Genomic DNA, 126,907 nt, shown 5'->3' with positions numbered 1-126,907 from the left:
TTATTGTTATCTTTTATATTTCGTTTTTAGTTAGTTAATGTAATTTCAACAAATAAGGTTGTTAGTAAATGAGATTTGTTAGGAATTTTAAATTGATTATAAGTCTATGCATAGGCATTATCTTCTATAAATTTTAATGATAATTTTTCATCTTAGTTTTAATTTCAGTTTGTCTGCAAGTCCAATTTCTCGATATTTTTCACAGTATATCTCCAACATAGGTACTTGTATATATTAACATGTAGCATCATAATTAGAATCAGAATATTGACACATGCTATACAGAAAATTTTCATGAGTGCTTTAGAAACATTTTTTGAGAATGGATTAGTGTCATGGCTCCAGAACTAAGCAAATTAATAGTTGCTTGAAGATAATAGTCCAAGAAAAACCTTGTACTGCAGTTAAGTGTATATTTTTTTACTTTTGGACTAAAGACAAGCCAAGGCCAATGGTCTGGATAGAGTTACACTGACAATAAGATCATGCTTGCTTCAAAAAATAAATTGGAAGACAGGCAATGTGCAAATGTAATGAGATAATGTTTTACATGATTTTCTTTTTGTTAATCTGCAGTTGGGGAAGGAAATAACTTGACTTGGAGGCTGTACTAACTTAAAAAGGCTGTACTAACTTAACCTGTGGATCAATTCTCCTGCTAAAGCAATTGTGTAAGTATCAACATTTCACTTCAGGGATCCAACCATAGTAACAATTAGTAAAAGTGACTAACTATATATTAAGAGGGATTGGAACATTCCATTGTGTGATCAAAAGTTTTCCAGGGAATTTCTTGCTGAAGCAAGCAACTGCCTAGAAATAAGTCAGATGACAGAAAGATTCACTTCAAAATCAACAATTACAAAAAGGAGGGGATAGGGGGATAAAACAAAGCCTGAATCCACAATAATGGAACATGTACACTGAACTGCTAAATTGATTGCACTGCAACTTGTCTAGTGTTTATGGAATGTTTCTATAATATTCACAAATGCAGATAGGCCAAACAAAATTATAATTCGATCTGTCATCGGCATTACCGTAGAAGAAAGCATGCTTAACGAGATTATATTGTTAGGCAAAGCAACGAATAAGAGCATTAAAAAATGCTAAAACTGAACACTTTTGGTTCATGTAAACCTGCAAGGCAAGTAACCTCGTCACTATCTTCAAAAGCACACAATTTTTATAGAGAAAACCAATAGAGCACAACGTAGCATAGTCCCGGAGTGGACCCCAATCGTTCCAAATAACACAAAGCCATGTGCCTGTGTCATCACACAACAATCAAATGTATTTTTTTTTAAAGAAAAGATAGAAAACCCCAAAATATAACATTCGGCGATGACGCCATCGATTGCAAAATGGCAGGGAATCTACGCTGCGAGTAACTGTCAATGAAATTCGATGTATCCTGACACGAAGCATCAAAAAAATTGAAAGAAAAAACGCAATGTTTGTTTTTAATCGAAAGGGAATCAATGAGTAAAAGGTGAAAAAAAGAAGAAAAAAGACTAACCCTGCTTTATTCTTGTTCCCATTCTTGACTTGCTTGGGTTTATCTTCCTCTTCGTCCTCGGCGTTGTCGTCTTCTTCGGTTTCTTCCTTGGAATCGGAGGGGTTGACGGCGTCGTCGTCGTTTTGGTTGTGTTCGGTCTGGAGGAAGAGGTCGACCTGTTCCCTGATGAATGACTTTCGGTCGGACAAATCGATTCCGAAATCGTGCTCCAACTGGCGGCGGACGGTGGCGGTGGTGGTGGTGTTGAGGTCGGAGCTCCGGAGGAACTCGCGGAGGCGGAGGATGAGTTCAGATTCGGAGACCATGTGGGTGGGTAGTTAACCAAACCAATGGACGAGTTGGGTTCCAGCGGTGACTCACCCTCTGACTCAGTCACTGCGCAAGAGAAAAAGGAATACCTCGGCTGGGGACACAAGTGGAAATAAATTAGCCTTAGCACACATAAAAAACTTCTCTCTCTCTTTCTCTCTATCTGCTTCCCTTGCCCGTTTCTCGTTACTCGTTAAGTTAAGGAATAAGGTGGAGCAGTTGCCACATGCCAGCGCCACACGTGCCCCTTCTTCCTTCTTCTTCTTTTTTTTATTTATCCATCAATTACTATATTACTTATGTCAATTAATCTCCCTATATTTTTCTTCCTAACTCTATTAAAACACATTTTTTCAACAGTCAATTTTTTTATTAAATGAAAATTATTCAATTTTTTTATGGTATACTTTTTTTTTAAGAGAGAAAATATAGTATACTTTAAAAGACAAAAAAAAATTATGTACTATCATATATTAAATTATCATAAATGAATCTTTACCTAATAGCGGGTCTAATCCTAAGTGTATCCTCATTAGATGGATTATCAAAATAAAGCTTTAAGTAAAAACACCCTGAAAACTTGTATTTAAGTTTTGACTAACAATGAAGTATTTGTTTATTTTTATAAGTTAGTAAGTAACATAAGAATATATGTTAAAAAAATCATAATTAATATAATTTTAGAGGTATAAATATCTTATCAAATCTCTTAATTCAATAGTTATAAAATTCATTGACATGGAGAATTAATTTAGTATTCTTAAATTTTATTCTTTCTTATATTAAAATTTTAAAATAATATTTGATTACAGAAGTCACGGTTATAAAATATAAATTAATTTTTAATTATTAATTTTGAGCTATTATGTCTATAAAAAATACGAATATTTTTTTATTAATTCCTTTATGAAATAAATAATAAAATTGAAATTGAGTCTATTTGGATGAATTAATAAAGGGAGAATTATAAAAATGAACCACTTGAATCCGACTCACTACGTAAAGTTGCACATATTTTTGGATCCGAGTGAGTCAAAGTCTCGCATGTTTAAAAATCAATTTAAATTTAAAATTATAATTAAGAAAAAAAACTACATATTTTGATGTATATAAAAAAGAATCTGTAAATATAACTTTTTTTTCAACCATAATTAAATTCAACTAAACTGGACACACATAAAATCCTTATTGTAATGCGTCTTTTTCCATTGCAACTTGCTGCAGGCTATGATGAACAAAATTTTCAATCTATAAAAAGCACAACGTGACCAGAAAAAAGAAAAGAAATATTGGGGGAAAAAAAAGAGAGGTGAAGATGCAGAAGAAAAAAGACAAGACAAATCCATTCTTTATTTTGTAGATTGACTCTTTTAAAGTGAAGAAAAAAATACTTTTAATGTAACGACCCACCGTAGTTGTTACACTATAAAATAACACTACACACTACTGAAAAATATATACTAGAATAATATAATAAAATATTTACAACACAAGTTGTTAATCAAGCAACCAACAACAACTAGTTATATATAACCAAAATATGCTACTATAAGGTAGCCTACAAAAAAAAATTCATCTCCAAGCACTTCCTGTGGCCTCTAGCAACTATCTCCCAGTCTATCTCTGCCATGCTCCCATACAACGTATGATCATCGCAGTCCAAACCACATGGAAACATGCAAGGGTAAACTAGAGACAATAAACAACTCATAATAATTTAATATGCAATACAACAACTATATAATCAACTTCGCATCTGACACATAAGACAAACAACGTATATATTATACATCTTAACATCATTTCAACTTGATTCCACATATCAACGTTGTATCAACACTTCAACGCAACTATTGTATAAACCATTGGAATAGTTATCATATTCATCGTAACAACAACCAACACATGTATTACACATCTCTCAACAACACATGTTTAAAAGCAACTTTCAACATAACAACACTATCATCATCCTCAACAAGATCAACATACAATACAATCATAACTTAACAACACAACAACATATATACGACTTATATCAACAACAAATCAACTCATCAATAATTTATGCGTTGTCACGCATTTTAACTCGGAGATCTCCAACAACTGAGATTGAGCAATCTAGGTGGCATAAACCCTACCGAATCTAGCGTTTGACCTATCTCAACCAGGTCAGGTATAGGACATCGTTAGGAACTCCGAAGAGAACCAGGTATAGACAACAATAGGCGATTGCTTAGGTGTGTCACTTAGACTCGGAGGTCCAGTACTACTTTGAAGACAAAAGGGTTTGGGTATAAGCCTACTATTGTACACGTGTGCCTCGACCTTGCCCACACACGGGATCAACTAAGTCCTAGAGGAGAACAACACAACGTCCACTCTAAGGGACAACTTTCCAAGGAGGGTTTTTCAACAAATTGGGTTCTTAGAACACCACAACTATCTCAATCCACACAATGGGATGAGCAACTTTGAAAACATCTCCCCTAATCTTAGTGATCAACAACTCATCATCACAGCTTAATCAACTTACAACTCAACAGCACAGCTTAACTCAACAACTTAAACAACGTACAACTTTTCAACTCATCATCTCAATCAACTTTCAACTTAAACAACATGGTATATCAGCACAACAACTCATCAACGCTATTTAACAACACATTTTAACAACACAACATCTCATTTCAACTTTAAACAGCACAATCAACTCAACAGCTTATTAGCTCAACTCATAATTTACAACTCAATCATCATAAAATAATATTTTTCAACACATGGCACAACATACAACTTTATAGCAACATACAGCTCTTTTCTAACAACTTAACAACATAGTCTACTAATAACATCTATATAAATCACACACATCTACACACTTCACACCATGCTTCTCACAACTCACAATATTATCACATGCACTTCACAACTTTCAACTATATCATCTCATCATATTTCACAACATAAACATGTCAACACATAACATATAGCAACTTTATCAACTTAATTTCAATATGCTTCAACAATATCATAGATCAACACACAACTTGTAAACAACTTCACTATACTCAACATGCATCTCTTCATTTCACTTTCTACTCACCATACATCTCAATGTAATTATATAACTCCATATGAGTTCCTAAACTCCCATACAACCAAACAACATACAATCTAACTTTCCTTACCTGAAGATTGACTCAGAATAGCCAAGAACTTGAGAAGAAGTAGAATTTCCTTTCCGAAACTCAACCCGAAACTTCAATCCACCCAAAGCAAGCATCTTAGTCCAGAGTCATTCTCTCTAAAACATCTATAAAAATCTCTCATTCTCCTCAACTGCACAACCACTATTTATAGAAGTCTGAAGTGGCCAGAACGACTCGTTCTAAATCTGGAACGGCCCGTTATGGGCTCCTTCATCATATGTAAAATTCACATGCAGAACGACCCGTTCTAAAACCATAACGACCCGTTCTGGCACGTCTAGAACGACCCGTTCTGGAGTTGGATTTAACTCACAATGACCATTTTGGAACGCCCCGTTCCAATCCAAGATTCATAGGCCTATTTAGTAGTTTAGAACGGCTCGTTCCAGTTTGAGAACGCCCGTTCCGAGCTAATAAATCACCCATGGCCTTCTAAAATACTTACTACGTTACATTTAAAGTTTAATAATTATTAATTAAAAATTTAACGATAAATAAATATAATAAAAATAAATATATATTTATATAATATAATTTAAAAATAATTATAATATTTTTTAAATTTTTTAATTAATAATTATTATCACACTTTATTTTTTAAAATGAAATCTCTTCCCATTATTTATTTTAGAGGAGTAAAATCCTCATTTTATATGTGTATTAAAGGGTTGTTAATATAACTGTACGGCCATGGATTCATATAACCGTGGAATTTAGCTAGTATATGCTTTTTTTTTTTACAAGGAGTTTAGCGAATTTGTTTTTAGGTTAATTGGTTAGTAGGCATGGCAACGGGGGGCGGGGCGGGTTTTACGTTCCCCGCCTCCGTTCTCGCAAATTTAAACTGTCCCCGCCCCGTCTCGATACCCGTTGAGGATAAAATTTGGGTTTCTATCCCAGTCTTTGGTGGGGTTCGGGTTTCCCCGCCCTCGCTCCTATTTTTTTTTCTCTTTTAAATAAATATGAACAATTTAAAAAAAAAGTAAAATAATATAAATTTTTACATATAAATATTTATAATTTTAATTTATATATATATAAATAATTTTTTAATTATATTATTAAGCGAGGCGGGGTAGGTATGGGGGCGGGGTGGGTATGGGGGCGGGGTGAGTATTAACATCTACACCCCCGATTTCATCAATCGGGAAAAACCCGAACCCGATAAACATGAATTTTCCCCATCTAAATCGGAACGGGTTCGGGCGGGTGCCCACGAGGACAGGTTAGATTGCCATGCCTACTGATTAGTGGATAATTGTGCTTAATAGAATTTATTTTTAACTAGTTGTTCAGTATGTGAACGTTGATGTTAAAATTTTATTATATATAATTAAAACTTAATAATAAATTATATATAAATAAATACTATGTATAAATATAAAATTATATTTAAAATTTGAAAAATAAATATTTTTAATTTTTAAATACGTAAATTGTATTTTAAATTTATGATAAGTAATTTATATTATAATATAAGATTATTTTATTTATTAACAAATTATTTTAAAATATTAAAATTTACTTTATAAATAATTATGATAAATAAAAATTAAATTAGATATATAATTAAAATAATTTATAATTGTTTTTGAAAATATCATTAAGAATATTCACACACAAAATAATATTGTGTATTTAATATATAAAAATTGATATTTAATTTATTTATTGATATCTTAAATACTTAATTAATTGATTAGAGATTTTTGATAGACAATTATCATGGAAAGATAATCATTCAGTTTTTTTATTGTCTTGTTTTAAGTATTTTCACTTTTTATCAATTTTTGTACTTTATTAATATATTTATTATATTGTTAAATTTTATCAACTATTAACAAATAATATATCACAATTTTAAAAAAATATCATAATTTAGTTTTTAAGTTTTATTGTCATTTTATAAATATAAATTTAATTTTTGGTTTGAAGGATTGCCTATTAAATTGTGAATTGTGGAAACTTATATGAATCAACAGATTATATATTCTATTTGTCTTTCAATAATAATCATTAATATATTTATTATATTGATAAATTTTATCAACTATTAACAAATAATATATCACAATTTTAAAAAAAATCATAATTTAGTTTTTAAGTTTTATTGTCGTTTTATAAATATAAATTTAATTTTTGGTTTGAAGGATTGCCTATTAAATTGTGAATTGTGGAAACTTATATGAATCAACAGATTATATATTATATTTGTCTTTCAATAATAATCATTAAAACTAACAAGAATAACAAGAATAAGTATATCCAACTCATTTACCCACCTCTAGTTTTTAGTAGGGTCCAAAATCTTGCTTTTCTATATATTAAGCATTTTATTGTTAAGTTAATATAAATATGTATATATATAATATAATATAATATAAACAATTTAAAACTAGCAAATGATTAGACAACACACAAGTATACTACAAATTTTTTCCTTTGATTTAGTCTTTGCCCTAATCAGCAACAATCTTTTACAAACCTACTACTCTAAGTCATCAACTAGCTAATAAGCAAAACTTACTATAGGCAATCGATGTCATCAACCAAGAGAAAAGAAAGAGAGAACTCATAAAAAGTAGAACAAATAGGATAAAAAGTCCTTGTTAGGTCTAAGGCAATCCATCTCTTAAATTTAATGATAACAAACAAATAATATATGAACAAGACAAGTTTTGGTAAGTTAATCCCTATATGTTGTAACTATATATTATATAAGATGTTTTGGTAGACTTTAAAGACCAAATATTTATTTTATCTAGCTTTGATGTATGAAAAAGAAATCTGTCTTTAACATATAACTTGAGTATTCTAAGCACAATTGTTTATTTTTATTGCACTAAAGTATATTTTGTGATCAAGATCACAAAAAATTGAAAACTTCAACTTCCAATTGGAGAAGTATTATTGTAGTATTGCTAACACAAAAATAGGTTAAAATAAAATATAAATTTAAGAATATTAATGCATCTCAAGAATAAAAGTCAATATATTCTTAAAGATTATTTATTCACTTAATTATGCAACTAAATTGAAGAATCTCTTTATTTATTCGCTTGATTTTGTGATAACAGATAATAAACAATTTAAAAAGTATGATAATCAATTAGTTTAACTCCAATTTGTTAAAACAATACAAATTTTGAAGAAATAATCTGTTGTAATGGAAAGTTGTCAATTATCACTAATAATAATTTGCTTGTGTTTTTTTTTATTATTATTATTTATTTTTAATTTCATTATCCTCTATTTCTTTAAAAATCAAAATTCATTTTTCCTTGTTACCAAGTTTATTTAAGTACTACTCTCCTCACTTTTCGTGTTTTTATTAATGTACCCTACTTTCTTTATCTCTCCTCAAACATAATAAGAGAAAACAAGACAAAAAAAGAGAAGCTCAAGTTCATTCATAATATCAAATTACCCACATAACAAACTCAAAGAAAATAAAAACTTTAAAATTAAGAGACAAAAATTACAAATTAAATACTATAAGAGACTAAAATTATAATTTAATTGATATTTAAATGTATTAACTCCAATAACTAAAAATGAAATAGACAAAAAAAAAAGATTTTAATTATTTTTCTTTTACATCACTTCATTTATCACATATTTATGAATACAAGAATTAAGAAAATGATTGATATTTTAATTTTTAAAATATTTATTACCTATTTTCCTGTTATACCTTTTAAGTGGTCAGAGAATAAATAGATACATTGAAAAATGAATAGAGACATTGTTCATTAAACATATATTAATTATCAAAGATAAAAATAAAAAAAATTAATAAATTATTAATTTAGGAAAAATGACAATTAAAAAAAAAATACTAACAAAAGGACTATAAAAAAATGGAGAGTATTTAAAAAATTGAATACATGAAAAGGCTATGGTTGAGAATCAGCTTGCATTGAGCAGAGCAAAGGAAGGGAAAGAGAATGGACCTGGTCCAACGAGGGAGCCTAGTGTGAGTTTTGTGTTACAGCACCCTCTCAAGACTCAAGTCAAGTGGTCGTGGCCTGATAACAACACTCAACCAGCCCAACCACTGATCTCAGCCCATCCATGAACAAACAATTTCAATTTCAGTGCCAAAATTAAATTAAATATAATAAATGGACACAGTGAGGAAATTGTTGCCGCACCATCTCAGCAATAAATAATAGAAAGGGGCAAAATGCGGCTTACGAGGCAACCACCTTAACCGGCGTCATCCACAAACGACGTCGTTCCCACTTGCTCTCGCCGAATCTCTCTCGCATCCGCAACCACCGATGGATCAGCCGCCCACCGGAGCTTCCATGGATATGCCGATCATGCACGATAGCGACCGCTACGATTTCGTCCGCGATATCGGCTCTGGAAATTTCGGCGTCGCTAGGCTTATGAGGGATAAGCAAACGCAAGAGCTGGTTGCTGTCAAGTATATAGAACGCGGAGATAAGGTTGGTCAAAACTCAATCATTATTTCTCATTTCTCAAGAAAGAAAAAAAAATAAAAAAGACGCTGACGTATGATGCTACTTCGTAGTACCGTGTTTGGGTTTCTATTTTTGTATCGGTGTTCGTGGAAGGTTTTATACCGTTAATTTCTTTCGGTTTGTTTGGTTAGTTTTGGTGACGTATATGGTTGCTGAATATGGAAATTTTGCGTAGCTCAGCTGGCCAATTTTCGGTTAATGATGCGTAGGGAAAACGGAAAGAGGGAATGGTAGTTAATTAATCATGCACTTTTTTCGGTTTTCTTGTCTTCCGTTGGCGATTCAGCTTATTTTCCAGCTTATTTTTTTTTTTTTTGTAACAGGCTTCTGCTGTTGTCATTATTTTTCGAATAAATAAAATAAAATCTTGTACTCGTGTTGCTACATAAGTATAAGTACGTTTGGAACTTACTTAATTGCTGGTGGTTGAGTTTGATTGATGAGGAGGGGCCGTTGAAAGAAATAAAGTGACTTAATTGTTTTAATGGTGAAATGATGCTGTAAAGTTTAAGTGGGGATCTGGTGTGGTGCATATTGTGTGTCTGGCTTGTTTTTGGTTGTTCTGAATTCTGATTAGTGCACTAGATTAAGAGTGGGGTTTATGCAGTGAGACATAAGATGATAAAATCATTTGTGTGAGCTTAAGCTGTTGAGGTAATATTAGATTAAGACATTCACGTGCTTTCACCTAATAGCTTGAACTCTTGGAATAGTTGGTTCAATGACATGGCGGTGAAGCTTCTATAATCACGTTGTCTATTGTTCAGTCCTTAATTACCCCATTCTTCTAAATAAAAAATAAATTTCAGTACAATGTAAAGTGGGCCTTTGCCTTGTCTATGCTTTTAGCCAAGAAGGGATTTTGCATGAGGTGTGTGGTGAAATGGACTGCTTCAGGTGGCGAATCCAGATTGTGTGGTTTAAGTAAATTTTAGGCTTACAGATTCACTAAAGAAATAGGGAAGCAAAGAATTTTTTTTATTTTTTTTTTGCTGTTCTAATCTAAATCACACTTTTGATTCAAGTATGAATTTTTAGATTGACTTTTATTGCATAATGTTTGTTTCCACTTTCTTTCTAATTCTTGTTGATGAAGCACTGGACTAATCTTTTTGCTATAATCTGTCGCAGATTGATGCAAATGTTAAAAGAGAAATCATTAATCACAGGTCTCTAAGACATCCTAACATTATCAGGTTTAAGGAGGTCGGTATATTTTATATTTCTGTATTTTTATATTCAGAGGAGGAATAATAATTTTTATGGAAAATGTTCCATGACATTTCACTCAGGTCATATTAACACCTACTCATCTGGCCATTGTAATGGAATATGCATCTGGAGGAGAACTATTTGCGCGAATCTGCAATGCAGGGCGATTTAATGAGGATGAGGTTCTTACACAATTTGTTTCTTTTGCTACACCTGTTGTTCAATCAGAACAAATTTGTTCTAGTTATCTATTTCCTGTAATCCTGTGTAATCTATTAACTCATTGTTATGCCACAGGCTCGTTTCTTCTTTCAACAACTCATATCTGGGGTCAACTATTGTCATGCAATGGTAACTCATCAATTTCTCCCTCACCATCTGATATATATTGTATCTAACCTACGCCAGAATGTCGGATAGGCAAAGTTTCATTCTTCTGAGTATTATGTCTGATGTATCAATCTTATGTGTCATAATATGTCTCCTCCTGAAGGAAGTGTGTCACCGGGACTTGAAGTTGGAAAACACTTTGTTAGATGGAACGCCTGCAGTCCATCTGAAGATATGTGATTTTGGTTACTCCAAGGTAACTGTTTCTTTATCACAAGCTTTTCATGGTGTGAGTTCCATGCTTATATATTGTACTGGGATGTGTATGTGCTGTTTCAGTAAGTTTACCTAACCTTTAAGTGATGCTTTTGTCATAAATTTAATTTTACCTTTGTAATAGCAATTCAGGCTCCTTTGAAAACTAGCATATCTGCAAATACTTCCTCCATCGGGTTGTTATCTAGTTTTATTATGAAGCTATTTTGCTCTACAAACATAGACTACTGTATTGGACTTGGGTAACTAATTCCTTAAGCTACTTAAAGATGCTTTTAGTAATTTTTTTTATGGAAAAGGACCATTGTACATGACTATTAATTGCAAATTTTGATGATTTGAACTATTTAAAGTTGTGCTTGACCCATTCATTAGAATTTGGCTCGTCCGAAGTCTAAGTGATAGAGTGCCAGTGGTAGACCAGAAGGAGGGCTTGAATTCTGAAAGGCTCAGGATTTGGAAAATACTTGTTCATACGAACAGCAAAACCAGTGAAAGAGAAAATTAAGAGAATGATGAGTTGACATTTGACAGGTTGGTTAGGGGTGTAGGGTAAATATAGGGAAAGGGAGGAATAGTGGAAGTTAGTTTTGCATGTTTGTTTTGTTTGAGAGAGAATAATTCTTATTCTCTTAGGATTTGATGCTCTGCCGGTTGTTAATAATAAAATTCTTAATAAAATTCTCTTATTTTGATGCTCTGGTTTTTAATAAAATTCTCTTATTTTGAACCTCGAAATAAGTCTCCACCCTGGTAAATGATATTCACCGATGAGGAAAAGGAGGGAAACTAGTGAGGGAGAGAATTAGGAGAATGATAAGTTTGCAGGTTGTTTTGTTTTAGAGAGAGGAAAAAGAAAAACTTTCAGGTTGTAAAGAGATCAGGCTCCTCTTGTGGTTCTCAATAAAATTCTCTTACCAGTTCTTATTTCTGGAATCATATCATTGAGCATGTTAGGTTGTCTGACATGTTTTTCCCTTGATGAAAAACTTTCATGATAAGGTCATAATCCATCTTAGAGGAGTCAAATTTTAATTTCAGTTGATCATTGTCATTTGCATTGGTCTGTTTTGATTGGTTAACTTTCTTGTATTTATGTTTCAATGTTTCGCATACAGGGGAACAACGAAAAACTATGAAATGTTTCCTGGTGCTATTGAGGCATATGATCATTTAGTTGTTGCACACCTTTGTGGTGTTGTTAAGACAATTCAACTAGTAATTTTTGTGTATTTTAGGGTAGTTTGTAATTAAAATAGACCTTCCTGTTTACATGCAATGACACCTCAAATAGTTGGATATTTATTACATTCTTTTTATTTGTTAATTCAATTTCTTTCTGGCTTATAAGACTTATATATTCATTTTTCAATCTAGTTCAGGACTTCGCAAGTATAGATCACCATTGTATTCTATTTTATTTTAAATAATTTGAGTTGTTTTGGTCAACTGCTATATCTTACTCATCTAATTGATTTTGTTATTGGCAGTCTTCAGTGCTTCATTCACAACCTAACTCAACTGTGGGAACTCCAGCATATATTGCTCCAGAAGTATTGCTGAAGCAAGAGTATGATGGCAAGGTAGCATTATATTAATCTCAGTCTTGCTCTTTTTCTTTATTAATCTCATAATTTGATAGCAAATATTTGTTTATATTGACTTATCCTGGAATAAGGAGCTAAAGCATTTTTTTTTTTTACAATGATCAATCTGTCATCACTGACTCCAATGTGAATTTTTGCCTCGTCTCTAAAAAATGATGGTTTATTTTCTGGTTGTCATCTACACGTAGTTCATGTCTTCTTGGCACTAATTGAACTTCTTAACTTACTTTACCATATATATTTAAAACTACTTTTATGAATTATAGAAGAGCAGGAGATAATTTTCGGTCCTGCATCTTTTTGTTCTAAAAACTTGAAAAGGTCCATAGCTTATTAAGATTTTTGTTGATAGATTAATAAAAAAATGAACTTCTTAATTTAATTTAGTAGTAAAATTAGGCCTCTTTTGATAAAGTTCTTAATAAACACTTACAACAGAAGAAATAAAATACATTTCTTCCATAAGCCATAAACTAAAATTAACTTATATATAAGATAATTTGTAGAAACTCTTTTACTTTAACTTCTTCAAAAAATAATTTTAATTTATACATAAACTAATGTTGGCTTATGAGAGAAAACTAATTCATGTTTCTCTTCAAATTTTGTTCTCCTATAGATAAGTGTGTAATCTTGAGTGATGAGTCCCCACCTGTGTGCAATTGGATTGCACTGATTTGACTTTTTAATTTTGCTAGTAGCATGTTTGTTGGTTATCTTAATGGATTTTTTTTGGGTGTCATGCACATGCACATAATATCAGATTGCAGATGTCTGGTCATGTGGAGTAACCTTATATGTGATGCTAGTGGGCTCATATCCTTTTGAAGATCCTAATGATCCAAGGGATTTCCGGAAGACAATTCAGGTTGATCTGATATTTAAGATATTTGCATCTTTTCTTTACAAGCCTCTGGTTGCGTGAGCACAACCTGTTTTGGTTGGTTCCTTGCAGAGGGTTTTCAGTGTCCAGTATTCCATTCCCGACTTTGTTCAGATATCTCCCGAGTGTCGCCACCTTATCTCAAGGATCTTTGTTTTTGACCCAGCAGAGGTAATTTCTATTTTATAATAAATCACCTGCTTCTGCGTATATACAATTTGAAACACACTACAATTCGTGAGGAGTTTGTTCTATAGAGGCATTTTTGTATACTTCCACTATCAGCCTCCCACTTGGAAGTGTTGTTAAATATTTTCCTTTTTTTTTATTCGCAGCTCAAGCACTATATGAGCTGGATTGTTGAAGGAGAACCTTCATGTTTGGCATCTGCCTTGATGCAAATATATACATATAAAATAGCCTTTCACATTTTCTAGGTCCTGAGGCACTTAGGTTTTATATCTAGCATCACATAGGAATATCTACTGTTTTGACATATCTTAATATTATCCTTTCATAGGTCCTACGCTGCTTAGATTGTAGATCTAGCATTGATAAGAATATTGTAGGCACAGCTGCATTCGATACTATAAAATAACAAATTTTGATTATAGAAAGCAGGAAAAATTGTTGCTTGGATATTATGAACCAAACCTCTTGATTGTATAAGGTTGGGATTAACTTCCACTCTTGCTACTTTCTGGATTTATTTGAACCTTATGCCTTTGGACATTAATTTGACAGAGAATCACTATTCCTGAAATATTGAGAAACAAATGGTTTCTGAAGAATCTTCCTCCGCACTTGATGGATGAAAAGATCATGGGAAACCAATTTGAAGAGTCAGATCAACCAATACAGAGCAATGATACGATCATGCAGATAATTTCAGAAGCTACCTTACCAGCCCCGGGAGCCTATTCTTTAGATCAGTTTATGGCTGATAACATGATAGATGATGACATGGATGAATTAGACTCTGACTTTGAACTTGATGTAGATAGCAGTGGGGAGATAGTGTATGCCATATAATTTAATCACCGTCTGCATTTTAGAGACAGCATATTGAAACTTGAAAGGACAGCATCTTAATATTCAACATTATGGCCTCCTCAGCATCAAAGAAAGAGAAATGTGTGGAGACTATATTTTCTGTAAATTGGATGATACACAAAGTTCATCATGTATTGATGTTGTATGTTTCTTGAAACTGCCTAGGGGAGGAAAACGCGTCTCAAGGGTTGGGGGCTGAGAATTGGTAATGACCCTTCCCTCATTTCCTGTTGAATACTTGGTTTATATCATATATATACATTAGCCTTTTGTTGTCTTATGTCAGTTAAATTGGTGTCGGGATTCTTGTTTGAATATACCTGCCTATGTACTCTAGGAGTTCTTGTGTTTATCCTGTGATCTAGCACATCTCGTCCCTGTTCACCATTTCAGTTTTTTGCTTATTTCCGTTGGAGCATTGTTGTACCTCTTGTCCTCATATGCTGCAATGCAACAATGCAATTAACGAAGCTGTGAATACAACTAGAAAGGATGTGACAAATACAATTCCCAGACGAGTCTACAATATTGTACTAGAATGGGGTGGACGGCCTTAGAATTTTGTTTTCTGAAGCAGTACTTCTGTTATTCGTCTCGTTGTATTTGGCGTATATATTTCGATTCCTTTTATTCTTGCCTTCTTCCAAATGGTATTTTTATGAGTATGCAAAAATATGTCATTCTACCTCTTGTTCACGTGTAGAATATTTTCGGGTACAGTCGCACAACCAATTTACTTGAGTTTTTATTCTACATTTTTTTATCAAATGAAAATTTATTCAAATATGTTAATTAGATCTTATAAATAATCATATATTACTTTTATAAATTTAAATAAACTATTTCAAATGCTTCCATGGTTTATTTTCGTTAAGTTTAGAGCGCAGCTACAGGAAATAAGTGGTGTATCATGGTCAAAATAGTAAGAACCATTGGATTTAAACAAAAGCTATGGTGGACGATCTTGACAAATGATCTAATGTGAAAAAATTTTAATAGCCATTATATTTATTTCAATAACATATTTATACATTATACCCATCGTACTAAATTGTTTCCCCCTTCCTCCACTGTTGTTGCAAACCCACCAACCTCTCCACCTCATTTGTTTCATTTCCGTAGTTCCCTTGAACCTGCTTCTCCTATCTCTTTCTCTTCGTCTCTCTCTCTCCCTACTCCTTTCCCTTTCTCCTGTTAAGGTCACCGGTTAGTTCTTCAGCCACTCAGCTGTACATAGCACATAGGGAGATAGGTTGGGTCTGAATGTTTCCTAATTCCTACCCATATTTTCCCCTTTATTTTTAATTATTTTTTTTAATCATAATCCTTTTTCTTCAAAAGGCATCGTTTTGAGTCTCCTGTTTTTGTTTTGGGTTATAGGTTCACTTTTTTTTTTTTTTTTTTTACGTTCGTTAAAGTTTGCAGCCTTTAAATATTGTATATTCATTTGTTTTCTTACTTCACACCTTTATGTTTTCTGTTTGAGATTATATTTAATTTGACTTCTTGATGTTGATTGATAATGATCCCTATTGTTCAACATGTATCACAAAAAGGAATCTATGCATGTTGGAATAGAAGAAAATGGCGAGTGCTCCTCATGAGCTAGCGAAGCTGAAATGTTAGAATTGATCTTGGTAACTCCTGCCAAAGCAACAAAACACACAAGATACCATTAATAACCCTAAGCTAGATGATCACATAAACATAAGCGAGCATGCTAATATTACATATGAAATGTTCTTTCAAGCCACATTGATGTCTTACATTTACAGAATCACCCAACACAAATTCTTGCTTTCTTTTTATTCTATGTACATTAACATCGTTGTCCAATATCAACATGATTCCGAGTCGCTATCAATTTCAGGAATGAACTCCAGAAAGCCAATTTAAATTAATCTCCACTTGGGATATCTCTATCTTCAACTTGGGAATGGGGGGGAAATTTTCCCAAAGGGCAGCCGTTTCTTCGTCACAGATCACACATATTGAATGCTTTAAATTTCCAAAATTAACGACACAGTATGGCAATTCATTCAGTTTTGAGCAACCCTTCAAGTAGAGCTTCTCAAGCTTGGTCAACTCACCAATGTCAGCTGGTAATTTGGTAAGACTAACACAGTCTGAGATGTCAAGACAGCTTAGCTTGTTAAGCCCTTCAACAGAATCTGGCATCTCTATCAAAGCAGAGCAGGAGCATAACCTTAACACTTCCAAATTCTCCAGCTTTGCAATATCTTGTGGCAGTGCAGAAAGCTTGTGACAGTTAGTGATACTAAGCTTCTTTAATGGGGTAATGCTACACAGCCCATCAGGCAATTTAACCAGATCATTGCAATAGTCCATGCTTATCTCCACTAGATTTGGCATTGCATCTGAGATTTGGATAGAACCGCTTTCAAAAGCCTGCCTTGTGTTGCACATACGAAGGGACAATTTTCGCAGATTCTTCAGCATGCACAGGGAAGGGACTGAAACCTTTTCCAATCTGATTCTTTTCAAGTTAGATAAAGAGCCAAGTAGCTCAAACTTATTTATTTCAGAACGATGGAAACCATAGTTTGTGACTATCAGAGCTTTAAGTTTACTCATCTTCTCTGTGAAATCAGGTAATGAGTACCGGTTAGAGTGAAGATTTAAAATCAGAACCTCAGCTTCGTCAGGTTGCATGTCACACCAATCTGAAGTAAACGTTTCATCTGCAAAAGCATCATGTTTGACATCAACAATGGAAGATGAAATAGGATAGTACAGGAGTATTTCTTATTAATCCCTCCGTTTTCAAAATAGTATTTCCTTTTTCTAAAATATTTTTATACATCTAAGAATGCAATAATTACTATTCTTATCTCTTGACATCTCAATCCTCGTTTGAGTAGAATGAAAGCACTTTAATGGAGCAAAAGGATAATGCAGTCAAACTAATTTATATTCATTCGAAATAAAGAATACTTGATGACTTCTTTTAATCATATTCCTTTTGAAGGAGAAAGAAAAGGAGGGTAAATTTTTTATTTCTAATAAATATGGGCAAATAGTCTATCCATTGATAATGTGAAAGATTTTTTACACTATGATCCAATCACAAAAAGAAAGATGTTGACTTGTACAATAAGTACTTTAATAATCAAATACTAATGATGAATTCTGATTGATTGATGGTGTAAATTTTTACAACCAAAGTATAAAAATTAAACTCAAATAAATATTCCTTGATTTTTTTTTTATGGTTAAAATCCTTTTTTGGTCTCTACGGTTTCACTTACTTTACTTTTTAATCCCTATAATTTAAAATAATTTTTTTTAGTTTTTATACTTATTTTTTTCAATCATTTTTTAGCCTCTATAATTTAATATAGATCTTTGTTAACGTTATCTATTTTGTGTTGACGTGATAGAAATTTTCAATTTTGTCAAGTTGGAGTAACTTTAGCAAAATAAATTAGATATTAGACATACAAAGTTGAATTGATACTTCTGTTACATCAATACAAAAGAGAAAATGATACAAAAAAATTAACTACAAAAACTAAAAAGATTACAAAACTACAAGTATAGGAAATAAAAATATCTACATTAAATTATAAGGATTGAAAAAGATAAGCATAGGGACTAAAGATTTATTTTAAATCATAGAGAATAAAAGATAAAGTATGTGAAATTACAGGGACCAAAAAAGTATTTTAACTTTTTTTAAATGAAGAAATAAAATGATAGGTCATATAAACTTGATTTCCTTAAGTTTTGCTTATTTTATTAAACATTATTTGACTCAACTTGAGAAAAAAAATTCCTTTCCTACTCAAAACCTGAGAAACATACCCAAATAAAAGACAATTATTTTGAAACTGGGAGTAGCATTTCTCATTAGTTTATGATAATTTAGATTTTAGAAAGAGAAACATACCAGTTGAAATCGACAATATGCGGGCAGCGACTCTGAGCTGTTTCTGTCCTACCAACATTCCGAGGAAGAATGAGAACATACGGCCAATGCTTCCTTGCTGATTCTTTCCTACCCACCATTCAGGACGATTATCTCCATTTAAGTCAATAATCAGTCTTTCTCTCTGTTCAAATGGTTCCTCTTTGCTTTGATGGATTGCTAGCTCTCTAAGGAGATCATGCAGCATAACGAAGTGGTTATTGTAATACATGTCTGCATCATTTGCAACTTTCCTGGACAAGGAGGGTAGAACAAAACCCCAATAAGATGAACAATTTTATTTCCTTGCTTCATAATGACAAGCAAAAAGATACATAACAATATAATATACATAACAATTTATGATAGGATGACATTATACAATCTCTCTATATTGTTAGTGCATGTATTATTAAATCTAAAATGGAATGATTTGAGTTGCCTCACGTTTTCCACTAGTGAAACCTAAGTTATTAACTTCATTAATTCATATACGTAACCCTATTTCAAGCCATAATATCGTAAGAAATTATTTTGGGTGCCTATAATCAAGTGAAACATTAGATGATCAACAGGGAGAAAGGGTGGAATGCCATGTACCTTCTAACTATGACATTAATCAAATTCCTGGTGGTTAAATCATGGACGATGGTCATTGCATTCTTGCCATCTTCATCAAGGTTATACAGTTCTGTCCACATATCAATGAGGACAGCAACAGGGATCCTTTGGTCTTCAGGAAATAGCCCTAGATCCATGAAGCACACCTTTTCTTCGATGGAAAACTTTTTCTCCAATATATCTAAACTTTGTTGAAGACGACAAAGCAAAGGTGCCAGAATGGGTTGACTTTGTAGACGCTCCTTCATGTTTTGCCACACCTCGAAAGGCTGCCCACAGAGTGATCCAGCTGTGACCTTAAGCGCCAAAGGTGAACCCCTACAACCTCTCACAATCTGCATTATTTTCAGTGCAACATGGCAAAATCAGTGAATAAGATAAAAAAGACATGGTAACTAGGTTGTCCATATTCTAATGCAGAACGAAGAACATGACAAACAAACGTAAACTTTGAGAAATAGAAGAGGAAGCACCTCGTCTACAAGATTTTGATCAGGCTTGTATGATCCCCCGTCATTCGGCTGTGCAAAGTGACAGAAAAGGGCTACTGCATGATCATGATCAAGTCTATCCAACTGGCATGGGGTCCCAAATCTTGGAAATGCAACCCTTGAAGTCACCAAAATCTTATAATCAGGTATTTGGATTTTGAACTTCTCAATAAGGGCTTCTGAGCTAGGCCAAACATCATCCAAGACCAACAATATTGGATTTTTCCCCACACGCCTCAGCAGAATTCCCAATCGGTTAATTGCATCTTCATCGCTTTGAAAGTCAGGCACCCGACATCCACAGTATTCAATCAGTGTCTCTACAATGGTCTTCAAGTTGGGCGTTCTTGAGACGGTGACAAAGAAGATGTTTCCCCCAAACTTGTCTGGTCAAAGCAAAATAGATTTCTAAACCAAAGAGAATCTCAGATAATATTCCACAATGCATGCCACACATCACTATACTAGCTAGTGGTTTCACTAGACTTGGAAAGTAATAATTTAGATTAATGATATAGCATATGATGAATAATAAGATGTACACAAAAAGAGTGCGTTTTAATCTCCAAAAAAAACAGGGTTGACCAAGAAACAATGAATGCAATGGAAGGGAAGAAGAATCACTCTGCCTAAGGTCTCTCTAAACTCAATACTGTACAACTACTACAAGCAAAAATAAAACAAATCAAACACGGACTCCATGATTAAATTGATGAAAATAAATGGAATGAAATGAAATGTATTAAAATGGAGTCAAGTGAAATGCAACATAACGTGATAAAACGTCCATTGTTTACATATATTTTAAGTTAAAACAAAACAAAATTTTCATTTCATCTCCTTCCTCTAAAATTGGAAGAAAACAAAAAATGCGGGTAAACAATGGAATAGGACGGAACAGGTTCCATCCAAGGTTTTAAAAAACAGTTCAAAAATAAAACATCCAAGGATTTTGAATCTGCAAGCGTGACTGCAATTCAAAACCTCGGATCAATGAGTACAAAACCAAGATTTCGAAAAAAGTCCGCAACCACAACAACTGCCGCAACATCAAGGTTTTTCGGTTCTTTGCGACCGTAACACGATTCCAATTGTAGCTACATTGCCCATATTTATCTGAAATTTCTCACAATATCAAGTATTACAACTAAAACACGACCTCAACAGTAGTTTAAAAAGTTGATGGAACATTATATTGATCTCCAACATAAACCCTCTACTCTCTAGCGCTGAGGACTGGTTCAACAACAATGGCAGACTTAAGACTTTGCGTCAATAGGGGCCAATTATTTAAAAAATAACTATTATTATATATGAAAATAAAATCATAAATATTACATAAAAAAAGAGAGAAACACTCATTACTCATTAAGTCAAGAAGAGACCATAGTATAGAAAATAAACTAACCAATAAAAGACAAAAATTCAGAAATTTAGAGCATTGGGTACAAATTATAAATTTAGGGAGGAAAAGAAAAAAATAAGAGTCGTACTGTATTATCCTTAAAATCAATGAGTTACTGATTGGTTCTGATATCATACCAGGAAAGTAAATTATAAACCTAACTCAACCCTACAAAAACAAAACTTGACTTATAAGTTGAAGATTACTCCTGCCTCGAATACTCAATTTTCGCCATATTACTGACCCAACACATCTTTCTTCACCAATTCAAACAGTCTTAACATAGGGGCATGACAAAAAAAGAGAAAAGAGAGTTAGCTAGTTAGTTACCTCTGACCTGAGCGTCCCAACATATCTTCTTAGCCAGAGTGCTTTTCCCGGATCCACCCAAACCAGTCAACACCATCACGGACACACCATCCTTGAGCAGGTCACTCCTCAGCTTGCTCAAAGGCTCGTCCATTCCCATACACTCGGGCTCTTCCGGAGCCCCTCTCAGCCCCCTCAACTCATACCCACCAGGATAGTCCCCGATACCCTCCTTGTTCAGCAGAATCTCCAGAATCTTCCTGACGCTGAAAACCACCTCCATCAAGTCCCTCTTGTTCTCCGCCGTCGCTTGTATCGACAAGTGCCTCTTCAGAGCCTCGTCCTTGCTCCGAAGCTTCCCCTGGTAGTACGGAAAAGAGAGCGCTCTCCAGAGGCTGAATTTTGAACACTTGTTGACCAACTGTTGACCGTCGCGTATGCGACTCTCCAACCTGCCTATCTCTGCTATTGGCCGATCCAACATCTCGTTGTAACGTTTCATCTCTTCCACGAGTGGAGCAAGAGAGTTTAGGGTTTCTATGTTGCTCTCGAGAGTGGGATGGAATTCGCGACCCTTGTTTATGGTGGCGATGGCGCCTTTTAGCAACTCGCCCATGACTGCGCCCACTGCGCCTCCGCTGAACAGATCCGCCATGGCTAGATGGAATCCAAGTTGAAGTATGCAAGGATTGTGATGAAGAGAAGGAAGATGGATGGCTTCTTGTTTCTCTGTTTATTTATATTTGCTTTTTTCCACTTTCCTCGTCTTTGCGCAGCAACTTACACAAACTGTTTGAACTTGGAAGGATCCAAGTTAAGTACAAACCAAAATAACATTTTTGTGTTTTAGATAAACTTTCATTAAAATGTATAAAACATTGGTAAATAATTTGTCTTCTAATATAATCTTTTTTTCTTTTTTAAATAAGGAAAACTGAAAAATAAATAAAACCTTACATTTTTTTTTAGTTCGTCACTTTGAGGCACCTCAAACAGTGGGATAGCTGATCCCAATATTTAACGCGACTACATACACAATGCAGGATTTAAACTTCTAACTTTACTTAAGCGTGGATCAACCCCTACTGTTAAACTTACTACACGGTTGAGGTTATAAATAAAAGCTTACATGAAAACAGAGAGAAATAATTTGATTGTAAAAAAGAAAAAAAAAATTAAGTAATTTGAATTCACATTTTCTCTGATAAAAACAACGATAGAAAAGATAGGAGTTAAATTACTAAAGTTACTTGTTATGTTGCGTGTATGACAAGTTTGTCGTAAATTCTTCTCGCAATAATTTCTTTTTCTTATAATATTTGTATTTAATAATAATTTTTTATATAATATTTACATGCAATATTAAAGCGAAAAATTTTGTCATTAATAATTTTTATTATGTAATATAAATAAGAAAAATTATGTTAAAATTTCTTTCATAAAATTCACGTGAAAAATATTTTCTATATAATAAATTATAATGAAAATTTATATAAAAAAGCTAATTATTGAAAATTTAAATTATAACAACATAATAATTTTTTTTAATAAGTTATAGGCAGTTTCAAAATAAATATAAATAATAAAAAACAAATAACTTTTGAAGAATTATTTCTTTTTAATCAACTTCTGAAACATTATTTCTCTCTGAGATTTTAAAAAAATAATTATAAAAAATTAAAACTGTAAAGGCATAATAAATAAAATATTAATTTCATTAGTCATTAATTATTGACATTTTTCAAAATAAATTAACAAAATTTAAAGGGAAAAACTTAAAAGTATTGTTTACCTACGAGAATTCCCACAAAAAAATAAACGTTAATTATATAAAACTAAAACTGTATAAAATTACACTAAATTTCTTTTAAAAAAATCCAAATAAATAAAATTTCATGTATAGGACATTGTAACCGAAGTTTACGTAAAAAAAAAATAATAATTGTTGCATAAATATTTCTCCAAAATTTCTCATTCAAAATACTAATTTCAATATAATCTGAAAATATATTTTTATAATATTTTTTTTCTTAAGCGTGAATCAACCCCTACCGCTAAACCACACACTTAGAGTTTATCTGAAACTATATTAATTACAAGTGATGCTACGATAAATATAAAAAAAATAAGTTTAATTATGGTTTTAATCCTTTAAATTTTGAAATAATTACTTTTTATAAAAATTTAAAATTTATATTTTTTATCTTTATAATTTTAAAATATTATTTTAATTTATATATATATATATATATATATATATATATATATATTGTCTCTCAAATTTAAAACATGTTTTTTTTCCTCAAAAACATAAAAATTAATATTTTAGTTTTGAAAATGTAAAATGTGTTATTTCACTTTATGTAATTTCAAAAAATATTATTTTAATTTCTCATTATCACTTGATAGTATAATTGATAGAAACGAATAAAAAAATTATAATATTAATTAGACTAATATTATATTTTTATAATGATTACATTAGTAAAATAGTTATATTTGATAAATTGATTTATAACATTTGAACATATGGACAAAAATAATAAAATTTTATATCTTGAGAAAAAAACATACATGTTTTAAATTTAAGGGATAAAAAAATATATGCAATAACTAAAACAATATTTCTTAAAAGTTATGAAAATTATAGAAAGATAAACTTTAAATTTGAGGGATCAAAATAATAAAAAAAAATTATATTCTAGAGACAAAGAAATACATACCTCAAATTTAAAAAACTAAAAACATAATTAAGTTTTAAAAATTAATATAATATAAAAAATCGTAAAGGCATAATAAAATATTAGTTATACTAATTATTAATTTTGTTTTTAAAATAAATATAGATAAAAAAATGTCAATCTCTTATTCTTTTATTTTCATCTCAAAAGTGTCTTTTCACTTATTTTCTTCGTAGTTTCACTTTTAAAAAATATATCTGATTAAAATACTATTCTATAATATTATAAAAAAAACATGGTTAATTTAAGAAATCTTTTTGTTCAAAAAATGTTTTTAATATTTTTCATTTTATAATATTATTTTGTAATATTTGATATTATAATTATAATGAAAATTTTATAAAAACTTGTTTGTTAATAAAAATAAAAATATGTAAATAAAAGAAACCATTTTGTTCAAGAAATATTTTAAAATTTTTCATTTTTATAATATTATTTTGTAATATTTGATATTATAATTACAACAAAAATTTTATAAAAACTTATTTTCTAATAAAAATAAAATATGTAAATGAAAAATTCTGGATAAATTTTAAAATATTACCATAATACTATTTTGTAATATTTTTTTAAGGAAATTTTAAACTCTTGTTTGCTAATTGTGGTTAAATTGCACTTTTGACTCTTCTAATTTTATCAATATGTAATTTTTGTCGTTTTATTTTAAAATAATAGTATTTAGTCTCTCTAATTTTAAAAATAACAAAATTTAGTCCTCTCATTAATTTGATATCTATGAATAATTAAGTTTTAATATTTAATGATAATTAAGTAATAAAAATAAGAATTTTAAAATAAAAATATTTTTCATATTTTTAAAATTCTTATTTTTATATATTGCATCATTAAATATCTTGTCATTTAAAGTAGTAACAAATCATCGGACAATCTCAAAATTTAATCATCAATGAACATCAAATTAACGACAAAACAAAAATTCCACATTTTTTAAAATAAAGAAACCAATAAAATTACATTTTTTCACTTCCACTTCCAATAACTTTGTATTAAATCATAGAAAATATTCAAAATAATTTTTTATAAAATTATAAATATTATAAAAAAGAATAAAATTTTATTTATAATATAGTTGTAAAATAATTAAATACATTCATTATTTCACATTTTTAAAATTATTAAATATTTAAATTTAAAATAAATTAAATTCTTTTAAATTTTAAAATAAATTCTCATGTTGCAAAAAGCAAATTTAAATTTTATTTATATTTTAAGTAAAATATGATATATATATATATATATATATATATATATATATAATACCACTTGAATACTTCTATTCTTTTTGTATTTTTAAAGAAACTCAAAACATTAATTATGTTATCTCAATATAAAAAATAATTTTATAAATAAGTATATTTTCAATATACATAAAAAAATGAAAATAATCTATACAAATGTACGAATATCATTCTAACTTACTAATAAATTACTAAAATGGGAGGTAGTAAATGCAAACAGCAAAGGTTAAAGTCTGATTGAAAATCAATTGTTCGCCTATCAATATATTACTATAATTAAGATGTAATTTTTTTTGAATAATTTAAATATTTTTAATCAGTGTAAAATAAATAAGTTTTAATTTTAGTCTCTTATTTATTTTTGAACTCTCTAAAATTTAAAAGTATTATATTATGTAATAAATTTTAACTATTTATTTCTTAATTAAAAAGTCAAGACTATTAGTGATATCATATAGTTTGTAATATATTTAAAAAAAATTATAAGTTTTTAAAATAAATTTGATTTATTTATCTTAAATATAAAAAAATAGTAATTTTAGAGACATTAAAAATAAAAAATTTATAAGGATTAAAATAAAAATTACTTATTTTACTATATTATAAATATATTTAATATTTTTTATTAGCAGAACATTATTTAAATACATGATTAAAACAAATGAAAAATTGAACCTGACGTGAATCGAACACGCAACCTTCTGATCTGGAGTCAGACGCGCTACCATTGCGCCACAGATCCACATTTGTCAGGTTTATCAAAATAATATTGGTATTTATACTTTTCTATATAATGTCCATTGTGAAATAATTAATATTACTTATAAAATAATTCAGAATATTTTTATTTAATATTTTAAATGTCCCGAAATAAATTTTCAATACGAAATAATTAATATTACTTATAAAATCATATATTCAATTTTGAATAGTTTTATTTAATATTTATTAAAAATATATTTGAAAAAGAGGAAGTAGAAGAGAAGATAAGGATGAGTGAAAAAGTATGAGAAAATTGAAAAAATAGTTGTGTTTGGTAAAAGAAAATTAAGGAGAAATATAAAAATGTTTTTGGTGAGACTCACAATAAAAAAAAAAAAAACTTCCATTTTTTCTGCCTCTAAAAGGAAGGGAAGTGTGTGAAAATTATTGTTTCAAATTATTATAATGCACATTGAATTGCAACAAGTTGTAAGCTTGCAATATATGATGTTCTACTTGTGATTTGTAATATATATATACTCAAATGAGAATATTTATTAATATAAAAACATAAAAACTAATAACAATTTTTAAATTAAAATAAAAAATTTAAATTTAAAAATTACAAATAAAATTATTATATATCGTTATTACGGTAGTTTTCTTTATTATTATTCTTATCATTATTATTGCAATATTTATTACAATCACTTTCATGATATTACTGGCACATACCACTGTTCTCTTACTACTACCATATTATTTTAAAAATAAAATAATAAATAATCTAATTTTATAATAACAATGATAAATAAATAAATCCAATAATAAATTATTTATTATTTTTAAATAAATTTATTTATAAAAATTCATTTTTCATTCAATTATATTTCTTTTTACTGAATAACCTTCATGTGGACTCTATTTTTTTTTATATATCTATTTCCCTATATTTTTCCTGTTTTATTTTAATTTATTTTCTCCTTATCAAACACAATATATAAGACTAATTGTAGAGTAATATATGATTATTAATGTATAAAAAATTATGACTATTAAATAAAATTATATTTTTTTATTCATAGAAATTACAATGTTAATAACCGAGTTTGAACACATGAACATGTGCATTCCTCAAATAAATATCTAAACTAGAATAAATATTTAATATTTAAGGTAAAATATTTTAATTTAATATATGTTATAAGAGTAATTATAGAGTAAGACCAAGATATGATTATTAAATATATAGAAGTATAGTAGACAAAATAATTAATGAGACTTAAATTTATAAAATATCAATAATCTTAAAACATAAAGAACAATTAAGATTAAAAATCAATTATGGGAAATAACATTTTAGATCTTCAAACATAAATTACTGTTGAGTCCCGATTGTTCCATTGATAACATATTAACATTACAAAACACAGGTGTCAAAAAAAATGAAAACCATTACAAAACACATTTCTCAAAAAATAAAATTGCAAAACACAATAAATAGGAATATTTTAACATTAGTTTATTAATCAATATTGTATTGTAGCGCACATAATTTATATCCTAAAAGTAACAACTACAAATGCAAATTACTCTATTTTTTCTCCTTCGCTATTATGCTTTTAGTCTTCTCATCAATAATAATTTCGTGTTTCTTCTTCAACCACTCCCCAAGCCTAGTGTGTGAGACCCGTGAACCCCTTACTCATTTTCTTCTTCTCAACTCACTCTCACTCTCACCCTCTCCTTTTTCTTGTTGCTGGTTTTCTTCTTTGGGGTGACCTTGGACTGAAGGTGTTGACCAAGCTTAGGCAGACCTAGCTGAAGATTGTCTCTCTTCTCCGTTCGTTTTCAAGTTTCCTCTTCTTCTCCGATCTCCGTGGTCCCAAAGCTCGGATTTTCGCATCAAGGTAAGGGAAGCTAGTAATTTTCTTTCTTTTGTCGCTGTTTTTGGCTGTGGATGAGTTCTAGAAACTCATTAGATGCTTATGGATGGTTGATTCGTGGCTGTGTTGAATGAGAACCTGTTTTTGGGGGTTTCGGGGTTTTTGAGAAAATTTGGGGAAATCCGTGATTTGTTGTTGCATGTTGAAAAAGGTAGTATTTTTGGGTTCTTGGATAGAAATGTGATGCTTTGGACCGATTGCATGTGCCTGGGAAGTTGATTTTGCAGGTTTTTGGGTGAAATTTTCGAACTGGGGAGAGTTGCTGTTTGAATTCGCGCTGAGCGCAGTTCTTCGTGCTGAGCGCGAATCGAAATGGGGACTCATTGGGTGAATCGCGCTGAGCGCGGGGAGAACCGCGCTGGGCGCAATAGACCTCTGTAGGTCTCTGGTTGAGACGCGCTGAGCACGAACTTGAACGCGCTGAGCGCGCATTTGAAGTTCCGAAATTGACTTCATAGTCTTCATGAAAGTTGTAGCCTTGGATGTTAGCTTTCCAATGGCGCTGGAATCACCAAAAAAGGAGTTTTAGAACTCCAGTTATGGCTGTTTTAGTGAAGAGAGGTCAAGCTGCCAGCATTACGTATAGCTGTTGCGGTTTTTAGAATTTTTAACAAGGTAGATGAAAGAATTAGGACTTGGTGTCTTCATGAGAGTTGTAGGAAATTTGATTATCTTTCATATGAGATAAGGATGAGCATGATAGGAATAGTATAACTCATGATGTGTTATTTTCTGTAAAGGTTGCCATTTTCCATTTAGTGATTTGGTTAAGTTTAAAGTTGTTTTAGGTGCTTAGGTTGATTGGTGTTGTTTGGGTGGGTAATTTTGACAAGATAGATGAGTTGTAAATAAGAGGATTGGGTCGGAGTATGTGTTGAACATGTCGTACGTTGTGAAATTGTTGATCATGCTATTTTATGTTGTTGATGATGAAATGTCACGCTATAATGGATATATATGTATATGCTGATATTGATGCATTGCGCTGAGCGCGGCCCTTGTCACGCTGGGCGTGAGACTCCTTGGGAGTACCTGCCCTGTGGGCGCTGGGCGCAATTTGAATTGCGTTGGGCGCGAGACCAAGGGGAGGTCTCTGCCTTCCCCGCGCTGGGCGCGGGTATGGGCACGCCGGTCGCGCGAGACTCCTGGGAGTCTCTGCCTGGCATGCGCTGGGCGCGTGTGAGCCTTGGGCTCTCTGGCTGAGTCCCGCCAGGTGCAGGCATACCTGCGCTGGGCGCACTAGCCCCTGGTGCTCTCTGGTTGTACCGCGCTGGGCGCGACCATGAGTGCGCCGGGCGCGGAGATGAGAAATTTATATATGTTGGTTAATGTTGTTTTATGCTTAGTTGAGTTGTAGACGAATATAATGTAATGACTAATGGATGATGTTGGTTGATTGATGTTGAGTTGTCCAGTTGTGTTGTGTTGCAAGTTGATATGTTGAGTTGCAAAAGTTGTGTTGTGTTGAATGCTGATATGAATTGTTGTAGGCCATAATGGCTGAGTTGTTGTAGGCCATAATGACTGAGTTGTTGTAGGCCGAAAGGCTGAGTTGTTGTAGGCCATAATGGCTGAGTTGTTGTAGGCCGAAAGGCTGAGTTGCTGTAGGCCATAATGGCTGAGTTGTTGTAGGCCATAATGGCTGAGTTGTTGTAGGCCATAATGGCTGAGTTGCTGTAGGAGATCTCCGAGTTGATATGCGTGACGACGCATTGTGTGCTGATTGCTGATTATGCTGTAAGATTGATGAGGTGTATGCTGAAGATGTGTGTTGTTATGGCTAAATAATGTGGTACTTTAAATAAATTTTGTTAAGTTGATTGATGTGTTGAAGTGCTGTGTTGTGCTGTGCTGGGCTGTGCTGAGTTGGGGGATATTATAGCCGCTAAGTCGGTGCTGTTGTTAGCCACATATGGGTGCTGATTCTAACCGCTAAGGCAGTGCTGATATTGCCGCATTGCGGTGCTGATATTGTTGAGTGGTATAAGCTGTATAAGTGTGCTGATAATTGTATCTGTTGTTTATTTATATTGATATATATATATATATATATATATATATATATATATATATATTTGTATGTTGAATTTTAGTTACACTAGCTTACCCTTTTGTTGTCTCCATGATATTGGACTGCGATGATCATACTATGTATGGGAGCAGAGCAGGGATAGGTGGGCGTCTAAGGATGAGTCTTCGGTGGACCAGTAGAGCTGATCGTTTTTGTGACTATTTTGTTATGTAGCTACTTGGGATAGTAGCATTGATTGGACTTTGTGTTGTACACTCTAACTCTAGTCGGATAGAGACTTTGTATATATTTATATTCTAGATCCTATATTTATATACTTGTCCTTTCTGTCTGGCGTTTCCGGTGTACAGTGGTGTGTGTGTAGTGACCAGCCGGGTCGTTACATAGTGAAGATCAATAGTACAAAATATGACGTTTACATTACTGTATTCTTATCGGATAAAGAAAATTTGACGTTAAAAAAATGCAGTGGCATTTTTATAATTATAATCAATTTTTTATGTCGAATCTCATAGGAGCTGACGTAAATTTGAAAATCTGCGTCGGATATAGCTTGTGTCCGACGTAGATTTTCCAATTTACACCAGCCCCTATGAGGTCCAACGTAAAATATCTATAAATTTCAAATTTCTTCGCGCGCGCGTCAATATTTAAACAACAGAGCTTTGAGTGTATGTGCAAATCGAGTCTTCTGAGTTAACATTTCGTTTGAGTGTATTGCATCTGAGTGTACGTTTGAGTGTTTGGGTGATTCTTGACTTTTTGACCGATTGCATTGAGCTCACGTTTGAGGTTAGTTTGAAAAATCCTTTCTTAATATATTAGCTAATTTGTTGAAAATAAATGTATGTATTGATCTATTAATATATTAGTTAATATTATCCTCTTCTTCGCGTTTGGGTGGATCATCCTTTGTTAATATATTAGTTAATATCAAGGAAAAAATTCTTCGCGTTCAAGTGGATCTCCAAGGAGAACAGGCCGTTTTCCAAGCAGAACGGTCCGTTTTGCTTGCACTCGTTATATATATTTTTTTATTTACAACCTTTTTACATCGGCTCTTGTGAATGTCTGACGTAAATTTATGTCTCCCGCATTAACGTCGAATCTTTTTCTGACGTAAAAAGCTTAAAATAACCGACATAAATTATTCTTTTTGTATTAGTGCTTGTTCTTAATCTAATATTCTTCACTCAAGTTAATGAAACTGTCATTCCCACTGATGTACTTGCACATCAAAATATTGGGTGCTTGCACTCCAACCCGAACCGTGAGACTTTTATATGCATACTAAAACAATATGGTTCAAGGGAAAAGTGGATTACGTTCGACTCAACTTTTTAATTTCCAAACACACTTGTAGTTATTTCTTCCGTCAATTCTAACCTCAATAAGTTGGATGACTCCCTAAAAATAGCTAGTTACTATGGGTAGGTGATGAGGAAGAATCTTCCATATAACAATTAACACAAAATTTTACATTAGAAGCACAGAAACCAATGAAGGGTGCTCACTTGTAAGCATATTAGCATACATGAATTGATATTCACTAGTGAAAAAAACACTTTTAAAATCGACCATTTTTTACTTTTAAAATCGGTTCTCTGACCGATTTTAAAAGAGCCGATTTAAAAAAATGAGACTTTTAATATCAGTTGCTGACCGATGTTAAAAGTGAGACTTTTAAAATCGGTCAACAGTGACCGATGTTAAAAGTGAGACTTTTAAAATCGGTCATGGCATGACCGATATTAAAAGTCTAACTTTTAACATCAACCTGCAAATTAATAAAATACTAGACAATTCATATGTTTTTAATATACCAAATTATATACAAATGACAAGAGTTAGTAAATGTCAACCATATATGTAATCAAAGTAACTTACAAATTATGATGCATCCTAAACTACAAAATGAGTAAAACTATAAACATAACTCGTAGCTAGCCAATGTTTCAATGAAAAATGTAGCCCATTACTCCCTAATGGTGTTTATATCTTCTAGCAACAATGGTGATCGATCTATAAATATCTGTTAAGAAAATTTAGAACAATTAGAAGTAACTCTTAAAACATGATAAAATGGAAACTTAAAATTTAGAACAATGCAGCTACCTCATATGCAGTTTCCCCAATTGAGATTGGAACTTGCATGATACATATATAGAAAACATGCTTCAAAGTTGAAACGCTTTCCAGATATTATTGTAACAGACACTCAGATCTACATTTAACATAAGCACTATGTCATGTCATGAGCAATCAACAAAAGCAAACACTTGTATGAGAGTAACCAAATTACCTGTAACAAGTTCAGTACCCAATATAACATTGAACAAGTACTCGTGTAGGTTTCCTGTCAATGGGAGATTATTGGTCTCGAGTTAGATAAACTTTATGGTGTGAATTATTACTTAGCAATAGATATGAAAAAGCAAACCTTGGCAATCTGTAGTACAAGGAATGAAACCCAAACAAATACAAGAAGTCCAAATTCCTTCCAGTATACATTTTCAAGAATAGTCACCTGCAAAATCCTCCTTGTTAGATAATGAAAATCACCCTGTGCACATGAACTCACCTGAAAAATGTCTAAAACTTTAGTCTGGAACGACCCCAGAACGACCCCAGAACGGCCCGTTCTGCAAGCAGCACAGCCGTTCTGCTTGCAGTACAGTCCGTTCTGCTTGCAGTACGGCCCGTTTTACTTGCAGTACAGGCTATTCTGCTTGCAGAACGGGCCGTTCTGGGACCGTTCCAGACTCAAAATTCGCTCAGTAATAACGAAATAAGAGATATGAGACGAGAATGTTACCTTGATGTTGTATTCTTCCGAGAAAATGAGAAGCTGCACACTTCAGATGAGAGCCCGAGAGAGTAAAGAGAAGAATATATGAACTATTGAAGCCAAAGAGTAGAGAATGGAGTTAGGGGGAGAATGGGAGCAGAGATAGTATAGATTAAGTCTCTGATGCTACTTTTAAAATCGACTGTTCAATAACCGATTTTAAAAGTGATACTTTTAAAATCAGCTGTTCAAGAGCCGATTTTAAAAGTAGCATCAGAGACTTTTAAAATCGGTCATAACGTAGCCGATTTTAAAAGTAATGTCATTATTTACAAAATTGTCACCGCGTTACTTTTAAAATCGGTTGTTTTATGACCGATTTTGAAACCCCAATTTTAAAAGTCATTTTTGTACTAGTGATTGAAGCAACAAGGAGTATGGCCACTCTGGAGATATAACAAATAGGAAGTTGAATCCACATACTTCCATCAACACCCATGTTATATGTTGCCGCTACAATAATGGTTGCATTTAATTCTTATACTTCTCCACTGGACTACATCATTCACAATATGCATTGTAAACATCTACACCACCAAATTAAAGTGCATAGTTGAATCAAAAGGATTTCAATTTTTCATCTCTAAATACTATACGTAGAGATTATAAACCATTATCGATCAAATAAATTACCTGAGGAGTAAGAGGGGGTGGTCAAATTAATGTTGTTTCTGCTTTTGCTTCTAGGGAAAGGTTGTGATGAAATGAAGATGATGTCCAAGGTAGCTACTTTCCCCTTCAAATAATAGTGTGAAGGTGATTGCCGAAAGGATAATTTTGTACGTGTATGCATGGCTTACACGTGTAAGGACTCTGAGGAGACATGGAAACCCTGAAACATTCAGGGCTACGTCGTCTACTTTTTTGCATTCTTTTAGCTAACAATGACATTTTATATAAATCAAACCATTAGAGGTAAGAGGTGTAGCATGTGAAGGAAGAAAATAAAAAAGTAACAAATGAAGTGGCGAAAAAATATATATTCAGGGTGATGATGAATGATCAATTAATCATGATAAATGAACAATTGAGCAACAGTAATGTACAACGTGTAACATAAAACTTGGTTAACAAGTCCAATAACGTGCTAGTAATTATTAATCGACAAAACACAAACTTGGTTCATTTTCTACTCATCATTGGTTAAGTTTGGAATGATGTAACTAACATTGTTACACATATATTCAATGATATATGCACCATATCTACAGTCATATGTCCCCACAGTTAAACTAAATGTCATGTCGAACAAGTACTTAATTTGTCACATGGTATGTTCTTCCATCCTTAGCATCGTTTGCAGAAATGGTAATTTCAGCATTTAATAATTGCTCAAGTGCCTAAACAGTCTTATATTGCAATTAATATTATCCCGAGCAAGCCATTCATATTTTAAATGTCACCCAGCGTAAACATATTTATTATTTAACATTTTCACTACAACATATTGCAACGAGAATGAAATCACAAAAGTGTACCAATGAGATAATTAGAAGTGATTCACCAATCATCCTGTAATTCATGAAAAACCGTGGAAGAAAAAGTCTCATAATATTTATACAACAAAAGTCTAGTGACATTTAGTATTTTTCCATTTAACATTAGAATAAAATACACATACACAACAACAAACAACATCATTTAAAGAATAATGCAAATAGTAACAAATGGTGCAAAAATATTTCCCGTTCAAAATTTTAAAACATTATATAGTAAATAATCTTTTATAAATTCTCTTATAATATGAAATATATAATTTTTGATCTTTTAATTTTTAATTACATATTTCTAGTCTCTCAATTTTATAAAATTTATAATTTTAATATTCTCGTTAAATTTTTATCCATTGATTATTAAAATTAAAATGTTGATCATGAAATAATATTAAATAAATAATATGATTATTACTATTTAAAAATATTTATTAAAATTTACTTTTAATCTATTTTTATCTCATAAAAATGGTATAACATAATAAAAATGAGATAATAATAGAAGTTAAAAGCATAATTTAATCTAAATGTATTAAATATTAATTATTATATCATTTATTTAATGTCAAGTTATGATCAACATTATTATAATTTTAATAATCAATAAATGAAGTAAAATCAAAATTATAGACCGTATAAAATTGAGAAATTAAAAATAAATGTATCAATATTACAAATTAAATATTATTGAGAGATGGAAATTACAATTTAATCTTTAAAAATTGTAAAAATTGACGCAAATTGCGGGGAAAAAAAGTGGTGTAAAATTTTGTTGGATGTCTCGTCATATGTGTGCCCCATCCTTAGTGGGCCTGGACCACCTTTCTTCCATTTTTCATTTCATCCATCATATTATCCTTTGAATATAGCGTAGGTGGGGGCAATAGACCTAAGAACATGTAATGTAAGTGTAACCAAGTGTTTTTAAAATGTAGCGGCCATTCAACTCATCTAGGCACCGCTTTAAGTTTTAAATTTTAATGATTAAATTTATGTTGAATAGGGTGAGATTAGTAATACCAATAATTAAATAATCTAAAAATAATATTAAAAATATATTATAACTTTACAATACTCATTAAAATTAAAAGCATAACATTTGTTTATAAGTTCTTAATATTTAAACTATATATAAAATATAAATAAAATATAATTATAATACGTAAGTATAAGTTTCATTTTAAATTAAAACGGCTAAAAAAATATTATTAACATCACATGGACGTAGTTTGATGTATTTATTAAATTCTATAAATAAAAAATGCATCTTTGTCAAACTACACCTAACAAAATTCAAAACAATAATCTTGTCGGTGCTGCTTTTCCCCTTTGACAATTGGTTAATCACTTTAATTACTTGACATCTATATTATTAGTTGTTACATAGTTTATGCTAATTTTTATTTGTTTATTTATTTATTGCATTAAAGATGGGTACACACTCGGTAGAAAATTTTGCGATTCGTCTATGTTCGCAAGGGTAGAAGCGTGTTTCCTTGTACATGGGAAGTAGGATGACAAATATACCCGTACCCGTCCTGACTTTGATGGGGAATACCCGGTTTGACCGGGTACGGGTACGGGTACGGGTAAAACCCGATATATTGAATCGAGTACGGGTACGAGTACGGGTATGTACTTACCCGCCCCGTACCCGTACCCGTACCCGTCCCGTTCTCATTTTTAATTTAATATTCACTTTTAATTTAATTATATTAAAAAAATTTAATATTTTTTTATGTATGATTATTTATTATAATGTGAGATAAAAAAATAACCTAATTATAATTATAATATAATAAAAAAAATAATTTAAAAATATTATTTTTTTAAAAAAATAAAAAAATTGACGGGTACGGGTACGGGTACGGGTACGGGTATACCCGATACCCGACGGGGACGGGAATGGGAATGAAAATCCATACCCGACGGGTATGGAGACGGGGATGGGGATGAGTTTTACTTGCGGGGACGGGGACGGGTATCATGAAACCCGTACCCGCCCCGCCCCGTTGCCATCCCTAATGGGAAGGTACCGAGTTTAGAACACGGTTGAAAAACTACATACGTTACGTTAGCGAGTGAAAAACTTAAAACCGCAACGGGGGAAAGAGAGAGAGAAAGTATGGAAGAAAGTTTGATTTTAATAATGGGACGCCATAATTGATAAATCCTAGGAGGCAGTGACATGGTATTTTCTTTAGCTGGAAGCAACTCCAAACTAACGCGGAAACGCGTTAAGTTAACCGCGCCGAATATGACTGATCAATTTGCAACCTTATTAAACAAACAAAATCCTCACTTTATTATTAAAATAACTCTCAATTGGTTAGTTCAATCATTTTTTGTTTCTCCATGTTTTTATTTTATATATAAAGTCGGCACTGACCTAAGTGGGTGTAAGTGAGTCACTCTTCCTGCAGAACCCAGATCTGGTAGTTTCCATTTCCAAATTGCTTCCTTTTGTGGAAACTCAATGACAATGTTTCATTTTCAGTTCATAGTTCCTAGCATTGTTTTCATTTTCTCTTAAGTGATGTTTGAACTGTGAAATAATGATAGTGTTTTTCTTTTTCAGTGGGCAATATGGGAAGCACTAGTTTGCTACATTTGCTATGCCTTGTTATTGCTTTAGTGAGTGTGTCTGTTGTACAAGCAGAAGATGCATATAAGTATTACACATGGACGGTGACTTATGGGACTATTTCTCCACTGGGTAGTCCCCAGCAGGTGAATTGCCAATCTGCTTTTGTTGGATCTAAGATATCTTTGGAACTCTGATTCAGTAATTCTGACGTTTTTGGTGTTTGTTTTTTGAAGGTTATTCTTATCAATGGTCAGTTTCCTGGCCCTAGACTTGACTTGGTAACTAATGACAATGTAATTCTCAACCTCATCAACAAGCTGGATGAGCCTTTTCTACTCACTTGGTATGCTTCTATGTGTCTCTTGCTTCACTTGAATTATGTGCTTTATGGTCTGCAATCTGCATTCACTCCCTTCTGTGCATATATCAACTTGTGTTTTCTTTCTATGCATTTTCATTTGTCCGATTGAAACTTATGGCAATCTGTGGTCTCTAGCTGCTTAATCGTGATAGATCTCATCATTTCAACATTTTGGATGGGCGGAGTTGGACAAAAAGGGTGTCATTTGTGTAATGTGGAGCATTTTCTGTTTAGCTTCCACAAATATCGTCTCGTTGCTTCAACTTTTTGTAGCAATAGTGGTTTTATCTTTCTCTACATTGACGGTATATCCTAAGATTTATAAAAAGAGAAGACATATTTACCTAAAGGAGCCAGAAGAGATGCTTTGCTGTCCACTAGATTTCTAAGATATCTGTCGTCCTTTATCAAACTTTGTTTTTAATTTCTCACCTTGCTTCAAAATGTTGGGTAATAGCATACAAACAGATTTGTAATTTCTGTTCTTGTTAATGCTATCTTCTTGTGAGATTTTCTTTGAGGACACGGTTTAACAATGTTATCATAAAACAGGAACGGTATTAAACAAAGGAAGAATTCATGGCAAGATGGAGTTTTGGGAACCAACTGCCCCATTCCTCCAAACTCAAATTACACTTACAAGTTTCAGGCCAAGGATCAGATTGGCACATATACATACTTTCCATCAACTCAACTGCATAAAGCATCAGGAGGGTTTGGAGGACTCAATGTTTATCATAGATCTGTCATTCCAATCCCTTACCCAAACCCTGATGGAGATTTTACTTTACTCATTGGTGATTGGTACAAGACCAGCCACAAGGTAAACAAAATTTTTTATTTTTACTGTTTCTCATGAACATACTATTTCAAAATATACCTTCATGCTTAAAAAATTGCCTCCATAAATCTGAGATTGGAGTGAAAACTAAAGTTCCTATTGTTTCTTGTCATTCTATCTTCATTCATTTTGTCTTATTGTTTGCAGACACTAAGGCAAACTTTAGATTCAGGAAAACCTCTTGCATTTCCTGATGGCCTCCTTATTAATGGCCAGCCTCATTCTACCTTCACCGGTAACCAGGGTAAGCCTGTGTTTTTTAAAGGATATAGTTCAAATAAGTGCAAAGTCTAAGCCATACATTACTTTTGTTAAAATTGCTTCTGACAACAGTATCTGCACTTCTCTTTCAGGGAAAACCTATATGTTTAGGATCTCAAATGTAGGCTTGTCAACCTCAATTAACTTCAGAATTCAAGGTCATACCCTAAAATTAGTTGAGGTTGAAGGATCACACACTCTTCAGAACCTATATGATTCACTTGATGTGCATGTTGGCCAATCAGTTGCTGTGTTAGTAACCTTAAATCAGCCTCCAAAGGACTACTACATTGTTGCCTCAACAAGATTTACCGAGACACCACTTACTACAACTGCAGTACTACACTATTCAAACTCCTTTTCCTCTGCATCAGGACCCGTGCCTGCTCCCCCAGTTGGTAAATATGACTATGACTGGTCTATGAAGCAAGCTAGAACCTATAGGTGAGATCACTAAAAAAATTATTAAAAAAAGCCTTTCTAAGTTGGCTTTGATTTATTTATAGATTCTAATCTGTTTTCAATTAATTATTCCTACAGATGGAATCTGACAGCAAATGCTGCTAGGCCTAACCCACAAGGGTCATTCCATTATGGGAAGATTACTCCTACAAAAGTAATTAAATTGGCCAATTCAGCACCTTTGATTAATGGAAAGCTCCGTTATGCTGTTAACAGTGTTTCCTATCTTAATCCCGATACCCCTCTCAAGCTTGCTGATTACTTCAACATTCCCGGAATCTTCAGTGTGAATTTACTTCAAAACTCTCCCACTAATGGTCCTGGATACATAGGCACCTCAGTGTTGCAAACTTCTCTCCATGATTTTATTGAGGTTATTTTCCAGAACAACGAAAACACCATGCAATCTTGGCATCTTGATGGCTACGATTTTTGGGTCATCGGGTAAGTCAGCTTCCTTATTCATAAGTTTTGTTTCCATCAATCTATATTTTTATGATTAAACTATCAATTTAGTCCTTAAACTATTACTCCCTCTCCTAATTAGTAAGTAACAAAATTATATAAACAGTTTTTAAAGTATTAGAAATAATGTTACATGATCTTTAAGTATTGAAAAACCCTTCAAATTAGTCCCTCATCATTAGTAAAATATATCATAGTAGGGATTAAATGGACTATATTAGGAAAAAGGGTGTTACTTCAGAAACTAAATTGATGATTTACTTTTTATTGGTAGAAGCAATTTAGAATTAGCCTATTAATGATGTTCATTGCCACAATTGCAGTCATGGTTTTGGCCAGTGGACAGATGCCAGTAGAAAAACCTATAATCTAGTGGATGCCCTGACAAGACACACTGCACAGGTAACTAAACAAGATAGTTCCCTATTCCTTATGTTGACATTTCTTTAGAAACACTTATAATAATTTATAGAACGTGGCTATTTGTTTGTTTCTTTCTGACATGCATAGCTGGTGTGCTTGAAATGAATGTAGGTTTATCCAAAATCCTGGACTGCTATATATGTATCTTTGGATAACCAAGGCATGTGGAACTTAAGGTCTGCAATATGGGAAAGGCAATATCTGGGGCAACAGTTTTACCTTAGGGTGTGGAATGCACAGCACAGCCTTGCTAATGAATATGACATTCCCAATAATGTTCTGCTTTGTGGCAAAGCTGTTGGACATCACCCTTAGTATATAATCAACTATCAACCTCCTATTTATTGGTGTATTTTATAGTCATGAGGGTTTGACTACAACTATAATTTTTTTCCTTTTTCTTTATATAGAGGGAGAAGTCAATTTCTCCAAATTTCGGATAGTTTTGCGTACATTTAAGAAATGTTGTATTCATTTTTCATTGCTGGTTTATGTGTTAACAATTGATGTCATAATTATTTAGTTATAAGTTGTGAAGAAATCAGGTTAGGTTTAATTCATTTAAACTTGATCAACTAACAAACTGAGTTTTAACGTTCAGTATTAGGATCGAAACTGAAAGTACCTTATTATTGTCAGGGTAAAAACACCTTGCGCTAATACTTAAAATAAATTAAATGGGAGGTCAGGTTGCCAGATCAATAGAATACCTACCACTGAATTGCACATTAAGAAATTATAATCATTAGATTAGAAGATTTTGTGCTGATTTGGTTTGGGAGAGCCTTTTATTATTATTAATTCATTTGCAGTAGACCCTTGTTTGTTTTACAGATGGAACTATTTCTTTTGGTGTTCCTGAAGAGGTTGATCGTTATTATTTTTTCTTTGTTTACAATACTTTTCTTTCATACTAAAACAAAGGGTATAATAATATTTATTTACTTCCTCAGTGAACATTCTTATTATTGGCCAATCATCATGTCCTACAATTGAGGCCGTCACTAAGGATCATATCCGTGTGATTATGTGAATGTCATTAACAAAATTGATGAACCTTTCCTCATCACATGGCCAGTGGTACTATTCCACAATTTACAATTTTCATCATAAACAAGGGCTTGAGTTAGGAATAAATGGTGGTGTGTAATAAGTAATTACCGTTATTTGTATCTAATTGTTTTACATGTGTTGTTGTTCTCAATATTTAGGGCCACTCTTCACTATGCATCCTGGATCCTTTAATAAGGCTTTCGGTCCATTGCCTGTAGGCCCAAATTTGACTAGAATTGGTACTGCTAGTGCTAGCTAGGATGGGATGGGAAACGGATTACAAAAATTCCAAGGTGGGAAACAATACCACATTACTACCCTTCTTTCCATGAGTTTAATAGTGTGTCTGGTTTTCTCTTGGTGTATTTTCCAAATCAATTAAACGTAAAAACAATGACTTGGTGGATTTACATTGAACGTGATTTCAATAAAGAATCAAACATGAAATAAAAGGTGAAGACACAATCTCAATACGGAGGGTTCTCTCTTGCAAACACATCCATTGGCATATGTACTTAAGGTGGGTGTTGGAATAGTATAAGATGTTAGATTCAAACTTTGATATTGCTGTAGTAATTATGATGAATAAAAAAATAATTTCACTTGTCAGATGAAGTATATATTATTTAAATGGTTTAAATATATTTTCATTCCTATAATACTCTCTTTCTCTTTTAATTTGGTCCTTATGAAATTAATTCTTAAAATAGTTCTGGTAAATTTTATTTATTTATTTATCTTTATTATTTTATGTTGATCTTTGTAATATATTTATTTTTGTTTTAGTTCCTATTAATATTAATATTTTAGTTTGTGTAATGCATGAGCTAAATATTTATTATATGTATTAAATTTTATAATAAATAAAATATACAAATAAATATTATGTTTGAATATATAAAATATATTTAAAATTTGTATAATTAGATAATTTTAAATATATAAATTATATTTAAGATTTATGATAAATAATTTATATTATAGCATAATATTATTTATATTGTATTATAATTTATTTTAAAAATATTAAATAATTAGGATAAATAAAAATCAAATTAGATAAGAAGTTAAAAGAATTCCTAAAATTTCTCTTGTCCAAGAAAAATCCTTAAAAAATTTAAAATAATATTTTATATTTATAATAAATAGTTTATATTATAATAAAAAAATTATTATTAATTTATTTTAAAAATATTAATATTTAATTTACAAATAATTATGAAGCAGATAAGTTAAAAAAATCCTTAAAAACTCTCTTATTAAAGAATACTCCCTAAAAAATACTTTTGCACAAAAGAAAGATTTTATATTTAATATATAGGAATTGACTTATACATTTTTGAATAAATTTCTTTGAAAAATAGTAGGAATTAAAAACAGAAAATTCACATATTATAAATAAATATATATATATTACGAGAACTAAAATAAAAAAAATATAAGGACTAAAACTAAAAAATAGTATATTAATTACATAAATAAAAAAGTGTATTCAAATTTATTTAAATTTTATCTCTAAATTAAGATTTTTGTACCTCTTACCCCACCTGCATTTCATATATTTTGTCTTACTGTACTTAAGTAAAGTTAACAGGTTAACACAAATAGTAGATATTTTTATCCTTTAATTAAAATGTTTAAAGTTTAAATTCTTACTTTGAATATCAAATAAATTATGTTGGACTTATCATAGTTAAAAAAAAATAAACAAAATTTTTGAATTTTCAAAACCGTTTTTTTTTTTTTTTTTTTTGTCGATTGTCATCCCTAAGCTTTCATTAATTTCCTTTCTTAATATTCTCCAATTTAAATTAAATCTCATTTAAAAAAAAAAAAGTGTGGCTTTTAATATGCTCATCAATCACATCCTTGACATAGATGACAATGAAAAACCTGTTTAAGTTGTGAAAAAAAGTTATGGATTTGTTGCATCTGGGTGACCACTTCATCAATATATGTCAAAATTAATCTCTTTAACATGACTCGTCTGATATGCGTGTTTGTAAATTGTAATCATGGGTTAAACTTTTAGGCGATTTTTATAAACTATTATTTTAGCATCTACGCTTGACAGGATAATTATTTATTACATATAATTAAAATTTACAATAAATTATATAAAAATAAATATTATATTTTAATATATAAATTATATTTAAAATTTAAAATAAATATTTATATTACTTTAAAATATTATTTTTTAATTTTATTAAATTGATTTTAATAAATTAAAATTTTATTCATAAATATATAATAAATTAAAAATTAAATTAAATAAAACATAAATTTTTCAAAATGATTCCGTTAAAAAATAACTTCTAAAACACTTTGATATAAAATAATCGTTAATATTTAATACATAGAATGAATATATATTTTTTGTTAAGTTAAATGATGAGTTTGACTCATGGGATTACAGTTAGAAACGCTCTTAGTTTATGAATACCTTTACCTACTAATTCCACTTGAACTTTTGTTATATGTTTTCACAACCTTCACATGTTAAATAGTTTTTCTTAATTAAAATTTTTGTTGACTCGACAATTTAATCCCGGTAAAGGGGATTTAAGAGTGTAAAGTAGATTTAAAAAGAATATTTCTCTTCTTTCCAATGTGATATCGTATGTGTATCACGAAACAATTACTTATATCGCACGTCTTCATATTTTAATTAAGTAATAAAAATAAGATGCTAATTAGTAAGAAATGATAGATATAACATGAAATATGACGCAATAGAGAAATAAAGAAAAAAAATGAAAGATGTGAAATAGGTGTTTGTAAGATATATATCTTTGCGAAATATTTTTGCTAAGTTAATTCGTGCAACAAAATTTCGTGCTGCTCGTTTCTCAATTAAAGAATTCAAAATACCCGCTGACCATTTGTTTTACGGGTATGTATGAATAAGAATTTCAGTACATTTTGGACACAAAATTTTTTTTAACACAAATTTCTCTATAAACTAAAATTAATCTACTTATGAGTTAAAAATAAAATTTAAGTGAAGCTCGTAGATTTTTTTTACAAAATAGTTTATAAATTAATAAATTAATTTTAATTTATAAAAAAACTGTTACATTTTTTTTTCTTATTTTTCCTTTATAAAAATATTTAGAGAAGTTTACTCGATCATACTTTACGTATTTTTATAAAACTGCATGTGATGATTCTCAATTCGAGAGTGCCTTTTAGTTATAAAAAAAAAAAAAACGAATTCTCACCTTTTGTTTTCTCAAACATGATTGATGAATAAGTTTTTATGCCCATATCATTAACACAGAATATTATCTGTGATTGGTTACGATTAACTTCTTGAAATTTTCTTACAGAACCGTATAGTTATAGCGTCACTTTCTCGATTCTCAATTGGTTAGATAGACTCATAATATTACTCGTTGTACTAAAATGCATGATGAGATAGGCAGATAGCTACTAGCTAGCTCCAGAAGAAAATTGTGTTGTGTGTGATACATGTGCGAAAGGAGAGGTTTTTTTTTCTCCTTTTAATACAATTAATTAATGGAATAAGTAAATAAATTTAGTCCAATGACGGAAAAAAATTAAAAAGTACTAAAAATGATCAACACAAGTTAATTTGTGTTACTTAATCAAAGAAAAAAAAAGTCAGTGAAGTTTGTGCCAAGAACCAACTGCTGGTGGATATTGCTCACAAGCAACATGAAGAATCTAGTGCTGTTTGAGGAAACTTTTTCCTAAGGCTGCTTTTGCATTAGATTCATCGATGGATTTCTCGTAACAAAACAAAATCTTTCACTAGCATATGCTGCCCACCATGCCTCCACCACCTTCACTTCTTAACACCTAAACCCTAAAGTTTTTTAGTTTACCAAGATCATATATTATTGTAGACCAGCTTTACTCAATTTTTTAGTCTCTTATAAAATTAGAGGTTGACTGTTACCTTTGATATAACGTCAACACACCCTAAATCTTTGCATTTTCTGATGATGCTTACTATTATAAATATTTTAATTTATTCTATAGAGGACCCTCACCTCTTATAGCCACTAACATATAGTCTTAGAAGCTGGAATTTGTATTAGAAACTTGAGAGAGCAAAGTAAAGAAAGGAAAAACAAAGTAGAAAAAGAAATACAATGCAAAGATGCAGAAACACTAATAAGCAATTAAGAAACGTTATGTTTCCATTCATTTCAAACTCTGGTAGTTCTTGAAATACCATTTGAGGGAATTAAGCTAAACACACCACCAACACCATTAACCAAAATACAGAATATAGAAAGACGCTAGATAAAAAATCTAATGCTACCTACACGTACATATTCTTAAATTATCCACCCTAAAACAACCAAACAAACACAAAATAGAAGACTCTAAAATACAGATTAACACCTATAAACTATAAATTAAGGAGTTCTATATATCTAGCGTGAAAAGAAATTTTGAACAGTGAACAAAAAAGAGGAAATTAGTTATTGTGGTTAATTAAGGATATACTCCATGGGTTGTGGGAAGATCTGACCAGGAATGGGTTGGAATATTCCAGCACCCGAATTCACTCGCAGAAACTGAAGATGACTCCAAAATGTTGGACAAAGAAGATGAAGAAGCCACGTTGTCCAGAAACACTGGTGAGTTATCACTGCAGCAATAATTAACAGATGAAGAGGATCTGAGCTTGTGGAAAAGTTCTTGAACTCCACTACTTTGATGTTCTCCAAGTACAAAACCGTTGTTTTGGTGTTGATTTTGATCTTGATTGTTCCTCCAAAAAGAGCTGCATAGACCAAGTGAAGGAAATTCTCCAACACCATCATAGCCTAGTGTTCTAGGATTCATCAACCCATTTAATGGCTCAGTCATCATGTGGGACTGGGATCCCATTAAGTTCCCTTCTTCTTTGACAGCAATTGACATGGGACTAGGGTTAGGGTTAGGGTTTTGATTTTGGTTTTGTGAAGCTCTTAGTAAAGCCATCAGTTGAGTGTTTTGCGGTGAACCCCACAGGATTGGGGTTTGTGGAAGCTCTTGGTCGAAGAATCCTGGTGACCTTCCAAACTCTGATGCTACCGCTTTCATCTTTGAGGCGGTTTGCTTTGCCGCCAACGAGTTGGACATGCCAGCGGCGGAGCTCTTGTTTTTCCGGCAGCCACCTCCGATGGGAACATTCCTGAGAGCACCACCTTTGGTCCAGTAACGACGGCATGTCTTGCAGAAGTGGCGAGGCTGAGTGAGGTTGTAGTTGTTGTAGTAACAAAACTTCGTGTTTGATGAATCACAACGGGGACACCTCAAGTTCTGGTTCTCTGAACTCGAGGAAGTGACGGTGGTAGTGGTGGCAGTAACGGTGGTAGTGGCGATAGTTATTGTGGAAGAAAGAGATGATGATGTAGGTGGTGTTAGAAGAAGTCCTCTTCCTTCATTAATGGAGATTTTCCTTTCTCCTGCTATGACACTAGCACTAGCACCATCCAACAGCTCTTGGATCATCTTTATCTTTATCTCTTTTGGATCTACAACAATCCAAAAACAAGCAAAAGCAAAAGGGTGAGTCTTTTTTCGTTAGTGGAGAAGAAAAGCAAAAGAAATTAAAGTAGGTATGCTCTTTGTATATGCGGGAAATGGGGAGAGAGAATATAGATTGGGAAAGAGTTATATGATGAATCACCTTCGCAAACTCAGTTTAGGTTGCTTGGTTTTTTTTATGCTAGTACAACTCTCTTGTCGGTTAGGTCCTTCTTGTTACCAAGAATGTTTAGAATGGGGATTGCCATCATTATTTATAACTATTTTTATAGACTCCATATGCAAGAGAAAGACAACCACGACTCATGACTCATGACTCATGACCTCCCACTTAGTCCATCCTTGTCATAAATTAAGGACAACTCTTTATCAATATTGGAATTTGTATTCGAAGACAAAGTGTATTATTATAGGGACAAATGTTAGGTTGGTAAGACTATAGTATTCATTCAAATACATAAACCAAATAATTTATTTGTGATGTATCTCCATTCTAACACTTGTTCAAAAAGAACATTTTTAACACCATGTTTTGTACAATAGTTTAATTCTATAAAATAATTAAAATATATATTAATATACACAATTTAGCGGCTAATTTTTTTTTATTAATATGTTTATTTATTTATGTAGCAAAAAGATATATTACATTTATTTTTTAGTAACATGGGTGGATTTAAGTATTTGTAATGCATTCTGTCTCCTTAAATATTTTTCGGAAATTAAGTAGGAAAAGTCTGATTGTTTCTTGAGATCAATTTGCTATATGGTACTAATAAATCAAAGGATGTTGATGCAATTAATCCTTAAATTTCTGATAGAGTGATAGTACTATAAATCTTTTCTTGTTTCGTAAAAGTCATCATTACTCATATGTTAAGTTTCTGATCACATTTAGAAGAGATATATTAGTGCCTTGATCATTACACTTATTATATCATACGTGTGGTCTTTGCAGAACCAGAAGAAATCATTTTGCCTGTCCCACTTAGGGTAATCAATGAAGATAAAGACTCATCATTCTTATTTTCTAAGGATCCGAACAATTTGATTTCCCTTTGTTTATGCATGAATATACTAACAGAAACCACACAACATTAAATTAGATCTTAATTCCTCCTTTTTTATCTTACGGAATTTTAACTCATCTTTATCTTTATTTGATCTTTCTATCGTTCTTGTGAAGGAAGGGATTATGAGTTTCGTAGCTAAAGATGCTTCGTGTTCGGAAAAACATGATTGCAAGTTGAAGGGGACTATGATAGGGGTGATCACGTGGAAGTACGTGTAAAGCTGATTGTCCCTACTGCTTTCGACTTTAAAATATGTGTCGCACTGCGCAACCCAACCAACCGGCTTCAATTTAGCCCTTCACCTCCTTGCACCAAGCCTCCGAGCAAAATTATAGAGAGAAATATTTCGGAAAAAAAGTTACTTACACTAACATTATACTACCATGGAGTAAAACAGTTTTATATTGTGTAGTGTAATCGCAATAAATCACTATATTCGATGAGTAATCAGGTAACGTCCAGTAATCGTAAGACTTGCTTGTGATATTTTTGGAATAGTTTTTTATAATTTGATTAGTAGAAATTATGTTTAGTTAGTATAAATTAATTATTCATAATCAGTTTTAATGTGTAAATTCTATCCATTGACATACACACACGTGTATAGGATATATATATATATATATATATATATATATATATATATATATGATATATATATATTGATATTATGTGTAAGTTTAAACACTTATATATATTAAATTTTATAAATTTAATAATTTTTTGTATAATAAAAATTTAATTGATTTAACAGTTAAATAATGTGATATTATATTCAAAATTAAATATATCAAATTTCATATGATTTAAACTTTTCTAAATATGTTTTCTAAAAATAATTATTTACTCATTAAATAAAATAATATGATAAATTATTAAATAATTTTTAGAATCATATAAAATTTAATATAAAAGATCTTGAGTATAATATCAGTTAAATTTTTACACATGATGTCAATTGATTTTGACTCATATATATATATATATATATATATATATATATAAATAAAGAGAGAGAGAGAGAGATTGAGTATTACAAGAGTAACTCTTGATTGATTTATTTCGCTTAATAACTCATATTCTATATCAAATTTTAATAATTTAATTATTAAATTAAAAGTTCTCAATGCATAGATCAAGTTTACAAATTTTTAAATTTTTTAAAATTATTTGATAATTCATTATATAGATTCAAATTGATGTAAAAAAATATCTTTATGATTATTCATCAATTTAAATTAATGAAATAGAGTATCAAATAATTTTTAATTTTTCAAAAATTTGTAAACTTAATCGATATATTAAGAAATTTTAATTTAATGATTAAATCATTAAAATTTGATGTAAAATATGAATTATTGAATAAAAAATTACCAGAAATCTCTCCTTATAATTTATTTTTAGACTTTTTATCCTATTACTTATTTTATTTATTTATTTTTTTCATATCACGCTCATTTATTATAAAACATTGTATATTTATAACAATATTTGGTGTAAATATTTTAAAGATGTTTTTATTCATTTATTTGCTACTATAACTGTACACTTACTTTTATTAGTGTGAGATAACTTAGTAAATTGCATTTTATTAATTTAAACAAAAGTTTATTATTTATCTAAAATCTATTAAAAAAAATTATCATATAGTAACATACACTTTATAGTGACACAATACATGTCATTAAAAAATATTTTTATCCACATAATATATGTTAGTATATTATTAAAAAAATGTGAATATAAATTATAGTGATACACAAAATATATTGTTAAATCTCATTCAAAATCAACACTAAAATTATGTGTAAGTTATATGTTAAATGTATATATATTATATACACATATATTGTATTTACAGTGAAACTTTTTTATATATTATTATATGTAATAACATTTTTTGTAATAATCATTTTACTCCTTAATAAACTACACACTGTACAACTATTTTGTAACTTCTACACAGTTCGTATAATGTTAAGGTGACACAAAATGTCTTTTATTATTATTATTATTATTATTATTATTATTATTATTATTATTATTAATATTAGTATAATATCTAAATTTCTAATTTTTAACTATATACACAAACATATATTTTATATTAGTCATTAAACAAAATTCATATAGATACAAAATGCTTATTTTCTACTAGTATAATTAGAAGCATTAATAAAATAATATTGATTTAAAAATAATAATGCAGATATTTATATATAATAGTAATGCTTCTCGATTATTAAAATCATACTTTAGTGTATATAATTTATTTAAAAGATCTTTTGACAGTAAAGATAAATTGTCTTTTGATAAACTTTTGTTCATCCTAAGTTCGACAAATAATTAAAGTTTTTGACCATCAAATTTAATATTATTGAATTTCAACTAACTACTAATAAATAATTTTTAATCTAAAGATTCACGATATGTCATTCACTTCCTATCTAGTAATGGTTAGACATGTCATCATTTATTTACATTTTGTACTTATAAAAAAAATATAATTGTGATGGTAGGTAGGGGATCCAGCAATGATTACAATGCTTCCTCGTTAATTCCATGCTAATTCTCCTGCCCCTTTACCTAACTTGACCCATAATAGTATTTTTATAACGATAAAATACTATTTTGGAGGCAATTTTTTTTTCATACAAGAGTATTTGATGGGCATGACCGTAACGCACGCAGTATTTGATTGAACGACTATATAAATGAAATAAAAATATAATTTACACAAGTACTATTCAGCAATTATATATATATATATATATATATATATATATATATATATATATGTCATATTTAGTAAATGTATTAATACTTTCAAATAATTTATTAAATATATTAATAATTCGTATACAAACTTCGATAAATTGTTTTTATAATACCTCAATAGCATTAATAATCCTTTTTATAAGTATAATAACTATCCATTTTGATTAATATTCCGTTTATTCTAACAGAAGGGGAAAGAAAAAAATCAATAAAATTTAGAATTAATTACACTTTTGATTCTTTTGATCATTTTATTTTAAAATAGAGACATTTAGTTCACTAATTTTAAAAATAAGAATTTTTGATTATTTTATCAAATTAATATTTATTAATGGTTAAATTTTAAGATTTACTCATATTTAAATAATATAATATTTAGTAACATAAAATTTAAAAATTAAAAAATTGAAAAAAATACAAATTAAATTTTTATTAATAAAATAAATATCAATCACTTGTAAAAATATATATAAATAAAAAAATTTATATGTTATTTTTAATTTTTATTCTTATATATCATGTTACTAAATATTATATCACTTAAGTATTGATAGATTATCAAATATTATTACAATTTAATAATTTAACGAATATCAAATTAATAGAAGGATCAAAATTTTATATTTTAAAAAATTTTAAATAAATGTCTCCGTTTTAAAATAGAGGATCAAAAGTGTAGATCAACAAAAATAAATAGAGTAAAAATATAATTTAATCTAAAACTTAACAGTGTTGATAGATCACATATAGTTAAATATGTATGATGCAAAAATTCAATTTTCTAACTATAAATATGAAAATAATTATTAAAAAGATAAAAATTATTTTAATAATTTTTTGTTTTTTAACTTCTCGATATATACGGTTTAGAGTATTTTTTTTATGCAAACCAAAATTAAATTTAAAAGCACTTTGTTTGAGTTGGAGTAGATTCAAATGGCTGAGTGGCAGTATTGAACGCAAACAATTTTCCTACACAGGTCTACGTAAGATTCACAAACACCGTGGATCCCATGTGGAGATTGGGTCAACCCGCGCATAAATGCATACATGTAAAACTTTGATTTTGCTACATTATTCACAACGTTTTTTTTTCCCTTTTCTTTTGAGCACATAATGGAATAGTTAGAGTTTTTTTATTTTTATTTTTATTTTTTAAGTGAAGAGATTATTTTGAATAACTTTTCTCATTATATATACTATAAAGATCGAGGCATTTTATATTTTTATTAAAAATCAAATAAAAAAAAGTAAATAATAAAAATATATTGATCTAATTAGTGTTATGATTAATTCATTAGTTTTAAATTTTTAAATTTGATAATTTTTTTTTAATTTTTTTAAAATAGAAGGGTATAATATAGTAAAAAAAAATATGAAGATCAAAATAATTACTAAAAAAAATATCCCTTTTATATATTAGTATATATATATATATATTAAAAGATTCAATTATATATCATTGGTGTTAAATTTTGTTGGTAACAATATTTTTTTTTTTACCGAAGTGGATATATATGGTAAATGTTAAGCAATCAAAAATAGAAAATAATTAAAAAAGTTATTATATTAAAAAAATCATCTCATACTTATTTTTAGGTAATTCAAAATATTTAATAATCCTAATTATTACAATGTAAGAAGTTCGATCATTACCAACGAGGCAACGACTTAACAACAACTAAATATTTATAAAAAATTTCTAATTAACAATAAAAAATAAGGTTGTCATTAATTATTACCGAGAGCTTAGTCGTCAGTAAGTTGGTTCATAGTTAATACTATATTATATGACCAAGATGTGACATTTAGTAATGGTCGAATTTTTGGTAATTATCAGCAAAGAGAGACAATAATTAGTAACAATTTATTTACAATAGAGGAAACTTTCAACTGTATTTATAGATGACTTGAGTCTCGATAATTCTTAATTTATTTACATTTTTTTTAAAATAAACTAGTTTAATATAAATAATGATAATTTAAATTAAATAAATAAATAAAAAGTATACATAATCATGATAAAACAATTTATTATTTGCGTTAAATTTAAATATATTTTTAGTCTATAAAATTTGAAGAAAAAAAAAATTTTAGTCCCTCAAACTTAAACGAATTTTTTTAATCTTTATAATTTTAAAAAAATTTATTTTAATCTTTTATTCAAATTTTGTTAAATATTATTGTATAACTGCTTAAATATGTTACTTTCAGATATATTATTAGTAATTCGATAAATAAAAATAATATTATTAAAAATTAAAAGATTAAAAAATAATAATTTTAAATTTAAAAGACAAAAAATAAATTTATCTTAAATTTAAGAAATTAAAAATATATTTAAACCTAATTATTATTACAATATCTAAAAATTAAATATAAATAAAATGATAGAAAATTAAAGCATAAGATTTTGTTGTAATCATTAATAAATTCGTCACGATAATTGTAATGGTTATTGGGTGGAAACTATTGTTGCATCATATGTAATATCTCAAGTAGTTGTTTTCTCTTCTTTGTAGACTCTAAACACACACTTGGTTCAAAATCTTTAAAAAGTTATTTAATTAAGTTTGTGTGGATGAAAATGTGAGACTAGGAGATTCTAGGGTGGTAATTGCTACTGATCAAGGTCACAATCACTATAAGAAAATATTACATATAGTGACATACAAAAAGTGTCACTATAAGTATTATATATGTAGGTATATATCTATTTGACATATAGTTACAAAATTTTAGTGTTGATTTTAAATGAAATTTAACAATATATTTCGTGTGTCAATATAGTATATACTCACACTTTTTAACAATATACCGACATATATTGTATTTATTGTGTAGGTAAAAGTAATTTTTAGTGACATGTTTTGTGTCACTATAAGGTGTGTGTCACTATATGACAATTTTCTTTTAGTGAATACACCTTTCATCTTCCAATCGACAGCAAAATGTTTTTCAGGCTACTATCGAAATATATAAGGAAGTCTAAACCCCATTTGAGGTGGCTTAAAAGATACAATTTTGCCTCAAAATTAGTTGCTTACAAATATTGTTAATTAAGTTCAATTTGATTAGAAAATGTAGGTTAAAGTAAGTTATATACATGGTTTGAACTTTGAAGTTAATTTACCATATTTTTATTTGAAGTGCTCATTTGCAAACCCTTTAAATCTATTGTGAAAAATCTCATTGGCGAAGACTTCCTCTCCAATTGTCTAATTTGTAATATAAAATTTGGTCATATTAATGTAAAGTTGAGAAAATTTTCTGTTTCATCAAACGGATCAGTAAACTCTACAATTGTATGAAAGGTTTGTAATGTCATAAATTTGTATAGAGGATGATATACCTTAAATTGTATCCTGTCTAATATATGATAGTATCTTTTATTGATAAAATATAATAGTTGTGGATGTACCAATATGGAGGTCTCTATCATTTGACTTCTAACATAATATTTAGTTAGAGAGAATTAGAAGTAAGGGAAGAGATTTTTTTAAAATTCAATTTTTAAGAGAATAAAGAAGGAATAGAGGAGGGCAAACTTTTTCTCATTTAAGTTTAACTCATCTTTAATATCGAGAGATTGAAGGGTTAGAACTGTTTTTTTAAAACATTTTGAAAGTGATATTTAAAATATCCTTATTTATATTTTTTAATTCAAAATTATAAGAATACAAAAGTAAAATAATTTTTAAATTCTTTCTCCTCTCTTTGTGATTCAAATAAAAAAGGATTATTTCCTCTCTTCCCTTCTAAATCAAACAAAATTTCTAATTTTTCTATTTTCTTTCATTAAAATTTCTCCTCCTATTAATTTTCCTCCTTTAAATCAAAAAATCCTTGAGGCATTTTTTTTTTGAGTTTAGGGTTTAAGAGACATAATTGGTTGTCAGTGTAAAAAAACTTTACACTGACAGTGTACAGGTAATTTTTTTTTTTTTTTACATCTTGTGGTACCTTTTTAAAAGCTTATGAGGCCAGTGGCAGCGAAGGCCTTCCCATGTGGACTTGTATGTCCAATATGACGTTGACCATACTTTCTATGAGCAATGTTAAACATGTCGAATAAGCTGTATAAGTGAGCTCATATGAATAAAGATGCTCCAATTGTTCCCCTCCAATTTTTTTCCCTTCAAAAGTGGTAGATAAAAAAAAAATACACTAAGCACATAGATCAACTAACATAGAGTCATTATAACTTAAATGGTAATATCAATCTTAAATTTCAAGTATACAATTATGTTAAATATTAAGAATACAAACTTTATTATTCGTAATGATCAATTATTCTTGACTCGAGCAAATTATCTCTAGGTTATTTGTGATCTCTTACGAAAAAGATTAAAAAAAAAACTAGAAATATTATGTGAATTAATTACATAGGTTAAGGGAATTAAGCATATATCCTATTAAATATTTAATTTCAGTTAGTTAAAGAGTAACGTTTTATTCTTTTATAATGTCTTATAATTAATCTCCTAGTAATTTATAAAAAAAATATCTAATAAAAATGTATATAATATCTTAGAAACAAAAATTTCAATATTCTTCTTCATATATTAATATATAGATATGATAGGATGATATATAAAAATATTCTTACTTAAAAGTAAGTGTTAATTAATACAATAAAGACATCGGTTATAAAAAAAATCTATTAAATGTTAATTTATTATATATATTCGTAATCATTAATATAAAAATGTTTATTTAAAAATTAAAAATAAAATTATTTAATTTTAAGTTTCCGACATAATGACTGTTTTGCTTTTTGGTGAAGAAATAACATTTTTCCCGGGCAATGCATCAACTCCTTATACATTGTAAAAAATAATGATATAAGTACTAATTATTTCAATGTTATTATTGACATACTAATTATTTTGTTACATTGGTATTAAAAATATTTCTTAATAGTGATTTCTTTTACATTATATAAAGAGATGACAGAATTAATATTAAGTTACAAATTTCCTTCATACTATATTGTTGTAGGCACTATTTGTGAGATTCTAACATGTTTTGGTCTTGAGTATAGAGGTTCAATCACGATGCTGTGTAAATTTTGGGAAGCAAATCGGATTTTGGATTGTACATAGAGAGATCTACTGGAATTTGCTTTCAAGGTTGTAGGCTAGTATAGCTAATGGGCAACTGAGGTTCTCGTTGCGCATGAGAAAATTTGTGTCATTTAATTGCTATTGATTTACTTGGATTACAATTCAATTTTTCGTTTTTTTTAATTCATGTTTTGTTGATAAATTTAACACTATAACAAAATTATCATATAGTGATACACACTCTATAGTAACACTATACATGTCACTAAAAATTACTTTTACCCACACAATAACTATAATATATGTTGGTATATATTATTAAAAAGTGTGGGTATAGACTATAGTGACACACAAAATATGTTGTTAAATTTCATTCAAAATCAATACTAAAATTGTGTGTAATTATATGTCAAATAGACATATACCTACATATATTGTACCTATAATGACACTTTTTGTATGTTACTACATGTAACATTTCTTGTAGTGTAATTAGGCTTTATTTTCAAATATTATATCAGGTTGGTGTTAGCAATTATTTTACTCGTCATGTGTGGAAAATTACGTTCACGTTAATTGTTATTTTTTATTTATTTATTTTTGCATTGTCTTAAATATTTTTGTGGGGGTGATTTGGATGTGTACAATTCTATTATTTCAATTGCTATTTGTTACGCGCTTAACATTTTTTTTTATAGAATTGATGAGGTCATGCAAGATAAGTAAAGATAATTAATTGAGTCTTTTCAATATGTGTGAATCGGTAGTACGTATTATGTATCTCATAAATTATACTATATTTGATATCGTATATTTTGTAAGTAGTTAGCTTGAGTAGATATACTCATCTAAATGATGATTATTGGAAAGTGCTTTTGCACCTTTTAATAGTATCTAAGGAACTGTAAATTGGAGTTTAAAACATATTAATTTTTCAACTATCTTGAAAGGGTTTTGTGATGCAAATTAGAGTTCACAATGATGAAACAAGTGAGTATATATATTCATTTTAGGAGGTGATATTATTTCTTAGAAATCAATAAAACAAGCATGTATAACATGATTTACAATAGAATTGGAATTCCTAATACTAGAACGTTCAGGTGAATAAGCATAATAGTTAAAAAAGTCTAGTGGTTAATATACTATTATGGGGGAGACCTACATCTCTTGTATCCCTTCATTGTGATTAATAAGTTGCAATTGTTATGTATGTATGCATATATATATATATATATATATATATAATCCTAAATTATTGTGTAAAACTTTAATCACAAGTTATTATCACTAGTGCAAAAATAGGCTTTTGCGTCACCTAATTTACGTCGGAAACACGTAAACCCGACGTTATAAAAATGCGGTGGCATGTAGTGTAATTTTGTTGAATTATTTACATCGGCCCTAATTGGGTCCGACGTAAATTTTAACATCTACGTCGGTTAAGCATTGTGTCTGACGTAGATGTTAAAATTTACGTCGGACCAAATTAGGGCCGACGTAAATAACCCCTAGAACCTGTTAAAAGGTGAGCGCGCACTAGCTAAATTTCAAAATGTTCATTGTTTTTCCTTCTCCCGCGCCTCCTCCTTCATGGCGTTCATCTGCACCTTCTTCTGTTTCTTCTTCGCGTGGTCATGGGTTTTTCTGGGAGGTTTTATGAGGTAGCATCTTCCATCAAATTTGTGTTTTCTGGGATGTTTTTTTCGTAATAATGTTTGTGTTGCATTTCGAGTTTTTGAAGCTGTAGAAGGAGAAGGAAGTGACCAAGTCCGGGTTTGCAGAACGCACTCCTGGGTCTATTAAGCAGAACGGGTCATTCTGCTTGGAGAACGGCCCGTACTCCATGAAGAACGGGACGTTCTCCAAGTAGAACGGCCCGTTCTGCTGCACTTGTTTACTTTTTTTTTTTAAAATTTTGTATGACTTTTTACGTCGGACCTTGGAATGTCCGACGTAAATTTACGTCGGTTTTCGCGCCCCGACGTAACTTTACGTCTCTCACTTCTACGTCGGAGGCTTTTCTGACGTAAAAACCCCTAAAATAACCGACGTAAAATGTGTATTGTGTACTAGTGCATGTTTTTAAAGACAAAAGTGTGTTGTGGAGATCAAATCTTAAATTCATTATATTTAAAAATAACTCATTTTTTGGATATAAGGTGTTACGTCATTACACTATGATTCATTCAATTCTATAGACATTAACATTTAAGTACAAGAACCTTTTCTTACTATCTCTCTTTCACTTATTTACCATTAATTAGTGGAGAGTCGTGAAAATAATGACATATAAGTGATAATTATTTTAATATTATCATTGATATATTAGTTATTTTGTTACCGTTGGTATTAAAAATTTTCGTAAATATTTATCAAGAGACTAATTCCCTTTATACTTTATAAAGAAGTGACAAAATGAGTCTTAAGATTAACATGATTCCTTCATATTCTGTTGTTTTAGATATTATTCATGGAACTTCAATGTATTTTGACATCGAGTGTACAGATTTAGTCACAATGTTGTATGAAACTTAAAAAGCAAACCAAATTTTAAATTGTACCGGAGGTCCACTAAAATTTACTTTCAGACTAGTATAGTTAGTGCCATGACATAGTATTTTCTTTCATTTTATTTTTTTAGTAATATTTTCTAACATAAACAAGATAGAAAATTATCTTCAGATGCATAATATATTTATTAAAAATATAATTTATAATTAGAAAATAAAGGTAATGGAAAGATGGTAAGTTCTTGCATGACAAAACTAAGAAAACCTGTTGTATGAACATTATTTAAATTTAAAAGTATATAACATATGACTCGTTTGTACATTAATTGAAAGAAAAACGTTGTTAAGGATAGAGAAAATAAATATAACAGCATACAAAAGCACTTTTCTAACTAAAATTGGATGCATGCATGCATGATGCATGAGTGAATGCATTGGCAGAGACGGCTAGGAATTCGGAGTCTCTATATAATCGACCAAAAAGCATGCATCAACTAATGAGTAGTAAGTTAATAGTAGTTACAAAACATAGACTCAGATCGTAATGACCAGAAGAGAAGTTGTAGTGATCAAGTGTCCATACTACTTTATACTGTTTTACCTAACTAAAAGAAGACAAATTTGAGTGTCAACTTTATGTTGTCTCAGTCAACTACGTGCCACGCATTAGATCATATGAACTGTAAGCATATCTTATTGAGCGATTAAACACTGAAGTGACATAATAACCACAATTAATCATTCATTCGGTTATCATTAACATTTTGTGTGAACAAGCTGTGCTTCGAGTAAATTGCTCATCAGGCTATATGAAAACTTTTTACCATGTATATATATTTTCACCCGAATTTTTTTCCAAACGAGATAGTAAAAGTCAAGAACAATTTAGTCAGGGGAAGAAAGTTATCAAAAAAGGAGATGGCACGAGAAGCTTAATGGAAAAAGGAGGGGTCTATATGTCCCCGATTTGCAGAACCATTTGTCAATTAAGATCTTGATTGATCGAGTAAGGGTGTTGTCGTGTTGATGATGAAGGAATTAAATTTAACGGAATTGATGTATCGCTAGGAGTTACTATCGTGACATTTTTCCAGTGGGCCTTAACATAATAAAAAACTAGCAACAAAACCAATGTCCAATGTTTTAGACTCTTTGGCCAAAAGGAATGCTCTCTTTCACACTTATTCCAACTGAATACATTGAAGGACATAAAGTTTATAATATGTTCATTTCCATCACATATAAAATGTGGAACAACTTTGACCAGAAGTCCACACCAATGAAAAGACTCTTCAAATTTGAAACGAGAAAACGGTATTGTGAAGTGTGAACATGTATATATAGAAGCCGGGTAAATTAAACAAAAACGAGAATCATGCTTATATGAATAATCGAGGAAATTACTAGTCAAATTATATTACATAATTAGATGTAGAGAAATTAAAAAGTGGGAAAAAGAAGTTTGCAGAGAGGAAAAATAAGGGAAAGTGAAAGCAGAGACCGAAAATATGAATAATTGGTAATGTGAGTGGCCTGAGGGCGTGCCGTCCGGAGAGTGAAACTATTAGATTAATTCAATTCAGAATATGAAAACGACGTAGCTTTTGACTTTTTATTGTCTTTGTGTTGCTATGCTACGCTGGTTAATACAGTAACATGGTAGGTACATGAACTAGGAATAGGAGGGGTAAAGAAAGATAGAGATTGTGAGTGTTTGATTAAACTTTATTCTAAAAAAATGAAATTATTATACCAACGTATCTTTTATCACATATTCTTTTTAATTAGTTGAAATTAGTTATAAAAAAATTGATAGTCACACTCAATTATTTTAGACTGTTTGATGATTTATTTTATAATAAAAATTTGGCTAAATTAGAGAATGAAAAGCTGGCATGCAGTTGGGCGGGCAGAGCGGAAACGACGGTAGCTTTGGCTAAAGACGACATGTCGGGCAACGCGGGCAGTGCGCGCGCCCAAATACCATACTCTGTTGTCGCCTTCAACAAGTGTCCTGGCATGATCAATGTTTATTATATATGTCTGATGCAAATTTTAACGAACAAAAAGATATTAAAGCAAATATATGACATTAACATTCTTTGATTTTTGTTATATCCCGATGAAGAAGGAATGTTATGATAGGAACGTGCATGGAAGAATATGGAATACGAATCTGAATTCTGAAATCCGTACCACTATTCCTATAAACATGGGTCATGTCTCTTTTTATCCCGCACAACAGCTTTCTCAGGGCTCCTCTCTCCTTTCGTCTTTTTCCCTTCTCGTGAGATAGCCTGATGTACAATATTCTAAGGCTTTTAATTAATGATCTTTACCTATAGAATTTCCAATATGTGATCATACAGAGAAGTGTTTGCGTTAGCTGTATATATCCTCTATGTTCCATCATCCATATCAATATGTTTCAAACCCTTTAATGTCTCGTTCCAACTGAATTCTTAAACGGTTGAACTAAACTAAGTTATTTATTAATTACATTAAATTATAAAAGTAGTTCATTTAAACTAAACTAAATTACAAATTAGTTTATAATTTATAATTGAATAACAACATTTTAAAAAAATATCTTTAAAATATATAGTATTTTGTGTAATAAAAATAATTACTTGTGCATATCAAAATACAACAAGTATGAAAAAAGTTATTATAAAAAGTATTTTTTTTTCTTTTATAACTATAGTACACTGAACTACATTTTATAGTAGTTTAGTTTTTATAAGAAATAGTTCTATTTTTATAGTTTACTTTAATTTTAAAAGATAGTTGTAGGAACAACCCTACTTACAACAAGAAGCATCGTGAGTATATGTCGGATACATATCCAATATATATAGTACCCTAGCGATTTTAGCTTGTACAATTGCACGTCTTTTTTCTAGATCCTAAGCCATGGAACGAGCTACAGCTACGACATAATCCTCAAAGGCAAAGCAAAAATTATATGTGCACGGCCTCATTTCTACAAATTAATCATGCGGGAAAGAAATTAAGGAAGTCATGCATCTTTCAAAAGAGATCAAGAGGGTTCAATAAATGGTTCTTAGTTGTAGATTTTCTTGGCCACGTTGGATGGCCCTACCTTAAAAGCAGCAAAATGTGAGTTTGATTGAGGAGTGGGAATTTCGATGGAGGTTTCAAAGCTGACAAAAGTTATTGTTGGACAAGATTCCTTGGGTAGGAAAACAGTAAAATTTCATAGATCACCTCATGTGTCGGGGGCGTTTGGTTTCTAATTGGAGTGGTGGGAGACCTATGCGAAGAATTTCTCGCATCAAATTAGAAATCACAAACCACAACAAACAAAGTAGTTATTATAAAAATTCAGTTTAGTACTCTTATGCTTTGATTGATTACGAAGAGAAAAGAAATAGGATGGAGGGAGTGAAAATAGGATAATAGAAATAAGTGAGGGTTGTTTGATCAAAGAGGAATAAGAGGATAAAAAATTAACCCTTATATATATATATATATATATATATATATATATATATATCTTTTCTCTATTATATATACCTTATTTTTCATATATATTTTTCTCTAATTAAATAACCTAATTTATATTTTATTTTTACTTATTTTTTATTTCTCCCAACTCGATCTATTTCCTATTTATTTCTTTCCTCTCTATCAAACACACACTTACAGTTTTACTAAAATTAATTAACTATACTGTGTTTGGTCGGATAGAAATATGAAAGAGGATGAGTTTTTATAATTTTTTATTGTTTAATTCACTTTTCAAAATACTTTAATGGTGATATATTGAACTTGTAAAAAAGTTTTAGACAATCATCTAATTATAATATATATTTGTTGATTTTTATAAAATTAATTATCTTAAAAATCATATAAATTATGATTTTTAATTAATTATATAAAAAATTATATTAATAATGCATGATCATTAATATAATATCTAAAATATATTTACTTATATTTTTTTAATTTAAAATTATAAAAATATAAATGTAAATTAGTTTTTAAAATCTTTTTCTCCCATAAACCAAACAAGGAAAATAAGTTTGTCCTAACAACTCGATCATTCCGTTCATTTCTGTAAAAGGACTCCTTCAAACTCTGGAAACTGGGATAATAATAGAGGCAGAAAACATTAATTAATTGAACAAACATTTCTAGATTAGCCTTCAAGCATAGAAACCAATAAAGCACAGAAGCCAATTTTCGGACAATGATAGATAAAGAATTGTTTACTAGCAAGCTCATATTCTCACACTTAATTTGATTATTTGCTTGTCCTATTAGAGCAATTATGGTTATAATAAGTAAGTGGCTATAGTAGTGTTAGTGATTGATGTATACTGATAATGACTATGATTTTGATAATAAATTTGTCGTTAGTAATTTCTCCTTTGCTTAGAAGGGGAGTTAATGGATAATGGGGTCTTATTATATCATTTCACACCCACCCTACGCATAATACAAATTGAAGTGGAACGTAGCTTCTGTTCTTGTCTCCAGTTGATGCTAATTAATTAATCTGTCCTCTTGATATTGTGATATGGTCAACATACAAAGTGAAAGGAACAGAGATACAGGTAGTCCAAGCTCTCTTGATTTTTTTTTTTAAGGTTTATGATGATTATACCTGTGAGCATTTCACCAATAATTTTCTATTGCCACCATCCATATTGCATTTATCTGAGATTATATATTATCCTGAAATAGGGATAGGCTACATGTAAAACTTTAGTCCAAGAAGCCCCTACTTTGTTGAGATAAATTATTATTAACTGATCTTTTTATGCTATATACCAACCAGTCAAATTAGCTATAATGGTCTTGCCAATGATGACGCTTTAGCAGTATGAGATGCATGTAGCGTGTAGAGGGGCAATCACTGCACCGAGTTACTTGGAAAATTCAACTAAAATGAGCTTTATTGTTTTCAGGTCTTTAGTGGTGTTACTTTGGTTTGTCATGGCTTGTGTGATAGGTGAAGGTTGCTTCTGCTGCTACATATCTCAGAACTTGTATAACACATGTACTCGTGTTCTGCTGCATCTTTGTGCTTAAGATCCAGTATTAATAAATAAAAAAAATATTTAGCTTATCAAAAAATTAAAAAAGAATAATCCATGCCAATGCTAGTACACAGGAAATTACACGGAAGAATTACAGAATTATTAGTTCCTTGAAGTAATGTATCAACAATAATAATGTTTTACAACATTCAAACATGACCTGTCCGTAGATAAAGGTGGAAGAAAGAGATAAAGGAAAAAGAAAGCACAAGACAACAGCCTTAATTAGAACACTGTAAGCATGTGCATGTCAGATTCCTCTATCTCCCAGCACATTGGACTACAAACTAATATCTATCATATATAATATAATTTGGTTGATGTAGCTTTAAAGGAAAGTGTGAACAGTCTCTAGAAAGGGAAAACAAATACGGGAACATTTTCCACAAGCTTATCCAAATGTTCTTTGGCTATTTTCATGAAATTGAAGCTTGCATGAAAATGTAATGCATCAATATGAAATGAAATGCCGCCAGAGCTTCAAACCTTCCCACAAACCTCAATTTCCAGCGTCATGACAACACAGCATCCTATATATATGGGCATTTTCAGAAGGTTGTATATATTCCATGTTGAGGTATAATAGGATGTGCATCATCCAGTGTTGTTATTACTTCTTTCTCAGTCGCGCTATTTTAATTAATTATAGAAAGTTAAAAATCCTATCCACCCCTAGCTGTAACTTCACTGAATTTTTTGGTAGCAGCCAATTTAAATTAACCGTTTATGTATGTAAAATTGCATCTATTTTCAAAGAAAAATTATTAATATTAGAGAATATTAATTGCCAGAAAAAATGCTTTTTATACCTGAGAATTGTGCCTACTGAAAATTGTGAATTTTAGGTGTGATTCTTAAAAAATAATTAAAATATGTTTGATTAATCATAAATATTATATATATTTTTAACACATATTTACCAGAAGATTCTTATATTTGATTAATAGAATTTTCTTGGACATATAAGTGTTTTCTTCCATAAATATTTTTTTTTGTGCGAAATAACTTTATTAGCTAATTAATCAAAAACATATGGTTATAATTCACAATGCATTTTTGAGAAATAATTAATTTTAATATGATAATTAAATTATTTTATAAGAATTAAATTTAAAATAACTAACTTGTATATGTAAAGAAAAGTTTCATTTCTTACGTAAATTATTTATGAATTTTATTATTATTAATTTTTTCAAGATGTTTTTTTATGAATAAAATTTGAATTTGGTACCAAGGAGTTTATACTAATTCCTCAACCAATTGAGTTAGACCACTTTAGTTGATGATTTATATAAATAATATGTAAAAAAAAATACAAATAATTACATTAATAAATAATTTATTTTAACATCTTCTTGTGTGTAAAATAAGATAAATTTCAATTATTAATTGAATCATATTATAATTTTGGATGCTTTTTATTGTAAAACTATTTTTTTTATAAAATTTTAAATTATAAAATATCGTACACATTGGATGAACATATATGTCGTACTCACACAAGGGATGGAGACCTACTTAATTTAAGAATAAAAATTTAAAAAAAAAATATTTATCTATCTGAAATTAAATTTCACTAAGTTATTAATTAAAAGGAAAATTCTTTTTAAATAGACAAGATTTTTACAACATTGTGTAACTTGAAAACTAGCTAATACTTCATCATCAACCTTATTCGTAATATATAACAATTTTAAAATATAAATGAAATTACATTATGAAATAAAATAACCATAAAAAATAATTTATATAATATTAAAATAGTATCATATATTTTAATAGTTATATTTATTAAAAACTCACATTTTATAGAAGAAATAGCTAGCCCATTTACACCAAGAGCTGTCCTGTCTCTGTAGACTGGGCCTATATAGGTTCATGTGCCCGGCCCTGTGTCAAGTCATATAGAGAAATAAATGGCTTGTTAAATGTTATTCACCAACAAAAAATAAAATCTGGTTAAATGTTAATGGTGAAAAACTGGAAGTAAATTAATTGTACTAATTCAAAATCACAGTAGAAATCATCAATTTGGCTAGAACAAGGCACCAGAGTGAAATTTTATATATGAAATTCCATTATATAAATGAGTTACGTGTTAATTAACTACGACTCACAATCATTCATTTGTAAAAGTTGAGTTATGAGAATCTTCTTATTCATGAACACGTTAGTTTATCTCGCAATTTTTTTATATATTACTTTAATTTTTAATTTATTGAAAATGTATTTAGAATTTGTGTTTGAATCATTTTTATTAAAACAGTTTAATAAAAAAGTAAAAGAGAGAGAGAGAGAGATCGGTTTTAAAATATAATATAAAGTAGTGCAACTATATAATGTTATTAAATGTAATAAAAATATTCATTTAAAATTTAACAACTAGATTACTTGGTTTTGTTTTGTTTCTTTATTATAATATTTGCGGATATATAGTTTTGTTTAAGTTTGTAATTGAATATAATAATTAAATATTAATTGTATAAGTAGAGTAAGAAATGGAGAGAAACTGTAATTTAAATTTACCTCATCATTTTGATTAAAAAATTTATGACATGACAATTTTATATAGTTTGAGACGGATATATATGTATAATTATATTTATTTTTTTGTGTTTTTCTCTATCATTAATAAATATAATAAATAATGTAATTAAGAGGTAGATAGAACAATTAAATAATATTAATGATAATAAATAATCGACCTAGCACTTTCTTTTAGACTAACTAAAGTCATTATATAATATGTCATTGTATAATGGTCGTCATATTTTAAATGATCTCAAATTGGACAATAATTTAGACTAGTATCACACTTTGGTCCAACATAATCAATGAGAGGAATTTTCAAACAAATTCAGGGAGAAAGTCAAAGAGAGAAATATTAATCCATTTATCAGTATATATATATAATTTGTAACTTTTTAACTTAAATTTTGATACAAAAGAGAATGAAACGAGATCCCATGAAAAAGACTAAGCCCGATGAAGTAGAAAGGATAATTCGTGTGAGATCCATTTATATAAATCGTTGAAAACCCAACTCATCCTTAACACATTTTTGAATGCGGGTTAATTCGATTTCGAGGGGCGTCGAAAATTTTGATCAGGCCTAGTGTTGACAATCTCTTGAAGGTAAGAGAAAAGCTCGTGGTTTGAACATAGTTGAAAATAATCATGCTTTAACACTTTGTGTTTTGTGCCACACCAGTTCTTCATCACCATAGAATCATAGATGGCGATGCGAGCGGGTCTAACCAGTGAAATTGTCAAGGTTAAGTCATAGTTCATTTGCACATGCCATCAAATGTCATGGTTAGAGAAGTTTAGAAATGATAATAATTTATAAACATGCCTCGGGTGTATTGAGGCCCAAATATTATAGTTCCATTTGATGATTGTTGCTATTCCCATCAAACACAATCTTTGGGTCCAAAGCAGATTCCAATATTTTTTTGATTGTTATGGAACTTCACAAAATAAAGTTAAATTCAGTAATAGAGAGACCAAAAGGCATGTTTACACAAATTTATGTAGTACACAGATTAATCTAATGCTCTGCATGTTTGTTGTTGAGAGCTAACCGAAGACAAATTCCAGCTGCAAAAGACATCTAACGTATCCAGCGAGCAAAATAAATCCCATAAAAAGCGTAAATTGAAGACAAAATAAAATGACACACTTTCAAGGTGGAATTTTGTCTACAGAGTTATTCATCTTTTTCTTCCCTTTAAATATTTAAAAGTATTTTCTCTCTCATTTTTAAAACATCAATTTTTGCTTCTCTATCTTGTGTTACATTTTATCCCCATCACTAATTTTTATAATACAATTCAATAATAATGAAGATGTTTAAAAAAAAAAAAAAAGAATAAAAAATGGACATTCCTTGAAAATCAGAATATGAAAAGGATAAAAATTCATGAATATAAACCAAACATTAAAAAATAATTCTTTGAATATTTCATATTTGATTAAATGAATTACAATTACACTATTTCTCTAAAAATGAGAGAGAAATGTATAATTCTAAAGTGAGACTATAAAAAAATATATGAAATAATGATTTTTTTTTCATAATAATAATAATTTATAATTATAATAAAGATGATAAAAATTTTTTATACATATTTTAATTCTAATTTTATCTTTAAACTATTTCTTTATAAATTATAAATCACTCACCTTTTAACTACTCCACTTTATTAAAAAAAAAATTAATGAGAAAGATGCATTTTAAAATAACTGTCTTTTTTGTTTTATTTTTATTTAATAACAGTAAATTTTCCAATAGATCTCACCCCATGATCTTCGCTAACATTGAATGCAATCTCAGTAACCATTTTCACCACATATCACTTGTCATAGAAATCTGAATCAGGCTAATATACTACATATAAAACTTGATGCCCTCTGATTTCAACACATCCCCAGTTTTGGGCCCTCTGCTCATGGTTTAACGCGCCTCTTTAAGTGCATGTTTGGATTTCATTTTGAAACGCAGATTATCCATTCTCTTTCCACGTCCAATGTTATATTTACGTAGAAGCAAGAGTTTTTTTATTCAAGTAAACGTGAATTTTCACGTTACAAATGGAATGCACTAAGAGTGTGGGATCACATAGCTTCACTTGTCGAGTTCTCCCTACTCAGTTGGTCAAAGAGACCTACAAAGTTGGATTACCTTAAAAAAATGGGAGTAAATTAATACTCTTTTTCTTCTTTTTTTTTCATAATCATTTTAATATTTTATTATTATTTTTTTTTTATATTATTTTTCTAAAATTAATGAGTTGTTATTTTTTTTTATCTTTAATAATTAATGTATATTAACTGAACAATATCTATTCATTTACTAATTTATTTATTTATTCTTTAATTATCTAAAAGTTATAATAAAAAAATAAGTAATAAATATTTTAAAAAATTAAAATATCAATTATTTTCTTAATTTTTGCTATAATTTTAAATGACAATAAAAAAAACGGAAGTCCTTGATGACAGTGACAGAGTTTAGGTCGGAGAAGCTATGACCTACGAGGATTACATGATTGATATTTGTAATATTAAGTCTTTAAAAAATATGATTAGTTTATTTTGATGTAAATATATTTTGTATTATATATTAGTATAAAAAAACAATTATAGTAATATTGGATATATAGCGAAGACGGAGCAAAGCGCAAGAAAGTTAGAGATAATGAGTGAGAAGGCAAGAGAGGAAAAACACTTTGTGCTGGTGCATGGTGTTTGCCACGGTGGTTGGACATGGTACAAGCTTAAGCCACTGTTGGAATCCGCTGGCCACAAAGTCACAACCCTTGACCTTGCAGCTTCTGGCATTGACACACACCAAATTGAACAAGTCCACACTTTTTCTCACTATTCCAAGCCCTTGTTGGATTTCTTTGCATCGCTTGCTCCAAATGAAAAAGTTGTCCTTGTGGGGCATAGCTTTGGAGGGATCACCACAGCCCTTGCTATGGACAAATTTCCAGACAAAGTATCTCTTGGAATTTTCGTAGCAGCCTTTGCTCCTGATACCCAGCACAAACCATCCTATGTCTTGGAAGAGGTATGCTTTTACTAAAAACAAAATTTATAATTATCATTTTTATTTTTCAACATTCAGAATTGTATGAAATGATGAGAAACCTTTGGGTCATACCAAACATGAATGATACATTTAATTGTTTCTAAGGCTCGTCATTTTGAAATGGACAGTACATTGAGAGATACCCAATAACTGGGTGGATGGACTCTGAGGTTTCCTTCAGTGAAAGCAAAACAACATTGCTTCTTGGCTTCAAGTTCTTGTCGTCTAAGTTCTATCAACTCTGCTCCACTGAGGTACTATCTCGGATAAGGTTTTTTTTTTTTTTTTTTTTTTTTAAATTTCTTAGAAAGAAAAATATAAAATAAAATATAAAATAAGTTTTTCAAATTGTAGAAGATTTTCTTTCATTACTTCTTTTAAAATCTTATTTTTAGTTAATGTAATGTTTAAATTTGGCTTGGATTTTGTATTGCAAAATGTTATTTAGACAAATCTTTTATACAAATGAGAGTGTGTTTGGGTTGGATTATGCAGGATCTGGAATTGATGAAGAGTTTAGTAAGAAAAGGGTCACTCTTTCCTGAAGATCTATCCAAGGCCGAGAATTTCTCGAAAGAGGGATATGGGTCTGTTCCATGTGCTTATGTTGTTTTCAAAGAGGACTTGGCAATTCCAAAGGAGTTTCAGCAATGGATGATCCAAAATGCTGGGATTAATGTGGTGCGTGAGATCAAAGATGCAGATCATATGGGTTTACTTAGCAAACCCCAGGAACTGACTTTATCTCTCCTCGATATCTCTCATAATTACGCTTAGGTACACCTTCCTAAGTTGTAATTTTATAATGGTTATTTTCAGCAGATTCATTTCAAGATTAGTCCCCAAAACTGTGCTGTTACCCATAATAATTTTTAAAAGATGAAAAATTATCTTCTATATGTTTTCATGTACTTTGTGACTTTGTCCATTAAATTCTTGTCTCCCCAAAGACTTGTCTGCTGTGACTAAGGTTATATTTAAGGAGAGATTAATTTGAGTTTTTATTTGGTTAGGACTTAAGACAGTATTTAATATAATACAATACAATATAACATGTGGGCATTGTTTTAGCCAAACTAATTTCGAACCTTTTGTTTATTAAATATTGTAACTTTTGATCATTGACTTAAGGTTAATATTACGGAGATAAATTGTATTTAAATTTTGAAAGATTATTTTAATATAAAAAGTATTGTAAATTTTAAAAAAAAATTTAAAAGTTATCATATTTTTTAAAAAAAATTAAAAAAATTTTAAAATATGAATTTTAATCAAAATTTTATAATTTAAATTTTAACAAATTTTGATATATTTATATCTTAAAATTTTAAAGGATTTTATAGATTTTATAAGAAAATATGAATTTGTAAAACGTATTCGATGCTATAAGAATTAAAAACATATATATAACATAAATAATAAAAAAAAAATAAAAAAAAAAATTTATTGTTTGACAAATAAATTTTTTTTTTTTAATAAATGATCGACTTTACTATCTTTTAAATTAATGTTTTTTCACATATTTAAAGTTATATTAGTCATTCATGTATTAACATATTTTCTTTTACATTCTTGGGTCCGAATAATGTGTTCAAAATTATGATCTTTATAAACTAGTAGTACTAAAAATGAAGATTCATCATTGATTTAATTGAAAATTTATCAAAATGGCATTTTTTGCGAAAAAAGTTATGTAATGTTACAAACGTTAATACAAGTTCAACTTATGTAAGCACTAAATTAAAAATTATAAAGTGTGATTTTAAAATATCAATTATTCTTTCTATTAGATTTTTTAAGGACACATGACATAAATTAAACACTTCATTTTCTTTTAGAAAATCATTTCCACCGTCTGTAAACTTTTTCAAAATGGAGCTAAAAATTGACACCTACTAAAAAACCAACATTTTGCTATAAAATATTTACCTAATTGCATGTACAATACATATAAAATTAGTATGAAAATTTTTTTAAAAAAATATTTATTATTAAAAAAAAATCTACCTTGGGGTACTTTAAGTCCATTTCTCCTTGTCAAAACATCACTTAATAACTTAAAATCATAAGTTGAATCCTCTCACTCACTAAGAACATACATGAATTTCAAATCAAAGTTACAAGCTATTAATACATTTTATGATATTTTTCCATGACAATTACAATAATTGCTTACATTTTGTCCCCTCACCATTGTTAGAATATGAATATCGTTAGTAGCTCCGATGCAATTCAAATTCCTTTTATATATTATTAAAATTCAACTACTATAACTCCACTAAAATATAAATCAGATACTTCAACCAAAATATAATCAAAATGGTACCAAAAAAATGTAATTCAACAAAGTATTAATCATCCAAACTTGAAATTTATCTAAGATGAACATCCTTCTAATGAATTATTAAAGAAAATGTCTTTTTTTGACTTTAGTATCAAGCAAATCAGTAATCATAAAATAAATTTTGTCATCCAAATTTGGAATCTCTTTTATAGTGTCCCAAATAACATTATTTTTCTCTCTTTTTTGTCTTTTTCTCTTCTCTCCTATGTGTTAGATATTTTTTCAAAATTGACAATAGTTTCAATGCCAATAAAGAGTATTTAGAACTTTGACATAATTGTTGGTGCTAATTGAATTAGAACTCCTTTTGCAGTTGAATGTAATTCTCTTTTTATGACTTCGTTTTTCAATGGGAATTTTTAAACTTAAGAAAGGATTAGATAGTGGACTACATTCCTAAGGTGATGAAGGTTGGTAGGATGGTTCATAGTTATCTAGTTGATAAATTATACATCAATATTAATAGATAAAAATGTATCAAAAAAATATTGGTAGATAAAAAAGGTAGGAGAAAAAAATAGAGAGAGAAAGAAGAACAAATAAATGGGAGAGATGAACAAAAAGAAAAGAGAATGTGAGAAGAGAGGGATAGAAGGGAGAAAGAGAGAGAGAAAAAAAATTAGATCGAGAAGAGAGAGAGAGCACAAGAAATAGAGAAAAAGAAAACTTGAGAGTCATAGAGGAAAAAAAGAGAGAAAAAAAGTGAGGAAGCAAAAAATGATGAGAAATGAACAAGAAAAAAATCTTACAAAAATCTCAAAAAAAAAATTGTAAGTTTGTTAAATAAGTGAATTGTATGAAGATTATATTAAAAAAAATCTCATAAAATTCATCATTTAAGATAATATATTAAAATTTCAATGTTTTTTAATACCAAAAAAAAATTTTAAGAGAAAAAAGTCTTAATTAAATAATACTATATTTTGACGTACTCCTAGAAAAATTTTGATTATCTTAATTAAATACCATCACATTTTGATATATTTTTAATAAAATCTTAATTATTTGAATATGACATGATTTTTTTATATTAAAAAAGTTAATTAAATATTAAAAAAAATTATTATAAAAAATATTTTAAAATCGTTAAAAATTTCAATCCAATATACTGCTTGATATATTACACGATTTAAAAAAGAAATTGGCAAAATCAAGTTGAAATCTATAAAATTTTTTAAAAAAAATACTACTAGTTACTTAAAATCACTGCCAGTAAACAGGTATGAAAGAGTACTAAATTATAATTAATGTTATAAAAATTGACTTAATCTATAATTGTTTCATGGTTTAATGTTTAACTTGGGAGGTAGCTTATTAAATCGATTTTTTTATTAAAAAGTATAATTAATATAATTTTAAATATTTCATATATTAAAAATAAAAATTATTGACAACGATAAATACCACGTATCCAAGTTTTAAATTTTAATTTATGAACCATAATAACACAATTTCATATTTCAAATTTAAATCATTCCTAACCAAGTTACCATATATTTGAGAAATAAATTCGAATCATTTAAGAGAAAATATGAGTTGGTGGCATCGATTTTCACCCATACTAATATCTAACTATAATTATTTTAAATATGAATATCTCTTTTTTTGTTTTATCTACGTTAATATTAGTTACTAAAATTTATTAAAAGTTATACAATTAAATAAATAAAGAAAGAAAAATTGCTATTGATATATTTTTTAACACTTTTTTATAATAATTTTTAATTATTAGTTAAATTTTACAAAAAAAGAGGATAAATTATAAATGACTGAATCAAGTAGGGATGACAAATATACCCGTACCTGCGGGTAATACCTGAACCCGTCCCGACTTTGACGGGGAATACCCGGCTTGACCGGGTACGAGTATGGGTACGGGTAAAACCCGATATATTAAATCGGGTACGAGTACATGTATGTACTTACCCGTCCCGTACACGTACACGTACCCGTACCCGTCCCCGTTCTCATTTTTAATTTAATACTCACTTTCAATTTAATTATATTAAAAAAATTTAATATTTTTTTATGTGTGATTACTTATTATAATATGAGATAAAGAAATAACTTAATTATAATTATAATATAATATAAAAAAATTAAAAATATTATTTTTTTACAAAAAATAAAAAATAAAAATTTTGACGAGTACGGGTATACCCGATACCCGATGGGGACGGGGATGAGAATGAAAATCTATACCCGACGGGTATGGGGACGGGGACAGAGATGGGTTGAACTCGCGGGGACGAGGACAGACGGGTATCATGAAACTCGTACCAAACCCGCCCCGTTGCCATCCCTAGAATCAAGTAAAGAGCCAGATTCTTACAAAATTTTGCAATTTCTTTAAGGGAGTTGTTACGGTACCCTCAAAGATCGAGGGGTTTCAATATATTTTTCTATGTAAACTCATAAAAGATTTAAAAAAAATTAATTTAATTATAAAATAAATAATCTAAATTATACTTATAAAATAAAAAGTAAGATAAAATTATAGAGATTAAAATTATAAGATTTCAATAATATTATAAAATATTAGAAAAAAAGAAAAAAATTAATAAATAGTAGAAATAAAAAATTATTAAAATTACAATATAGAAATTCAAAAATTTAAGATAAAAAGACAAAAAATATACTTAAAAAATTATTAAAATTAAAATATAGAAATTCAAAAATTTAAGTGAAAAAATAAAAATATACTTAAAAATTTATTAAAATTAAATTATTTAAATATATAATAATATTATTACAAAATAAATTAGAATATATAAAATAAAAATAAAATGACTAAATAATTTAAAAATTGAAAGAATAAAATATCATAAATATTATTTAAATAAATTATTAAAATATAAAATATAAAAAATTGTACCAATACCCTCTCAAATGAGATAGGTACTATAGAATTTCTCAAATGACTTAAATTTAAAATAATAACATATAAGTGACACATTATCAATCGATACCTTTCATTTATAGAGGATACCCTATAAATTCTTTTTCTTTAAAGGGGGAATTGTAAAGCATGTGTCTTTTAGCCCTTCTCTAAGATAAAAACTGAAACCAACGAAAGATTGTAATTTGTAATGCTTGGGGGAGTCTTATAAATATTCAGTGATTTTAGTTCTTTTTTCATATTCAGCAAGAATCAGAGTAACACTATTCAATATTCAGCATCACTGTTTTTGTTTGGCGCTACTGGTTGAGATTTACGTGTGCAACAATTACATGAAAGAAGCATGTTTTTGTGTAGCAGAGGGTCATGTTCTATCGCTGCTACAAAAATGCATCACTCTGACCACACTGCGAGAGGCGCGTCAACTCCACGCCCTCGTATTAACCACTGCCACTGCCTTCAACTCCCAATCTCCGTTTGTTTTCAACAACATTCTCTCTATGTATGCACGCTGTGGTTCACTCAGAGACTCTCATATCGTGTTCGACAAAATGCCTCACAGAACTCTTGTTTCTTACAACGCACTCCTTGCAGCCTATTCTCGAGCATCATCGTACCACGCTATTTCCGCTCTTGAATTGTATACCCAGATGGAAACTAAGGGTCTTAGACCTTCCAGCATGACTTTTACTAGCTTGCTGCAAGCATCTTCCTTGCTTGAACATTGGTGGTTTGGATCATCACTTCACGCCAAGGGCTTCAAGTTGGGTTTGGATGATATTTGTGTCCAAACTTCTTTGCTTAATATGTACTCGAATTGCGGGGATTTGAGTTCTGCTGAATTGGTTTTCCGGGATATGGTTGATAGAGATGTTGTTGCTTGGAATTCTCTCATTGTGGGGTATCTGAAGAACAACAAGATCAAGGAAGGTGTTTGGCTTTTGATTAAAATGATGAAGGCTGGTTTTACCCCCACCCACTTCACCTATTGTATGGTTTTGAATGCCTGTAGTCATCTGAAGGATTATTGTTCTGGGAGATTGATTCATGCCCATATAATTGTTAGGAATTTGTTACTCGATTTACATTTGCAAAATGCTCTGCTTGACATGTACTGCAACGTTGGTAGTACACAAACAGCATATAGGATTTTTAGTAGAATGGAAAACCCGGATTTAGTTTCTTGGAATTCAATGATTGCTGGGTATTCTGAGAATGAGGATGGAGAGAAGGCCATGAATTTGTTTGTCCAGTTACGGGAAATGTGTTTTCCTAAACCAGATGACTATACTTATGCTGGCATTATATCTGCAACTGGTGCATTCCCATCTTCCAGTTATGGAAAACCTCTTCATGCTGAAGTAATTAAAACTGGATTTGAGAGAAGTGTGTTTGTAGGAAGCACTCTGGTGTCTATGTATTTCAAAAATCAGGAAAGTGAAGCTGCTCGGGGAGTTTTTTATTCAATCTCAGTGAAGGATGTTGTTCTCTGGACTGAAATGATCACTGGTTACTCTAAAATGACTGATGGAATAAGTGCAATTAGATGCTTTTTTGAAATGGTTTGTGAAGCCCATGAGGTTGATGACTATGTTCTCAGTGGAGTTTTGAGTGCATGTGCTGACCTTGCAATTTTAAGACAAGGTGAAATAATTCATTGTTATGCTGTTAAATTGAGTTATGATGTTGAAATGTCTGTTTCTGGGAGTCTAATTGATATGTATGCAAAAAATGGTAGCCTTGAAGCTGCATATTTGGTATTTTCTCAAGTTTCAGACCCAGATTTGAAGTGTTGGAATTCGGTGCTTGGAGGATATAGTCACCATGGAATGGTGGAGGAGGCATTCAAACTTTTTGAGGAGATTCTCAAACATGGTTTGGTTCCAGATCAAGTGACATTCTTGTCTCTATTGTCTGCTTGCAGTCACAGCAGGTTGGTTGAGCAAGGAAAGTTCCTCTGGAATTATATGAACAGCATTGGCTTGATTCCTGGGCCTAAGCACTACTCTTGCATGGTAACTTTGTTGAGTCGGGCAGCATTACTAGAAGAGGCAGAAGAAATTATCAATAGATCCCCTTATATTGAAGATAATCTAGAACTATGGAGAACTTTGTTAAGTGCCTGTGTTATAAATAAAAATTTTAAATTGGGAATTCATGCAGCAGAGGAAGTTTTGAGATTGAATGCAGAAGATGGTCCAACGCTTGTTTTGCTTTCTAATCTTTATGCTGCTGCAAGGAGATGGGACAAAGTTGCAGAAATAAGAAAAAATATGAGGGGAATGATGCTAGAGAAAGATCCAGGGTTAAGTTGGATTGAGGCCAAGAATGACATTCATGTGTTCTCTTCTGGAGATCAATCACACCCCAAGGCTGACGAGGTGCAAGCTGAACTGCATAGACTAAAACAAAATATGATTAGAACAAAAAATGATGACAGCGGCTCAGCGAGTCACAATATGCATGCTGCATAAGTTGCAGAGACTAAGCTTATACTCTATAGGTGGAATTTAATTCAAATACAAAAGTGAAGTATGCACAGGATTAAATTACTATCGACAGGAATAATAGATCCAAAATTTTCCATCTTTTTGCATTCAGGAAGTTCTACTATATTCTTCTCTATGTCAAAATATTTGTTAAATACACCGAAACAATAAGGAAAAAATGTTATCGAGTGTCTTTAGGCATTGTTTACATGTAAATTTTCAATGTATTTAACTAATGTAAATTTTCAATGAATTTTTTACATACTAATTTCTTAACCAATGTCTTTAGAACACTTGTTAACAATACTCTCTTTTTAAAAAGAAATTTCTATCGGCTTTTTAATAAATTATTTTTTAAAAATTTAAATAAACTAGTTCTATGTTTACTGTCATTTTTCTTTGTTACACGGGATCCTTTTCTATCTATCATATGGGAAGGGCTCTTTCAAAACAAATATATTTCTAAGTAATTGCTCCAAAGTTCTTATTTATCTTTATGAAAAAACTCAAACGGAGATTCTTATTTGTACAAACGGTACTTCTAACATGGAACAGGTATATAGAAATTAACAAGAGTGTTTATACTCTCCAAACTACGAGTGAAGTCTAAATATGTGTTCAAGGAATAAAAACAAATTTTTAAAAGTATGATTGAATGCATTAGTTAAGTTCGAAGTTAAAAGCAATTTGAGTGAAGGTGAAAATATTTAATCTTCACATTTAATTACAAATTTTGATCTTAAATTTATTCCAAATTTACTTGAGATAAAAATTTGTAAAACAAAACATAATTTAAGCATCTATACCTGCTAATAAAAAAAGAAAAGAAAGAGTAACCACTCTGACTCTGATTAACATCATAATATACTATTTACACAAATTTCTCCAAATATTAAAAATATACTCTGATTAAAAGTATGAGAAGGAAATAAGAACAAAATAAAATTTATCTATAAACTAAAATTAATTTATACAGAAACTAATCTGTAACAATTCTCATATTAACTTTTCTAAATACATATTAATTTATGTATAAATTACTTTTAGCTTTCTGATAAAAAAATTACTTCTAATTTATGAAAAAATTATTTCATTTTTCTTTATTATTTTTCTTCTATATTTTTGGAGAATTAGATTTTTTGGTCAATTTCATATTGCCGCGCTGAATAACCAACCTCAAGAAATGGGATGGTGGAATAGCAGCATGGAGCATATAAAAGATTTCAGTAAAATATATCAGTAAAATGTATCATGAGAAATGTATCAGTAGGTATCTTTTACAACACTGAGGTATGTATCAAACTCAATGAACCAAGAAAAAAAAAAAAAAAAAAGCAAAGCTACTATGTATCATGAGAAAAGCTACGCAGACTAGCTAGAATTCACGAAAAATTAGCACCGATAATGATCTAACCTATATTAATCTACAATGTTAAAGAAAATGGATCAACAGTAACTGACAGAAAATGCCTAATGGAAGAACACAATGGATTGAAACGAGGCAGAATCCAAATATCGATATGTACCAGTGCCCTCAATGCGGCATCTACATTCCGAAACTCATCAGATTCAGTGCAAAATCCATTTAATACCGTCTAAAATAAGGAAAAACCAATATTTCAAGCAGAACATTGAATATTTGTTAGGCAGCAAAAAGGGTTCCAATCAACTTTATGCTTGAGATCACATTTATTAGCGTCGAGCAGTTCTGGATTTCGCCCGCGGATTCTTCTGCAAGAAAATCAGAAAGAAAGCTCAGCAGATGCGATCATAGGCATAAAGAAAGCACAAAATTAACGGATCATGATGCTTTATTCTATCAAGACTGACAAGGCATAATATACTCGGATTGTTTTAATTAGCTAACAGAAATAATCCACAATCGAGCCAGCAAGTATAAAATTTATTTACCGATCCAGGTCCGAAGCTAGCCCCAGATCCTGTTGCACCACCTGAGTAAGAAAAAAGACCAAATGATTAATTTCATGTGAAGATGGAATTAGAAAAATGGAATTGACAAAAAAAGATAAATACAAATGGGTCCTGTTTCTATTTTTTTCCTCTCAAACAGTCAAGTTCAACACTACTATATTTAATAATTTCAACCAGATTTTCATATCGGACCAGACCAGCCAGTAGGGAGGGGAATAGATTAAATTTTAAATGGGGACTTATGATCTGATTCAACCTATTTAATAAAAAGGTTACACTTTTAAAAAAGTCTATTTATATAAAATGACTAAATTTAGGTTTATAAAAAACATGTTAGACCTAATAAGTCACCCTATTTATTTATATAATATAATTAAAAATTAATATATATATATATATATATTATTAAAAATATAAATAAACAAATAAATTTATAAAGCAAAAATAAATTATCAATATATAAAAATTCTTTTATACAATTATTTTTTTCATTATAGGTTTATAAGTTTACAACCTATACGTGGTGAGCATAGGTCAACATACATGATTACGCATGAATTGTCTCCATAACAAAAAATAATTAACTTTTTCTCCTATATTTTTTTAAATTTAAATTTTAATAATATTAAATAAATTATATTTAAAAATAAATATATTGACTTTTTTAAAATTAAATTAATATAAATAGGCTTTTAAATAAGTTAATAAGCTAGGTCAAGTTTTAGAAAGGTCAACCTATAAAAAAAAAGTTTATAATAGATAATAGGTCAAACTTTGACTTTAATTTTATAATATAAGATCAACGTATATATTAAAATCTGACCTGACATGACCTAACTTATTTTCATCCCTATCAGCTGGTGAGCTGGTGAGGCTGGGAAAATAGAGACTTAATTTTCCAACCATTTCAAACTACCCCATAAAATCATATTTTCAAAAAGCCAATACTTGAACCAGAAAACCAGTATAGAATCATCTGCCTATGTGAATCAGTTAATGATCACATGGTTCAATCAATTCTCTTAAAAATTAAAAAAATATTAATACTATTAAAACCAATTTAAAATTTTTAACTAAACTGATTATTTGGTTCCTTATTTACAACCCAAACTTGGTCACTCCAATTAAAAAGTCCAATTTAGGACAAATAGGGGCCTGCAATGCAGCAAGTTTGGCTTCGATTAATAATGAGAAGCTTCACCTCTTCTTTTTTACTTATTTGATGAGTAATATGGGATAAGAATTACGAAGTTTTACTTCTCTACTTCTACAAATTTAATGTGAGACTGGTCCAAGTTAATAAAATATTTCAGAAATGGCATAATACTTTAACACTTATTGCATGTGATAAATTATTTTAATTACATTAGAAAATACATTTCAACATTTTTTCCATTATTTTATTTATATTTCACATGTGTACATTTTATTCTTCTTACATTTCGTTTGTGGTGTTTGTGTGTCACCATATTTATATTGAACATTACCTTGACTCTTTTTCAACCTCAGTTGAACCTTAAAACCTTAAACCTCTCCCTTGGCTTTAATTTCTTTCTTTTAGTTCTCCCACAAAACCCTAATTTTGATCTTTTAATTCCTATGTGTTCTGTTGTCCGTCAGCCATCGAAACTGAAACTGTGATTTCCAAAACAATCTTCTCTACTGTGATTTCCAAAACAATTTTCTATCTAAAACAACTACATAGTCTGTTAATACTTGAAAGTAAGATGACTATGAAGAACTATAGTCCAAGAAAGTACCTGAAACAAATGGAGATGAAAACAGTGAATTTGTAGCTTGTGCCGTACCAAACAATGGAGTAGTATTACCAAACAGAGAGGGAGTTGATGCAGCACCAGGTACAGATGTTGTAGAACCAAAAAGTGAGGTTTGAGGTCCTGGAGCAGGAGTTGGTGTTGCAAACAGAGATGACAACATAGAAGACGACGAAGCAGAAGACGGCGTGCTAAAAAGAGAGAATCCACTTCCTGATGATGAAGATGAAGTTGCGGCAGATGTCTGCGGGGCAGTCAATGCTGCTTGAGTCCCTGAACTGGAAAACAACCCAGCAACTTGAGTTGAGGGTTGTGAATTTGCAGGTAAATGCAATGTCGGATGAACTCTTTTCGAGGCAGCTTCTTGTCTTGCAGTTTCTCGCCGATCTGCCTCCAAAAATGGATCATTCACTTCCCCCCGGCGACGCCGATCAGCTAGGTATGCTGATTTCATAGATTCAATGTACTGATGAATGTTCTCCACCTAAATAACCATTATTTAAAACCCTGTTAATTGTTATTACTACTGAAAAGGAGAATTGGTAAATATTATAGGGCATGACTTTATATGCGCATGAAAGCCCTCCTTTTAGCAAAGGGGGCAACTGCACATGTATCATGATCATCTCTAACTCTAATACAAAAAGTTAAGTTCATCATTCATCAAAATAAGCAGGAAATGGAGCATGGTACTATGTATAGTATTTCCATATGAAAAGTATAAAATGATTACAAATTTGAAGTAGCAGAGAAGCATAAAGTGAATGACCTATAATATCTTGATGAAAAGCAAAAAAGAGCTCAAAATTTCACATGAATCAACAACACACAAATAAGAATATGATAAAAACAGAGGAAAGAGACAAGTGATAAAAGAATTAAGAATTCTATAATCATAAAATTTTCATGTCATATTCTATAAATAGGTAAATTTTAATTTATATGATTCACTACAAAATCCATATATTCATAGCTGTATGGTGCAGTGTTAGTTAAAAAAAAACTATATTTGTTTCGTTTTACCTTTGCAGCCACATGAACAAAAAAGTCGTGCACATTTGTCATGACCTTGGGAAGAGATTGCAATAATGAGGATCCATTACTGGAAGCATTTCTCTCAGAGTCTAAGAGAAGCAACTGCTCCAACTCTTCAATTAACTGATGGCACTCAACAAGATACTTCTCAAATCTTAAAACTGTTTGCTGTAAAAAGGGTGATGGTTTCTTTGGAAGACCACTGTAGAAATCAAAAACAGGCACTATAGATGATGTTGGCTGGCTACTTGAACTAGCTGCTATAGTTGCTCCAGGAGTCTGTGATGGAGCAGTGGCACTTGATGTACCCCCACTGGGATGAAGGAACCTTGGGCGTAGCATCATAAAGGAACGAACAGCAACCTCTGTGTTGCGTAACATATCCTTAACTGTGGACATCAGTTCTTGCAGCAAAGTTTTCTGCCGTTCCATAGCAGTGCTTATTCCACCAAGTTCCTATCAAACATTACAAGGAAAAAATGCATTGTTTCATGAATAGAACACATTGAGCAATAATCACAATGTTATGCGAGAAGGGAGCAGTAAACCATGTCAATATTGGTTATAGTTCATAGAAAAAAGTTTATTAACAATATATGAAAAGCAGTTAAGAATGGAATAATGTATTTGAAAACAATTTTACCTCGAAGAAACCTGCATGTTTTAACATTTCTCAAAAATAGGCTTAGCAGGTTTCCACATAAATTGCAACAAGAGTTTGATTACTTGCTCAGTATTAAACAACTCATTCATTAAGACTAATAATCATACACTGCCTTTAGGTGACAAACAAAATACGTAAAAAGCTCACAGATCTTGTGTTTCTGAGGCCATGCCCTACCTAAATGAGGTCGCATGGCCTCTGTAGAGAAATAGAGCAAACCACACAAGTCGTGTCAACTATCAACTAATTTTGCTACAACTTTTTTCTAACTTCGTGTTGTAAACTTGCAACTGTCAACAAATGAACTTCTTTCCCACTCTCCGTTGTAAACGACAAACATTGTAAATTTAAATTTCTTATAGAAGTCGGCTAAGGATGGTAATGTATAGTAAGAAGTAACAAAAGATACTCCATTTAATTGTCAGTACAATCAGTCACATGAAAACAAATATGCATCAACTAGAAGCATCAATCCACTCATTTTTTTCCCTCTTTACTTTTAAGGAGGAAACTGCCATTTTACCACAAGTTCTATTTACCCAAGAAAAAACAATTTTACTTGAAATGAAAAAGGAAAAAGAATGTTATATAACAAAAATGGAATAGATAAATAATAAGCAGAAAGAAGAAATGCAAAGAGCACCTGAACAATATGGCCTGCATCGAGCTCAAATCCATCGTTGGAGACCGAAGAATCATAAAGACGACTACACTGATCTAGTCTCTGGCTTTCATCCCTATACTCCAATATCCGCTCCCTAAGCAACAGATAACAGTTAATTAAGCAACTAAAGTGGAAACAAGAACCACGGAACACAAACACTCGCTCTATCTTGACTCTCTTTTTTTCTTTTGCAGAAACATTGAGCAATGAGGGAAAATTAGAGCATACTCGATCTGAAGGAGAATCTTCTGAGAATCTGGATGTAGATCCGCCCAATTTGTACTGTAACTAGCGGGAGTTCTATCGTTTGTGAACAAAAACAACTGCTGTTGTGGCTGCGGTTGCTGCTGTTGTGGCTGAAATTGTTGTTGTTGTTGTTGCTGCTGGGGAAGGAACAGACTACTTTGCTGTGGCTGGAACGGAGACTGCTGCTGCGGTTGCGGTTGCTGTTGCTGTTGCTGCGGCGTGGCGAACAACGAAAATGACATTGTGGTGTTGAGAGTGTTATCAGACTGAAGAAAACTCCTGGTTAAACCCTAGGGTCAGAGTGAGAGAGAGAATTTGGGGGGAAACTAAAGTGAGTTTATCTTATGGAAGTTTGGATTTCGCAGGGCTTGAATTGAATTGAGTGGCGTTGAGGTGAGGGATGAGAATCTTTCTGAATTCTCAAATCCCGCTCCAGAACCCCATGCGCGGCCAAGTTCAAAGGGCAGCCACGGCCCATTATTTAACATTTTAACTCAACCCTCTTTACAAACTTCGCTTGGCCCTTTCAAAACTGCACCATGTCTGGCCCATCTAAACCCATAATTTGAAGTGTCAAGCTGCTTTTCACAACAGTGTCAAGCTGAGTCACCACCGCTTGGTATTTTAAAAGGACTACTTCAAACCGGTACTTTTTGTAGTCTTTTCTTTTTTAACTTAATATTTTTTAAAATTTTTGGATCTCGTATTTTTTTATCAAATATATTAATTTTTATTAATTTCTTTTAGGGATGTAAATTTGCATTTTAGAAGTGATTTCATCCATAAGTCTCAAAATTTTCTGTTTTCAGAGTTTCAAATAGAAGTTTAGAAAACATCATAAAAGAAAAATATATATTATCTTCTTAATAATTTTATTATTGTTGGAACGAAATTAATAACATTTTTCATTATTTTAGAGTATTTTTTTTGTCAAAATTCTTGTTATGCTAAATCACAAGTGAAGTGTTTTTTTATATGTGATAATATAATTATATATAAGTTCATTTTATAATTCGACTATACTATTATAGATTAAACGTAACAAATGAATTCATTTATTCATTATTCATTTGACTTATTCATAATAAAATTTATTTAATCGATTAATTACAATAAAAACAAATAATAGATCAGATTCAATCTATTTATTTAATTTTATGAATGATCATTTATTATTTTTTTAAATTTATTAGGTTATAATATAAAATATTTATTAGATTGAAGTTTTAAAAACTATTTTGACATAAAAAAAATCTTATAAATTTTAAATGACTATGTAATAATTACTGTAATGACTTATAAAAAAGGATAAATGAAATATTTTAATTTTTAAAATATTACTTTTATGAATATTTTTAATATTTATCCATGAAAAAATTGTTAACAACTAGATTTGATGAATTTTTTTTACTTTAAATGAATTGAATGATTTGATGATTAGATTTTTATGTAAATTTAAGTTGATTAATAAATTATTTTTATTCACCTATAAAATTTTCCAATTCATTCATTTGTCACCGGCCAGACTGTCCCAAACCCGTAATAAACCAAAATGATCGTTGAGTTAGGACTCAATTTAATACCTTTACTTATAACACTTGTACAAGTATAACACCAACTAATTCCACCACAATCCATCAATAGCTGAATTTTTTAATTGGTTTGATTTGCTGGTAGTATGTATGTATGAAAAATATACTTTATTGAAAGAGATAATATCTACTTTAGTAATTTTTTTATCTTAAAATAAATTCGTTTCCCACTATTAATCCAAAGAAAAAATAAACAAAGAAACTACCAAGAGGGGCAGAAGTTGTTGAACAAAACTCTTTCACGTGTCTTTATCTACACAAGTAAACCGTCTCCATCAACCCACAAGAAAAAAGAAATAATTTAATTTCACTTGTAACGGGTAATTTAATTTATTTAAGCAAGGCAGATTAAGAGTCAAAGACCAATGTCAAACTTTAACTGGTAATAAGCAAAATCTTGAAACCATGCATACGTTACATAAGGAAGCAAACTACGCTTTATAAAATTGACATTATGTTGCAATTGAAAAAAAAAAAAAAGAGCATGAACACCTTTTCGAAGCTACAGTGACACTTTGACATATAATTGACAAAAAGAGGAAATTGTGTGGAGAAATTAAAGCATGCAAATAGATCCATGATCAAAGATCCCATAGTTGTTTAAGATTGATCGGAGATATGTATCTCTTGTCTCCATCAATAAGCTTCTTGGCAAGTATTATGTTGGCAGCTTCACTTGGGTGGTATTGGTCCCAGAACACATGCTTGTCCCTATCTGAGCACAAGCTAGATGTAGGTACACAAGGGATTATCCCTGCAATCTGACCCCCACTTCCAATTCCACAGCAACCCTTGCTTGCTGTTGTGAATCCTGCAAAACAATGTATATTAAATAAACAAATATTAATAACATACGTTAGTTGAGAAATAAGTTACCCATTAATTGCACATAACTATTTAATGTAATATTATCATATATGAAAAATCGGGGAGCATGAAAATTACATAAATGCATGTGATCTAAATTATTACCATATTTGTGATAATTTATAATCAGTTCGGACACTAAATCATAGACATTTGCCAGGACGAAGGTGGCTCCAGGGAGGTTGTCATTTAGCTCAGCAACCAAATCCTTCAATCGAGCATTGTATTGGGTTGCAATATCGTTAGCCAAATCCACACAATCATCATCATTCAGCTCATTTATAATCCTCTGGTAAGGTATGCAGCCTATTGGGGCAACGTTGCTGATCACAAACTTCCGAGCATCCAGTTGGTAAAGCCTCTATCATTCACACATACATAGATACGTACCCAGTTTAATTAAAATGTCAAAAGCTAAATCATTAATATGTCTAACAATTTGTAAATAATATTAACTTTGATATCATTTACAAACTGTTATCAATTTAATAACTGGACTAGTGTTCCAAAGAGATAAAAGTTCAGTTAGTTAATTTTAATAGATTAAGGTGCATACGTAAAGTTGGATCCTGAAATGATTGATCATGTCGTCGACGAAAGCATCCGGGTTTTGAGAAACTCTCACTCCAGTGGAAACAAAAGGAAGAAGATAATTGTTCAAGAAATCATTGGACCCAACAATGATGGAGAACAAGGATTTCTTCATTATGTACTCTCTCGCCTCCGATTCACCACCTAGCAACTTGTTAATTTGTTTTCTTGTTACGTTGAAGTAATCTATTTGAATATCCATTCCGATTCTATTCACCTGAAAAAATAAAGAAGTAACATGGAACCATTATGTTGCACGATACACATCATGAATTCATGATTAAAAAAGTTAAAAATACTGACAAATAAGCTTCCTGTTGCATTCAGGATCCCTCCTCCTCCTGAAGCATAATTGACTCCATTAAGTATGGCTTTCCCAGTTGTGTTTGGTGCCAAATATGGAACAGCATAATTTGGTTGTCCCAATTCCTCTCCTGAAAGATTAAAAAGACCAAAAAAAGGTAGAAACGAAATGATATAATAAAAGGTTAAGTGTGTAGCTAGAATCAATGACAGGTAATAGGTGACAGAAAAAAAGTTACCAACAATATCACTAATGGTTCTTCCATTGGTGAAACGGCCAGTAGGGTTTCCTCCAGAGGCCTTGAAATCAATTCCGTTGGGGGGGACGTTTGCCTTGGAAAGAGTTGAAAGATAGTTGTTGTTTCCTGCATCTACCAACGAGTCCCCAAAGATGAAAGAAGCTGCTAACTTATTTTTCTCACCAGCAGCATTTCCTTGAAAGCTCATGTTAACTAGCAAAAGCAAAAGGGCCAAGATGTGATGATATTTCAATGACATGGCTTTTATGTTTTACGAGTTCTTAGAAGCACTAAATCAGATGAGAAGCTTATAAGGTGCTTTCTTTCTTCTCAAGAGAAAACTTCTAAGCTTATTTATATTCTATAATCTATGTGCTTTGACCCCTTTTATCGTATTATTTTAAATAAAAAAAAATGGAAGTGGACATTTTGAATAGTATTTATTTTTCATGTGGTAGGTCATCAACATATGTGCATGTGCAGGTTTCTCAACGTGCTGTTGGTGTAAGGTGGCCTCTATCGGAGATTTTGTTTTCAGCAAGAAACTAGTCCTGCAATTCAAATTTCAAAGTCACAGGGTGCCTTGTGGTGACGTACTCAAGGTCAAGAAGATTCATGGCACACCGTTGAGGAAGAAAGTTCTGGGCATTAATTAGCTAGATTTGGTGTTATTTGGTGACCATAACTAAAAGCAAATTCACATTCAGAACTTATAAGTGATGCCTATTTTAGTTCGTCGTGTAATATTACAGCCCATCTGCATCCAACAACTGTGGACTTATTTGACACTGTTAAGATAGATAAGACAAAGTATAAATTCATCTAAAATTTCTTTGATACAACGGATCATAAGTCACAAGCCATATATTGATTTTCATTTTTGTAATAAGTTAACATGATACGATAAGAATTTAAGTGTTTAAACCTTAAATAATACTTTATTTTTAAAATTAAAGTATATTTAATAAAAAAATTACAACAATATATTCAATAATGTTAAACTTCAAAATGATGTCTTTAATTTCTAATATGAAATTTATTACAAATTAAATTAGTATAAAAAATAATAATATATATTTTTTCAATTTAACCGACTATACAACAATATATTTGTTTGGGCATCCAGGTTACGAGTTATAAAAGAGAAGACGTGACAAAAGGAAAAAAAAAATAAACTTTCTCAAAAAGTTTATTTGAATTAAAAATTATCATACACTTAATAATGTAATATTATAGATCCCAACATTAAGTATCTCCAAATAATTTTGATCTTTTATTTATTATTTTATTTATAAAAAAATATTATTATATTATATTAATAGTGTGTTTGGGAAATATTAAATAAATTCATTCACTTCAACTATTTTTGTAGGAAAAAGTTATTTGGAAAAAAATTGTTTGAGACAACAATTAAAATTTGTAAACAGTTTTTTTCTTGAAAATAAATTGTTTTTACGAAGTTAGAGATTTCAAATTTATGATTATTTTTCGTCAATTTTTTCCTTATAAGTTGATTTATTACAAAAAAAATGATTTTTTAATCCAAAATAAATTAAAATTGCTATTTTGGATCTACAATTCCATTTCGTTTGGAAAATGTGGTCACATGTTTGATGTAGTATAAGTGATAAAGGATAGTCATATCAATGAGGTAATTTTGCACAAAGTATTATCATTAATGGGTGGTTTTGTAATTTCTTATGGACACAGACAACGACGAATCCACGTACAAACATGTTTGTGGATGCTGTTGCCCCGACTAACTTTTTAATTTTTTTTAATATATATAATATTATTTTATCTTTATTTAAAATCTAAAAATAGAAACAAAAAGTTAAAAATAAAATTAAAAATTTATAAAATTATATCTGAATTTGAGTCTTGTTATAATTATCTTTGTGTGAGAAGAAAGATTTAAAAAAAATATTTTAATATGTTATAAAAATTAACAACAAATTACATGTTTCGGAAGAAAAAAAAAATTGTTATGCATTTAAATTGTAAATCAAAATAAAAAATTATAAATTAATAATATATGTATTTTAATTAAAAAAAACGTAAGTCGTTATTAACCTCTTTTTGGATATTTTATATTTTTTTCTATTTTATTTTTACTTTTTCCAATTCTATTTATATTTTGAAATTTCTCTCTATTTCTAACATATTTTAAAGTGTAGAATGGTGAAATTGAAAAAAAAAATTCTTCTTCCATCTCTACTCCTTCATGTTTTAATAGTTAAACTATACATTTAAAGTGATCTTTGAGGTTAGTGTATTTAAAGTTATTATTTTTTATATTACTTTATTTGAATTATTTTTTTATTTTCAATGAAAAATTTAGTATTTTAATTTTTATTTACTCATTCTATTTTTATGTTTAGAATAAACATTGTATGTTATGAACATTACATTAATTAAAATTATATTTTCAAGTTGAATTATTTTTTCAAGTGATTGATCAACAACTTCAAGAGTTAAACAACCGTTTCACATATGCAAATACTGAGTTATTTCCTTGTGTAACATGTTTAAATCCAAGAGATTCATTTTTTGCATTTGACTGGGAGAAGTTGATTCGTTTTGCTCAATTTTATTCTTCTGAATTTTCTCTAGTTGAACTTTTGACATTAGATAACCAACTTGAAAATTATTTCACAGATGTATGTTTTGACAGTATTTTTTCAAAATTAGAAGGGATTGGTGATCTTTCTACGAAGCTTGTGAAGACATGAAAACATGTTGTATTTACTTTTAGAGCTAGCCTTGATACTACCAGTGGCAACTACATCAGTTGAAAGAGCCTTATCTGCTATAAATATCATCAAGAATTGGATGCGAAATCGTATAGGAGATGAATAGTTAAATGATTGTTTAATTACTTATATAGAGAGAGAGATTTTTGATAGTATTGAAAATAAGCAAATCATTCAATATTTTCAAATTATGAAAACTTGTAGAGAACAATTATGATTTTGTATTTGTCTTTATAGAAATTTTATTTTTATATTTTAACAAATTTATGTCTTTAAATATTGTCTCACTATTTAAATTTTATAGATCCGTCACTGAACACAGACATTCTAAGTATTTTAATCTTAAGATTTTTCATTATTTGCATATGATCTTTTCTTCTCCGGTGTCCATTTTGTATGGACTTTTAATTTAGAATAGGAGTGATTATTTGGCATTAACTTACTAATAAATTTATTTAAACAAAATTTTATTTTATTCTAACAATGACCAATATTAAAATAATTTTTCCTTTCTTGTGAACCAAACAATGAAGGATTATCTTCTTTTTTTATTAAAATTTTTCTCTTTTCCTCTTTTCAACCAAATAAAATTTCTAATTCCATACTTCTTATATATTAAAGTCTCTTATCTTTTAAGTCAAATAGACTGAAAAGATGTATATTTATTTCACTTAAGAAAACTACTATGATATATGTGATTAGTGTTAGAAACATGTTAAAATATTAAATAAATTTGTATTTCTTAATAAATTTGAGCTAATAATATAATTTTTTTTAGATAAATTATTGTTACCATTCATGTAAAGAGGATACAAAATTTTGTGTACATATTTTTTAACTCAATTTTACTTCTATAATTACTTTAAACTACTCACATTCTTTTATTAAAACTATTAACTATTATTTAATTTTTATTATCTTTTATTAATTTATATTTTTAAATAAATATATACAAATTTTAAAAAAAATCAACAACAATAACAATCATATATACATATATAAATAAAAAATTATTTTGAAATATGATTTTTTATTTATATAATTACCATAACTATTTTGAATGAGATATTTAGAAATTATTTTTTAAATAAGTGTATTTTTAATTATTTTTCTTCGACATATGTGTTTTTTTTAAAGAATTTTCTTAATTTCTTAACTCTTTTAATTTATTATTTTTGTTTATAATTAAATTGTAATATTTTAAAAGTGTTAATAATTAAAAAAATGCTTATATATATCATATATATTATAAATTTTAGACTAATTTAATCTTAAATTATTGTTTTTATTTATTTATCTTATTTTTATTTGATAATGACATTTAATAATTTTTAAATCATTTATACTTTAAATAATTACTTATTATTATTATTATTTTTATTTTAATAGAAAGATATGAAATATTTATTTTCCTTCGGATATAATTATATTGAATAAAAGTTTTATATCGCTTCTAATAATCATCATTATATCCACTTTTATGTGAATAGATTTATGTTTATCATTATTTTATAAGTTAACTTTTAAAATTATTCATAAATAATTATTGTATCTTTATAATTTTCAAAGCTACACAAACCTTTTCAATTATTCACTATTAACTTAGATGAGAGATTCGTTTACTTCGAAAGTAAGTATAATAATCAATATTTTATATCAAATTCAACTATTAAATTTAAAATTCTTGATACATAGATTAAGTTTGCAAATTTTTAAAAAATTTAAAAATTATTTGATACTTCATTTTATTGATTCAAATTAACAGATAATTATTAAGAACTTTAAATTCAATAATTAAATCGTAAAATTTAATATAGAACATGAATTATTGAATAAATAAGTTTAAATAAACTTACTTTTTGAGTAAACAGATCATTTTTATTAACTTATACTCAATTTTAATTATTATTTTTTTTAAAATAAAATATACAATAACACAAATGATCTCTTTTCCATTTGTTAAAATATAAATTATTTATCATAAATATAAAATAGTTTTTATATTATAAATATCTTGTTTCAAATTTTAACTATAATACAATTTATACATTTAAAAATATTTATTTATTATAATTTATAATTATAATAATAATAATAAACATAAAGCTAAAGGTGAAGAGACGTAACGTTTGAGAGAGCAGCATTTTTTGGTTAAAGATTCCCTCCCTCTCATTAGAGACCGTTGTATATTGCATTGTACCATCCAACTCCAATTTCAAACACCGCACCATGCCCGCTCTCCCAAAGCGAACCCGAACGGCGGAGCCCGCGGCCGTGGGTACCAATGAAACGCCGCACGAACACAAGATGTCCGAGTACGAGCTTTCGAGAGAGCAGAGAATCCGCGAAAACCGCGAGAGAATGGGAAAGTTAGGCATCTTCGACCTTTCCCTCACCCTCAAGCTCAACACCAAAAAATCTTCCAGATCCTACTCCTCCCACAACCACAAACCCAAAATCCCTCCTTCTCTCAACCCCTCCGCCCCCGTTCGCCGCTCTTCCAGGTTCTCATCCTTTCCAACACCGTCATTTCATTCTTATTTTTCTTTTGCCCTAAAATTGGAATCCTGCCTTTGCAGACTGCAGAATGTAACTCCCGTTAGTTACTCTGAAGCTCCCATCAAGAAAGCCGAGTTTGTGGAAAATGGAAGGGTCGTCATCGAAGAGGGTTCCAAGCCTGAGGCTTACACTGAAGAACACGACAAGCTGCTCGGAAACACCGACAAACCCTGGACGCTCTTCGTCGATGGCGTTGGGAAAGATGGAAAGCGAATTTATGATTCCGTTCGTGGTAAAACTTGCCATCAGTGCAGGTTACCCCAAAAGCACTAGATTAAATTATCGTTCTATTATCAGTGTCTTTGGAATAGCTTTATGGTGAGATAAAATCAATTAACTTTTTACAATGAAGCTAAAACAACAAATAGTTACTATCATCTTTTTCATGGTATCGTCGTGATTTTGCCTCGGAAAATCAATTCTCACCTGTATCCAAACACTCTGTGAAATCAAAAGTGCTACTGCTACCATGATACTCTCTAATGCACTATATTATTAGTTGCTATTTTTTTTAGAAATCACAAAATCATTAGCCATGATGTGGAGGGTAAAATAGTAGTGTTTTTGATTGTTAATGAGTGGTTGGTTAAGGTGTACTTATTGTCTGTCTGCCATCATCTTGTGTCTACTATTTGTTTAAATGTTTGAATACCACTTTCGAGACTTGTTTTGCAATTGCGGGTAACATGACGCCCATTTTTGCGTTAAAATAAAATACAACTATCTTTTTTATTGTGCACTCGGGTAAGATGCCACTATGTCTAAATGTTCTCAAATGTTTGTTTACTTGCTGTATGCCAGAAAGTAAGACATCACCTTTTTATTTTATTCATTTACTCGGTGTTAGTTGGGGCAGGCAGTAAATGTAATTCTTCGGTTTACAGCGGAGCTTGGTGCTTCCTGTTCCGGAGTCTTTGCTTTGGGAAGGACACGTTATGTGGTGTTTTAGATAGTGCTGTTGTCTTGTGGAATAGCAGAGTAATAATGATTTGGTGGCTTTCTTAGGGTTCATGTGGCATCTGCACTATACCACTTGCTTAGGTTCTTGTGATTCCTAAGTAGAAACGGTCATAGGTAGCCCGTGGCCATGCTAGTGCCGAGACTGTTAAATGTGTAGCCTATAATTAAGGGCACTGACTTGAGTGAACTTGATTCCTAAAATGAAATATATGATGGAGCCTAGGCCTCTGGGCGCATGTAGAAAGACACCTTTTTAGTTTTAACTTTTATGCATTCTTTCTACATCTTTGATAGCTATGCAAAAATTATATGGCCATGCTTTTGATAAATTTTGGCTTTTCTCTTTTCTTGTGATCTTTGCAAATAATTTTTTTTAATGATATCTCATTTATTCAATGAATTTAGTTTTATTGTCTATCAGTCTTCCTGATTTTGTTCATTTTCTTTTGTCAATGAACTTGCTCATTGGATGAAAATAATGTTTCATAGGCAAAAAACTCTTGGTTATCGTACACATTGTAGTCAATGCAATTTGGTCCAGGGGCAGTTTTGTGGAGATTGCTTGTATATGAGGTATGCCTTCTAGAACATGTTTCTTTCCTCTAACATCATGGTAAGAGATGCTGCAGTCTCCTCATTGTGCTGATTTGGTAGGATTTTATAGACAAATAAGGATAATATTGAATGGTTGATACCCTAGTCTTGAATTGTAAGCGGCAGTATCTTTTTGCTGAGTAGACAAATATTGGATGATTTATGATTAATTAATAGTATAAAATTTTAACAACTGATCATGCATGCCTATTAAACTCTCTGAGAAATTGGCCTATCATTGCTCAATTTATGTTATCTTCAGGATAGTGTGAAACTAAGACGTTTATGGTTGATCATTTTGTTAATTAAGCTATTGTATAACACTCCTTTGACAAATAATTGATAAATTGTTTTCATTGAAACGTATAACTAAAGTTATGTTGTCTGTTAATGATTCAAGATATTATTAAAGGCTAATCTCACACGTGCATACATAGCTGAAACTGTTTTCAGGATTGATGCACATGTTTATGCCAAAGCCCAGAAACATATCCAAGAATTTCCTAGGTTATGCTTTGAATATTTTTTTTGGAATATTTTATTAGTCAATATGAAATGCACTTATTTACCATGTAAATTCAGTATATTATTACACTTAATATTTAAGAAAATTTCCTGGTAATCCATTTTTATTGCTTGTTTTATTTTGAACAGGACCCCATCGTTGCAATTTATGATTTCCCATGATGCTCTGATCTCAGTGCTTCTTTTCTGTTATCCTCTTTTGTAGATATGGGGAGCATGTGCTTGAAGCCTTACAGAATCCAACTTGGCTATGCCCTGTTTGTCGTGGAATTTGCAACTGTAGCTTATGTCGTCAAGCTAAAGGATGGGCCCCAACTGGCCCTTTATATAAAAAGGTTACTTCTGATTCTTGACCAAAGTTTGGCTTACCATAAAGTTGTTTCTCATGAAATTGAGTTGAAGCTAAGCTCAAATTTCTCCTTATTTTAGATATCAGCATTGGGTTACAAATCAGTTGCACACTACCTTATTCAAACCAGGCGCTCAGTAAATGGGGAGAAAAATGCAGATGCTTCCAACCCAGTTTCAGCAAAAAGGTCACTACCGTTCTCTGATGTGGACGACAAGAAGTCTCCTGAGGCCAATGAGAATCTGGGATTATTGAAGCCTCTGGCTGAAACTGAAGGTGATGGTGCTGAGGTTTCAGCAAAGAGATCGTTGCTTTTCTCAGACGAGAAAGATCAGCCTGAAAAAGTTGAGTGTTCTGATACCCCGAAACCTCTTCAACTTAAAAAAAACAAGTGTTCTGATACCAAGAAGCTGCTTGCTTCTTCCTCCAAACCTAGCTCAGACAGTATTGCTGGAAGACTTAGGTCCAGGCTCAAAAAACCATGAGAGTTTTTTTTTTCTTTTTCCAATTTTAACCTGGGATATACGTGCTTACTTTCCAAGAAAACATTACATATTGAGATAGCTGGGGTTGGTAATTTGGCATGAGAACCTTTTTTGTCAAAGTAATGGTAATATGTTCTGGTGCTTTCATGCATCACTTTTCTTTTTTAAACGGAGTAATATCACGCGTGTTTCTCTTTTAATTTATAGTACATCTAAGATCCATTAATTTGAAATTTCTAACATGTTAGTTAAATCCTATACCAACATATTAGCTTTGCCAAGTGGCCAATTTTCTTGTCATGCTCGTTGAGTTGTGCATGAGTACAAATTTGGAAGATAATCAATGTCAATGCCATTGGTTTCATCCCCAGATCCAAAAGCTACCCAGATTAGCTTCAGTACCAGCTTGCGATCATTCTTCAAACTCATGTTTTCAAACATCTTCCATCAAGAGTTGACATGTTCGATCATAATGTAGAAGTGAAACAAAAGTCACTGAACACGTTAAGTGCATGTTTCAATTTCAATTGAGAGAGCTCAAAAGTACCTTGGTTCTCTAATATAATGTTTTCCTTCATTTTCGGCATTCAAATTTGCAATTGTGCATTAAAATTCATAAAAGTATTTTTCCAACTGTTATTAAACAGCCTAAATTGCTGGTATTGTCGGTAGTTCAAGGTTAGACGGTCTGCGTGCTTGAAAATGCATCAATGGAAGGAAAAATGAGATTCAATTATAGCGCTCCTAGAGATGTGCACTTCCGATGTTTGCTTAACGTGAGAAATACACATACTTCCAAACAGATATAGCCGCCCTTAGCAAACAGCTGCTGGCGGAATGGGTTGGTGATCATTTGTATGCATCAATGTTTTGCTTCGAAGCCACACAATGCAAGCGGATAATCTGTTAATTCATGTTTATTGTTGCATACATTTTTCATTTTCCAAGATGCCTTTTATAGAGTTGACTTTAGAGATTTGTTACATATTGGAAAGCCATGAAGCAGATTGTATGATATAACTATTATATATCTCGCTTCTGTAGCATACGAAAGGATTTCCAGCATTTGTGTAATGTCATTGCTCATTTCGTGTTTTTTTATATGAAACTGATAATATATAAAATTATTGTTGCTCAACTTAAGAAGGAAAATGACAGAAGCAAGATATATAATAGTTTTTGGATAAACTTTTTTTAGAAGAATCTCTAAAATTTAAAAAAAAATAGGAAGAAAAGAAAAATTAAGATAGAATTAGTCTCTATAAGCATTAATTTGTAAACTTTTCTCCTTTTAACTTTTCTTATACCTTATTTTAACTTACACTTAAATTAGCTTTTATTTATTTATTTATTTTTTATTTTATAATGTGAAGTTTATAATAGAACAAGATAAATTAAAGTCAATCACGAATCAAAATTATTGGAATTATGAATTATTTATCACATTTCAACACAAATTTCTATAAAAAGATAAAATATAAGAAAAATTAAATTAAATGCGAATGAATTTAATTAGGTGTGTCATTGTATAAATTAGTTTTGTAGATAGAAATTTATTTATTTATTTTTATAAATATTTTTCAAAAAAATTATTTAAATATGTCTTAAAAATGAATTCACTCTAAAGAAGTTGGAAAACCCAACGGTCTCTACATCCAATATTGTTTTCCTGACCATTTTTTTTATGAACATTGTATTCACCCCTTTTATATAGCATCCAATATTATATAGTGTTACCACCGCCACTGACAGCAACACCATGAAGCAGAATGTAAATGCAGAAGAGGTCAACCGATATTCTGGTACCGGTAGTGCAATCAACCAAATTACCATATCGTAATGATAGTGGTAAATACTAAATACTATCTTATTCATCATATAATTTCCATAACCTTCTAGACCCCACTCGACCTTTTCGAAAAATGGTTCAAATACTGCATGTGGTGCCGGTCCATTTAGCTAAGAAATATTTTATTACGATAAGAATCATCACAATCTGCAATGAATATTCAAATGTTACTTTCTCTAGGGTGGCCTAAACTTAGGGCTGTTGCTCGGGTGTCCTCTTATTTGAAGGGGTTTTGGTGCCCCTCAGTACAAAAGTTGAGTTTTTAGGGACAATAAGGTAAATTGATAAATTGATCGAAGGCTATCAATTTACCTTATTGCCCCTAAAAACCCAACTTTTGTACTGAGGGGTACCAAAATCCCTTCAAATAAGAGGGCACCGGAGCAATCCCCTAAACTTAGTGGGCACTTCTAAATTGCAGAACCTCAGCAAACCTATCTTCTCAAATGAGAGAAAAAGACAAAATAATCTCTCAACGAAAATAAAAAATAGAAAGCAATACAATAAGCCAGGTGAACATTTGGTCCGAAAATATTCAATCAGATGTTTATTCATGTTCTGCACTTACACTCGCATATATGCGGAACTAGCTATAATCTTTCTCATCGAATTCATGTGAATCCGTTAGTCAACTTTAATATTTCAAGATGCCGGGTCAACTTTTGCCAAGGAACTTTAGTTGCTCGCATACTTTCATAGAATAGTACCAATTGAATATAAAAAATTCATCTGAAACAAAATTTAGATGTGTCATCAAATCAAATACTATATAGTAATTTTTCATCGTTAAGTTATTGTTAAAGTTAAACTAAGCAGATTTCCGGACCAACCCATTTTTAATTGTTGAAATCTATTCAGTGAAGCAGACTTTAGATGAATCAGAACAATTAATAAATCTGAAACATTTCATTTTTCCTGATCCTGATCCATGTAAAAGTCAAAAAGACAAAAAGGGTACACTGTTCGCTAAGCTAAGCAGTGAGCACTGAGCACAAGGAAAACCGATAATCCAACATAATAAATTCCGGTTGCCCTACTCTTAGGGGCACTCAGCATGGTCATGATCATGGATGTTTTCCAGCTTCAAACACTCATATCAGGCATTCTTGCCTTGTTAGTAGGTGCCTTGGTTTATCAGTTAAAGAAAACACATGGTCCTAATACAAAGATCTGCACTGTGCCACAGGCAGGAGGAGCATGGCCTATTGTTGGTCATTTGCCCCTCTTTGGGGCTAATCAACTAACACACAAAACGCTTGGTGCTATGGCTGACAAACATGGACCAATTTTCACAATAAAACTTGGTTCATATAAAGTTCTGGTGTTGAGTAGCTGGGAGATGGCCAAAGAGTGTTTCACTGTCCATGACAAAGCATTCTCCACCAGGCCCTGTGTTGCAGCCTCAAAGCTAATGACCTACAACACTGCAATGTTTGGCTTCGCTCCTCATGGACCCTACTGGCGTGAGATGAGGAAATTCACATCTGTTGAGCTTCTGTCTAACCAAAGGCTTGAACTTCTCAAGGACACAAGAGCATCTGAGTTAGAGGCTGCAACAAGGAGGGTTTACAAGTTGTGGGCAAGAGAAGGTTGTCCAAAGGGAGGGGTTTTGGTTGATATGAAGCAGTGGTTTGGGGATTTGACTCAAAATATCCTTCTGAGGATGGTGGGAGGGAAGCCATATTATGGGGCTAGTGATGATGATGGGGAAGGTGAAGCAAGGAGGTTTAAGAAAGCCATGAGGGACTTTATGAGTTTGTTTGGGGTGTTTGTTTTATCTGATGCAATTCCATTTCTGGGGTGGCTAGACAACAATGGATACAAAAAGGCAATGAAGAAAACAGCCAGTGAAATAGACACTTTGGTTGAAGGGTGGCTGGAGGAACACAAAAGAAAAAGAGCTGTGAGTAGAATTGGAAAGGAAGAACAGGATGTCATGGACGTCATGCTGAATGATCTGCAGAATCTTAAGGTTTCTGATTATGATACAGACACCATCATCAAGGCCACTTGTCTGGTAAGTGTGTTCATCATGTTATATAGGATAAGCTTTTCCAAAAAAACACTTATAAAACAGAAAAAAAATTTTAAAAAAAAAATCAGAAGAGAAAAATCAGAAAAAAATCAAAATAAATTTCTAAAATTAGTTTATATATGAGTTAAAAATGAGATTTTAGAAAAATTAATAATAGAAATTTTTTATAAATAATACATAAATTATTTTAGAATGTGAAAAAGTTTTTTTTTTCATTTTCCTTTTATATTTTTGTTCTCCTAAAAATATTTTTTAAAAAAATTATCCAAACAAACTCTTAAACAACACCAATACATCACATAGAGATGAATAAAATTGATGTATAATATTTTAAGATAGTAATTTGATTCGTCTATTTAAACCTTCTTCTCACAAATCTGTTTCAATAAAACACCCGTCCTTGGTTTAGAGCACAAGAAAAGATTTAAAAAGGGAACAATGTAAAGAGAAAAAATCGCATTCTGAGATGGTATTTGTGTTTATCTTAACGATTATTGTTAGACCTCCTTGCTATCGGGCATTCTTGGTACATATTGATGCCAAACTTTGAATTCCAACCATGAGCTGGTGTATTTTTGCAGAATCTAATTTTGGCAGGAGGAGACGCCGTCATGGTGGCTCTAATATGGACACTATCTCTGCTACTAAACAATAAAATGGAGCTTAAAAAAGCGCAAGATGAATTGGACACTCACGTTGGGAAGGACAGGAAGGTGGAAGAATCTGATACAAAGAAGTTGGTGTACCTGCAAGCCATTGTGAAGGAAACTATGCGCCTTTATCCACCAAGTCCTTTTATCACCCTTCGTGCAGCCATGGAAGAGTGCACCTTTTCATGCGGCTATCACATTCCTGCTGGCACACGTTTGATAGTGAATACTTGGAAGATCCAAAGAGATGGACGTGTTTGGAGTGATCCTCATGATTTCAAGCCTGAAAGGTTCTTGACACGGCACAAAGATGTTGATGTGAGAGGTCAGAACTATGAGTTACTCCCTTTTGGTTCAGGAAGGAGAGCATGCTCCGGTGCCTCATTGGCTCTACGTTTGGTGCACTTGACCTTGGCTAGACTCTTGCACTCTTTCAATGTTGCTTCTCCTTCAGATCAAGCTGTGGACATGACAGAGAGCATTGGACTCACAAATTTAAAAGCAACCCCACTTGATGTTCTTCTGACTCCACGTCTAGATACTAAGCTTTATGAGGACTAAGGTAGTGATGTTTTCTCAAAATAAGGGCAGGAAGCATCTAGTTCTGAAATAAGGGCTTTCCATCTTGTAATAAAATGCTCAATGGAGCTGCACTGTTATTATAATAATTTTGCTTTTGTGGTTCACATTCACCAAATTTTCCTTTTACCGCGTTGTCTTTTATATGTCATCCTGGCAGAGTACCTAGTTAAAACTTAAAGCTTAAGTTTGATCGCAAGTCAAAGTGACTTATAATGTTGCATGGACCTAGTAAGTCAAGTGCATGCAAGTTCGTGTTAAACCTTCAAAAAGCTATATAATATCATATTATTTACGGCTATTTTGTCCTATTTTAATGTTAAATTTTTTACAAAATTTTTCTTTTCTTGTCATTAAGTCTATAGTAAACAGAGAATATTTAAATAAATAAAATCCATGTACTCAAGAAATAAAATGAAGTGATTCTAAACTTTAAAGTTATGCACGATTGTGATTCTCTAAATATATGAGTGGAAACACACCTAAATGTGCGTTTGTGTTACAAAGCATACGCATACTTGCCAACATGTACAACCGTGCCCTCTCTTAAAATGTCCTTGAATAACAAACACACTTCTATCATTAATAATAAAGCATGGTTGTGCTTGCTTATAAGCTTATTTCCTATTTTAATAAAGTGCATTCATGTTATTGAGTATAATCGTGCTTAATAGTCTATCTTAATTTTTATTATAAATAGTGATGTGTTTGAACCATGTTATAATCATTTAATTTTTAATTTGAATTTCTTTTATATATTTTTTCTATCTCTCTTGGATTGTGGTGTAATTGTTCCTCGTAAACTTCTAATGTTAAATTGAATGAATTCCATTTTTGTTAATTGTAATATTATTTTAATATTTTTAATTCTTATCTCAGTTAATCGAAAGTGCATGATCAAATTCTTTTGACTAACAAAATTTTAAAATAATTGAATTATGGAATTTCGTATCATCAAAATATTTTCTTAATTTCTAATTGAGTTAAATTATTAACTCACTTCTATGTTTTAATGTTTTGTTTTACGAATAAACTTAGAGTCTTCTTAAAATAAAGATTATTGACTTCTTAAAATCAAAGGGTTGCAATTTCAAAAATAAATTGAAGATAATGTTTTATAATTCATAAAATTCATCTCGTAGGAAAGGGACAATAAGTCACGACCTCTGGATTTATAGTCTATGAAGCATCACTATGCTTCCAAATTTAATAAAGCATATCCAAGTTATTGAACATGAATATGTTTGATGAGACTTACAATTGTGCTTAAAAGTCCGCACTAATTTTTTACTGTTAATTATTGACAACCCTTTGATTTGAAGCAACTGTCTTTATTTTAAGAAAATCCTAAATTAATCATAAGAAGTTTATTAGTAAAAACAAAGGATAAAAAATCAAAAACAAATTAATAAATTAATTCAATTGGGAATTAAGAAAACATTTTGATTATGTAAATTTTTAGAATTCTATTATTTTAGAATTTTGTTGAGTAAAGAAAGTATGATCATGGATTTTTAATTAACCGGGATAAGAATTGAAAATACTAAAATAATATGACAATTAAAAAAAATTCATTCAATTCATCATTGAGAATTCACGAGGAACAATTATATCACCATTCTAGAATAAGAGAAAAAGAGAAAAATATATAAAAGAAACTAAAACTATAAACTAAATAATTACAATGATGTTTGGATATCAATATTTATAAAACAAAATTCGGCCATGCTTTATTAGATCAAAAAACACGAGGTTCTTTATTGCATATTCGTGCTTTATTAGTGGTTGGAGTGTGCTAGTGGGATGTTCTAAGGGGGCACGACCATGCATGTTGGCAAATATGCTCGTGCATACATTCAAACGCATTGAAGCACAGTTATACATAAATAAACACGATTGTGAATGGCTTCAAAGTTTAGAATTGATCCATTTTATTCTTTAAATGCATGAATTTCATCCTTTTAAATATTTTTCTTACTTATTGTATATTTAACAAGAAAACTAGAAAAGTAAAATTTTGTTAAAATCTTATCATTAAAACAGGACAAAATAACTGTGATTTTAAGAATTTAACATCTCGCTCATGCTTGATTGTGAGATAAAGCTGAAAATAGAATGTTAATTGTATAGAAGAGACAAGAGGATGGTGATTGGTGATTGAAAATGATGGAAGTTTACCTAGAGGGTTTAAAGATAATTTGATAAGAGAAGAGTGATGACAAATTACATTTGCTCGTTAAAAAAACTTTATCCTCAGTTACAAAATATTATTTGGTAGTGTTGAACTATAATCCTTAATTAGTTTTTATATGATATATAATTAAATATAATTATTTTTTTTATAAGTTAAAAATTTAAGCACATACCATGCCATAGTTGATTGAGATCGAACATTTGGTGATACTAGACTAATACTTTTTCACGTATTAAAACTGGTGTGGTGGATGACAATGCTAGCTGATGCAGACATTCACCAAATGGTCGTTGAAAGAGACTAAAGCACGAGTAAAATCGAATTACGTCAATCATTTGTCAGCTGGAATTAGAGCAAGCCTGCATTTGATCCAATTCACATTGAGCAACCTGAATAGACCAGACAGGCTCAAGTCACACCCTTACACAAATGATATATGCACCAATGAGGTTAAATGGACGCATGCATTCTTATGTAACTAATCTGTCTTTATTTATGTTTTAGTCCTGCAAATAAAACATTTCTTTTTAGAATATATATATATATATATATATATTAATTTTCTTTTCTTAATTCCTATAGTTTTAAAATTTTTATGTGTTAGTCCTTATAACAGTAAGTAAAAAACAAAAGTTATATGTATAAGAATTAAATAAATATATATTGGTAAAAAAAAAGGACTAAATATTTAACCAAATGATTTTATACTTTCTCCTGTCATTTTTTTTATAAGACAATTTACTAATTTACTAATTTAGAAAATTAGTTAATTTAGTTACTAAATTAAATTAAATCTTTTATTAAAAAATAAGTATATTTAACATTAGTGAATCATTTTTAATTCTTTTTTAAACATTTAGCTCTTTTAACATCTTTCATCAATAATATATTTATTGGTTTGATTTTTGTTGGCTATCAAAGCAAAAGGAAAATTAAGGTTTCTAAAATTCTTTTCATACAAAACAAAGTTAGACCCCAAAAGATTTCACATTTTAATTATTGATTATAGGAAGAAGAAAAAAGCTCATAACCAGTGGTAAATTTGTAAAATAAAAATAATTAATAAAGCAAATATTCTAAATTAGTTCTTATAAAAAAATGACCAAGAAAAACTTCTAATTTAGTTGTTTTCAATCGCTAAGAATCGAATTCTCATGTACCCTACTAAGCTAGACCTTTTTTTTAGCACCTCTAATTTTGTTTTTATAGAAAAAAAAAAAAAAGACTGACAAATATTGTAATCACATATTTTTTGAATTTTTATATTAAATTAAATTATTTTTAATTAATTACTCAATCAACACATTATTTTCTTTGATCAATGTTAATAATAAGCACAAATAATAAAAATATTTTTTAATTTAATACTTTGATATTTGATTTTGATCCGTAATAAAATAATATTTAGTTAATAAAAGTTACAGATATTATTAATTTTAGTCTTCATGTAGAATATGTTATTTATTTTTTTTTTTTTTAAAAGTTATTACACTGATAAAACAATCCACCGATTAAGTGCATGATTGGATTTCTATTTGAGGAGCTTCAAACGGATAATCCCAATTTCCCAAACACGAAATGGACAAGTAAGTATGAGATATGTTCGGATAAACGTATGTTGACATTTAGTTTAACGTTTATAGAAACACACGCTAAGCCTATCTATCTTCCATTATGTTCCACTCATAAAAACAAAAGAAAACATAATAGGCGCACAATATATAGTTAATTTCTTTTGTTCAGCTTAATTTTATAGTCAACAGGGTCATGGCAATGGATGTTTTCCAACTCCAAGCTCTCATTTCCAGCATCATTGCGCTGTTAGTTGTGGTCTTCATTTATCGCTTAAAGAGAGTACCTAGTGGTAATACCAAGATCTGCACTGCACCTCAAGCTGGAAAAGCATGGCCAATTATTGGCCATTTACACCTCTTTGGGGCTCACCAATATACACACAAAACACTTGGGCTTATGGCTGAGAAACATGGTCCTATTTTCACTATAAAACTCGGTTCATACAAAGTTTTAGTATTGAGTAGTTGGGAGATGGCGAAGGAATGTTTTACTGTCCATGACAAAGCATTCTCCACCAGGCCTTGTGTTGCAGCCTCAAAGCTAATGGGCTACAACTATGCCATGTTTGGCTTCACTCCTTATGGCCCTTACTGGCGTGAGATGAGAAAATTAGCTACTATTGAGCTACTCTCTAATAACAGGCTTGAACTGCTGAAGAAAACAAGAACATCTGAGTTAGAAGCTGCAATAAGAGAGCTTCACAAATTTTGTTCAAGAGAAGGTTGTCCAGAGGGAGGGGTTTTGGTTGATATGAAGCAGTGGTTTGGGGACTTGACGCATAGTATTGTTCTCAGAATGGTGAGAGGGAAGCCACGCAGTGATGATTATGCAGAAGTTGAAGCAAGAAGGTACAAGAAAGTTATGAGGGACTTTATGAGTTTGTTTGGGGTGTTTGTTTTATCTGATGCTATTCCATTTCTGGGGTGGTGGGATATCAACGGATATGAAAAGGCCATGAAGAGAACTGCATGTGAATTGGACTCTCTTGTTGAAGGGTGGTTAGAGGAACACAAAAGAAGAAGAGCTTTGAGTGTGAATGGAAAGGAAGAACAGGATTTCATGGATGTCATGTTGAATGTTCTGCAGGATGCACACATTTCTGGCTATGATTCAGATACCATCATCAAGGCTACTTGCCTGGTGAGTACGTGTTAAGAACTTTAGCTATCTTGTTTTCATGGTTGCTACTATAAAAACTTGTATCTGATTAACATAAACCATATAATGGGTGGACTCTAAGAAATTTAGGAATTTGCAATATATATCTCCCAAGTCCCAACTAAGTACTTTACGCCTTTGATTGTAAAAGAATAAATAATTAATTATATCCTATCATACAAATTAGATGACTTATAAACATTAATAACTTTTGGAGATACATAAACCTCTGTTAAAGAAAGTACGTGATGCAATCACAAACTATTATTTATGATTAGTTGTTGACTTTTAAAATAAATAAATAAAAATGTATATTAACAATGATATTTAATAGTTGACGGTGTAAAACTTTTACACTATCAGTCATGATTGTTAACTTCATATGTTTACGAGCATATGTAAACTTAACCCTGTTCACTTCTCCAAATTTGTGTTCTGTGATCCAATCTGATTCAGTACAACATTCTTCTTTTAGTTAGAAGAACATGTCATTTTGAGCATGACTTTTCTGTTTGTCTTTGACATGTATTTTTGGATTCCAACCACGGGCTAGTATATCTCATTAATTATGTTGGCAGAATCTGATTTTAGCAGGAAGTGACACCACCATGATTGCTCTAATTTGGGTGCTATCTCTGCTACTTAACCATCAAATGGAACTTAAAAAAGTCCAAGATGAATTGGACACTTATATTGGGAAGAATAGAAATGTGGAAGAATCTGACATAATGAATTTGGTGTACCTCCAAGCCATAGTCAAGGAAACACTGCGCCTGTATCCACCAAGTCCTATTATCACCCTTCGTGCAGCCATGGAAGATTGCACCTTCTCTTGTGGCTACCACGTTCCTGCTGGCACACATTTAATGGTGAATGCTTGGAAGATTCACCGAGATGGTCGTGTTTGGAGTGACCCTCATGAGTTCAAGCCTGAAAGGTTTTTGAAAAGCCACAAAGATGTTGATGTAAAGGGTAAGAACTATGAGCTAGTCCCTTTTGGTTCTGGAAGGAGAGCATGCCCTGGTGCCTCACTGGCTCTGCGTGTGGTGCACTTGACCTTGGCTAGACTCTTGCACTCTTTCAATGTTGCTTCTCCTTCAAATCAAGTTGTGGACATGACAGAGAGCATTGGTCTCACAAATTTAAAAGAAACCCCCCTTCAAGTTCTCCTAACTCCACGTCTAGACACTAGGCTTTATGAGGACTAGATTATAATAAGATAGTTTTCTCAAAATAATGGCAGAAACAGAAACCCTATATGTTCTTTTCATCTGTTAATAACAATAACATGTTTAATGGATCTGCAATGTAGTACAATAATTATGTACTTATAGTTATGATTCACTTTTTAATAGAGCTGCTTCGTATTATAATGACTCTAGACTTGTGGTTCAAATTCACCAATTCTGTTCTCTATCTACAAGTATCATTTATTTATGAGTTCAAATGCTGATATGCAATCAAATTGTAATTGCAAGTTGAGGGACTGGGTAATTAACAGTGATATACAAATGCAAACATCAACATATCACTTTAGCGTGTGAAAAATGAATCGAACATTATACCTAGATCTTGTGATTGGTAGCGTGATGTTGTTTTGCAATGGGAATTCACAATTTGATATGATATTTTATACTTTATACATAAGGTCTATAAATTTACTTTTGATTATCACCTAAAAAATCTTCCACCAAACTTTGTGTATGCTTATTGTTTTATTCTACTTGTATCTCAGCAGTGATGATTGACACCAACAATATGCATATTTCTAGCACATCTTAATATTTGACAATTTGTGGAAGGAATGTTTGTTGTTACTCCTACTCAGTAATATATGTATATACGAATAGAATTCTAGTCATACTCATAGATAAGACTAGTATTATTGTCATTTGGCGTTTGAAATCGAAAGATTTTTGGGCCTGGAGGAGAGTGTAGGCAATGTTAGATAATCTTAAATTTTAGAGATATCCGAGTTAGTTTATCTGTTTTATTTGTTTCAGTTTAGATAAGATATATAGTTTTTGATAAGATTTGTTTTGATAAGATATTTTGTTATCTTCTTGTTAATTTGGTACGTTGTACAATGACTATTTAAAGGTCATCTCTTATTCAATAAAAAGTACAGTGAGTTGCTACGTTCACCCAATACTAGTATTGCAAACGCTGCATCTTCAAAGGAAGCATGGAAGATCTTGGAGGTTGCGCACAGAGGTAACCACCGTGTCAGACAGATCTGACTTCAAACTCTCCGAGGAGAGTTTGAGTGTTTGAAGATGGAGGATAAGGAACAAGTATCCGAGTACATAACTCGGGTGGAGAAGTTGGCTAACCAACTCGGAAGGAATGGGGAGCCAATGCCAGCAAGTAGAATTGTGGAAAAAATTTTGAGATCATTAACAGATGATTTCGAGAGTATTGCATGTGTAATTGAGGAGTCAAAGGACTTGTTAGTTCTCTCAGTGGAAGAGCTCGCTGGGTCACTCGAAGCCCACGAACAAAGGAGGAGGAAGATGAAGGGTACTCTTGATCAAGCATTACAGGCGCAACTTGATTTGAATGAAACTCGGAACACCCAGGGCCGAAGATCAAGTGGACAAGGACGAGGTGATCAAGGACGAGGCAAAGGACGAGGTGATCAAGGACGAGGTAGAGGACGAGGTGATCATGGAGGTGGACAAGGACGAGGTGATCGTAGCCAAGAAAGTCAGCCAAGGTCGGAGGTGGAATGTTATAAGTGTGACAAACACGGCCACTACGCAAAGGAATGCAAATCGGCAAATTGCTACAACTGTGAAAAATAAGGTCACATAGCAAAGTATTGTCGAGTTAAAAGTCGAAGTGAAAAGAAAGAGAAGAATCTTCTCACAGAAGAAGAGGACGAGGAAGAAGGAATTTTGATGATTACGCAGAGCTCGGAGACCAAGCTACGTCCGAGTTGTGCCTCCGAGGTTGAGCTAAACTTGAGTTGCGTGGAGAGATCAGCAGTTGAGCTTCCAAGCTCAGATGAGAAGTCAGAGGCCGAGCTTGATTCGGGTTGCTTAAACAACTCGATCTGGTATTTGGACACTGGAGCGAGCAATCATATGTGTGGAGAAGAAAGTTTCTTCAACGAACTCATCAAGGTGAAGGCTGGATTCGTGTCATTTGGGGATGATTCCAAGGTGGCGGTAAAAGGGCATGGAACTATCAAGCATATGCAGAAGGATGGACGAGTTGGAGAAATAAGGAATGTCTACTACGTTCCCGAACTTAAGAGCAACATCTTAAGCATGGGGCAGATGATGGAGAAAGGCAACTCGGTTCTGATGAAGGATCGAGTACTTTATTTGAAGGACAAACATGATCGTTTAGTAGCCCGAGTAGAGATGAAAAAGAATCGGATGTATAGACTGGAGCTGAACATCATTCAAAATAAGTGCTTAAAGTTGGACGTGAAGGATGAAGCCATGATGTGCCATTTTCGTTTTGGGCATTTAAACTTTGGAGGCTTGGCCTACAAATTGTACAACCCTGTTATAGGCAAAATTCTGGTAAGTCGAGATGTCCAGGTAGATGAGGAAAGTGAGTGGAGCTGGAGTAACTCTGAAAAGACTTCAGGGAGCTCGAACTCTAAGAGGGAGATCTCGGAGATGATAGGAAGAAGCTCGGATAGGACCAATGAGCATTCCAAGGAAGATGATGAACCTGAGCAGCTTAGAACTCGGAGCTTGCAAGACGTCTACAACTCCACTGATGAGTTACATGTAGTATGTCTATTGACAGAAACAGAAGATATAAAATTTGAAGAGGCCGTACTTGATGAGAGATGGAAGAAAGCAATGGATGAGGAGATTGAATCATTTGAGAAGAGTGAGACGTGGAAGCTGACAGATTTACCCACAGGAGCTCGGCCAATTGGTTTGAAGTGGGTATACAAAAGGAAGACAAATGCAAATGGTGAAGTGGAGCGTTACAAAGCTCGTCTTGTGGCGAAGGGTTATGGACAACAAAAAGACATTGACTATGATGAGGTCTTTGCACCCGTAACAAGGATGGAAACGATCCGATTACTATTGTCCTTAGCAGCTCAGCATGGATGGAAGATACAACAAATGGATGTGAAGTCAGTATTCTTGAATGGGATGTTGGAGCAAGAAGTCTACGTGGAGCAACCTCTAGGGTACATGAGGAGAGGTGAAGAGAAGAAGGTGCTGAAGCTCAAAAAGGCTTTGTATGGTTTGAAGCAAGCTCCTCGAGCATGGAATGAGAGAATAGACACCTACTTCAAGAGAAATGGTTATGAACAATGTCCTTATGAACATGCTCTCTATTTAAAGAAGTGCAAAGGAGATATATTGTTCGTTGCTCTATACGTGGATGACTTGATATTCATGGGAAGCAAAGCTGAGCTAGTTGGGCATCATGAAGTACTTTCTGGGTTTAGAGGTGGACCAAAGAACAACAGGTATTTTTGTGTCCCAAAAGAGGTATGCCGAGGAGATTTTGAGCAAGGCAAAGATGTTGAATTGCAATCCATTTTCTACTCCCATGGAACCTGGAACGAAGTTATCTAAAAATGGAGAAGCTGAAAAAGTTGATGCAAGCAGGTACCGAAGCCTAATCGAAAGTCTAAGGTATTTGACAAGTACAAGACCCGACCTGATGCTAAGTGTGGGAATTGCAAGCCGCTTTATGGAGGATCCGAGGTATTCTCATTGGAAAGCATTGAAGAGGATACTAAGGTATGTGAAGGGGACGATGTCACTTGGACTGTGTTTCACTAAGTCAGACAACTACCGACTTACTGGATACTCGGACAGTGATTGGTGTGGAGATGTGGATGATCAGAAAAGCACAGCTGGGTACGTATTCTTCATGGGAAACACGACTTTTACTTGGCTATCAAAGAAACAACCAATCGTAGCTCTATCAACGTGTGAAGCCGAGTATATAGCAGCATCTTGGAGTGTCCAACATGCAGTTTGGCTTAGAAACTTGCTAAGCAAACTGGAAATTATGAAAGCTGAGAAAGTATTGATCCGAGTAGATAACAGGTCGGCAATCGAGTTAGCCAAAAATCCAATCAATCACGAAAGAAGTAAGCACATCGACGTCCGATTTCATTTCATCAGGGAGAATAGGTGAAAGAAGGAAGCGTGGAGCTCGAACACGTAGGAAGTAAAGAGCAAGTAGCTGATATCTTTACAAAACCATTGCCGACAACAACATTTCAGGAGTTAAGGAAGTTACTCGGAATGAAAGAAGAAGGAGAAATTTAAGCTTATGAGGGAGTTTTGTTAGATAATCTTAAATTTTAGAGATATCCGAGTTAGTTTATCTGTTTTATTTGTTTCAGTTTAGATAAGATAATTTTTTATAAGATTTATTTTGATAAGATATTTTGTTATCTTCTTGTTAATTTGGTACGTTGTACAATGGCTATTTAAAGGCCATCTCTTATTCAATAAAAAGTACAGTGAGTTGCTACGTTCACCCAATACTAGTATTACTCGTCTTTCTAATTTTTTCTACAGGCAATGTAGTTTATGGATTCTGGCCCATCCATTCTTTCTCTCTCTTTTAATGTAGCACTTTCCACTTCATACACACTCATGATGTGTGAACCTAGATCACTAGCAAAATTGGTAGTGCTTCTTCATTTATGAAGAAAAGTGTTGATAATGAGAGTAAGAGACATGTGCATCATCGTTGACATATATGGAACAGCTTTTACAGTTTTACGAGGTTCAAATAGAGCTCTGATTTTGTGCAGTTAGAAATTGTCCAGTGTTTCACTGCATGTTATGGCCATTACTGGTGAAATTTCTAAACTTCCTGTTCTTCGACACTTTAATTAGAAGATATCATTGATGTTTTAAAATTTTACACAAGTTATAAGGTATCCAAGTGTCCATGTTATACTTCCGGTTGATGTACATGTCCAATGCAAATAGTAGATTCTATAAGGATAAAGTAAAATATCTCTAGTTATAATCTAATCTAGGTTAAGATTTTGTGTTTGGGTTGATATTGAAATCCAAAAAACACACGTTAAACTTAAAGTAAGTATCCCCTTGCTTCTATCTTTTAGTATTGGAAAGTAGAAAATTTTGATTACGTATTTAAAACGTTTTTTCAAATATACACTTTATGTCCAAAATAAAGATTGGACTCCTTATTAAGGAGAATAAGTATTAAATTATTTGAGTTAACAAAATTTAGTAATAATGCAACTATTTAAAATAGTAATGATGATGTATCTTATTCTATTCTTTTTAATTCTCTTATATGTCCAATAAAAAATAAGTAGTAAGTTGATAGCTTCTTTCTCTCTTTTTTTTCTTTTTCTTTTATCATAAAATATAAGGTGTGTCGGTGTGAGTGTAATGTATAAATTATAACATAAGTGAGAAATACATTGTTAATTTTTAATTCTTTTTTCTTGTGTTCTAAATTTTACACTTATTTTATATTTATCCTAAGTGACATACACCCTGTAGGAAGGGAAGTAAGAAAAATATAAATATAATCTGAATATTATCAACATGTATTTCTTATCTTTCATTTCATCTTCACCTTTTTTTAGAGTTTAAAAAGTACGCATTCATAATAAAAACAAATTTTATATCGTCAAATAATCACTAACAAAAAAATTATATTATAAATAATTTTTAAGTATTGTAAATTTAACAAAATCATCATATATGTGATAATTTCTTATTAGAAAATAGTATAAAAATCTTTTATATTCTACGTGTATATTATTTTCTCTTCTTAAATTCAAAATTTATAATGATAATATCAAAATGTTAAGAATTTTTATATCCTCAACCAATTACAAATTGTATTACAAATGATTTTTAAAACAATTATCATAAAAATCAATAAAATTATCATATACATAATAACAATATTTTACTTTTATTGATATATAAAAATCAATTACACTACTGGTCCTTATATTATTTTCTCCTTTTGAGTTTAAAATCTATACACGCATTGTAAACGATTTTTATATCAGAAATCATGTTAGTAATAATAATTAGTTATTTTAAAAGTTAATACATCATGCACAGTAATTTTTACTTATTAACAATACAAAAAAAATTTTCCTTTTTTTTTCACGCTACTTATTACACATATCAACTTTATTTATGTTTTTATTCATTTCATCTTAAAATGAAGTGGACGTTTTGTATTTGTCAATATAATTCATGATGTGAGAAAAAAAATTAAAATATATATGCATAAAAAAAAGGTTATGTTATGTAAAGAATAAAGTTGGTGAAAAGAAACGTTATTATTTTGACATGCATTCATTCTTATCAGCAAGTGTGGACCATGTTCTTCAATTTCTGACAAAGTGACATTTAGCATCCTACGACCCACCCTTTTTTATGTGGCCGGCATCTAATCCTTAGCTAGGGAACCAAACTCATGCTTCTCACAAATATCAAATATGGACCCCCGTAACCCTAAAGTATGTGTTCACTTTCCCTGAATCTCCATTGTTCACAAAAGTTACACCCTAAGTTGCATAAATAATGCTTGAAATTGAAGAGACTGTAATGGTTTATGAATTCACTTGATTGACTCAAAATACTCGTTTCAATATTCAGCAAAAAAAAAAAAAAAAATTTTGTCCATTTCAATGCCGTTACTCGATCCTCTTGTATATATTATAACTAATATGTTTCAATTCTCTATCTATCATTGTTGAATAATATTACATGCAAGTCTTTTAAAAACCGATTAACAACTTTTTTATTATTTTAATTTTTTATTCTTAAACATATTATTACTACTTATGTTAAAGTAGTCTTCATTTTGAAACAAAGTAAAATTTGTATAGCGCATTATTTTTCCCATGTCCCTTATTGCACTTGATTAAAGTTTGTTGCAAATTATATGTCAATTCACCCATGAATGTAACTTTGACTTATACAAATTTTTTATATATTTTCATACATGACTAACTTGATAATCAATTTGATATTTTCATCAAGATCGATTTTTGTTATTATCAAAATAATGTTTATTAGAAAAAATTTATATCTTATGAGTGTCAAGTAAATTTTGATTATTAATTTTGTGATATCACGTACATCATATTTATAAAAACTAAAATATTTGACTAACCTAAAATTTAGAGAATGAGCCTTGTGATGAATTAACTGTGAAGCTTCTGGAACCTTTTTCTATTTCCCAACTTGAGCTTTTCTAGTTTTCTTGAAGTCACTTGATGGCTACTCAAGTTTCGATTGATTTTCATGTTTCTTAATAGTTCTGCTTGTATCTGTGAAGAGAATCATGAGAGATGGATGCACAAAAATATTGACCAAAAAAATAAAAGATTAAGGTGGACATTTGACGTCATAAACTAAAGGTTCAACCCCTTTAAAAGGGCATGAGCCCATGGCTTACATCACCCACATCCAACATATCCCAGACACCAACTTGTTTGTTGTTACAGGGTTGAAACCAATAAGGAGACATAATGTCCCTATAACAAAAACACAGATCTTAATCAAACCTTATTTCATTCACTCATCCTTATTAGATGGTTATGACTTTGTGATATGATAGAATTAAAACAGACATAGGTTAAATTCAAGTCTTCATGTACAATAATTGTCATTTGTACTGAATAAAGGAGAGAGCATTGTTGTAAGATTCGGGTCTTTAGGGATGACAAATATACCCGTATCCGCGGATAATATATACCCGAACACGTCCCGACTTTGACGAGAAATATCCGGTTTGACCGGGTACGAGTACAGGTAAAACCTGATATATTAAATCGGGTATGAGTATGTACTTACCCGCCCCGTACCCATACTCGTAACCGTTCCCGTTTTTATTTTTAATTTAATACTCACTTTCAATTTAATTATATTAAAGAATTTTAATATTTTTTTTATATATAATTATTTATTATAATATGAGATAGAGAAATAACTTAATTATAATTATAATATAATAAAAAAATAATTTAAAAATATTATTTGTTTTACAAAAAATAAAAAATAAAAAAATTAACAGGTACGGTACGAATATACACAAATATACTCAATACCCGACGTGAACGGGAATGAGGATAAAAATTACATACCCAACAAGTACGGTACGGAAACGAGAATAGATTTAACTCGCGATAATAAAAACGGATATCATAACACTCGTACCCCAACTGCCGGTTGCCATCCCTAGTCTCAATGCAGTGGTGGTACACTTCAAAACTCTTTCCACCGTCCAACATGAAAAAGCAAGGGAAGGGACATGAAGGTTCGAGAGGATCGTGTCAATTATCACCTAATTACTTGAATTAATATCTTTTTCACTCGAAAAAATATTATTTAGTCTTTTATTTATTTATATATATATTCTCTATTACAAATAACTCTGCTCGTAAGATCACTACGTGTCAGATAAAACCACTAAATATCAGTATTTTATTAACACAGTTGAATTTGTTGCTAATTCAAACAGAACAGTATAAGTAATTAATCAACAATGAGTTAACAATAACCATACAAAATTAAGTAACGAATAAAGTGGTGGAAGGAATCACACTCTTTAAGTAATCAGTTTCTTTACACACACATTTAGTGAAAAATATTATTATTAACGTATTGACCAGTATTAAATGTGCTTTTCCCCCCTTCTTTTTTACGTAAAAGATATTTCAACCCATATATAGTTGAAAACTAATTTATTTAGATGCGTAAATATCTTTTTTTTATTTATCTCCTTTATCACTTTCATAAAATAAAAATGGGCAAAAAAAAATAATTTAATTTAAATATTTATTATCACAACATTTATGTGATTAATATTAACAATTGTAATGAGCAATGGATGAATATTTAATTTTTAAATCGATGTTTTTCCACCCTTATATGGCATGAATTCACCCAACACACTATATGATCTATTGCATGCATAACAACAATAAAAGTAGTCTTGATGTATTACATGCCCAATAATAATAAAAGTTGTGCTAAATTGTTACTAGCCCAATTAATAATAAATTGATAAAAAGAAATGTTTCTAAATTATTATAAGCCCACACAACTCTTTGTCTTCAATAGGTTCATTCAACACTATCCACACTTCTATTTATATGAATTTTAGCGGCTGTTTTTCATAACTTATTCAACTCTGCTTTTTCTAGGCATCAAACCAGTTCAAACTACCACCATTCTTATTTAGCTTTCTATAACATCTTTAGACTTCATCCTCTACTCTAATGTCCACCTCAAGTAAAGAAAAAAGGCAATACATCTCCATCTTTCACAACCACATACAATCCCAAGTTGCATTCATTTTAAGTTTGGGCCAAGTAATATAGTCAAGGAAAATAGTCAATTAATCTATACTTTTGGGCAAAGTTATGTGGTGTTTATTTCACAACGTATTACATATTTTATGCATTATAATAAAATTTTTTCTAAAATTACATGTGTTTTATGGAAAGAAATTATGTATAATTTTATATATATATATATATAGTACGATGAGATTAACTTTTCAATAATTTTTTTTCAAAAAAAGAAAAATTGAACCTTAAGCATTAATTAAAGAAAATCATGTGTACTACTTGAACAGTTTAACCGATCATTAGCCATTATAATATTGACATTTGAAAGCTGAGATAAAATATATTAAACAAATATTTTTTAAAAAAAAATATTAAGATGATAAAAGAAAGTATGTATAATTAATTTAAATGAATTTAAAAATATTTAAAAAATTTAAATTATAAAAATATTTTTCAAATAAATTTTTTCGTCGAAGTGAAGAAATACTCGACATCATTATTTACAAAGAGTATATTAACAAACTCAACTTATCAAGAAAATAAACTAAACTTCCATTTGATATAGTATAAAGTATAAAGGTAAAATATATAAAAATAAAGCAAGAAAAAAAAATGCATAGTGGATTGGAAAAGTTAAGAGAGTGTCATCTTCGGTTTTCCACACAATTAGATAGAAAGAGAAGAAAAAAAGCCGATTGAGAGCGAAGTTATCTGATAAAATTGTAGTGGATGATTTGGTTTGAATCAATTATTGTGAAGCAAAAGTGGAACGACATACTGTAACCCATACACACAATCGAAAGGATAGAAATTGGATGGTATGGCACCACACAAGAGTGCCACTTGAGGGACCCGCGGATTCGACCCACTCAATTATTTTTTTAAAAAATCACATTTATATAATTTATCATGAACTAAAAACTATAAAATAAAATAAATGATGTAACAGAAGAAAATTATCACAAGGACATCATTGATACGAAAGTTATTCTAAATTAATTAGTAATATTAAGATTGAGTTTTTAATATACGGTGTAATACTAGAAAGGAAAACTTTATTCACAATGATACTACCTCCTCAGGAATGATTATCTCTATAATAAAAAATATATATTTGTCGTCTCTTAAAAAAGAAATTAAAAAAATATTGTTACTTTTACTAGTGTATAAAAGGTACTCTATATTTCTGTGAATTATTTTTTATAAATAATAAATAATAAAAATATATAAAAGTGAGTAACTATTAAAAATACAAACGATTACTTATGAAAAGTAAAATCTACGTAAATGAGTTATAAATGATTATAAAAAAAGAAAGTAATATAAAAATATATACATGAAAAATACCAATAGCATTATTAATTTATTATTATTGTTATAGATTCAAATTAATCTGCACCGCTTTCCAAAATTACATAAACTGATAAAAGTTACCAATGAAACTAATTTGCACTGCAATTTTTTTCATACGGAAGATAGTTCATTGTTACGTCTTTTATTGCACTAAACTAAACTTGAAAATACTTTATATACTTTCAAAGTATAAAACCAAAGTATAAAACCAATTTAAGGCTTAAATATGTTTTTAGTCTAATCTATTTTTGGTTCCTCAAATTTAAAATTGTTATTTTTAATCCCTGTAATTTCAAAAAAAATTATTTTAATCCTTATATTCAAATTTTGTTAAGAAATTTATTAAACATTATTGCATAAAATTTACCTATTTGTGTCCCTATTAGTGAAAATATCACATTAAATCCGGTTAATATTGCATAACTATCTTAATTAGTCACTTTCAAATATATTATTAGTGACTTAAGAGACTAAAACAAGATTTTTGAAAATTACAATGACTAAAAATAACAATTTTAAATTTGAAGGACCAAAAACAAATTTATCTTAAACTTGAGGGAGTAAAAACATATTTAACCCCCAATTTAATTAGTAAAACAAGTTACGAAAATTAAATGGTTGACAAAATTTACTTTTTTAATTAATCATTTCAGTATAAAATATAAACCACTTGGCTTTTATGAACGTAGTCCGGTAAAATTTTCTGAAGATGTGTACAGTACAATACAGTTGTTTGTCTAAATAACCTGATAAAATATGGATTTAGGATTTTAAATTAATATACATATATATATATATATATATATATATATATTAACTTAAATTAATATAATTATCTATCTTTAGATCATAAGAATGACAAAGTGTTTTAAAATTTGTTGGATCAACTTACATCGTAAAAAAAGACGAGTTAATAAGAGAATGGAACGAATAGCCTACTTTTACTACTCCTAATTATAATAAATCAAAATAACAATACTATAAACTCAAAATATTGTAATTAATTGCTATAATAATTTATTTTTCTTTTCAAAGCAAAAATCATCCACTACAATTTCACTTAGTAGTTACAGCTCTATAATACAAGTTCACTTAGTCGTGAGATCTAAGTTAATAATTTTTCAACCTAAATTGTGGTACAGACTTAACACAATTCACTTGCATTGTATTTGAAGTGAGTTATCAATAATAAATAGATATTCAATTTCTCATTTTACATACATGTGTTTTTACTATAGAGTATCTCTATAGGAAGTTTTTAATGGTTTTTTTTAATTTAAAAACCACTTTTTATTCAGTTTTTAATTGAGCAATTGACATTGAAATTTTTATTAAAAAAACCTTAAAAAAAAAAAAGAATTGAGTGACATATTTTAAATTTTAAAAAAATTACATCAATTTTTTATTAGATTTCTTAAATTTAATACGATATTATAAGATGAACCGAAATTAAGTTAAACAGTTTTAAAATATATTTATCACCAAGGATGTTAGTGAAACTTTCTTTATCATTTTCATTATTATTATTGGCTAAAATTTACTAAAAATTACAAATTTTGTAAACGTTTTAATTAATAAGTCTCTCGTTTAGAACCTATCAAAACTTATCATTTTCAACCAAATAATAAAGAGTACGAAGAGTGTTGGGAACAGTTTTCTTTTCATATTAGATTTGGAGATGTTCTTAGACCACTTGACTCCACCTCCACTGCTAAGTGTAACAGTGAAAAACTTGGAAAGAACGCCCAACATGAAGTGACACCCCTATATAGATACTAAGATGCAGGGCTATGCTAAGCAAAGCAACTAGACAACCGACATACATGTTGTTTATAAGTTCTTACCTTAATTTGGCACTCATGAGCGTCATGGTCATGGATGCTTTTCTGCTTAAAACTCTTTTTTCAGGCATTCTTGCCCTGTTAGTATGTGCCTTGTTCCATCAATTTAAGAAAACACTTGGTACCAACACTAAGATCTGTAGTGCACCACAAGCCGCAGGTGCATGGCCAATTATTGGCCATTTGCACCTCTTCGGGGATCATCAACTTACACACAAAACACTTGGGATGATGGCTGAAAAACATGGACCAATTTTCACCATAAAACTTGGTTCATACAAAGTTCTGGTATTGAGTAGCTGGGAAATGGCGAAGGAGTGTTTTACTGTCCATGACAAAGCATTCTCCACCAGGCCCTGTGTTGCAGCCTCAAAGCTAATGGGCTACAACTATGCCATGTTTGGATTCACTCCTTATGGTTCCTACTGGCGTCAGGTTCGGAAACTAACTACCCTAGAGCTTCTTTCTAATAACAGGCTTGAGCCACTTAAGAACACAAGAACACTTGAGTTGGATGCTGCAATAAGGGAGCACTACAAGTTATGGTCAAGAGAAGGTTGTCAAAAGGGAGGGGTTTTGGTTGATATGAAGCAGTGGTTTGGAGATTTGACGCATAATATTGCTCTCAGAATGGTGGGAGGAAAGACATATTGTGGGGTTGGAGATGAATCTGCAGAAGGTGAAACAAGAAGGTATAGGAGGGTTATGAGAGACTGTGTACGTTTGTTTGGGGTGTTTGTGCTGTCTGATGCATTTCCGTTTCTGGGGGGGTTAGATATCAATGGATATGAAAAGGATATGAAGAGAACTGCAAGTGAATTGGACACTCTAGTTGAAGGGTGGCTGGGGGAACACAAAAGAAAGAGAGCTTTGAGTACGAACGGCAAGGATGAACAAGAGGATTTCATGGACGTGATGCTAAATGTTTTGCAGGGTGCTCAGATTTCTGGTTATGATTCAGACACCATCATCAAGGCTACTTGCCTGGTAAGTAAATGTTCAGCTATCTTGTTTTTTTTCATGGTCGCATCTTATCTGTTAGATCATACGATTGATGGGTCCAAGAGGAATTTATGACTTGCTAAAAAAGGATATTCATAAAACGTTTTCACCCCTTTGGTTGTGAAAGAAAAAGATTAATTATGCCGTATCTAGCGAAGCAGTTATAATTCAATATTCGAACCATTGCAGTCTTACCAAGTAATAAGTTCAAAAGGAATTATTCCAACAGAACCGCAGGAGTACAAGACATAAATTTGGAAAAAGTTGATGTATAAATATCTTTTGAATAATGATTCGAAAATGCGAGGGAGTACAAATTTTTGTTGACGAAAACCACTTAATACCACTACAACTTTGATTTCTGTTACATTTTCCCTTTTTTATTCTTTATTGTTCAACTTTGTTTCGCATCAGTAGTTTTCGTACGATATAACAAAACCCTTAATAATTTGGCTCGTCTATTCAAGTCTTTTCATAAGGAACAAAGAATATATCAAAAGCTATTAGTTTTGTTCAGCGAGGCCACGAGGGTCCACTTGTTTAGAAGAAAATTTCCCTTCTTTTAACATGTCAAAAGCTAGTAACACATGCAACCGGAGTACACTTCTCCCAATTTTACGTTGTCTTACAATCTGATTTTGGTGCACATGATCTTTTTGGTTTGACATCTAACTTTGAATTACAACCACGAAATGGTATATCTTGGCAGAATTTGATTCTAGCAGCAACTGACCCCACCATGGTCACGCTAACATGGGCGCTATCTCTGCTACTTAACCATCAAAAGGAACTTGAAAGAACCCAACACGAACTGGACAATCTTATTGGGAAGGACAGGAAAGTAGAAGAATCTGACATAAAGAAGTTAGTGTACCTCCAAGCAGTGGTGAAGGAAACTCTGCGCCTGTATCCACCAAGTCCCATTATCACCCTTCGTGCAGCCATGGAAGACTGCACCTTTTCATGCGGCTATCACATTCCTGCTGGCACACAACTAATGGTGAATGCTTGGAAGATCCACCGGGATGCTCGTGTTTGGAGTGACCCTCACGATTTCAAGCCTGAGAGGTTCTTGACAAGCCACAAAGATGTTGATGTAAAGGGTCAGAACTATGAGCTCGTCCCTTTTAGTTCTGGAAGACGAGCATGCCCCGGGGCCTCACTTGCTTTGCGTATGGTGCACTTAACTTTGGCTCGACTTTTGCACTCTTTCAATGTTGCTTCTCCTTCAAATCAAGTTGTTGACATGACAGAGAGCGTTGGACTCACAAACTTAAAAGCAACCCCACTTGATGTTCTCCTAACCCCACGTCTAGACGCCAAGCTTTATGAGGACTAGATTATATTAAGTTAGCTTTCTCAAAATAAGGGCAGGAAGCCTCTAGGTTCTGAAATCGGGGCTCTCCATCTTTTAATAACAATAACATGTTTAATTAACTAGCACTTTCTTATGATAACTTGAACAATTTGTAGTACTCTGATAATTCTGAACTTTTAGAGAAGAAAAAATACTTATGCTTGAATATTATGTCTAATGCCATTCACAAACAGTATGACGCCAAAGCCAAGTTAATATCTTATGCTTGAATGATATAGAGCCGTGGTGCATCATGTATTTCCTTTTTCCTAGCACAGAATATAGTTTGCAACTCAATAACTTGACGGAGCGACAAAAACTGATATACAAACCATATTAAAAATAAAAAATGAATTTGAACATTACACCTTGATCTCTGTGGTATGTGCTGACTGACTCACCAGCATACTCTAATTCGCTGGAAACCTTAACCTAAATGTGTCTAGTGTCTAGTGCATCTTACAAGTGAATAGCTAGTAGTGGGCACAATCCCTTTTACTCCTAGTTAGCATATGTACAAGAAAAGATGTCAAGCCCAACACAAGTATTGACTTGGAACTCTTGCCTGAACTGGCAATCAATGAGAGAATGAACTCGCCTCGGTGCTATACATCGAGTACTCACTCAAGCTAAAGTTTGGTCTCTCTTCGTTCCACTTCAAAATTTCCTTGGCGTATTTAAGTGCTGCATCAACACTACCAGGCTCCAACCCCTTCACTGGGGACACAAATAGTTTTCGTCCTGTCAGAGATGAATAAAGCCTTTTAAACTTGACCGCTATGTAATGGGAAGCTAGCTGACCAAGGGAGGGATTATTATTAATGCTGTTGCTATTGCTGTTGGGACGATTGCGACTGATTATTGGCTGGAAATCAGAGAACCATTCACACTTGGTCAAAGGAACTTGTTCAATTTTCTCCTCAAACAGATCAAATTTGTTTAATATCAACAAGAAGTCCATTTGCTCGAAGGTTGGATGAGTGACAATGGTTTCAAAAAACTTCCTGCTCAATATCATCTTGTTAGTGAGACAACCATTGCCATCGACAGAAAACTGATCATAGTCACTCAAGGAAACACAGAAGATGACCATTTCAACATCCTCAAACATCTCTAGCCACTTGCAATTTTCCCCGAGTCCCCTTGCATGCACTCTAATTAATTGATACCTGTTAACCAGCGAAAAAAGCATGAATAATCAGAAACATTCGACAGTAATTATAACAATGACCTTTTCCCCATATAATAATAATAATAATAATAATAATAATAATAATAAATAAATAAATAAATAAGATACATATCCAAACAAGGGTACATGGTAGGGAACACATAAATATCTTACGTGAGCCCAATTCACATGTATGAAAATAAGCATCATAGGATATTACTGGCATAACAAGATATATGCTAGAGGGAACAATAATATCCAAATTTGAAACAAATATACACATTGGAGCACATCTTTCTCATAAGAAAAGAAACAGAGTTTAACTTCTACACGTTAAACCTGGCTATAAAAGCACTTCAATAGCCATGACAATATGATATTGGCACTTCTGTCTAATATTCTAATGAATATAATAATTGATCAAAAATAAAGGCACCAAAACATGCGAACACTTCATATCCATATCAAGAGATGGAAGAAACCTCCACTGTGTTTCTTAAACATCATGCCAATGAAAAATATATTTCATCAATTTCATAGTCTCCTTAATACAGCTCTACCATATTTAGCATTTTGTTTCCTTTAGTATTTTCTAGTTCTGATGTGCCTGTGGTTAAAACCCCCAGGCAGTTTCACTGGTGCTATTATTTTCCAAGAGAAAACAATTATAACAGCAATTGGGTTTAATCAGAGCCCAACACATTTCTGACGCATAACAGGCACAAAATATTTTCACCGACCTAACCAAATCATGTCGATCAGTAGTGTCAATGGTTTCCTCAGAAGCTGATTGCGGAAATGAAAACTCCACACAAGCCACCCCATTAGATGAAGTAACTCCCTCGGCATATAGGATATCCAAATCTGAGGGTTCATAATCCGTCCTTAATATTTTAACAGCCTAAAACAGAAAATTGTCATAGTTAGAAATAACAGTGTCCATGAACAGCATAAATTGTCAAATATACTAACCCAACAATCTTTTTCTAGGACAGGAAAAATAGAAATGGAAACCAACAAGAAAAAGGTTTGCAAGATGGTGCAACAATAAAATAATATTGATAAAGCATTCTAACAATGCTAAACAGGTAGGTGAATAGCAGATTTAACTTATCCTCCTAAACAGCTTAATTTGCTAGACTGAAATTTAATTTGTACCTCTCCCTAAGAAATCATACTTTTACAACCAAATTTGCACTCACCAATCCAACACCTACTGTCATTAAAACTTGTCAAACCACCGTATACATCATACAATTTATCCCTCCACTGTTTTTCTCACATTTGTAGAAGAAACTAATTAATTGAAGATAAAATCCATATATGAAAATGAAAAGTGGTTATGTTATTCCATCAAGAACTTAGTTACCCAGTTTATTATATTTTAAATGAATTAAAATATCTATGAAGATTCTTGGAACAAATTTACCAGCCTGAAGCAACAAGTTACTTCTCACAAGTCCATCTGAATTAGTTCTCCCCGTTGATACTAAAGAAAATTTATTTATGTTGCTTAGTGGAGGATCCCATTAGCATCAATAATCACAGAATTCACCTTGTATAATTGAAAACACTAGACATTTTCTTCAATTTTTAATTTACAATTACAAATGAACATAAAAAAAAAAGGTTTTACACGATTCGACAGTAGCATAATAATACAATTAAAGATTTATCTTACCCGCTCTAAGAAATAACTGGCAACACTAGGCAGCATTTCTAATTCACTTCTTCTTTCATATGTGGCCTTAATGGCAGCATCATTCCATAATTCCTCAATCAATGGTGCGTATTCACGAGTAGCAGCTGGAAAGATAGCATCAAGTTTTCCTGATACCATAGTTTTCAGTAACCAATCAGAGAATGCTTTCAATCTTGGGCCAATGGAATATACGGTCTTATCATCAAGTTTTGAACTAGTTCCTGTAGAAAAACAATTGTAACAATCAATCTTTTAGTATACATATGAACAGGAGATAAGAACATAACCAAGAACCATAACAACACCTCAAACAAACACATAAGCATGATGCAACCCGTTTGGATGGACAAGTGACAGCTAAGTGGTGCACAGCCGATGCTTTAAAAGGAAGATAGCTGAGCTACTAAGTCAAACTTCAATATAAAGCACATATATCCGAGGGAGAATTGTAAGGGAGGGAGAAACTACCTGCGGTATCAAGTACAGATGATTGCCTTTTTCTTAAATTCCCCAAAATTTCATCTTCATAACGCTCACGTCCCTCAAGAAGTATGCCAAGGTATGCATAAACATTGCTCTGAATGGTCAACTTTATATTTTCATGTTCATCTTCTGAGAATGGGACACTTTTGTAAAGAATCTTGGCCTGCCACACCAGAAGCATCTCTATTGGTGACTTTGTTTTTACAATGAGAAGGGGGCTCAAAAAAAAAAGTTATTTAAACAATTATCAAATACCCATAAATAATTGCATACTATGTCCAACTATGAAAGTCAGCTGTTATTTACCACCAAAATTGGCCTTTCTGAACAAGGAAATACTAGATGACACAAGAGAGAGTAACATAATTGTAAATCCAATTAACATTTACAACAACCTTTGCAGGATTGAAACTATTATTGTCCATAATATATATAGTGATTAACTAGGTTAATACTCATGTTTAGTGTTTAGAAGACTCGGAAGTTTCTCTCCTTTCAGTTTTTTAATGATTTAAGAAATAATCAAATAATTATTTTGATAGAAGGTGCACACAGACCATATTTTGTCCAATTTAAAGTAACTGATCCAAAAGAAAGTATTAACCGTGACTTAATTCACAGACTCGATTATCAAGTAAAAAATCACCTGCTTAAAAATAGTGCTCGTTCCAGATCCGCTGCAACCAACTAAGAGAAGCTTCTGAACAATGCCATGTTCAAGGTAGTCGGGAATTGTTCTGCTAGCCAGACTGGAGGGTTGCTCTCCCAAAGAATTTGAAGATTTAGAAGGAACTGGCAGAGACAAGAAAGCACACACAAGCTTTGTTCCAGCCTAACAAGCAGAAATAAATAAGTATGTAGTAAATACCATTTGGCGGGAAAGAAAATAAGAGAAAAATACCTCTCCCACCCGAAAAGAATAAAAGAGGTTACCTTTCCCCATATATAACCTCTTGTATTCCTCTGCCCCTCCTCTCGGTAGGAACCATCCTCATTGACCCAAAAATGTGGATTGCCAGCACACGGAACACCTGCCAACTGCACACAACCAAAACAGGACCTTTCAACAATTTTGCTTTACAATAAGCAATATATATGGTCATTAACAGGGGGCCTTTCAATATGAATTTTCAACCTGCAACATCCGAAGCTCCACTTTTGTTATTTCCCGACCATTGATGAAAACCTGAGTGTTTCCATTGCTAGCATCCGGTTGGATGGGGCCTCCAACATTCAGATGCGGACTTATAATTTTTGAAGGCTTCTGTCCCTCCTGTGAAGTCATTAAACCAATCAGCATCCGCAGCAACACTCTAGAACTCAAACATCATACAAATCACAAATGCATGTAAATAAATACCTTCCCCCAAAGACCAGACGCTCTATCATACCAATAGTTTCCTGGCTTCAGCTTCTTTGGAGGGTTTGCGCAGTTCTGCAACGTAACCAATTCCTCATAAGAAAGTAGCTGGCCGTTCACACAAACACACTCAGGTGGAAGCTGATTCGCATCACAAAACCTCTCAGCCTTCATTATCTGCCCAACCTCCAATTCATTAAGCAAACGCTTGAGCATCCGAGAGCATTTCCCCAAACTCCCTCGCTTGCACTCATCTATAGGGAATCCAATGCAAGTCACACATTTCCTCCCCTCGGGCATGGAACCCATAGCTCTGAGCACACAATTGCCACAATATTTCGCATCACAGACAAGACAAACCTCCTTCTCAGTAAACCTATTCCCCTTGAAGCACCTATAACAAGACCCTTTCTTCCCCTTCGTGAGAGGTGCCCTTTTAATAACAGGTCTACTCGCAGTGTCCTCCACATCAAACTCTTCATTCAACGCATCATCGTCAGAGTCCACATCGAAAGTAACAACAGGTGGGCGTTTGGCATCGATATCCTCAGCCTTGAGAGACGAAACCCGAGTCGAGGGATACTCCAAACTCAGCACCGACTCAGTGGAAGCACAATCTTGCTGATTCAACTCGTTGAAATCCACACTCTCTTTACCATCATCCAAAACCCTAAACGCCCCAGAACTTCTCTCCGACTTGTCCCAAGACTCGACGGCACTGGAGCTTCGATCACGCGAGATTGATTCCTCGAGCGCTCTCGAACTATCCCCCAAATCGGACAACTCGCCGGAGCCGTCGTTCCCGGCGGAGAACTCGAACGCGCCGGAGCTGCTCAGCTCGCCGGAGAGCTCGCCGACGTTGCTCTGGGAAGCTCTGTGGTCGAACGCGATCACGGAGGTTGGCGAGACCGTGGTTTCGGACGCTAATTTGGAAACGCTAGGTTCGGAACCGAGTGTCCGGAGGGGGTGGTGGAGCTGCGGCGGCAGGAGCGGCTGCACGACGGGAAGAGCGAGAGCGTCGGAGAGAGGAACCTGGGAAACGACGGCGGCGACCGGAATGTTGTCGACGCTGATTGGCACCGCCCGAGGGAGGTCGAAGGATAGCGGCGGGCCGTCGTACTCGACGGCGAATGAGTACTGGGCAGCATCGTGAGCCGCCGGCGACATGGTCGGAAGCGGAGGTGCGATGGAACCCTAATCCGAATCGGAGAAAAGCATGAAAGAGAAGGGAAAGGGTTGGTTAAGAGTTATGATTGGGAAAATAATGAGAGAATGGAATGAATGTGTGAAGTGTGAAGGGGATTTTTGTTAATATTAATATTAATATAATAATAGAAGGGAATAGGGAATAGGGAATAGAGGTGGTGGGTGGTGATGGTGAGGGAGTGAGTGAAGGAAGGAAAAGGAATTGGGGGAATCTTTCTTCTTTTTAGCGTTTGGGATTGGGAGAGGGTCATGGCTTTGTCGTTTTATGTACCACACCTTCGCATCCTATCCACCTTTTTTCATTCTCCAATCATCTAATAATTAAACCATATTATATTACTGCATTCTTCTGTTCCCTCAGGGCCTCAGCCTCACATCATCTCCCAATCTCATTCCCCCTCCCCCGCCACGCGCTTCTTTCCTATTACCATCAATTTTATTATTCAAAAACAAATACTACATACTTCTATTTTGTTTATATTATCATAAATTTTATCCATAC

At 31.1% G+C, this 126,907-nt stretch overlaps 13 protein-coding genes, 1 long non-coding RNA gene and 1 other non-coding gene across 17 annotated transcripts in view; 7 read left to right on the top strand and 8 right to left on the bottom strand.

The window, feature by feature from the left end:
• Window positions 1-2,037, bottom strand: part of LOC109800271 (upstream activation factor subunit UAF30) — a 5,329-nt gene extending 3,292 nt beyond the window's left edge. The window contains exon 1 of the mRNA XM_020361048.2: window positions 1,520-2,037. Coding sequence (XP_020216637.1) covers window positions 1,520-1,824 — 305 coding nt within the window. The 5' untranslated portion in view covers window positions 1,825-2,037. The remainder of the gene's footprint in view (window positions 1-1,519) is intronic.
• Window positions 2,038-8,877: 6,840 nt separating this feature from the next.
• On the top strand, window positions 8,878-15,176 carry LOC109800270 (serine/threonine-protein kinase SRK2I). Of its 3 annotated transcripts, none has more exons than XM_020361047.3 (9): window positions 8,878-9,494; window positions 10,662-10,736; window positions 10,823-10,924; window positions 11,040-11,093; window positions 11,236-11,328; window positions 12,839-12,931; window positions 13,719-13,823; window positions 13,911-14,009; window positions 14,174-14,576. In XM_020361047.3, the coding sequence occupies exons 1-9, from the start codon at window positions 9,324-9,326 to the stop codon at window positions 14,273-14,275; spliced, it is 894 nt and encodes a 297-aa protein (XP_020216636.1). In that variant the 5' UTR covers window positions 8,878-9,323; the 3' UTR covers window positions 14,276-14,576. The 3 variants fall into 3 exon arrangements, with proteins under 3 accessions (XP_020216636.1, XP_020216633.1, XP_020216635.1); XM_020361044.3 differs by lacking the exon at window positions 14,174-14,576 and adding an exon at window positions 14,583-15,176 and having other exon boundaries at window positions 8,888-9,494; XM_020361046.3 differs by lacking the exons at window positions 8,878-9,494; window positions 14,174-14,576 and adding exons at window positions 9,639-9,760; window positions 14,583-15,176.
• Window positions 15,177-16,593: 1,417 nt separating this feature from the next.
• On the bottom strand, window positions 16,594-22,438 carry LOC109799982 (putative disease resistance protein At5g66900). Its single transcript, XM_020360658.3, has 5 exons — window positions 21,667-22,438; window positions 19,914-20,317; window positions 19,420-19,775; window positions 18,802-19,073; window positions 16,594-17,593 (listed from the first exon to the last, which is right to left on the bottom strand). The coding sequence occupies exons 1-5, from the start codon at window positions 22,298-22,300 to the stop codon at window positions 16,758-16,760; spliced, it is 2,502 nt and encodes an 833-aa protein (XP_020216247.1). The 5' UTR covers window positions 22,301-22,438; the 3' UTR covers window positions 16,594-16,757.
• Window positions 22,439-26,315: 3,877 nt separating this feature from the next.
• Window positions 26,316-26,387, bottom strand: TRNAW-CCA (transfer RNA tryptophan (anticodon CCA)). The gene has a single exon. It is a non-coding gene; the product is annotated as a tRNA-Trp (tRNA).
• A 4,649-nt stretch (window positions 26,388-31,036) lies between these two features.
• LOC109799953 (uncharacterized) lies at window positions 31,037-34,871 on the bottom strand. Its single transcript, XR_002239914.3, has 6 exons — window positions 33,807-34,871; window positions 33,141-33,223; window positions 32,766-32,852; window positions 32,628-32,681; window positions 32,441-32,549; window positions 31,037-32,357 (listed from the first exon to the last, which is right to left on the bottom strand). It is a non-coding gene; the product is annotated as an uncharacterized LOC109799953 (long non-coding RNA).
• Window positions 34,872-36,944: 2,073 nt separating this feature from the next.
• On the top strand, window positions 36,945-40,547 carry SKS15 (SKU5 similar 15). The gene is made up of 9 exons (XM_020360964.3): window positions 36,945-37,101; window positions 37,245-37,396; window positions 37,487-37,596; window positions 38,167-38,437; window positions 38,603-38,699; window positions 38,809-39,160; window positions 39,257-39,622; window positions 39,967-40,045; window positions 40,178-40,547. The coding sequence occupies exons 2-9, from the start codon at window positions 37,253-37,255 to the stop codon at window positions 40,379-40,381; spliced, it is 1,623 nt and encodes a 540-aa protein (XP_020216553.1). The 5' UTR covers window positions 36,945-37,101; window positions 37,245-37,252; the 3' UTR covers window positions 40,382-40,547.
• Window positions 40,548-45,263: 4,716 nt separating this feature from the next.
• LOC109801121 (uncharacterized) lies at window positions 45,264-46,967 on the bottom strand. Its single transcript, XM_020362119.3, has 2 exons — window positions 46,773-46,967; window positions 45,264-46,617 (listed from the first exon to the last, which is right to left on the bottom strand). The coding sequence occupies exon 2, from the start codon at window positions 46,592-46,594 to the stop codon at window positions 45,590-45,592; it is 1,005 nt and encodes a 334-aa protein (XP_020217708.1). The 5' UTR covers window positions 46,595-46,617; window positions 46,773-46,967; the 3' UTR covers window positions 45,264-45,589.
• A 21,305-nt stretch (window positions 46,968-68,272) lies between these two features.
• On the top strand, window positions 68,273-76,565 carry LOC109799950 (pentatricopeptide repeat-containing protein At3g50420-like). Its single transcript, XM_020360616.3, is given in 4 exon segments — window positions 68,273-68,701; window positions 68,851-68,976; window positions 69,218-69,499; window positions 74,244-76,565. Coding segments are annotated over 4 exon segments (2,979 nt in total). The 5' UTR covers window positions 68,273-68,326; the 3' UTR covers window positions 76,440-76,565.
• Window positions 76,566-77,659: 1,094 nt separating this feature from the next.
• LOC109801638 (hydroxyproline-rich glycoprotein family protein) lies at window positions 77,660-83,317 on the bottom strand. Its single transcript, XM_020362752.3, has 6 exons — window positions 82,753-83,317; window positions 82,504-82,618; window positions 81,185-81,652; window positions 80,147-80,645; window positions 78,366-78,406; window positions 77,660-78,185 (listed from the first exon to the last, which is right to left on the bottom strand). Exons 1-6 carry the CDS (start codon window positions 83,010-83,012, stop codon window positions 78,147-78,149), a joined length of 1,422 nt encoding a protein of 473 aa, XP_020218341.1. The 5' UTR covers window positions 83,013-83,317; the 3' UTR covers window positions 77,660-78,146.
• Window positions 83,318-84,730: 1,413 nt separating this feature from the next.
• Window positions 84,731-86,735, bottom strand: LOC109801648 (GDSL esterase/lipase At3g50400). The gene is made up of 5 exons (XM_020362763.3): window positions 86,363-86,735; window positions 86,124-86,254; window positions 85,786-86,037; window positions 85,335-85,590; window positions 84,731-85,173 (listed from the first exon to the last, which is right to left on the bottom strand). The coding sequence occupies exons 1-5, from the start codon at window positions 86,619-86,621 to the stop codon at window positions 84,944-84,946; spliced, it is 1,128 nt and encodes a 375-aa protein (XP_020218352.1). The 5' UTR covers window positions 86,622-86,735; the 3' UTR covers window positions 84,731-84,943.
• A 4,519-nt stretch (window positions 86,736-91,254) lies between these two features.
• On the top strand, window positions 91,255-94,756 carry LOC109800898 (Zinc-finger domain of monoamine-oxidase A repressor R1). Its single transcript, XM_020361815.3, has 5 exons — window positions 91,255-91,619; window positions 91,695-91,928; window positions 93,124-93,207; window positions 93,959-94,088; window positions 94,183-94,756. Exons 1-5 carry the CDS (start codon window positions 91,345-91,347, stop codon window positions 94,585-94,587), a joined length of 1,128 nt encoding a protein of 375 aa, XP_020217404.2. The 5' UTR covers window positions 91,255-91,344; the 3' UTR covers window positions 94,588-94,756.
• A 2,591-nt stretch (window positions 94,757-97,347) lies between these two features.
• On the top strand, window positions 97,348-99,807 carry LOC109801454 (cytochrome P450 CYP82D47). The gene is made up of 2 exons (XM_020362527.3): window positions 97,348-98,453; window positions 99,053-99,807. The coding sequence occupies exons 1-2, from the start codon at window positions 97,491-97,493 to the stop codon at window positions 99,680-99,682; spliced, it is 1,593 nt and encodes a 530-aa protein (XP_020218116.1). The 5' UTR covers window positions 97,348-97,490; the 3' UTR covers window positions 99,683-99,807.
• A 3,742-nt stretch (window positions 99,808-103,549) lies between these two features.
• LOC109800773 (cytochrome P450 CYP82D47) lies at window positions 103,550-106,004 on the top strand. The gene is made up of 2 exons (XM_020361639.3): window positions 103,550-104,609; window positions 105,206-106,004. Exons 1-2 carry the CDS (start codon window positions 103,662-103,664, stop codon window positions 105,833-105,835), a joined length of 1,578 nt encoding a protein of 525 aa, XP_020217228.1. The 5' UTR covers window positions 103,550-103,661; the 3' UTR covers window positions 105,836-106,004.
• Window positions 106,005-117,913: 11,909 nt separating this feature from the next.
• Window positions 117,914-120,563, top strand: LOC109799783 (cytochrome P450 CYP82D47). The gene is made up of 2 exons (XM_020360405.3): window positions 117,914-119,111; window positions 119,836-120,563. The coding sequence occupies exons 1-2, from the start codon at window positions 118,074-118,076 to the stop codon at window positions 120,463-120,465; spliced, it is 1,668 nt and encodes a 555-aa protein (XP_020215994.2). The 5' UTR covers window positions 117,914-118,073; the 3' UTR covers window positions 120,466-120,563.
• A 221-nt stretch (window positions 120,564-120,784) lies between these two features.
• LOC109799782 (extra-large guanine nucleotide-binding protein 1) lies at window positions 120,785-126,673 on the bottom strand. The gene is made up of 8 exons (XM_020360404.3): window positions 125,200-126,673; window positions 124,975-125,112; window positions 124,773-124,877; window positions 124,486-124,671; window positions 123,825-124,002; window positions 123,336-123,577; window positions 122,395-122,555; window positions 120,785-121,652 (listed from the first exon to the last, which is right to left on the bottom strand). The coding sequence occupies exons 1-8, from the start codon at window positions 126,364-126,366 to the stop codon at window positions 121,061-121,063; spliced, it is 2,769 nt and encodes a 922-aa protein (XP_020215993.2). The 5' UTR covers window positions 126,367-126,673; the 3' UTR covers window positions 120,785-121,060.
• Between the last annotated feature and the right edge of the window lie 234 nt (window positions 126,674-126,907).

The sequence above is a fragment of the Cajanus cajan genome, chromosome 11, assembly GCF_000230855.2.
Source record: "Cajanus cajan strain Asha chromosome 11, NIPB_CcT2T_4, whole genome shotgun sequence".
Taxonomy (NCBI): domain Eukaryota; kingdom Viridiplantae; phylum Streptophyta; class Magnoliopsida; order Fabales; family Fabaceae; genus Cajanus; species Cajanus cajan.
Note: the sequence above shows the minus strand (reverse complement) of the source record. Positions and strands in the feature narration are given on the sequence as shown.

Excerpts from the sequence above, each read along its gene's own strand:
- LOC109800270 (XM_020361044.3), top strand. The coding sequence starts at position 9,324 with ATGGATCAGCCGCCCACCGGAGCTTCCATGGATATGCCGATCATGCAC. Across the intron at positions 10,737-10,822 it reads ACATTATCAGGTTTAAGGAG|GTCATATTAACACCTACTCA; the intron begins GTCGGTATATTT and ends CATTTCACTCAG. Across the intron at positions 13,824-13,910 it reads ATTTCCGGAAGACAATTCAG|AGGGTTTTCAGTGTCCAGTA; the intron begins GTTGATCTGATA and ends GGTTCCTTGCAG.
- LOC109799982 (XM_020360658.3), bottom strand. The coding sequence starts at position 22,300 with ATGGCGGATCTGTTCAGCGGAGGCGCAGTGGGCGCAGTCATGGGCGAG. Across the intron at positions 19,074-19,419 it reads ATTAATGTCATAGTTAGAAG|GAAAGTTGCAAATGATGCAG; the intron begins GTACATGGCATT and ends CTCCTTGTCCAG. Across the intron at positions 17,594-18,801 it reads CATATTGTCGATTTCAACTG|ATGAAACGTTTACTTCAGAT; the intron begins GTATGTTTCTCT and ends ATGCTTTTGCAG.
- SKS15 (XM_020360964.3), top strand. The coding sequence starts at position 37,253 with ATGGGAAGCACTAGTTTGCTACATTTGCTATGCCTTGTTATTGCTTTA. Across the intron at positions 37,397-37,486 it reads CACTGGGTAGTCCCCAGCAG|GTTATTCTTATCAATGGTCA; the intron begins GTGAATTGCCAA and ends TGTTTTTTGAAG. Across the intron at positions 37,597-38,166 it reads GAGCCTTTTCTACTCACTTG|GAACGGTATTAAACAAAGGA; the intron begins GTATGCTTCTAT and ends ATCATAAAACAG.
- LOC109801121 (XM_020362119.3), bottom strand. The coding sequence starts at position 46,594 with ATGATCCAAGAGCTGTTGGATGGTGCTAGTGCTAGTGTCATAGCAGGA.
- LOC109801638 (XM_020362752.3), bottom strand. The coding sequence starts at position 83,012 with ATGTCATTTTCGTTGTTCGCCACGCCGCAGCAACAGCAACAGCAACCG. Across the intron at positions 82,619-82,752 it reads AAGATTCTCCTTCAGATCGA|GGAGCGGATATTGGAGTATA; the intron begins GTATGCTCTAAT and ends TCTGTTGCTTAG. Across the intron at positions 81,653-82,503 it reads ATGCAGGCCATATTGTTCAG|GAACTTGGTGGAATAAGCAC; the intron begins GTGCTCTTTGCA and ends AATGTTTGATAG.
- LOC109801648 (XM_020362763.3), bottom strand. The coding sequence starts at position 86,621 with ATGTCATTGAAATATCATCACATCTTGGCCCTTTTGCTTTTGCTAGTT. Across the intron at positions 85,591-85,785 it reads ATTTCAGGATCCAACTTTAC|AGGCTTTACCAACTGGATGC; the intron begins GTATGCACCTTA and ends TGTGAATGATAG. Across the intron at positions 85,174-85,334 it reads TATAAATTATCACAAATATG|GATTCACAACAGCAAGCAAG; the intron begins GTAATAATTTAG and ends ATTGTTTTGCAG.
- LOC109800898 (XM_020361815.3), top strand. The coding sequence starts at position 91,345 with ATGCCCGCTCTCCCAAAGCGAACCCGAACGGCGGAGCCCGCGGCCGTG. Across the intron at positions 91,620-91,694 it reads CCCGTTCGCCGCTCTTCCAG|ACTGCAGAATGTAACTCCCG; the intron begins GTTCTCATCCTT and ends CTGCCTTTGCAG. Across the intron at positions 94,089-94,182 it reads CTGGCCCTTTATATAAAAAG|ATATCAGCATTGGGTTACAA; the intron begins GTTACTTCTGAT and ends TCCTTATTTTAG.
- LOC109801454 (XM_020362527.3), top strand. The coding sequence starts at position 97,491 with ATGGTCATGATCATGGATGTTTTCCAGCTTCAAACACTCATATCAGGC. Across the intron at positions 98,454-99,052 it reads TCATCAAGGCCACTTGTCTG|AATCTAATTTTGGCAGGAGG; the intron begins GTAAGTGTGTTC and ends GTATTTTTGCAG.
- LOC109800773 (XM_020361639.3), top strand. The coding sequence starts at position 103,662 with ATGGCAATGGATGTTTTCCAACTCCAAGCTCTCATTTCCAGCATCATT. Across the intron at positions 104,610-105,205 it reads TCATCAAGGCTACTTGCCTG|AATCTGATTTTAGCAGGAAG; the intron begins GTGAGTACGTGT and ends TTATGTTGGCAG.
- LOC109799783 (XM_020360405.3), top strand. The coding sequence starts at position 118,074 with ATGCTAAGCAAAGCAACTAGACAACCGACATACATGTTGTTTATAAGT. Across the intron at positions 119,112-119,835 it reads TCATCAAGGCTACTTGCCTG|AATTTGATTCTAGCAGCAAC; the intron begins GTAAGTAAATGT and ends ATATCTTGGCAG.
- LOC109799782 (XM_020360404.3), bottom strand. The coding sequence starts at position 126,366 with ATGTCGCCGGCGGCTCACGATGCTGCCCAGTACTCATTCGCCGTCGAG. Across the intron at positions 125,113-125,199 it reads CGTCTGGTCTTTGGGGGAAG|GAGGGACAGAAGCCTTCAAA; the intron begins GTATTTATTTAC and ends ATGACTTCACAG. Across the intron at positions 121,653-122,394 it reads GATCGACATGATTTGGTTAG|GTATCAATTAATTAGAGTGC; the intron begins GTCGGTGAAAAT and ends GCTGGTTAACAG.